Here is a 140263-nt window from a genome sequence, read left to right as displayed (position 1 = left end):
GGGGCCTGCTGGGCCGCCGGTGCCGCAGCGGCATCTGTCCACCTGTGAGCTGTGGAGGCCGCCCCTGCCGGCAGTGAGGAGGCTGCAGCACTCGGGGAGCCCCGCTGTCCCCCCAGGACTTCCCTCTGACACTCTCCAGGAGGCAGTACCGACGGGGCCCGGGGCGCAAATGAGGCCGGACGGCCCTGCAGGAATGAGGAAGGAGAACAGCACCCTTGACTCAAGGGGACAGCGACACACGTCCTGCTTCCCAGACACTAGGGATAGTCTGATTCCTGGACGGAACTCATTTCCATATGACCCTGCCGTTCACCAGCAGCTCCTGACTCTTCCTCACCGTGTAGGAAAATGAAATGCTAAATTCTGACTTTGTTTCCTACTGAAGCCAGAGATGCTCTGCAGAGAGAATCCCAGGATGGTCCCCAGCCTGGAGGCAAGGCTGCGGGTTTGAAAGCGCTGGGGCCTCAACACTGTCCCACTTGATCCTTCAAAGGAGCAGGAGGGGTGGGCGGTGGGGCTGGGGAGATCAGATCCTGATGTTAATTCTCATGGGCCCTCGTGACGTGACGGGGGCCCAGGTCACTGCTGGCTCCAGCTGTGGCGTCTTGCTGGGACGCCCTGGGGGCACGTGTGACTCACGGGACCACCCCCACCTCACAGCGCCCTGCTCTGCGGCTACTCCAAGGAGGGGGAGGGAGAAACTGACTCATATCAGCTGCACGGGAATCACAGGATGTGGCCGGAGGTCACAGCTACGGGAGGGGAGGAGGAATTTTCCACTCATTAAGGTCAAGGGCTTTGGGAGGCGACCGGTAGCTGGTGGTAGAGAAAGCTCCCTTCTGACAAGTAATCATGATGCTACACAGGCTGGCCTCTGGAGAGAGTTAATATCCCAAATATTCTCATTCTGTGTGTGCATCTCAGCAGCACTCCCGGGAAGACAGAAGAGACTGCTTCCAGAGGACTTTCTAAAAATTAAACCGTAAAGTTAAAGCCAGAAAATACTGTCCTGGAATAGAAGAGAAGTGGCTATTAGAGGTCCTTTTGAACATGCAGGCTAGACAGGTGTATCGTTTACCTGAGACAAAGAAGTGGCTGTGCCTGGGGTGGGAAGGGGGCTTTAAACCCGCCTGCCTCCGTGGCCAACGCTGCAGCAGCAAAACAGCTGGTAGAAAGAGGCGCGACGGGAATCTCTAGGCGGGATGGACAATCTTCCAAACATGAATGACTGGGGGGTGAGGGGAAAGAATGCCCCTCTTCTCCCATGATCTGAAGGGGCCAGTTGGTGGAACAAGGACGCAGGGATGAGCCCCGCGGGCCGGACTTGGGAGGGGAAAATGCTGTTAGCACCTGTCACAGAGCGCCCAGGATGGAGGAAGGAAACCCACGTCTGCCAACCCCCTCCTTCAGTCACTAGGCCGCTTCCGACTCACTAAGAGGGGGTGGCCTGCAGAGGGACAGAGCCCCCCCCGGTATTTAGGGTCAGGAGGCGCAGCTCTGCGGAAGCCGCGGACCCCGGGAGCCACACGCAAAGTCGTAAAGTAACTTCTGAGACAACGCGAAGGTCCACCTGCCCTGAATTTCTCCAAACCAGGCAGAAGAGCACGTCTGAACCGAAAACCTTCTGAGCAAACTGAAGTCCCCGGCAGTGGGAGGGTGTCAACAGCCCAGAGAGAACGGGCTCAGTTTCTGCTCAGCCCCGCCCCCTCCTATTTCGTGCAGCTTTTGTGGGCCTGGTGGCAATTAGCTTTATGGGTTATAAGCGCGATATCTGGGAGACGAAGGCAGTAATTAATGCCTGTCTGCTTTCCTGAAGGGTTCCTTCTGTTCGGTCAGACATTTATTGAGATCCGGGCAGGGAGGCTTCCATCATGTGGAAGGTTTATAGGAATGAGAGGAAGAACAATTTAATAAGGCAGTAACGATGCTGCTAAATAATTCATCGGGCCGATGGCGGCAGCAACGTTCCCAGCGCTCCCTGTCTCTTCTGCCGATGGGCGGGGGAATGAGCCAGGCAGATCCTGCACAGCCTCCAGCAGCGCCCCCGGTAAAGACCTGCCTGAGGGGCTCCGCCGCTGACCCTCCCTCCTGGACCTGCTCCCGGCTCTGTGCTGAGCCCCTTGCACCCTTTCTTCAACCTCCTCCTTCTGCCTGACTGTGCCGGTTAGAGACCCAGATGGGTCCTTACAATTACCAACACTTTTGCTAACTGTATCAATCACGGTTTGTTGAAATGCTGAGAGGCTAACAGGCCTCCGCTCTCCCGGGTTCTCCTGGTGGCCCTGCTGAGTTCTCTGCCTGCCCCCAAGGCTGGGGAAGTGGGGAAGTGGGGAAGTGGGGAAGGGGCCGGGAAATTAACCTGCCACCGAAGTCCCATCGGACCTCGGCTGAGATACAGTTCTCCTAGAAGACACCCTCCTAGCCGTAGCTGACCACCCGACTGCTCCAGAAACGCACAGAGGAAAACAAATCTCTCCCGGGGCTGGGGCCACAGGACTCCTGGGGTAGGTCGATAGGGTGGGACTGGAAAGGCGAAACCACCATTCGGCTGTCCTTGGGGTTAACAAATTCAGAGTCGAATAACACAGCTGGCGGGGTTGCGGGAACCTCTGCCAGGATAGGGATAATTAAGTCAAGAGGCCGACTCCCTGAGACTCCCTGAGAGGCCGGCTCTCTCGCGTCCCGCGTCCCGCTCCACATCAGCTAAGTGGCCGCGTGTCAAGCTGTGTGTCACCTAATGCACCTAAATCTGTGTCAGGGCTGAGGCGGACCAGGAGGAAGCAGAGAGTATTAACAGACACCGCACAAGCGAAAGGGAACCATTTCTGAGTCGCGCCTGCAAAGCAGGCAGACAGACACCTGCCTCTGGTTTTGCGTCTTATTCCCGAGACCCGTCGGACACGTTATTCAGCTCCAGTTCCCCACTCCGCCCACCCCCACCCCGTCCCCAGCACAAAGCACTCAAGACGGAGCCTGGACATTCATCTTCTTCCCTTGTCTGCGAGGAGCAGGGGAGACTGGGAGCGAGCTGGGCTGATCCCTCCTGATCTGGAGAGCTGTCTGTAACTGGGGTCGGCCGTGAGATGGCTCAGTCCCGCCTGCCTAGCCAGCAACCCCGGCACCCACTCACGCGCTCTTGGGCTGGCCGGGAGTAAGGTCAAAACAGGGGAAGTTTCCGGAAAGCCAGACCTGGCCCTCTTACAGGGCTTTGATAAGCATGCCCCTCAAACCCCGAGATGAGTTTATAAGAGTTCACGGCCCTGGAGCTGGAGCCAACCCCAATGCCAACTCCAAACCACATATGATGGAAGCCCGGTGGCCGGGACGCTCTGGGGCTGGCACTGTAGCCACATGACACACTTTCTGCCCGGGACCAAAGCCCCAGTAATTAGCCAGGCTGTGGGGCTGTGTAGACTCTCCTCTCTGGGGCAAGTTCTAGCCGAGAGTGCAGGCGGCTCCCAGGCCCCTGGTCCCCCTGGTCCCCCTGGTCCCCCGGCCTGGCCGGCCACTCACCAGGTAGATGCGGTAGGCGTCCACGCGGTGCAGGGGCCCCCAGCACAGGTCCGTGTCGTTGTACTTGGCATCGGCCTCTACTCCGCAGGAGTCGTTGCCCAGGGCGCTGCTGACAGAGAACAATGGCTCAGTGTGGGCCTCCCTGCCTGGCCGGAAGCAGACAGAACCTGCCGTTACTAATCAGGGGCAACTGCCGCCCCCCCTCCCCGCCCCCCAGCTGCAGCTTCAGGTCCCACGCTCTGACTCTCCACAAGCCACGTTTTTCTGTCTCTGGGGGCAGGCACCTTATTCCTGCTGCACTGTTTCCCGGCGACTGGTGGGAATCCCGGTCACCTTCCCAGAGGGGCAGGGATGGGGTCAGCGGTGAGCAGTGTCTCCGAAGGCCAGGACGCACAGCTGGCTGTGATGCGTGCAGAAAAGGGCCTCAGACATGACGGACTCGCTTGGTGTTGGGCTTCTACCCTGAGAAAACACTGCCCCGACCGCCCAAGGAAGCCCCTCTGGCTGCAGCTGGTGTGGGGGGCAGGGGGGACACTCACCAGGTCACCTGCATGAGAGAGAAGGGCACGGCGGCAGCATAGATGGCCAGGTCACCATACAGGTAGATGATGATGCAGAAATAGAACAGGTTGACCCCCACTGAAAGCAACAAAGCCATCGGTCAGGGAGCCACAGGGAGACGCCGGCCTGCTTTTTTGATGACTACAGCTCTACCTCATCCACAGCTTTCGTTCTCCAAGCGGAGTTGGAAAACAACCCCCAAGTCCTGTTTCTCATTCTGGCTGCCTACACTGAGATGCTGGCGGGAGACACATCTGCTCGTGACTGTCGCCCAGTGGGGGCTGAGCGGGACTGGATCAGAGAGGTTCTGCATCCAGGGTGAGTGTGGGGCGTGGACTGGCCAGGGAGGACCCGGAGGCGTCTTCGCGCTCGGGACAGGCTGCCTGGAGGGGAGAAGGAGGGATGGCCTGCATCAGGGGCCTGAACCCCCGGGCTCGCCTGGACCAGGGTCTCCTTCGCAGCCGCACACAGGGCTCTAAGACGAAAGACTGAGGGATTGAAAAGAAGAGAACAGGAAGCGGCCCAGCTCCGGAAGCTGAAATCAGGAGGGTAAAAAGCCCTTGATTTCCAAAGACCAAGTGCCTCATTCTGAATGTGGCCCATCACCAAGCACCCAAGAGGAAGAAGGGTGGCCTGGTGCGCTGGGGAGGGAGAGAGTGGCAGGAGTGGGACGGCTCACTTCTCTCCTTACAAGAAGCATCTGCAGGGGAGGATGCTGACTTCAGAAGGGCCGGGACGTGGAAGCTCCCTCTGCAGAGGCGAACCTTGGTCCCCTCTCCCTCCAGGAGGGGCCTGGACCAGGAGGCGGGAACTCAGGCTCTGGCTTCATCCCATCGGCCTCTTCTCCTGACCCTGGCAAGTCCTGACCGTCTCTAATACTGTGCAGTGAGAATTCAGCCAGTGCTAAATTCCATATGTGATTCCAGCTACAAAGATCACGGGTAAAAGTGCTGAAAAAAGCATCCGGGCCCTACCACCTCAGGGTCGTGGCCCCAGACGGCCAGTCTCAAACTCCCATTCAGACTGACTGCTTGTTTTTGGTTTCACTGATCTTAAGCTGCTGGAGTCTCCGAGAACAGAAAGAAAAATGAAGTGACAGTTCCCTTCTAATCCAGGTGGCTCAGATGAGCCTCTGGGTCCCCGGGGGAAAGCCAGGGACATGTTCCTCCTGGGCTATTTGAGGTTGGCTCTGCTCCTAGGAGCCTAGGCAGAAAAGACTCAGAAGATATGGTTCTTGAAAGAACCCTGGATGTCCAAGCTCAGTGGCCCCTGGGGTAGCTGCCACTCACCCCCAGGCTCCGAGCCCAGCCCCCGCCCATCTTTCCGCTCTGAGCCCACGCTCCTGCAGGGAGGCACCGCCTCTCCCCGCTCCCAGCCTTTTCTCCACCTGCTGTGGACTCATGTCCGCTGTTTATAAAACTGCCACTGGCCCCCCTGATCAATAAATTTCATTACGAGACACAAAGTGGGAGGATCAATGAACTTCCTTGAGGGCAGCAATGACCAGGACTGGCATTTCTCATTACAAGGACTGAGTCTGGACCCCAAGGGAGCCTTGTGTGGAGTGTGGCAGCCCTCCCAAAGGCGAAGGTGACGGTCTATGAATTAGGATCGAGCCGAGCAGTAGTTTCAACTGGGGGTGATTTTGCCTCCCACCCCCTACTGGGGACATTTGGCAAAGTCTGAGGACATCTGTGATTGTCACGACTGGGCAGTGCTACCGACAACTAGTGGGTAGAAGCCAGGGATGTTACTCAACATCCTACAACACACAGGGCAGGCCCTGCCGTGAAGAAGGACCCAGCCACACAGCTATAGTGGCGAGCTTGAGAAACCCAGGAGCAGGTGGGAAGAGAGCATCCTTTAAGTCTGAGCTGCTCTTGTACGAACGTGTTTATTTTCTATCAGATTTGGGTTAACTAGGAGTCTAGTCTGTGGGGCACACACACACACACACACACACACAAAGACAAAACAAAACCAGGGCTTCCCTGGTGGTGCAGGGGTTAAGAATCCGCCTGCCAATGCAGGGGACGCGGGTTTGAGCCCTGGTCCGGGAAGATCCCACATGCCGCGGAGCAACTAAGCCCGTGCGCCATGACTACTGAGCCTGCGCTCCAGAGCCCGTGAGCCACAACTACTGAAGCCCATGTGCCTAGAGCCCATGCTCCGCAACAAGAGACGCCACCGCAATGAGAAGCCCGCGCACCACAACTAAGAGTAGCCCCCGCTCGCCGCAACTAGAGGAAGCCCGCACGCAGCAACAAAGACCCAACGCAGCCAAAAATAAATAAAATAAATAAATTAAAAAACAAAACAAAACCACAAGTTCCTAGAATTCTTAAAGAAATCAGGGCGGACTGTGAAAACATGAAAATTAGGAAGGACGTTTAAGAGGTATATGTCCCCCCTCCAACGTGCATTTTATTTTAGAAGCTTGCATTTGGGAGAAGGCGGTGCAGCAGCCAGAAGGAAATGTTTGCCTCTCTGATCTGAGTCTAATGAGACGGGGAGAGAGAGAAATGGAACAAAGGAAAAGCACAGAAGTGGGCCAGACACAACCAATCTGGTTTTTTTTAATAAATATATTTATTTTTATTTATTTATTTTTGGCTGTGTTGGGTTTTTGTTGCTGCGCACGGGTTTTCTCTAGTTGCAGCGAGCGGGGGCTACTCTTCATTGTGGTGCATGGGCCTCTCATTGTGGTGGCTTCTCTTGTTGCGGAGCACGGGCTCTAGGCACACGGGCTTCAGTAGTTGTGGCACGTGGGCTCAGTAGTTGTGGCTCGCGGGCTCTAGAGCACAGGCTCAGTAGTTGTGGCTCACGGGCTTAGTTGCTCCGTGGCATGTGGGATCTTCCCGGACCAGAGCTCAAACCCGTGTCCCCTGCAATGGCAGGCGGATTCTTAACCACTGCGCCACCAGGGAAGCCCCCAATCTGGTTTTGATAAATTCTGAGAACCCTCAGTGAGGCTGGTCTGGTGGGGAGGACGGAGGGAGGCAGACCCCGAGGCAACCTCAATCAGGATCTTCCGTCACATCACACCATGGTGATAAATGGACCGCCGGATGTCCTAAGAAGCCATTGAGAAGATTCTAGATTCTAGTTTCCACAATTCCCCTCGGCTCTAACTTAGTGCAGCCACATTCAAGACAGGAAAGATCCAAGGGAGACGCTCCCCTCTGCAAACAGGGGCTTTGACGAAGGGGCATAAAATCTCCCAAGGTAACAGCAAGGTCAAGGAGTTTTTGAGATGTGTCTGACTTCCTGTGAAGGATCGAACATTTTAAAAAACTAAACCCTAAACAGCTCATCTTCCAAAAGAACAAGATTTGGAACGGAGGTCTAAGCTGTTGTTGCCGGAACCAACAAGGCAGCACCCGAGCTGGGTGCTGTCCTTCCGATCCCACCAAGCCGCAGGTGGAGCACGCGGAGAGGTCACGATTAGATGCACAGAGTCCAGTCCTAAGCGTGGGCTCCTAGCGCCCTCTGCTGGCCACCAGGAAGAGCGACACACACACACACACACACACACACACACACACACACACACACACACACACACACACACACACACACACACACACACACACACACACACACACACACACACACACACACACACACACACACACACACACTACCCTACTGTCGGGACTAGATGCGCAGAGGCCAGACAGCAGTCCTGAGCGTAGGCTCGTAGCGCCCTCTGCTGGCCACCAGGAAGACACGCAGACACGCAGACACACACAGACACACACACACCCCTCCTACTGTCACAAGGTGGTTGCTCTGTCCTGTCCTAAACAGAACAGTCCAGAAGAAAAGAGAAGACAAGTCAGAAGCAATCAAGCAAGAGGCACAGAACCACCAGCCGCCTCCACTGGCTTCCTTCCTTGGAAAGCTGCTTGGGACTCTCAGCCTGTATGAGCTGTAGTCGCTAAGTAGCTGCTTCTTTATTCCTGATGCGCTGATGAACGGGGAGGAATCCAAGAAAACACCTTGAAGTGGTTCAGGCCTCTCAGCGAGGCGGTTTCGCAGGCTGAGGATCTGCTCCTCCCCCTCACCTGTCCCACCCCTAGTTGAGGCGGAACCCCCGCTCCGGCGGCCCCGGCCCCCAAGAAGGCACCACCTCTCCCCCTGCCCTTGCCCCACCTGGAGAACGCACTCTCACCTTTATTGAAGAACATGGAGGCCATCTGCCCCATCTCCACCCGGTCTGTGATCTCAAAAAGGTTCGGAGATCCGTGCCTCTCTGTGGAGCCAAGAAGAAAGAGGAAGCGTTTTTTTTTTTTTTTTTTTTCTCATGAGGAAAAGCTCTTAAAGGGGTGCTGAGTTCACTGAATTCTCCAGAATAATGACATCCCAAGGGGTTCAAACTCTTGAGAAAAGTTTTCCTAATGTTTCTTGCTTGAAACATTTTAAAATATCTAGAGGGACTTCCCTGGCGGTCCAGTGGTTAGGACTCCACACTTCCACTGCAGGGGGTGTGGGTTTGATCCCTGGTTGGGGAACTAAGATCCTGCAAGCCATGCGGCACGGCCATAAATAAATAGACTAAATTAAATACGTAAATAAATACATAAATAAGTAAATAAATAAATCGTCTATAGAAAGGGGCCCCAGGGATGCTCACTGTGGGGTGAGAGGGAAGGCTGGGATGCTTCGCCCTGGCGCCACTGGAGTGTGTGCGTGTGTGCATGTGTGCGTGTGGGTGTGTGTGCGTGTGGGTGAGTGTGTGTGAGTGTGAGTGTATGTGTGTTAGTGTCTGAGAGTGTGTGTGAGACTGTGTGTGCACGTGTGTGTGCGTGTGCGAGTGTGGTGTGAATATATGCATGTGTATGAGAGTGTAAGTGTGTGTGCATTGCATGAGGGCGTGTGTGCGCATGTGTGAGCGTGTGGGTGTGTGGTTGAGTGTGTGTGAGTGTGAGTGTATGTGTGTTAGTGAGTGTGTCTGTGAGAGTGCATGAGACTGTGTGCACGTGTGTGTGTGTGTGCGAGTGTGGTGTGAATATATGCATGTGTGTGAGTGTAAGTGTGTGTGCGTGTGCATGAGGGCATGTGTGCGCGTGTGTGTGCGCGCACGTGCGTGTGTGCGTGAGTGTGGTGTGACTATATGCATGTGTATGAGAGTGTAAGAGTGTGTGTGTGTGTGCGCGTTGGGATAGGAGGAAGGACAGAAGTCAGAGACCTGACGTTTCCCTGAGCTTCCAGGGGCCGAGGGGAAGGGACCTCCCCGAGCTGCAGACGCCAGTTAGCCGCGGAGCCAGCCGGGCCGGTGCTCTGCTCTACTGTTCCATGGTGCCTTCCTCGGATCAACCCTCAGGTGGTAAATGCCACAGGGTCTCTGCAGGCAGACCCCCGGGCCCTCTCCACGAGTAAGGGAAACCCCGCAGACCAGAGGGAAGCACGGGCCAGCCCAGAACCCCAAGACTTACGCACAGACAGGATGGGCCGTTTCTCCGCCCGCTCGTAGCTGTCCTGCATGAGGACGTCACTGTCAGAGGCCGTGGAGGAGTCGTCGTCGTCCTCCTCCTCCTAGGAGGGGGTGGGATGGGGAGGATGAGAACAAACAAGGAAAAAGAGGGGGTACACAACTCTACAGCAAGCCCCTGGGACAGCCAATGGAGAGCCTGTTTCCTTTGTAATTTCTTTCTAGAAGGTATGTGATTAGGAAGCTTTCAACACTTCCCTGCTGTCACATTAGAGGGTCAGATACACGGGGAGGGAGAAGCTGCGGCACAAAGGTTCAGAATGACTGAGCCAGCTCAAGGCCGGGGGTAGGCGGGACCAATCAGGGGATGTTAAAAGAGCAGAGACTGCGTCTGTTCTGTAAGCTGACACGGCTGTGAGCTTCAGCTCCAGGCTGGGGTCCTGGAGCAGCGCAGCGGTCAGGAGCCCTCCAGGCGTCGGGAGGGAGGGGACTGGCCGCTGAGGGCCACCTCTGCGCACACGACCGCCTGGGGGCACTGCCCGGAGCCGAGAGCAGCACACACACCTGATGGGTCTCCATCCTCTTCCAGCGGAGCTGAGCGTTGGCTGCCGCCATGGCCTCCACCACAAAGGTAGTCGTCACAAAACTGCAAGGAAAGGCCACCTGTTAACTGTGAAAGGCAGGGAGGAGTTTGGAGAAGGTACAAAATAAAAGGAAAAGCCATTTAAGACCTGACCCGACCAATAAGCCCAAAGCATTCTGTCTCCTGAGGAAAGGATGACAACTTCTGAGATGGGTCTGACCTGATAAAAAAGCATGTGTGAATACGTGGTGCCTCTCGTGGTCTCCCTGACGTCTGTCTATATTTAGAATGTATTTCCAGTGCACTGGAGAGAAGGGTGTAAAATAAGCTGATGGGAAGGAGAGTGAGACTGGGGGAGAGGTGCTCCCTTGCCTGGGGGCAAGGTGGTACTGCTCCCCAGAAGGGGCCTGTCGGGGGGCAGAGGTGGGAGAGATGGGAGGACGGACACCAGGTAATGCTCTAAGCTGGGAAGAGGAGGCTGGTCCACAAGGGGGCCCTCCCAGAGCTTCTGGGAAGGGCAGCTGGCAGCTCTCACCTCTCCTCGCTAGCCAAGCGGTCAACCCCCAGTTACACACACTAATGGACGGAGCACAGGTGTGGATATAATTGAAAAGGGGGACTTCCCTGGTGGCGCAGTGGTTAAGAATCCGCCTGCCTGGGGACATGGGTTCGAGCCCTGGTCCGGGAAGATCCCACATGCCGTGGAGCAACTAAGCCCGTGCACCACAACTACTGAGCCTGTGCTCTAGAGCCCGCGAGCCACAACTACTGAGCCCACGCGCCTAGAGCCCGTGCTCCACAAAGAGAGAAGCCACCGCAATGAGAAGCCCGCACACTGCAACGAAGAGTAGCCCCCGCTCACCGCAACTAGAGAAAGCCTGCGCGCAGCAACGAAGACCCAATGCAGCCAAAAATAAAATTAATTAATTAAAAAAAAAAAATTGAAAAGAACACTTGGCTCTGGAATCATCCCCTCCTTCTTTTCTTGGGGGGGGGGTACCTTTACTTTCCTAATAATTTGGTTAGTATTAAAATACCTGTTACTTCAATATTAGTTATTAAAATAAACTACAATATATTAATGCATAATGTATTTTTTAAAATGTTACTTAATTTATTTGGTTGCGTTGGGTCTTCGTTGCAGCAGGTGGGCTCCTTAGTTGCAGCTCGTGGGCTCCTTAGTTGTGGCAGGCGAACTCTTAGTTGCGGCATGCATGTGGGATCTAGTCCCCTGACCAGGGATCAAACCCGGGTCCCCTGCATTGTGAGTGTGGAGTCTTAACCACCGTGCCACCAGGGAAGTCCCAATAAACAACGTATTAATAAGTTAAAATATACCAATAAATTAATGTATTTAATAAATTTAAACATATTAATAAATTAAAATATGTTCACATTTTAATTTCCTAATAATCTGGTCCGAATCAAAAGGGAAATTGGGAGGTGGCACCAGACGTTTGCTGAGAAGTCAGGCTAGAGTGAAACATCGTCTTTACTTAAGGAAACGGGAGAGACACGGATGACAGCGGGAGGGCTCTCGTTAGCAGCCGGTAGTACAGGGGAGGGCCGCTTTCCTGCTGATAAAACCTGAGGAACGACTCCATCCTTGCTGAAACGACCCGGGACGGAACATGCATCTCCCTGTTTCTTGAAGCCACCCGGCAGGCTCTGCCGCCAGACTCGACCCCAAGCCCCTGCCTCGGGTGCTGTCACCTGCTGCAGGCTGGCTGCTTGGCCCAGCAGTCAGGTGGCTGGCGGGGGTGACGACACAGAGGTTAACCCACACCCACTCCATCTCGGTACAGGTGGGGCAGCCGTCTCTGAAACTCCCACTCCAGCCGCCGCAGCACCTCCTAGAAAGGTTTCTCATTACCTTGCCTAAGTGACCGTTTTAAGGGCTTTAGATTTCCCCTTCTTTTGGGAAGTAAAACTAAAATCAATCTTAAGGCGTAAAGAGGCTTCTCCAGGTTGCACAAAGCCAGCTCACTGATCAGGTCTGAACACAGATGGGTTGAAAGGGGTTTGGGGCATGGCGGCCCCTAGCTGGGGGCCCCCAATAATCACTTCCCGTTCAGGTGGCTGCCTGCGCTGAAGGTCCTTTGAAGGGGACTGCAGGGTCACAGAAGGACAAGGACTTCTGGGGCTCTCGGTTGCCAGGGCTCGCAGTACGTAATGAGCCAACAGTCCCTCAAGGCTGGCCACAAAACCTCCCAGAAGAAAACATGGGAAGAAACTGAAAAGCATGGGTGTTTTCCCATCCTGTGCAGCCTCCTTTAGGTCTCAACTCACTTCAGCTACTAAACTGTTTCATTCCTCCACTAGTGCCCCCTCCTTCGTCCTTCCAATCTGCTGCCCTCCATGGCCATGGACCACCTACTTCAAACCGTGGCCACCCCAGTCTCCTGAACCCCTCACCTCGCTACACGTTTTCCCCTTGTCACTCATCACCTAACGTACTCTGCACCTGTTATCTTCACTACTAATTGTCCGTCTCCCTGGAGAAGGGAGGTAAGTCTGCGAGGGCAGGGATCTCTGCTCTGTTCAGGGGAGCAGAGCCCCAAGCACCGAAGAACAGGGCCCGCTGCCGCTTCTCTCAAGGATGGCACCCCTTGGGGGTGGTGCCAGGTGCTCCCTCCCCCTCTTTTTTGCAGCTTTCGGATTCCTACCAGCTTGAGGGGGCTGGAAACGCTGAGCCCTAAATCCCTTCCTAGCCTGGGGCACCTGCCTGTGAGATCCCCGAGGAATCGTCCGTAGACGCACCAGCTGGTGGATCCCAGGTGAATCCCACACACCTGCGCAAGGTGCGGGCGCCCCTGAAGGCTGAGGCAGGCACTGGCCTCCTATTTGCTGCCGAGGACAAAGCCAGGCGAGATTAACACCTAACTGCGCGCACCTGCGTGTTTATCGCTGACTCTGTGGAACTATCATAGACAAATTCTAAATTCCAAACTGATTTCCCGTTATCTCCTGAAACATTCGCGAGATTCTCTTCTGTGGTTAGGTGGGACTTTCTCAGGGAACAAACGTCGATGGTAACATTAAGAAAGGTACAACAGCGGAGGCAAAGCAGCTGGGTAAGAAAAACACGAGCACCACGGTGAGACACCCCACAGCCTAGCTGGAGGTCTTCACTTCTCAGTGATTGGGGGTGGACAACCGCTCCATCAGAGTGAGCCCCTGCGACCTCTGGGCCTCCTTTCCTGGCTCTGGGCACCTGTGAGGACTCGCTCACCACAGACGTCTTCCCCCACACTGATGGAGAGAGCTCGGGCTTCCTGGGCAGACTCCCCCAGCTCTGGCCCCAGCCCCCCGGGGTGGTCTCTTACCTCATGAAGCCCAGGAACACCAGCAGGACCAGGCTGACGAGCCACCCGGCCGTGGCAAAGGCCTTGGGCATGGTGAGCGCGCCAGTGCCCACGATGAGGTTAAACATATACACCAGTCCGACCTAGAAGCAAGAGAGGTGACATTCGAGCCCAGAAATTAACGAGCCTCACCCCCGAACGGCTCCCAAGGGTGACCCTGGGCAACGGCAAAACCGTGGAGGCCAGGAGGCCAGGCCTTCGCCAGGCGAGCAGGTAAGCAGGGAGGGCTCCACCCAGGTTCCAGGGAGGCGGGATCTGCCGCCGGCTGCTGGGGGCCGAACGTGAACACCTGGAAGACTGAAGCCCCGCGTTCCACCAGTCTCTTCAAAATGTCTCTGGTGATGGGTTTGACTCTCCACTTTGGCTGTCATCAGCCCCATCACCTCCTCCGTGCATATTATTCAGAGCTGTGTCTCAGATGATAGCTCTGTGCTCAACCAGACTGCAGGTTTCCTGAGGACGGGCCATCACGTCTGGGGTACCCGGCACACGGATCAACCCATAGTGCTGACCCCCCAAAAAACTCCCACTTTTCCAAGGCCACTGAGCACGTGACCCAATCCTCCTCTCCGCCCATTCTTGCCAATGCCCTTTGGGACGTCGACGTTCATGCTGCTTCCCTTTTCCTGCCCTCTTCCCCGTACTAACTTCAGGGATTTAAAAAAAAAAAAGATAATTCACGTGCCATAAAATTCACCCTTTTAAAGTACACAGCCTTTCAGTATATTCACAAGTTCTGCAACCAGCATCACCATCTAATTCCATTTCATTACCCCCACAAAGAAACCCCCTACTGGGCTTCCCCGGTGGCGCAGTGGTTGAGAATCTGCCTGCCAATGCAGGGGACACGGGTTCGAGCCCTGGTCTGGGAAGATCCCACATGCCGCGGAACAACTAGGCCCATGAGCCACAACTACTGAGCCTGCGCGTCTGGAGCCTGTGCTCCGCAACAAGAGAGGCCGTGATAGTGAGAGGCCCGCGCACCGCGATGAAGAGTGGCCCCCGCTTGCCGTAACGGGAGAAAGCCCTCGCACAGAAACGAAGGAAGACCCAACACAGCCAAAAATAAATAAAATAAATTTATTAAAAAAAAAAAAAAAGAAACCCCCTACTCACCGGCAGCCCCTCCCCCTCTCCACTGGCAACCAACCTCCCAGTGGAATTGCTGGGTCACTGACTTCAGGTTTTAAACTTAACTCACACCAACTTGACTCTAGCTCAGCTAATTACAATATTCCCTTCTCGGGCTCTCGATCATGAAATCCCTTTCTCTGACCGGAAGCCCCTGCCACCTACAGCCCTGTGCACTCCCACTGACCCGCCTCTGTCCTCATCATGATGCCCAGTCCCCCCAAACCCTCCCTACCCAGGCCACCACCTCCACGGTGGCCTCACTGACAATCGGCTGGTTGCTCAAAGCTCGCACTGCCCCGAGCTCCCCACACCTTCCCCGTTCTAACCTCTCTGGCCCCCAGCCTCAGAGACGACCCGGCACCCGCTTCCTCGACTCCCTAATAGGAAGCTGCTAAAGGCTCCTGGAATTATTAAAAAATTCTAACCATGAGTCCCCTAACAGATGGTCTCTTCACCTGCGGTCCGGCAGCAACAGATTTTCTTTACTCCTCCCTGTGGACTTGCGAGTATTTCCCACGCACGTAAAGGCTCCAAACCTCAATCTCCAAGTCCCAGACCCACGGCTCCCATCTCTCCCAGAGGAAGGCTGCACCTCCAACGCTACGGAGGGGACGGAGACCATCTGACACGCGCTCCCCAAGCCGCGCTCCTTCCGAGCTCAAAAGCCGGTGTCGGCCTCCCCTCTGCCCCCCTCCCCATGTCTGGGGGAGCACGGGTGCTTCCTCTTCCCTGACAGGCTCAGCCCTGCACCTGAGCTGGGCTCGGCTCTTTCTGGAATCCTCTCCTCCTCCTAGCTCTCTTCCCCTCTGACTGCGAACGCTCTCGACACCTTTAAAACGTTGCCCTCTCACTTTCCCTCAACCCGACTCCTTGAAGGAGCAACCTATATCCTCTGCCTTCATTTCCAGCTTCCTGTAGTTTGTGGTTTCCACCTCCAGAGCTCTTTTGAAACTGCATTCTTAAAAATCACCAATGACCTCCTATTTGCCAAATCCAATGGCTTTCTTAGACTTAATCTTTCTTGCACTTCTGACATTGGCGGTCTCTTTTTCTCTCTACGTTTCTTTTCCTCAGCAACATCATTCAACCCCAAGGCTTTAACCATCAATGGTGGACTGTATTTCTCTTAGTACAAGCCTTTCTGCAGACCTCAAATCCAACTGCCTGCTGGTCACCTCCACCTGGACACCCCAGCGTGGCCTCAGCTCCCCGCTTCCCCTCCATACCCCAGTGCCAGTGATTTTATTTCTGAAGAGTCTTTTGTGGGTGCCTCTGGCTCCTATTCCATTTCCAGCTCAAGTGAACCATTTCTGGCCTGGCCTATGACAGCAGCTTCCTAACTGGTCTCCCTGTACTGCACTAAACTGGCCAACTTACAGTCTGCTTTACCACTTGTTTCCGGTCTTTAGAAGACAAACACCAGAAACACCTATCCATCGCTCGTTTTCACCTCCCCTTTCTGAGAAATACGCATTTTTCTGTATTTAAATTTTTTTTCCAAGACAACCATGTGCTGCATTCTTAATCAGAAACACACAAATTAGGGCCCATTCTCAGACCAGCCTCAGTCAGATCTAAAAAACAAGACGAAACAGAGATAGGGAGCATCGGCTACCATTCTGGGGCCCTTGACAGGGAGGGACAGGATTCCGGGCAGGTGCTGACCAGCCATGTGAGTGCTGGACAAACGGGAGGGCGTCCTGTAGAGAGGAAACAGCTCTGCCCAGAGCCCATGTACACCTGACACAGGGCACCAAGCCCTTGTGCCTCCCACCCAGCCCCTCAACTCCCACCCACCATGAGGGGCCCATTCAAACGCCTGTCCCACCATAAAGCCCTTCCCAGTCTCCCAAACCCATCTTGTTCCCTCTTTCAAAGCAAAGAACACTTCTTACGCCCTAGTTTGGGTTTTTGATGTTGATGTGTTTATCTTTTCCCCACTATTAAATCTGAGGGTCGTTATGGTCGCAACCTGCATCTCACTTCTCTCTGCATTTCTCGGGGTGCCTGGCACACGGCCTCAAGATGGGGGTCCTCAACGGCTCTGGCTCAGGTCCTCTCTGCCGTGAACCCTCTCTGCCTGAACCTTCGTCCCCTTTTAAACATCACGGTCTCACTCTGATCCCCCAGGCAGATCCCAGAAGGATTAAGACAAGTTGGAATTGTCTTCCTCTAGCTCCTGATTGGATCACAAAACCATGATGTGGTTCCCCTGCCAGGAGTCTTGGCCCAGGGTGATGTTATGAGAATAAATGTGAGGGTGACAGCTGGCCTTCTGAATTGACCTTTCACAAGTGGGAACGTCTACAAACTAACTTTGACTTTTGTTGGGTTTAACTTCAATCACCGGCACTCTGAGGCGAGTACATTCAGGTGTGGGCTCGTTTGCTCACTTACTCAACAGCTACCGAGAGCCTTCCACGGTCCTGGCCCTGTGCTCAGAGCCCAGGGAATGACAGCGAGCAAGACGGACAGGAGGACACAGACAAGAAAACAAACGATGATTACCGCCTCGGAGAAGCGTTCTGAAGGAAAGAAGGGGCTCGGTGACAAAGAACAGTGGGTCAGCACTTCAAGTAGAGGACGGCCTCGTGGTGACATTCAAGCCGGGACCTGAAGGCCGAGCAGGAGCCACCCAGGCAAAGGGCCAGGGAAGACACTGGCAGGTAGGAAGGCCCAAGGTGGGAGAGGGGGAGGGATGTCCCAGGAACTCTGAGGCCAGCGTGGCTGCAGGCGGACTCCCGGGCCCTGGTGCACGGGACAGGGAGTTCGACGTCACAGGCAGGGTTGTAAGCAGGACGCTAAGAGACCAGGCCCTGGTCGATGACCTAACGTCTGATCTCCTGGCAGCTCTGTCCTCTGCATATCGCTTTTATAAGCTGTAACACTCTGAAAGGCAGAACCTTATTTCTTTATGGAAAACAGCCCTGGTGATGGGCTCGTGACAGAAGTTAAGAGAAAGCAAAGAGGCCTAAGAAAGTGATGGTTCTCAGCCAGAAGTTTTATGGGGATGGGACTTCCCTGGCGGTCCAATGGTTAGGACTCTGTGCTTTCACTGCAGGGGGCATGGGTTCGATCCCCGGTCGGGGAACTATGTTCCTGCAAGCCGTGGGGCGCGGCCAAAAAAAAAAGTTTTATGGGGAAATTAAGTAGTACAAGAAGCATTTGTGAATTCAGGGATGCCTGAAGGTCTTGGGATGGAAAAGTCAAGGGTCTATTGTCAAGCAGGGTTTCTCAGCCTGAGTGCTGCTGACATTTGGGGCCAGATCACTCTTTGCTGTGGGCCTCTTCTGTGGACTGTAGGATGTTTACCAGCATCCCTGGCCTGTATCCACTAGATTCCAGTACCCCCCACCTTCCCTTTGTGTTGTGATGGTCACAACGTCTCCAGACATTGCCAAATGTCCCCTGGGAGGCAAGACTGCCACCAGCTGAGAACCACTGCTGATAAAGATGCAGTGAAATAAACACACTCCCAATGGAAACTTCAAATAAACCTCAGTGAGGGCTTCCCTGGTGGTGCAGTGGTTGAGAATCTGCCTGCCAATGCAGGGGACATGGGTTCGAGCCCTGGTCTGGGAAGATCCCACATGCCGTGGAGCAACTAGGCCTGTGAGCCACAACTACTGAGCCTGTGCGTCTGGAGCCTGTGCTCCTCAACAAGAGAGGCCGCGATAGTGAGAGGCCCGCGCACCGCGATGAAGAGTGGCCCCCGCTTGCCACAACTAGAGAAAGCCCTCGCATAGAAACGAAGACCCAACACAGCCATAAATAAATAAAATAAATTAAAAAAAAACAAAAAACAAACAAAAAAACCTCAGTGAAAAAGACCCTTTACGAACTTGACAAGGAATTAGGGACCAACTATTGGCAGTTAGGAGCAGAAATGAGTGATCACATTTGTCTTGGGTTGTTGCTATTTTTTAGTTCTGAGGCAAGCACTCCGGGCCTGGTGGTGCTGCGGGGAATCCCATAGGGAAACGTATGCCTTCTCCACCTTCCTGGCCAGAGTTAAACCCTCCTTGCTTTCAGTAACGGGGATCAGTAGGGACCACTCCCAAGGAGCAGAGCAGGACGCAGGAAGCAAACCTGAGCTGAGCCACAGGCCGGGTGGAAGGCAGCTGTGAAGCAGGAGGAAACGGGGGAGTGAGTTGCTCTTCTGCTTGTTAGGTGACAGCTCTGTGGGGACAGCCTCCAGGGAGGCATGACCAAAAGCGGTGAAATAGAGCCCTGCTGTGGTCTCAATAAAGAAGGCTATGCAAACCGAGCTTCCTCCTGTTCTGGACTCTTCCTCCGTGGCTGAAGCGGAGAAGGCACAGTGCCTGTCCCTTGGGGCGGCTGACCCGCTCCCTTGTGCTCGAGGGGGTCCAGTGCAGCGTTCCCGTGGCCTCACCCACAGGTGTGCATGAGGCAGGGGTCACGGGCATCTTTCAACAGCTTCCCCAACGACAGTTGTCAAAGGAAACAGAAGGTGGCAGAGATGCGGAAGCAACAACTAGGGTTTCAGGCCGGGAGACAAGCCCTCTTTCCTTCGAAAGCACCCGCGTCGATCTTCCACGAGACCGGCCGGCGGAAGGCAGCCTCAGAAGTTATCCTTATGTAGGCAGTGACCCCCTTCTTCCTCTATTTTGATCACACGATCCCTTCAGTGCTGAGCCCCTCGTGGTCCCCATAAATGGGGAAACAGACACGCCTGTTCTGAGATCACTTATGGGGGGGACGCATGGGCCTAAACCATGCTCCTCCGTCCAGCACTACCCTTGAGAGGGTTTGTCATCCGAGTCCCCTGCGAGGCTCGTCTGCCCATTACACACAGTTTATGCAGAAGAATGCAGGCTAAGGCAAACACCCCTGACACCCAGGAGGGGCAAGAACTCACAACAGGGTACCGCAGAGGTAGGGAGAGGCTTGGTGCTGGGAATGACCGGGTTAAGGGCTGATGCACCGCTCAGGGTCACGATCTCCCAAGGCAGGCCGAGCAGGTTCCGCCCACATCGTGCTAGCAGCAGCTGCGGTAAAGTCCATTCCGCAGCCTCTCTGGGCTCAGGGGGTGGTGCACCTCACACCCTTCTCCTGGTCTCACAGGGGACCGAGAACCATTCTCGCAGGATGGCAGAGTTAAGGAAACCTCAGGCAGAAGGTGTGTTCTCGGCTCAAACCGAGACCACTAATCCCAGTTAACGCCACCTCATCCTCAGCACCATCCACCTTCCCCCTGCCTCTCGCTTCACCGGCGGGACAAGAGAATACGAGCAGTTGTTTACGGCCAGTGCCCAGAGTCGGCCCTTGAACACATGCCTCAAACAAAACCGAACACATAGAAAACAGAGGAAAAAATTTAAAAAAAGCAGAACCCGCTGAGGCTTTTAGGTCTCACTGCCCCATTTCCTGTGGGCACATGCTGACATGTGAAATGATTACTGAACAGCTGGAGGCACAAGAAAAGTGGGCACATCAAAGGTTTTCCTTCCCAACACTCAGCTACAGAAATAACTCATTTCCTCGCCTCTAAGCTTACAGATGTTGTAAGATGACGCAGGAACCGCGGTGACTTTCACAGACAGTGTGGACATGTCACTGCTGATACCAAGAGGAGGCTGTGAGCTGTTATGCAATTCCACTGATGAGAGGGGCGTGACCTGATTCATTCCAAGGCTCAGGAAAGACTTCCCCGGACTTCCCTGGTGGCGCAGTGGTTAAGAATCTGCCTGCCAATGCAGGGGACACGGGTTCGAGCCCTGGTCCGGGAGGATCCCACATGGCGCGGAGCAACTAAGCCCGTGCACCACAACTACTGAAGCCCACGCGCCTGGAGCCCGTGCGCTGCAACGAAGAGTAGCCCCCGCTCGCCGCAACTAGAGAAAGCCTGCGCACAGCAACGAAGACCCAACGCAGCCAAAAATAAATAAATTTATTTAAAAAAAAAAAAAAGAAAGACTTCCCTGATAAATTACTGAGGTGAAGGAGGCTCCCTTGGAGCCACACACAAATGGCACAGACCCAGCAGGAGGACCCTAGTGTTTTTTGGTTTTTGCCAGCTGTTCTCAGAGGTGTTTCCTTATGCATCACACCCCAGCTCTAGAGTCTATGAAGCTGGCAGAAACAGAGCATGGATCCCCAGGCAAGTGCAGAGCAGGGCAGCTGTTGAAGGTTAGGTACTTTCTAGAAAGAGGACTCTTGCTACTTAAGGCAGTGCTGCCTTTCTCTGGGATACTTGGTAGCAACATGAATCAATCATTTGATTATTCCAATCCTCCAGCTACTCATCCAAGCAAGAGGATTCCGTGATGTAAACATGACCAATCTCATATTACACAAAGAAGATAAACCGAGTGTACATGTGAGGGGTGGGGGTAAAGCAGACCCAAGACAGTGAGAAATCAACCATTCTAGTTGCGCTAGTTACAGACTCCACCCAACGGCAACTGGAGGTCTCTGTATGCTTTCTCCGCCTCTTACACCATCCGAGACTATAAAAGTTGTGCAACTTAAAATTCAGCTGAGAACCGAAGTGGTTTCAAACTGCTGAGGGGAGCAGATCCCAGAGTCAACAGCCGACAGCCTTCATGCATCTGAACTGGCCTCAGTTTGCAAGTGCTAGCAGCCCTGAGACAAAAATAACGAGCGAGCAAGTCCGTTTTCCTTTCTTGACCACTCTCCGATCAACACGTGAAGAGTGAACAAACCTGACTCTCATCATACGTTCACCGTGGCTGCTGCTGAATGGGGGTCCCAGACGGCGGCTATGAAAGCCGCTGGACTCACAAGTACAGTCCACAGGAAGCAGTGCGCTTCTCCAGAAGCCAAGGGCACTGATGTGGGCAAAACAGCTCCAAAAGTAAAACTCACATAAGGAGAATAGAGCTCCCCGGTCTCTGTGATTTCACCCGCCATTTCCAAAAGCGAGGAAGGGTCCGTCGGCTGTCAAGGTTCCTTCCGTGCCGGGGCGGCGGCGGCTGCGGCTCCCTAGGAAAAGAACAGACTTCAGCTTTCTGATGGACCTAGACGCGGGCGGAGGGATGTCTACAGAGCCACCCCCTCCCTGTCCTTTACTCACAGACACTTATGGCCTTATCTGTTAAAAGAGAGCCCGGAGGGAAGGACCTCCCTGTATGACGACACCTGGGTGGTTTCTTCTAACTTTTTCTTGTCTGTGCAGGGCATGTATTCATTGCCGCTCAGACTCCAAGTGATTTAAGGGGCCTCAGACGCCAGTAAGAGTCACCACCACAAGGGTCCCCTTTACACACTCTGGTTATCCCCCATTTAATGCCAGGAACAGCGAGCTCACTACCACACAGGGAAGCCAAGTAACTGTCTGCCTCCTCCACCTAGAGCAAGAGGCTGGGGGCTTTCCTAGGTCGCCCCCCAACCCAACTCCTTGCCCCAGAGCCTCTCCTTTTTAACGGGGCCTCCACGTCTCCCAACCTGCCTTAGGGCTCTCCACCCTCCAGCCTCCCCCTCTTCCCAAGAGGCCCTCTCCGAGCCTCTCCCCCATTTCTTCCTCCCTCCTGGAGGAACCCCGAGTCTGGCACCACCCCATTCCATCCCACCCTCCCGCTCCGACACCTACAGCGAAGCTTGCTCCCGCTACCGCGGCCGCCGTCTCCGACCCGGGGTTGCTGCCGGCGCCAGCTGTCCCGCACCAGCGCCGGCAGCACGCATGCGCCCGCGCCGGGAGCCCACCTACTTTGTGCACGCCTTGGGCGGGGCGCACGGCGCTGATTGGGCGCCTCGCGGAGGCGGGACCGGGATTGGGCCCCGGCGGCTGCCGTCTGCGTGGCGGAAGTGGGCGGGGTGCGCTCCCACGCGCATGCGGGAGGGGGGGGCCGCCTGCCAGGTGGGAAAGCGGGGCTGGTTGGAAGGGGTGGATCGCACCTGCTGGGGACGCGTTCGTCGGCGAAGAGTGGGTGTGAACTTGGCCGTGCCGGGACCCTAGTGGTTGTGGGGGTTCGAGAAGAGTAGCCTGTAACTCCTCACAAAGAGGAGGGGATTGAGGCCTTAAGCCTGCCTCACCCAAGAGTGGCCAGGGAGGCCCCGATGGCTTGGGGGGCAGGAAGAGGGAGGGTCCGAGCCCAGTGGGGTGGTCGCTGGGAAAAGGGATTGGAAATAGGTTTAAGACAGGGCTGAGAAGTAACCGTGGGGCGGAGTCTCAGAACTGGGGCGAGTGATGGGAGTTCTGGTGATGCGTCTTGGTGCTTGAGTGTGGGGCATCGAGGTTCCGGGTGATGGGGCTGAAGGGACTGGCAGAAAAGGCAGCCCATATTTGGCCCCTTGAGATGCGAGCCCAGGATTGTTTAATCATCTTTTACCAACCGGGTTCCCTTTCTTGCAAAGGGTTTAAAGTCCGTGTTCTCTGAAGTGTTTGGAAAGAAAGAAGGACAGAGGCTCTTCTGACAACTTAGCCCCGGGAGGCATTTAGGGAGCTGAGAGCCGGGGCTCCCACCCTAAGTGGGAGGAAACGCAGGTGCTGAAATCTTTGCCCTCCTACCCGCAGGCTGCTACCATGAGGTTAAATCAGAACATCTTGCTGCTGGGAAAGAAGGTGGTGCTGGTACCCTACACCCCAGAGCATGTGCCTAGGTAACCATTCCCCTGACATGGGGTGCAAGCTAGCTCTCCAAGGTGCAGCGAGGAGGGTGAGCCTGTCTTAACCCAAATCTCAGAGGCTGTTTTTTCTGAGAAGGAGAAACATTGGTGTGAGAAGTAATTGCATACAGGAAAAAGTGAAAACTGAAACAGAGGGCTATGACCTCCCTGGAAGAAGTCATCCATCCCCCTGTTTCTCCCTTCCATCCCCTCAGCTTCCTTTTTGGCCTTTCAGCCAGGAATTCTTTTATGTAAACTACATGTGTGCAAGAAAAAAAAGATATTGTCTTCTATTTATAAATGAGTGCCATTCCTCTGGTGCCAGTAAATAGGCTCAGTTCTTGGAAACTAAATGTTAGCTTGTCATAAAACTGAGCAGGTGGGTTGTTGTGAGGTCTACTGCTTGGAAAGGCCAGGACTGAGTCGCAGGGTGGGACTGTTGTGGGCCAGGTGACGAATGCCTGGTAGACAGGGATGCTGGTGCTGTAGGCGTGTATTCTCTCCTTGTAGTTTTCCTTTTGGGGGTTCCTGGTGCCTGGCCTTTGTGGAGATCTGTCCAGCCTTCTTTGCTGAGTTTGGCTTGCCATTACTTCCCCTTGGGAATTTGAGGAATGTTTAGCTTCAGACTGCTCCCCCGCACTGACCCCTGAGATAGGAGAGGAGGCTGGATGGATAGAACTGCCTCCTGCTGTTCTCTTTAGGACTAGCCTGCCTCTAGTTCTTGGGCCTGTGGCCTTCTGCCATAGGAGCCATTATAACCCTTTCTTGGGGTTCTTCTCTAGCCCTCTGTTAGCCCTGGGGGGTTCTCCTCTCAACCATCCATTTCTTCATCTCATAAAGCGTCAGACTTAGGCTTCTGAATTTGTCCTGCCTGCCAAAGGCCGACCCTCCGTCCCTGCAGGTACCACGAGTGGATGAAATCAGAGGAGCTGCGGCGTTTGACAGCCTCCGAGCCGCTGACCCTGGAGCAGGAGTATGTGATGCAACACAGCTGGCGGGAAGATGCAGACAGTGAGAAGCGGAGGCCCCGGGCTGTGCCGGTCATGGGAGGGCTGATTCCAGAGGCCTTCCCGGGTTCCCACCCTTCCCTGTTCCCAGCTGTAGCCCCGCTGGGGCCACAGAAAGTTTGCAAAAAACACTTCGTGAAAAGCTTGGGAGGTGCCTGAAGCCCTCAGGCTGTGATGCCCCCTGAAGCAAGTCCCTGTGGCTGACGCTTCTGTCCTCTTCTCCACTCACTGCACCAGGCGTGAAGGGATTTAGAGAAAGGAAAGCATTTGGGGCTCTGGCTGTAAATCAAGGCCCTGCCCTTTGTGCCCCTTGCTGCAAGCCCCGTGTGGTTCGTGCTCTCTGAGAATACAGTTGCTGTTTGCAAAAAGGCCATTGTTTCCTGCATGAGGCCGATTTAGGCTTTGTAATCCGCTGAAGGAAGTGCTGGCTCCCTTTTTCTGCCAGACTCAGAGACAGTGGTAGTTCTTTGCAGTTCTCTGGCTCGGGTAGGAAGACTGGCCTCCCTGCACTCCTTTGGGGAGTGTAGGTGATAATCCCGTCGCCTCCTTCCTCAGAGTGTACCTTCATCGTGCTGGATGCAGAGAAGTGGCGGGCCCAGCCAAGCACCAGCGAAGAAAGCTGCATGGCGGGAGATGTGAACCTCTTCCTCACGGATCTAGGGGACCCCTCCTTGGGGGAGATTGAGGTCATGATTGCAGGTTTGTTCCACCTGGCCCTGCCCTCCATCCCTCTGGTCCTCAGATCCGCTGAACCTGAAGCCACCGAGGCTGTGTAGGGCACTCAGAGAGCTCCATGGGCAGCTCCGGCCTTGGTGAGCCTAGCACCTGGCTGGGCAGACTCACTTGGCACCCTGTTAGCCTTGTGGCTCACCCCTGGTAGTTCATTTTATTCCCTTCTCATGCTTAGCTGTGAACTTAACCTTTGGTTTTAGGGTCTTCAAACTGCAGTCTGCCCCATCCTTGGGGTGGACTGGGGACCCTCCAAAAATAAACGATCTTCCCTGGAGCATCTCACCATGCCGTGGGAGGAGCCCCTCCAGTTTATGTGTCCATCAGGGTCCTCAGCCTCTTTCTAAGGGGCCGTGGGACTGTCCTCGTGGGGCAGCACACTGAGCCGAAGGGGTCAGTTTTGGGGTCAGGTTGCTGGGTGCCTCTAAGCTGTGCGACCCCGGGTGAGTCATTTAACTTCTCTGGGCCTCTGTCTCCTCATCTGCAGAATGGTACCCATATTTGAGAACTTCCTAGGGTTGTGAGGATGACATGAGCTGGGCACGCACTGCCAGTGACTGTTGTCATTCCTCCTAGAGCCCAGCTGCAGGGGCCAGGGCTTGGGCACCGAGGCCGTCCTCATGATGATGTCTTATGGTAAGGAAGGCCGAGCAGGCCAGGTTGGGGAGAAGTGGCCAGGCCCCAGGAGAAGGCGAGGGCGTGTTGGGAGGGAGCCTTCAGGCCGGAGGGTGGGAGCCGGTGACAGGCTTTTCCATCGCAGGCTGGGACAGGAGGGGTCGAGGGTGCCGGGGAGGTGGGGGAGAGCTTCGTCCTGCAGCTTACCCCTCTCTAATCTCTTCTGGGAGGAGTGACCAAGCTAGGTCTGACCAAGTTTGAGGCTAAAATTGGGCAAGGAAATGAACCGAGCATCCGGATGTTCCGAAAGCTTCACTTTGAGCAGGTGAGGATGGTGCCAGCGAGAGGGTGAGGCCTGGGTCTGGGCGGGCCAAGTGCTGCTAGGACTTGGGCCTGTAACTTAGCCGGCCCTGCTCTGTCTGGATCACGTAGGTGGCTGTGAGCAGTGTCTTCCAGGAGGTGACGCTCAGACTGACGATGAGTGACCCGGAGCGGCAGTGGCTTCTCGAGCAGACCAGCCACGTGGAAGAGAAGCCCTACAGAGCTGGGGCGTCGGAGCCCCGCTGACAGCCGGCCTTGCGGACCAGCCACCCTGTGTGGATGGGGGTGTGAGACCAGAGCCCTGCAGCAGGCAAACAGAGGGGGCCTGTGGGGCAGAGTGCTCTGGCCTTGCTCCAGCCTGGGACTCTCCTCTTGGGGCCCTTCAGACTCCGGGCTGGGCTTGCCTTGGCCTCCCTCTGGCTGGCCTTGTGGCTGAGCCACTCCGGGGCCAGCCCCTCCTCCTGGCCAGACCCGGACTCAGACTCTTGGAGTCTGGAGCGGACGGCATGGATCCATGGGAAGAGGCAGGGTGGAGGTGCGGCTGGAGACGAGGGGGCGCCTGGTGAATGGGCAGGACCTCCCTTGCCCCTGGAGGGCCAGAGGGGCCGCCGAGGCTCTGGCCGGGAGTAAAGCGCACTGCACACAGCTCGCCCTGTTCGCTCATTGGGGCCGCGTGGAGCTGAGCTGCCAGGAGGGCCAGCCTGCGGCATCTGGTCCGCCGTCGTAGGGGCAGGGGAGGGGTAGCTCGGTCCTCTGTCATCCAGCAGAAGCAGGTGGGTGTGACCCCGGGAGGTCTGGAAATGATTGAGTTCGGCCCTGAAGGACAGACAGGTGGCTTGGAAAGTGGGCGAGTGTCCTTGCTCCTTTCTCTTTGGAGCCAGTTTCGAGGGTGGAGTAAGTTAGTTTTGCGTGCAGCTCCATGTGGCTGGAGTACCCGCCCTGCTGATGAAGCTGTGGGCCTCCTGCTCAGTTGCAGGGTCTTCCGAAGGAAGCGGAGGCCACTGAGCGGCGTCCTCCTGAGGGCACCTGCGTCCTCGCTCTCCACGCCTCATCCCTCCGCCTCTGGGAGCAGCCGCACCTGCGAAGGCCACTGGGGGGTGCCAGAGGCACAGGTTCGGATGATTAAGCTGCTTGGCAACCGGGGCGTAACAGGTAGAGCCGGGCCAGGTCTCCCCACCTCAGAGCGAGGGGGGACACCCTTTGACTTCTAACCCCGTCTCATGCCCTGTCGTAATCTGGGGTGGCCATCAAGAAAAGTCAGGCATGTTTCAAAACACAACTGGAGAAGAGACTCCTGAGGGCACCTAGGACGTTTTCAAGGGGAGGAAATGGTCCCAGGCAAGTTGAGGCACTCGCCCAAGGCCCCAGAGCTTTTGATGGCAGAGCCAGAACTGGGGCTGACGACTCCCAGCTCGCAGGCCTCTTGATCCTGGCCTCTCACACCAGACTACGCATGTGGAAAACTAGAATCTAAAACATGCCTGAAGCTAACACACAAACTTCGCTCGCTGGGGCCCCCAGCCCCTCTGAGCCACGTGTTCCTTCCACCTGTCCCCAGCTTAATCAGAGTCAAAAGTCCTTAGGACTTCCCCACCCAGCAGGTGAGGTAGGGAGGGGCCCCTCCTCAGGCCTGCTAATCTCCAGGGGGCCTCCATCAGGGGTCAGAGGGCGGGCTGGGGGCAGGCCAGGCCCAGCCTAACTGCTGCCAGTGGTGTTGTGATAAGGGTTTTGGAAGGTTTCTCTTAACAATGGTGGGATCCAAACCTTAACAGGTCAGATAGCGATGGCCAGATAGTGACCTGCCCTTCTCTCAACCCCAGGGGCTCCACGGGTCCCCTCCCTGGTTCACTGTCTCCTGACTTGTTCTCCTCAGTCCCAGGAACCTGGCTTCTGAGTGGCCTCCTGGTTGGGTAGAGAATAGCCCAGGGCCAGCTTCCCTTCCTTCTGAGCACCTGCCCAGGAACCTGGCCCTGGCAGGCCACCCTGGCAGATCTCCAGGATGTGGCCTCAGGGGCCAGAGGTATAAGGGACCTGGGTCTCTTATGGAGGAGCAGGGCATTTTGCTCTTGGAAAGTCCCCTCCATGCCACCTGCCACAAGCACGTCCCAGGGCTCGGTGGGCCAGGTTTGTTTTCCCCAGTCCCTCCAGTCAGGTCCATGGCCAGAGAAGATGAGAGTATCTGGGACCAGCTCAGGCCACTCCTGGGACTCCTGTACCTCGCTGGCTGTGGGTGGAAAGATTAAAGGCAAAAGCCTTCTCTTTCCAAGTCTGGCTCCTTCGTGAATTCAGTTTCAACGCTCCTGGAATCCGAGGTGCCTTCTCGGCGCCCTCCGAGCACGTGGGTTTAGCTCCCACTTTCCCTGATGAACGTCCCTCTAGGGCAGCCCCAGTGAGCCAAACACATGGGGTGGGCGGGGGCACGGGGCCACCCAGCAGCTACAGGCTCAAGGCCCTCGGGATAAAGCCACCCCACCTCCCGCTCCGGGCTCACGGAACCCTGGACCATCCCCTCCCTCCAGCTATTCCCTACCCTCTCCGCCAGAGGCCACCCATGGACAGAGCTCCAAAGGAAAACACAGAGGCCAAGGCGGTTTGGAGAAACCAGTTGAATTTTGATAACGTTTCCTTACAACTGTGCCTGGCTCAGGGCTGGGCAGCGGGTGGCCAAACCCTCCCCGTGTTGCCCAGGTCTCTGGGGGGTGGGAGCAGAAACAAAAAAGTTTTAGGCTAAGGCCGCTGCTATGTCCTGGATGCAACAACCTGGAAAATCATGTTAATCAAGGAAACGAAAGTCCCACTAAAGTGTGCGGTACCGCACTCTTTAAAAAAAAAAAAAAAAAAAAAATCAAACAAAAATAAGATGCCCAAGCCACAGCTTAGGATGATGGCCCCCTGTCCACTCCGAGATGTTGCTGTGATCTGAGTCCTTGATCAATCCTGGACCCAGTCATCACTGGGGGTCATGTGGGAAGGTGACCTCTCGCCCAGTCCCACGATCCTTGCTCGGTGGAGGTCCCGGTGATGTCCCAGGAGGGTGGCATCGGGACACCTGGTGGGCTGAAGCACCCAGTGGGGGACAGTCTGCTTTCTGATTGGGGCCAGGACAGAAAAACAGTCACCTTCCCTGAAGTAAGAACACAGTTCTCTAGAAAAGTCAGATTTGCCAAGAGAGGAGATGCTGGTGCTGATTGGTGTGTCGATTTGGGGGGAAGTGGGGAAGAGGGAAAAGGAGTCGGGCTGGGGGGGGTGGGGCTGGCCAGCCTTCCTGGTGGCTGCTGGGAAGGGCGGTCAGAGGCTGCTGAAGAGTTCGTTTTTCTTGCTCCAGTCCATCTGCGGGGCCCGCTTGCTGCTGCGCTTCTGGTGGGCCCTCTCTTTGGCCACGGCCAGGGAGATGTTGAAGTCCAGGATGGGGTCGGAGGAGGAGGAGGAGGAGGTAGGTGAGGGTGCCGTGCAGTCCTGTTTCTTGAGGCTGTCTTGGGAATTCAGCTGTAAAGAGGAGGGGGCGACAGAGAGCGGGAGTTAGTGCCTTGGCGAGGTGGCTCCCTTGGGGCAGTGCCCAGGGAAGCCAGGTCACAAGAACTGAACGTGGCTCAGCATGTGACCTCCACACAGGCTGGTGTGCCAGGAACAAGTGTGGCCTGGGAACGGACTTCCTGTCACCCAGTGCCACCCCCCGTCCGCCCAGCCGGCCAGCCTACCTCCTCACTGGTGTCACTGGAGGTGGACCTTGCCAGGGTTGGCCTGGGGCTCTCGGAGGCCGTCTCGGCCAGGGCTTCACGACTGTTCTCCTGGCACAGAGAGGAGGCGTGTGGGTGGGCAGGGCATGGGGTGGGCAGTCCTGGGCGAGGAAGGGCATTCCCAGGGAAGACAGGCGCCTTGGTCTGAGAAATTCCACTTAAGCCCTTGCTATCCACCCCAGAGCCCCACCGCCTGAGCCTGCCAGGGCCCCTCGAGGATTTACATTTTCACATTCTTCCAAGGATCAGAGGGTAGCCCGGTTCCACCACCCAGGCAGGAGGAACCATCCATCGTGGGATTAGCTGAGTTACCCGCCCCAGTCCTCCCAATGCAGCCTTTGGGGCTGACTCGCCCTTTGGGATGGTGACCCAGGAGGGGCCTCGTGGAGTGTGGGGACACTGGGAGCATCTTTGCTTGGCGTGGGGAACGCCCGTGATGCTCCCTGAATCTCCTGCAGCCCATGTGACTGTTTACTTGGACTTGACCCCGGGATTCTTGAAATCTTAACCCCAAAGCAGCCATGAAGGGCTTTGAAGGAAGGAGGTGGATGAGAGTTCTAGACCCACAGGTAGAGTGACAGAAGGCTCAGGTGGTCCAGGGCCAGCCCCTTGCTGTGTCCCCTGGGGACAGGGAAGCCTTTGAGCAGACCCTGCAGAGAGCTCCCGTTCTGTGGTCCGACAGTGAGTCGGCCCATCCTAGAGCCAAGGCCTTGACCAGGGCTGTGGCTTGGTGTCAGCTCCTGCCTGGGTTCCTCTGTGGCCCCAGCTGGCACCGGGCCCCGCCATCTCTCCCCCAGCCTCCACTGCCTTCTCTTCCCTTCTGCCCGGGGAGGAGAGGCTTTGTTCTTCCAACCCAGACTGGAAGTAGCAGGGGCCGGGAAGCGCGTGGCCAGACACTGCAGCTCTGTTCTTGGGGGGAAGAATGGCCTCCTCTGTGCGGTGGGGAGCTAGAGGCGGAGCTTGTCACCCAGGATGGCGGGCTGCAGATGGGCCCGGCCAGGCCCCTCTCCCTCCCCTCTGCCTTGGCCCCAGGCGGGGGCTGAGGGATAAACGGGCAGTTACATAGCTTGGGGCTCAGGAGGGAGCAGCCTGGAAACCCGTAGTTTCCACTTGAGCCAGATGCTGTCCACCTCCCACCTCTTCCTGCACCCCAGGACTGAGCACCAGAGAAGCAATTAGGGGTCTGCCTTTACCTTCTGGATCTCTCCATTGGTGAAGGGCTCAGGCAAGGGACCTAGGCGAAGGAGAAAAGAGTGGAGGTGAGTCAGAGGCTCTGGGGAATGCCGATGGAGTGGGGCATGGAAGGCAGTGGAAGTTGTGGTGTTTGGGCAGATAAGCAGATCTTGTTCCCCAAGGTCAGTGTTTAAAAGTCTCTTGACTGCCACCCACTGTGAGTACCTTTGACATTTTGACAACCCAGCACCCACATAGATTATGTGTGTGTGTGACAGAAGTTTAACAAAACAACTTGCCCTTACTACATCGCAATGCTTTTTGATATTTTCTATTCAGATTCATTAAAAAAAAAAAGATGCTGGCCTCTGCCTACTCGATTAATCCCAAGAACCACTGATGAGTAAGGAGCTGTTTGAAAAAAAGCACTGTCCTAGAGGGGGCTGAAATTCCAGGCCGGCTGCCTACCAGCCACCCAGGAAGCTTGTTAGAAATACAGATTCCTGGGCTTTGGCATCAGAGTTTCTGTTTCAGTGGGTCTGGGACAGGCCAAGGAATCAATATCTTTCAAATGCTTCCTAGGTGACGGTGGCGTCACCAGAACTGGGACCACACCCTGGTTATGATTAGTACCTGCATCAGCTGAAAGAAAAGAACCCCAACTCCTACTGGCCAGTGTGGGGATGGTGGGGGGGACGGGACCAGAGGGCTCAGGGCAGAGTCCTGGGTGTGCCCTCCCCCAGCCAATGGGAAACCTGGTGGTGGCAGAAGGGGTCAGAGGGAGAGAAACCGGGCCTGGGGTCACCCTCCCTGGGCTCACTCAGGGTAGACACCCCACCTGGCTGCAAGGGGGGCTGGTCCATCTCTGGGGACTGGTCAGCCTGGGTGGGTTTCTTCTGAACTCTTAGCTTAAGATCAGCGTGTGTCTTTCTCCTCCCCTGGACCGGGGACCCGGCACAAGGCAGGCATACCTGACTCTCACCCAGCCTTCCCACGGTGGCTGGGCAGGGGATTGCTGGGACACGGGGACACTCACTCCCACCCCCCTGCAAGCAGCCCCTCACCCATGAGCTGCAGGCTGTCTCACTGTGGTAGGGAGGCAGCCGCTGGGAGGGGGCATTCCTCTCCATGGGGAGAGTTACATCCAGCTGGGAGGAGGGTCACCCGGGGAGGGTACCCACCCCCAGGTCTCCCTGTGCAGGTCCTCTGGCCAGAGGCTGCAGTCACTGAGGTTCCCAGGGCGTTCCCACCCAGCCAGAGGGGGACAGAGGAGGGAGGAATGTCTGAGGGTTGATGACTTGGGGGTGGGGGGCGGAGAAGGATGCTGGGGGAGGCCGGGGGAGGTATTTGAGCAGCTGAGGGGAATCCAGATTTCAGCTGATTTCAGTCTTCCCACACCATGTTGCCAAGAACAAGGCTGGGGGCTTCTCTTGGCTTCAGTTTCCCCCTTAATGAGAAAGGGGATTATCTGAGTTACCTGGTTTCCATGAACTTGGGAGCCAAGGGTAAAGGGGTACCCACCTCCCATGCCCAGAGTCTGCTAGCGACTTCTAACTCACCCATCCCCGCTTCCAGGAACTCCCAGGACCCACTGGGCCCCTCCAGCTGGGGATCTAAGTTTGTGGCAGGACCTTTGTGTGGACCCATCTGCTACAAATATGACCCTCAGGGAGGCCCCACCCATCGCAAAGTCCACCCAGCCCCCCACCCCTCCAGGAGCCGTCTTCCCAGGGAGAAAAGTCCAGACCAGGGAGAAGAGCGCTACTCAACTCCTCCCTGCCCTGGTGCAGCAGCCCTGCCCCATTTGGCTTGGGCTAGGGCGGGGGAGGTGCCAGGCTTGGCAGGGTGATGCGGGGGATGGGGAGGGCAGGGGCCCAGGGACCCACTGCTCTCTAGAGGCAGCGAGCCTGGGTTTCCAAGACAACCTGAGAGAAGGGAAGGGGAGGTACTGGGCCCTGTCATTGGACTCTGATCTGACCAAGCTAAGGCTGGAAGCCTCTCCAGACTTAACCCTTTCCTTGCATCAGCACTGCCCTGAGAGCTTGCTGGGGGGAGAGGGGTGGGGGCCCAGGCCTCCCTCCGGCGCTGCAGCTTTGGCCTGGGAATCAGCAGCTCTCTTCCATCTCGCCATCCCTCGTGCCAGCTTCCCCGTCATGTGCCATCCTCAGAAACCCACCGTCAGCGCCAGCGTCCTCTCCCTGACCCTTTCTCCCAACCTACACTGTCTGCTTCCCGTCCCGTGGGACACATTAGAGTCTAGAGCAGCGGCCCACATCCCTGACGTGGGGGCCTCGGGCCGCGCCGCCCAGCTCACCATACAGGTGCTCCTGAGACGGGATCACTTTGCATTTCCTGAAGAACTCGTCGGTCTCCTTGTCCACCACCAGCAGCTTGGTCTCGTCCCCGCCAGCCTTGATGGCGGATACCACGTCCCCGTGCTGCCTGCCCTCCACGCAGACCCCGTTCACCTGTGGGCGGGGGCAGGGGTTACTGGCACAGGCCTCAGTTCCGGGGTGGGCGGGGGCAGGTGGAAGCGGTACAAGGGGTCCTCTTTGTCCTCGGCCAGTTGGCAACTGGGGGACACTCAGCCCCCCCCTTGCCTGTGGAGTCCTGAACCAGGCCAAGTGATCCTCCCACTTGACGGTCAGATGGGGAGGCAGGACACGTGGGAAAAGCCAAAGAAAATACCTAGCCAAGACTGAACAAACACAGCTGTGAGATGGGACGGGAAAGATATGGGAGGCCTGGGTTGGGCCCCAGCTTTTCTAGGTACTTCCCTCCCCGGGCCTTGGTTTGCTCACATGTAAAATGAGAAGTCTTGGGAGAGCTGATCTTCCAGCTCTAAGGTTCTAAGACTGAGATTCTGGGACCGGCCCCAAGACACTTGGTTCACATTTCCTCTCCCAATGAGCATAGCACAAGAGTGTAAGAGTGTGCCTGACAGCCCCACTTGGGAGAAGGATTTCATCCTCCCGCCCCCATCCTTGTGCCTGGCATGGAGGCCTCGGGCAGCGGGAAGCTCTGGCGGTGGCCCCAGACGTCTAGCTGGATGGATGGGTGAATCGTGGACAGCTGAGTGTGCCTGCTTGGTGAAGAAGAGCCCAGGGGAGATCCAGGCAGGAAAGAAGTCAGTCCATCTCTCCATCCGTCCACCACCCATCTTTCCTTCCTTCCTTTTTTTTTTAAATCTTTTTTTTTTTTGCCACGCCGCATGGCTTGTGGATCTCAGTTCCCCGACCAGGGATTGAACCCGGGCCCCAGGAGTGGAAGCGCGCAGTCCTAACCGCTGGACCGCCAGGGAAGTCCCCCATCTTTCCTTCCTTTTGTCCTTCCTTCCTTCCCTCATGCCCACTCACCCACCATCCTCCCCCCTCCCCCATCCATCCATTGGTCTGGTATATCTGGGCTGCCCGAGCCTCACAGGCTAATGAAGGAGCAATGATGTGACGCCTGCCGCAGGGGAGGCCTCCCGCAGTCAGGAAGGAAGAGCCTGGGAAGAGAGCAAGAAGCGTTACCTCCACGATGCGGTCCTGGGCCCGGAGCCCCGAGGCCTCAGCGGGCGAGTCTGGGTCCACTGCCCGGATGAACTGGCCTGGCTTGGACTTGTCGCTGTGCAAGTTGAAGCCGTAGCCGTTGGGGCCCTTCTTCATGGCGCAGAGCCGAGGCCGAAGCTCGTGCTGCGGGGAGAAAGGAGGGGCCATGGTCATTCCACGGCATCCTGGGTTCCGCCCTCCCTGCTCCGTGCCTGACCCCACCTCCCCACCAAGGAAGACTCGGGGAGGATGCAACCTTGCTGAGACCCTACGCAGCAACGAGGGAGAATGCTGGCCTGGGACTCAGAAGGCCTGAGACCCCGCACTGCAGCAACCTGGCCGGGTGACCCTGGGCAGGCCACCGTTCCCTCTCCTGGCAAACGAGGGGTGGGAGCAGATTAGCTCAAGTCTCTCCCCTTTTGACATTCTAAGGGTAATCATGTTATTTTGATGGCTACCTCATCTCTCAGGCGGTAGCAACCCTGCCAGCCTGGCTGGGTACCTGGGACATTGACTGGGGACCCCCAGCCCTTTTGTACCCTATTGTCTGCAGCGGGGGAAGCCAGGGCAGCTGGTTACTCAAAGCTGGTCAGCATGTTTACAGTAAAGCCTCTCCTCGCCCACACGGACTCCTGTCTCGTCCCCACCAAGCACAATGGCCCAGCCGAAAGGGAGCTGGGGGCCAGATGACCACAGACCGGAGGGAGGCACAGCCAGGGGTCCCGGACAGGACAGGCACTTCCCACCAGCAGAACCAAGGCTGAGGGCAAAGGCAGCAACAGAACCCCAAAGACCGTGTGGGTCCCCAAGGAGCCTGAATGGGGAGGGGAGCGGTGAGAAGCAGGGCTGGGCTGAAGGGAGCCCCGTGTGGCTGTGGCTGTGGCCATGGCCTTGAGAAGGGGACCCACGGAAAAGGCACAGGAAGATTGCTCTGAAACACTCAGACCCTCCGCTGAAAACAGTTTTCACCAGCCTAAGCAGCTTAGCTTAGAAGCTGCAGCCCTAGGGTACGTTTACATGATGGAGGGCATACAGTGTGAGGGGGCCAGAGGCCTGAGCCCATGACTGACTTGGGGTCCCTCTCCCCCTTCACCCAGGCCTGCTAGCTCTGGGTTATCACCCGGCTGCCAGGCAAGGAGCAAAAGCTGAAGTCAGGGCCCTGGCCCAGGTTCCAGCTTCTCCTGCTTATGAGCTATGTGACCTGGGGCAAGTAATTTCCTTCTCAGAGCCTTGGGTTCCTTGTTTGTAGACCATTCTTAGTGCCAGGGTTGCTAGGAGGTCCAGGGGGTAATTAACATATGCGGGAACACCTGACACGCTAAAAATCCCTGCACACCAGGAGCCTTTGCCATCGTTGTTAATATCAATACTAATGAACAGACACAAGCTGAGAAGTGAGATTCTAAGGGTGGGGTGCCGGGTAGCTCTGAGACCTCACTCCCCAGCTGGGAGAGGAGAAGGCGAGGGAGGGGCGGGGAGGGAGGGGAGGGCTTATAGGCCTCCTGCCCCAACTGGCTGGCCCCAGGAGGCAGCTGCCATCTGCAGTGAAGACTCAGTCCCCACCCCTCTGCTCTGGGAGGGGTAGGGAGGTGGCCGGCGGAGGGTGACTCTGCTTTCCTTTAGATGCCTGGGTGGGCCTTTGTGTGTTTCAGGATGTTGGTAGGGGGTGTGGAGAGGCCCCACAGGACAGGAAGGACGGGTGAGGTGACGGTTAGGCCCGGGTTTACCCTAATCTGGGCTAGAGGCCCCGTGGGCTCTCACTTCACCCCAGACAACAGCTGAGACAGTTAAGTGAGCATAAAAAAAGTGGGGGGCGCCCACGGAGGCACCCTCTTTTCTCCAATTCTCCTCATCCCCCTTCTGGTCCTCACTGCAGGCCCACTCCCCCGCCGATGCCCCCCTCCCGCTGCTTCCCCTGGGGTCGGGGGGGAGCCCCTCCCGCAGCCTGCGGCCCCCGCCCCCCACCCCCCACCAGGATCTGGTTCCGGGAGTGAGGCTCTTTTCCCCTCAAGCTAATCCCTCCACGGAGCTGCCAGCCCAGCCCTCCCCCAGGCCCAGGGGAGCAGGAACAGGTCCGACCAGTTGCTACCACGGGGCAGGCTCAGCTTTCTGCCCCAGCCGGGCAGCGCTCTGCAGTCACCCTGAGAAAGCGGGGAGGGTGAATCAGGGGGAAGGGAGAGGGCAGCTCTGATGTCTCTGCTCCCTCCGCCGCCCCTCACTCCAGAAAGCCTTCCTCCCACCCTCGAGATAGGGTTAGGGGTAGGCTGAGGGTTAACCCTAACCCCTGTCCTCGAGCTGGGGAAACTGAGACAGGAAGCCCACTGCCTGATGTCAGAGCTTCACGGTGGAGGAGCCAGGACGCCACCCCGGGCTCTGACTGGGGACCTGTGCTCCTGCCACCATCCCTGGAAGGACCCAAGCCCAGGCTGGGAGGAGGCCCATTTGGAGCTGAGGAGTTGCAAACACCGGTTGCAGCCTCTGCTGGGAGGGGCGAGGAGATGATGAAACCGCAGGCTTCCTTCCGAGGCTCAGGCTCGCGGCCTCTCGCGGGGCGACATGGCAGTGAGCAGGCCCGGCGGCTTCGGGTGTCCTCCTGGCTGGCGGGGCGGCACTGGCTGCCCCCGTGATGGGTCTCTGTGCCGCGGGCTTCCCTGACTGATGCTCAGCACCTTTCACCCCAGGGACCCTTGCCTGGTGACCTGTCGTATGCACCTCACTCCCTTCTGCCGGTGCCAAGCCATGAGGATCTCAGGAAATGGTAGACCCACCTGCAGGGCCCAGGCCCCCGCCGCTCCCTTCCCCCAGCACTGGGACCTGTTCCGCTGCTTTCTGGGGGTGGCTGGGCCGGGGGACAAGGAAACCCCAGGCGTTTCCCGAAGCGCTCAGACAAGTATAGAGCCCCGCCCAGCTCCCATCTTCCCCAGTCCCCAGAGGCTCCCTCCCTTCCCATGGGACTGGGGGGGGGGGCTTCCCGTTCTTCCCACATTGCTCTCCACCCTTCCCCCAGCTGCCCCCAGGAGGTGTCATTGGCAGCTGCTGAGTCAGCCCATCACAGGAGCCCATCCCAGCCTGGTGGAGGTTGGTGCTGTCAGGAGTCCTGGGGCAGCTCCCTAAGGGTGTGTGGTCTCCAGGCCCAGCACTGAGAAGAGAAGATGGGGAGAGGGAGGGGTCAGGTGCTGGCCGGAGCTTGGCCACCATTGCTCTGGGCCCATACCCCCAGAGCTGGGGCACGGCCTGGGTTCTGCCTCTGGGGCAAGGGGAATAAATGGACCATCTGGGACATCTTGGGGGTGGTATGTGGCTCCCAGGAGCTCAGGAGGGGACTTGTGCCATGGTGGCAGCTCCAGAGGGGAACGTGGTCCCAGAGTGTTCAGAGATTCAGGTGGCTCTTCCACTGAGGATGGCAGCTCGGAAGTAAAAATCAGGATCTGTGCAGTGGGGAGACTGGCAGAGCAGTGAGAGGAAAGACCATGAGGCCATGGTGGCCGACGGGCTGTGCAAATGGGCTGGGGCGGCGGGGGGCTCGATGAGTCTCTCACTTCCAGACAATGCCGGACCTGCCTTCCAGAAGAGACCCTGTCAGGAGAGTTGCCTCTAGACTCTTCCCATGGGGGCTTCTCCCACCCTCCGGGTCTCAGGCTGTCCCAAGCCTTGCACAGGCCTGCCCTGGCTGCTCACTCCGTTCCCGCCTCCTCACCCAGGGAGCCCAGCCCCACCCCAACTGGCCGCCCAGTCACCTCCAGCCACTCAGCCCAGGGAGCGGATGCTGGGCACGGAATTCAATAGGCACCACCAGCAGCCACCTGGAAAGCTGGGGAAAGTCGATACCCTAATCCTGGTGACCGTCTCTGGGGAGCAGGCCCAGGGCCGCTCCCTGCTCCTCCGGGGAGGGCGGCTGGGGGCCAACGCCCCACTGGGCCCAGCCCCTCCCTGGCCGGTGCCGTGGTGACCATGGTGACAGGCGCTATAGGAAACAGCCAGGCCGCTTCTCACAGGCCAGCCAGCTCTGGGCCCCAGAAGGGGTGGTTGGAGGGGCAGGAGGACCACCAGGGTGGCTAGGGGAACAACAGAGGTGACTGTCACCTCCCCAGACTGCCCTTCCCCCCAGCCCGGCCCGCCCAGGGCTCTTGTTTATGCAAATAAGATAAGAAAGATACCCTGCCGCCCCACACAGGGGAATCAGCCCCAACAAGGGAGGAGGGGTGGCGAGGTGGAGAGATGGAGCCCGGGCTGCTCTGGCGGGGGAGGGGTGGGGTACGCCGGGTGCAAGGAGCCAGGGCTGCTCCGCGGGGCTCTGGAGACACAGGCCTGGGTGTGGTGCCAAGTCTTCAAGGAAACCAGGATGGAGCGAGCTGCCTCTGCCTGGGGGTGACGTGTTACTGGGTGGCATGGGGGCGCTGTCCTCAGGGCAGGCTGGGAAGTGACCAGGAGCTCAGACTGCAGGCATCCTCTCCTCACCCAAAGGGAGGTACCAAGGGCTTGGCTGTCACTGACCCATGATCTCTGGCCCTGATGTGGCTTCATTTATTTCTCCCTAGAAGACACCCCAGCCCAAGGTCTGTGCACACTGAGGAATGCTGGACACCTCCCTCTGCAAAAAAGGAGCGACTCTAGGCCTTGATCTTGTGCTTGCTGTTTCTCAGCGGGAAGGCCCTTCTCCGGAGACCCGCAGGGTGAGATCCAGGAGGGAGCCAGATGATAAAGTGGGGGCTGCTTCTCTGACACCTGCCCCCCCCCCCCCACAGGGACCCTGAGCCAGGTTCTCCCTCTGGCTCTTTTCTCCCCGTGCTGGCCAGAGACCCACCCGATGGAGAGTTTGGCTCAGTTCTCCCCAGGCCTGGGCAAGCCTGGGATGGAGCAGGCTGGTACCTGGGCTGAGGTCTGGCTGGACACCATCCAGGCTGGCCGCCCCATGCCCGCCTGCCGCTGCTGGCTCTCGACCATCATCCCTCCTCACCCCTCACCCTCCTTCCAGAAGTTGCTGGATTTAACTCCTGTGGGCTGTCCCAAGAGGCTCTGTAAGGACCTTCTCGGAGCTTGTGATATCGGGGCTCTATTGAAATAACAAAAAGCAGCTGCCGTTTAGTGAGCACTTACTAAGTGCCAAGCACCCAAGCACCGCACCAGGGCTTTACAAGTGTATATTCTCGTTAGGACCCAATTGTAACCCTTTGGGAGGAGGGTATTATTGCCCTCACTTCACAGATGAGGAAACTCAGGTTCAAACAGGTGGCATAAACTGCTCAAGCACACACAGCTGATAGGAGAAGAGGGTCGGCTTTGAGCTCAGATCTAGAGCAGCACTGCCCCACAGAAACAGAATGCCAGTCACGTAGGTAACTTAAACGTTTCTAGTAGCCAAACTAAAACGTAAAAAGAAACAAGAGAAATCAATTTTAATATCTTATTTAACACAACAGATCCAAAATATTATCATTCTAACACGTAATCTATTTAAAAGTTATTAATGGGATATTTTACATCCTTTTTTCTGTACTAAGTTTTCAAAATCTGGTGTGCCTTTTATTTTTCACTTACAGAACATCTCAATTTCAACCAGCACATTTCAAGCGCTAAGAGCCACATGTGGCCAGTGGCTGCCAAAAAGGCCCATACAGACCCTAGAGGTCTCACTCTCAACTATTAGGCTGTCCCCTACATCCGCATGGCCTTTGCTGTTTCAACTGGGCATCACGACCTTATAACAAGCACAGGGAGAGGCCGGAGCCTTTGTCCCTGGAAAGTCAGAGCTCCGGCCTCAGTCCCCCCCCCCCCACCGCCTTGAGCGCCACTAGAACCCAGGCCTCGGGGCATCCGCACCACTTGTCCTTTTCAGGGCGCAGGAAGCTAAACATGGTCTGGGGTCAGGGGACGTGGTGAACTGTCCTACCCTGAGGGGTGGAGGAGGAAGGCCAAGGCCAACAGTCAAGGTCAGCCTCTCGGGGGGAGTCCTTTGTGCTACAGGGGAACCCCAGAGCCAGCAAGGACAGTTCTCAGGCCCTGGGGATGAGGGTAGAGACTTGGTCACCAGACTCCCGACTGGGCCCATCATGTGAGAAGGGATGGGGCCTGGAGCCCGCCCCTTCTGGACCGAGGCCTTCCATCAGGGCTGACAACTTTTCCTGATGGTGTCCCCTGGGGAACAGAAGCACCTGGGAGCCCTGGATCCTTGCAGGGAGCTGGTTCCAGCAGCCTGAATTTATGCTGCTGTGATGGCCCTGGTGTGGCCCAGAATGTGATGAGCAGAGACACCCAGCTGGAGGGTCAGGCCCTTAAGCACAACCCAAGCCGGAAGGACGTGCAGACACTGGAGTCAGAGTGAGCGGGGTTCGCAGACACAGCCCTGATACAAGGCAAGGGCTCCCTACTGAGAACCGTGGGGTCACCCCCTGCACTGATGGAGCCTCAGTCTCCACATACGGACAATGGGGCTAGTATCTACCCTGTAGGGTGGTCATGTGGATTAACTGAGATAAGGCATGTTTAGTACACAGCACATTGCCAGACACATATAATAACTACCGTTTACTTATTATTTATCAACTTACAAAATAGAGAAAATAATACCTAATTTGCAGGGTTGTGGTGAGGGAAGAAAAAAAAAAAATCAATGAAGTGTGTATCACCATCTTTAGGGCACAGGGCCGGGCAACTAGTAGGCTTAGAGTAGCTCCCATTATTGGGGTCTAGAGCTCTGGTTTCTCTTTGTAAGAGGCTCACAGCAGCCTCAGGACCTTGGCCAGGCCCCTTCTTCCCCTAATTCCTAAGCACTCCCCCACCTCCTCAGGGATCCATAGGATGGGAAGCCTGGGGAGGAAGAGAAGGGCCCCCCCATTGAGACATGACGGGGTTCCTTGAGAAAAAAGCCCCTTTCTCTTTCCAAGAGAATCATCTCCAGGATTGAACAGGAACCAGAAGGTCAGAACCAGGGGCTATCCCAGGGGAGAAAGAAATCCCAAGTATGTGGCTTAAGAGGAGAAACCAGCACACAAGCTGTCACACCCTGTCCATTTCCAATCCAAACATCCTGCAGCTCAAGCCCTGCTCCGCCCTCGCAGACTCCAACTCGGTCCGTGTGAAATGGGAACGTGGGAAAGAGGTTGGAGGCTGCCAGCTAATTGTGCCCACCCCCGACTTTGCCACCTGGGGTACCTCTGGGATCAAGGTCAGGTGTGGCGGGAACCCACCCCACGCTGGGCACTTACACACACCTTCCGCATCATCTCGTCAAATCTCTCCCACAACCCTGCAGGGTGGGGTCGGGGTCCCCATTCCACAGAGGTAGAAGCTGAGGCTCGTGGGGAATGCTGAACAATCAGGGTCCCAGAGCCAGAGGGCAACGGGGCTGGGATTCACAGCCTTTTGGCTCTCTAGTTTTAAAATGGAAGCTGCTAGTAGGCAAGAAAAAGGAGCGAGTAAGCTCTATCTGGAATTCCGATCTCCGGGTGTGCTCTCGAGGCATGAACAGACCCAGGTGGGTTGGGCTGAGATGAATTAGGACAAAGGTCCCCCATGGCTGTTTCGCACTCATTCGTTCATGCAAAAATTATTTATTGAGCCCCTCCCTGCTCAGTGCTTGGGACAGTGCTGGGGATATAAACATAAATAAGCCACAGCTGTTGCCCTTTGGACTCAGCATGGGCTGGTGGAGGAGATATGAACAGATGATTCAGATATTACGTGTTCAGTGTTCAGTGTGAGAAAAGGTGGAAGGACAGGGAACAGGAGGTGAGGGAAGAGTTCATGATGCCTGCGGGGTGGAGGAAAGGTTTCCTGGGAGGTGAGTGGTCTTGGGGAGCGTGCTTGGCGCGCAAAGGGACTGAGGGTTCCCACGTGCAAATATCAGGCGCGAAGGCTCAAAGCACATGGCATGCTGGGAGGGAATTCGGACCCTCGGTGTGGTTTGGTGGGCTGCTGGGGACAAGAGGGGCGGTGGCGAGAGAAGGCTGCCAGATTGTGAAGGGCTGATTCTTCAGTGATGGCGACCCCAGATGGAGCGCTTTCGGATGCCAGGCTTGGCCACGGCTGCACGTGCCCAACGGGAGAGGCAGATCCAGGGCTAGCTGCCCCCTGGGTGGGCGTGTAATCATCACTGTGAAATATGTATTAATTCAGATCCCAGCAACCAACGTTCACCGAGCACTTACTCCGTGGAGGCTCTGAGCTACTGGCTCAACAGGCATCCTCATGTAACCCCGCCAACCCCACGAGGCCGCCGCTGCTGTCACCCCCAATTTACACAAGAGGAAATGGAAGCTTAGAGAAACTTGGCTCGAGGTGGCCCAGCGAGTACAGCTGAGCTGGCTCAGGCCTGCCCAGCCCCCGCTGTGGGACCCGGGCCGCCGGCCCCGCTCAAGGACTTAGGCCTCATCCTGTGACTGCGGGGGGGCCGTGAGCAGGGGTGCTGTTGCCCCTCCCTCCCCGTGGGTGGAGGTGGGCCGAGCTGGAAGCACCCCGCCACCTCCTCCGAGATCAGTACTACGGGCACCCCTTGCCCTCTGCCCTGTATCGGTTCTCGACCCAGGCCGCTCTTCCCAGTGAGATGTCACCCGCCACCCACTCTGCATGACACTTTCCCACTACCACCTTTTTCACTTCTGAGAACTAACGGAGATGTCATTAACAGCCCCCACTTTGCAAATGAATTCAGATGCAAACTAATCAGTAACATTCAAACGCTGGGTATATCCCTTATATAGACGTCCCTTGTCTTTTCGGGGAACAATTAACTCTTATGATGTCTATTAACTTTTTTTTTTTTCTTTTTTTGCAAGGACAGGGCAGGTCATCTGCAGGCCCACCGTACCAGATTTCATGGGAACCTCCTACCAGAAGGACTTAACGCTGCTCGGCGGCTATGCAGAGGCTAAGAGAGACCCCGCTCACAGCTGGGATTCAAATGCCTGGGCGTACAAGATGCTCAGTCCAGCACCCACTAGGGGCTCAAGTACTTTCCATTATTTGTAAAATTCTAGAGAAGGCAGGTGTCACTGGGAATCCAATGCCCTCATTTTATTGATGGGAGAACCAAGGCTCAGAGAAGTTCTGACTTGCTCGTTGACCTGAAACCCCAAGAGGCCTGGTGATGGTGTCCCCGGGACTGGCTGGAGGGTTCTATTCCCTTCCACTGGCCCAACAAAGCATACACACAAATGCAGGTGTCACACCACTACCTGGGGCAACCCCATTCTGTGCTCGCCCAGGGGGCAGAAGCCAACCTCTGCGGCTTCTCAGATGGCCTGGTGGGGAGCATGTGTGCTAGGTCAAGCCTCCGTTCTGGCCTCTGCGCCCCCCAGCTCCCCGCAGGCCCTCCTGCACCCAGCAGCAAAACCAAAAGGGCACCGGGAGGAGCTGAACATGACTGCAACCTGGGGGGCCGGGTGAGGTGGCGGGTTACTTGTGCCAGTGCCAAAGTCCAAAAAAAAAAAAAAAAAAAAAAAAGGAATGGTAAATCGATGCCCTCGGCACAAAGTTCAAACTGGATTTCTGCCTGGGACCAGAGGTCATGGGTTCCAACTCCTCAGTGTCAAACCCCTGCCAGGGGTGCTCCGATCCCACCCCCACCCTTGCCAATGCCAGCTTGGCAGCGGCAGGAGGCAGGAGCCTGGTGGCCCTGGCGTTCGTGGCACCCAGCTCTGGCTGAACAGGGCTCCTGGTGACTTCACCTCCACCAAACCAGTTGGCCCGCTCCGGCTCCACCTTCTACCCTTAAAGGCTGAACTGTGCCCTTTCTCTGTCAAGGGAGGCTCCTACTGGCACCACGGACACCCCTGCCAGCAGGTGGAGAGCTGGTGAAGCCAAACGGGCCCAGGGGAGGCCCTGGCCCTGCTCCCCACAACCTCACCCTGAGGCCTCCCCCTTCACTCTCCGGGAAACAGAAGGCTCAGTACAACTTCCCTTTTGCCTCCGCCCCTCCTACGGCCGATCCAAACTGGGGTCATGAGAGGAAACCCAAACGTGGGCAGAAAGCAACCAGCCTGCTTGCTGTCCAGGGACTGGAGTGAGACAGCTGATGCCAGGGCAAGGCCACCTGCCCGTGGTGACCTGCTGTCCGCTGCACAGCCCAGGAACGCTGGACCACTCCGGCCGCCGTTCCTCCTCCTCCAAGGTCTTCCCTCCCGTTCCCAGATACAAGCCAGCGCTTACTCCTCACATTCCTGAGAATCATAAATCCCCCTGGGTGGCAGAGCTGCCACCATCCCCCAGACCAGACGCCTCTGCGCCTCGTCCCTGAGCCCCACCCCCATTCATCGCCTTGGGACGGTGGAGCTTCTTTCTTAGAAGTCACACCGGACTTCAGGAGGATGAAGTCCAGCCAGGCTGAAGTTAATGATACACACGCCAGCCAGCGGGCTGTGGGGAAGCGGGGAAGTGCCTGAGAACCCAGCGTGCGCCCCCCTCCCCTCCCCTCCCCTCCCAGCGCTGCAGCTCCACACAGACAGAGCGTAGTTATTCCTCTAGCTTTCTGAAGTCGGGGCCGCTCTAGCTTCACCCCAGCTTCATTTACCACCCCCAGGGGCCGTGGAGGAAGCTGGTCACTTGCACCAGGAGGGGCGGGATTGGGAGTCCCAAGGGACCGGAGCAGACACCACCAGCAGAGTCGAGGAAAAGGCGACTGGGCTCCCTGGAGCCGCCCGCCCTCACCCTCACTCCCAAAGGCGCTCAGGGTCCCAGCCCAGTCTGGGGAGAGGGAGTAGGGGTCGCGGGACGCAGCCTCAAGCCTGTAACTGCCAGTTCGCCCGGTCGGCGGGCGGAAGCAGTCTCCCCCGTGAGGATCCAGTTTCAGAAAGACAAGGCGGCAGCAGGGCTGGGCGTCCGGGGCGCCTGGGTCTCTTGACTATTCTCCCTCCCACCCGGTTCCAGCCTCGCCGTCCGGCCCGGGCCCGCACTTACCCGCTCCTGATGGCTCTTCTCGGCCTCGTGCGGCTCCGGCGCGGCGGCGGGCGGCTCATTTTCGTCGCCAGCCCCCTGCTCCTCGGCGGCGGCCGGCGGCTCGGCCTGCCCGGATCCTTCCTGGGGGCGCAGCATCTCCTCCCGGACCTGGACGCCCAACTTCTGCAGCCGCTCGTCGGTCTCGGGGTCGACCACCAGCAGGCGCACGGAGTTGAGTGCGGCACGGATGCGGCTCACCACCTGCTGGTGGGTCTCTTTCTCCACGTTCTCGCCATTCACCTCCACTAGCCGGTCTCCGGCCAGCAGTCCCGACTTCTCGGCCGGCGAGCCGGGCTCCACCAGCCGGATGAACTGGCCTACCTTGCCCTTTTCCCCGTGCAGGTGGAAGCCGTAGCCGTTCGGACCCTTCTCCAGGCAGCAGAGCCGGGGCAGAGGCGCCCCGGCCGCCGCGTCCGTGCTCATCTCGCCCTGCAACGGCTCAGCGGCGCGAAGAGTCGTCCGGTCAGGGTCCGGAGGCGGGACGGCCCACCCCTTCTTCTCAACCTGCGGGCCGGGAGACGAGAGCGAGAGCGGCAGGGAAACCCCGCGCCGCCGGACTGGCCGAGCGAGCAGGTGTCCTGGCAGCGGCGGAGGCGAACTGCGAGGAGCCCAAGCAGAAGCTCACGGACCAATCCCCGCCGTGCGCGGCGTCTGAGCGTTCCAGAGCCCGCCCAGGCTGCTTATTCCGGGGGGCGGGGCCGCGCGGAGGGTGTGGACCACCGCGGGGCCAATCAGACACCATGGAGAGGGGGCGCTCTGGCAGGGTGAACGACACCGGCCAATGGGAGCGCGCAAGGGTGAGTTTCTGCTCTCAGAGCGCGGCGCCCCGCGGCGGGAGAAGAAAGAGGGCTCAGGAAGTGGAAGTGTCTGTTACCAAGTGGCTGGAGTTGAGCCCCGGGGGCGGGGGCGAGTTCCTGGTACTGGGCAGAGCGGCCCGCAGGATCTGTTCTGATTTCCCTCCACCTGCGTCGGGGATTGAGAGCCAACCCTCGGGTAAAGGACCCTAACATTTCAACAGCCTTCAGCCAAAGTGTGCAACTCCAGTTGGGGGTGGGGGTGGGGGTTGGGGCGACTGTTGCCAGGAAAATCAATCCCGCTCCGGTGCTGCGAGCGGTTTTAGGAATAAGAACGAGGTCCACCGCGGACCCAACAGAGTAGTTTGAATAACGAGATTTTCCCATTTGTGGGGCCACTTTGCTTTCTCCCAGGAACTGCTAATAGGGGTGCGGGCTCTGATCCTCGCTGGGACAGTGTGAGGGTCCAGCAGAGAGCCCAAGGCTTCACGGGGCTGCCCATCCAAGACAGGCCACCTAGGGGCAATGGCGTGGGAATTGGCGTCAGCCTTTGGCTAGGGAGGTGGGGTTGGGGAGTGGCAGATCAGAGTCAGGTAACCAATCTCTGGGTACAGCCCATAGGAAAAGGAGCCCTGGCTTTTTTCAATAGAGAAGGAAAAATGATTAGGACCGTAAGATAAACCTGCTTTCAGCTCCCACTTTCAGATGAGAGGCGGGTCACAGAGGCTGGGGGCAGTCTGTTAGGGGTGAGGTGACCAGTTGGGGACATTGAAGGATGAGGATCAAATGATTTTGGCAATCAGTGACAAGCAACAACAATCCTTTCAACATGATCCGCCCCCGCACCCACCCCACCCCCGCATCATGTGCACCTCAAAGAAGCAATGGACAGGGTGTACTTTCCAAAATACTGCCATTTACTTCTGAAAAACACAAATGCTAGAGGCCCAGAGCAGCCCATGTGATTGGATTGCCTGCGACCTGCCTTGGGCCCCAGAAGAACCCGGCAAGGTCAGGCTCCTCCCTGCTCTGCCTGGGAGAAGCCTGGAGACCTTCCTTATCGGCCTGAGTTGAAGCTGCTGACTCTGCTCTGGGAACAAGATTTCTGCCTTGAAAGCAAATGCAGCAGCCTCAGAAATGTACAGTGCATACCTTTCTCACCCATCTCCCCACCCCTGGTGAACAGAGCTGGAGTAAAGGTGCCTCTAGGTCATAATCTTCGCCTCTCCTGCCCTCTTTCCATTGTTGGGGTCAGGGCTTTGGGAGACATGTGACCTTGGCCCCATGTAAACTCCTTGCTGCCCGTCTCCCCACCCACATGACCTTGTTTTGCATACAATGCGTTGATTTTCCCAGAAATGGATAACCTCTCACTCCCTAACCAGGCTCAGTACGGAGGGAGATAAAGCAGTTTGGGCCCTAATGTCCGTCTGAGAAGGAAAGGATGTGGCTGATCAGGGAGGAGATGGCACCTGGGTTTAGGGGTTACACAATGGGGTGAGGTTTGCTCACTTCTACCTCCCACCTACTCCAGGAGTCAGGGCTTTCTTTTTATCTGGCTCTTTATCCAGTGGAAGCACTACAGCTGCTTGAAGAAGTAGCCTGTGGGCTGCATACCTGCCAAAGGATTGGGACAGAAGAATAACCTTTCCCTATCAGTAACTGTAGGTGTCTGGGGACACAGGCAGAAAGGTAGAAAGATAAGGCCAGGGATTCAGGGAGGAGGGGCTCCCCTGGGATCTGAGGTCCAGCGAATAGGAACCAGATGTTTCCAGGTGCCCTAATGTGCTTGTGGGCTGGGGGAAATGGGGTACACCTCCCAGAGAGGGGCTAGTAAGGCCAGAGGTAGCCAAACAGACAGACCTAATCTCTGTTACTCCTCTCCCCACCTCGCCCCAGGGAACTGGGTCCCTGCCCAATCTCCACATCTCTTATCTTCCCGAGGCTTTGGTCTAGCTCCCGGCACAAGGGCCCTGTCTTATTGGGGAAGATTGTTCTCTGGGGAGCCGGAGGAAATGAAGGGCTGGGTCTGCTCAGCCTCTTGCCAGCTGAAGGGTGGGAATGGGGTCACTACCTGCCTCATACCCCAGAAGTGCATCAGTGCCCCCTGGTGCTGAGCTGAAGCAATATCACCCTCCTCGTGGTTAGGAGGGAGGCCCAGGTCCCTGAGTCCTAGCAGTAGAAGGCAAAAGGGGCGCCAGCTCCCTTCCTCCGCTTTCTGGTGCCCTTTTGATTAGATTATGTATCATTAAAATGAAATATAAGTATTTTACCCTCCTCCGGGGGTGCAGGGAAGCTACAGGAGCTAGAATAGGGGCAGGAGTATGGAGGGGCTGTGCACTGGGTCCCCCGACTCTCTCCTCGTTGGCTCAGCCACTTAGAATAAACCAGGTCTGAGGGAGAAGGCTGTGTCCTTGTGTGTCTCTGGAGCGTCCTCGCAGCCCCTTGGGATTCACAAGAAAGAGCAGCAGCTGGGCCGCTTCTTCTGGGATTCCACGTAGTCTCGGATCTGGAAGCTGGGTTCATCAGCCTGCCGCCCGGCTCTGTATTTCAGCTCCCTTGAAGAGGAAGAAGAAATGGGCTGGGCAGGCAGTGAGGAACTGAGCCTTCTCCCACTCCCACGGCCCGGGGCCAGAGGGCCTCCAAATGCAGAATATAGTTAGGCCTGGGGACTGGGCCAAGGACCAGGCCCTACTGAATTCCCAGATGGTGCCACCCTGCCCTGCACGTTCCCTTCCCGGCCCAGCGCTCACTTGGCAATGGCCAGAAAGGCTAGCTCCACGTTCATGCCCGTCTTGGCGCTGGTCTCCATGAAGGGAACTCCATACTCCTGCCAGGGTGACATTATCCTCAGTGGCCGGTCTCCGGCTGCCCCCACCCCTCGCCCTCCCCCCAGGCAGTCACTTACCCTGGCCAGCATCTCTCCGTCCTCTGAACAGATCATCCTTTCACTGCTCACATCCGCCTGTCAAGCCCAGGTGGGTCACTCTGGGGAAGGAAGCCTTGACCCCAGCTGGCCCCTCTCCTGCCCCGCTGGCCCAGCTTTCTGCCCTGGGAGCAGGCACTGCCCGCCCTCTGCTGGTAGCCTGCGGGACTGCGGGTGGTATGATCCACCTGGGGCCAGGGCTTCTGCCTTCTTCAAGTTCTTACCCAGCTCCCAGCAGGGGGAATCTCACCCCAACTCAGGGAGGTGGGTAACTCTGCTTGGCAAGGGGGTGGTGACCAGCCTCGAAGGGCTGACAGTATTTGAGGTGAACCCTTTCCACACTTAGCTCTTAATCCGTGTATCTAGTCCCTAGGATCTAATAGGGGCTGAGCAGCTGGTCATCCCTGGATCTCTCAGGAAGCAGCTTGACCTTTCCCTGCAGGGGGCCATTTCCAAAGCTTTAAGAGGGCAGATATGATGGGCTGAAGCCTCCAGATAGGTCTGACTCCTGAACTGGAGGCTGTAAAGAGTGCTTTGCTGCAAGGATGTCCAGCTAATACTCTTGTGGCAGTGGGAGAAGGGTGGGCTGACCCTGCCCTGGAGCCACTCACCTTGTTGCCTAGGAGCATGATCACCACATCTCTCTGGGCGTACTCGTGAATCTCAGTGAGCCAGGCCTGTGGGAGAGGGTGCGCTGAGCCCCAGCCATTCCCCTCCTCCCTCTTGCCTTTCCTTCTTCTGCCCTGTGGATTATCCTGGATTACTCACTGCCCCTGAACACCGATCATAATGCCCTGTGCATTCTCTCATCTACATCTTTGTTTGGGCCTCTCTAGTCCTGAGTATCTCTAAACCCCTTGCAGTGTAGCTCTCAGTTCTGTGAAAGACAGAGGTGACAGAGGCTTTATCTCATAAATCAGCTGGTAGTCACCAGCAGTCTCCTCGAGTGCCCTGTTGAGGATTCTAAGGCCCCATAAGGGCTCAGTGATCAAAAATACTGTGATTGATTAGTGATGTCTGCCATGAGCATGGGGTTGGAGGTGTCAGTAGGAGTGCCATGGATTCCATCCAGTTTATAAGCAGTTTTATATCTGTATGTCTTGTTCCCCCAGTTTGCTTGTCAACCCCTTGAGGTCAGGGAGCATGTGAAATCTTCACCGTGCTGTGCACAGAGTCAGTGTTTGTATTTGTTGAATTACTGTCTCAACTAGTTAATAGTTTGCTTGTGAGGACAGAGCCACTCACTTTATCTGCCTGAGTCACCTTCTTGAAAGTTGGGGTGGATGTATGGGTAGACTTTTCTGCTTGGGCTCTCCCCTTGGTCTCTGTGGGTAATTGTCCAGGGTGGAGCTGGGCACTTTCTGAACATTTTGTCATGAAATGCTCCATGAATCACAGTCAGGGATAAGCAGGTGGCACACAGCCTGCTTGGCCTTTATGCCCACACGCCGATCAACTACCCAGGAGTAGTTTATTACTTCTGAGTCACAGCTCGGGTGTTTTTAACGAGGCAGCAGTATTCCATGCTCCACCCATTCTCACAAAGCAGGAAGCAGCCCTGGCCTGCACAGGCCCTGCCCTGCCTGCTCATGAGTGGTGGGTGGGGAGGACCTACCCGGATGTTGTCGAAGGAGGATTTGTTGGTGATGTCATACAGCAGGAGCAAGGCTGGAGGGGGAGAGAGAGGTCACACGGGGAACTTGCGGCAGAAGGGTGGATGTTACAAGTGGGCTGGGGGGCGCGGGTGGAGGTGGAGCACGTGAGGGACCTACCCTGGGCATCTCGGTAATAAGCGTGGGTGACACTGCGGAACCGCTCCTGCCCTGCGGTGTCCCAGATCTAGGAAGGGATGGACAAATGGTCAGAAGGGGGCAGGGACTGTACTGGGCAGAGGAAAGCCATGTTGTGGTACGAGAGGTGGGTGGGGAGGTGAGATGTTTCCTTCTTTAGTTTCTCATGGGCTTGTGAACATCTGACGATGTCCCGGATGGCGGTAGTTAATGAGTTCTCAAGCTCGTTCGGTGCTGTTGCCTCTTGCCCAGCCCAGGGATTAGAGGCATCCAACCTCCTAGAGCAGATGAGGCCTGGGAAACTGGGGAGGATTTGGAGCGAGCCTAAGCTTGTCTGAAGGCACTTAGAGCTGCTGCCTTTGACAGAAGAGAGGGTGCCTGGGAACGGTTTTTCTGCAGACATCAAACAAACAAAAGCCGTTTCCTCTCCTGGCCCCACAGGAAGTTAGCCCAGGCTGAGCGCAGGGCCGCAGGCCTCCTGTGGTTGGGTGCAAAGCTTGGGCAGGCTCCCCCATCCTCTCGCCCACACCCCAGCCCTCCCAGCCGCTGGTCTCACCTGCAGCTTCACCCTCATACCATCCACGGTCACCACCTTGTTCTGAAAGAGAAAAGGGCAGAGGGAGAGGTGGGCGTGGAGGGCAGGGGAGTCTTGGTTTCTGCCTTCTGCTGAATCCTACAGAACAGCAAACATCCTGTCTGGTTGCCCCCCAGGGCCACGGGGGTCCGGTGAGCCCTGGAGACGTCTCCAGCCAGATCGCCCCATCAGGGCAGTGGGACTCTGTCCCCAGGTACCCCTACTTTGGAGTCCTCTCTTCTGGGGACTCCGTCCGCCCTTCTGACAACACGCCAAGGCAGGGAGAGCCTGAGAACCTGCCTGACCGCACCCCTCCTCTCGCCCCGGCCGGGGCTCAGCAAGGCACACAGGCGGAGCCCAGCCTCCAAGCTCTTAGAGATGAGACGCCCACCAGCATCTCGGGGACCACAGAGGCTGGATCTGCAGGGCCGTCTTTCCCCTGGCTGTCCACTAGTTCTCCTCAGTGAAGCTTCCCCTCGCACTGGGCGGGAGGCACCTGGCCTTCGAGGGCACCCCTGCCAGGGTTAGACCCTCACTCTCCTGGCCCCTGTGCACGTGCAGTGCTCAGAGCGCTCGGCATCCGGGATGCCGATTTGTAGAGATGGGTTCATCGAGGTGAGAGGGAGGGATGCTGGCAAGCTGCTCTCTCCCCACAGGGCCAGCCCAGCTCCTCGACCCAGTGCGGTGCTGTGCTTCCCGGGACTCCAGAAAGGCTGGCTGGCCTCAGGTCTTGCCGGGGGGAGCCCAGCTCGCCCTGTGGGATATATCTGCCCGGCTGGGGGCAGGATTTTAAGACTCAGTCTCTCATTTCTCATCCTGTAGGGGAGCCAGGAACCTCCCCAAGCCCAGACTCCTCTAAGCTGGCCACGTCTGGGGTCCCTAGGGGAGCATCCTGTGCCCTAGGGTGAGCCACGGCAGTCCCGAGAAGCCAGCGCAGGTGAGGAGAGGACCGCCCCCCGTGCCTCAGCCATAGCCCCTGGCTCGCTGCTGGGAGGAGGAGCCTGCAGCCACCTCACCCTGAAGTCTATGCCGACAGTGGCTATGAAGGTCCCGGACAGGAAGGCCCCATCTTTGAATTGGATCAGGAAACAGGTTTTGCCGACGCCTGAGTCTCCCAGAAGCATCACCTAGGAGATGGGGGCAGAGGCAGTTAATGGGGAGCTGGGGCGAGTTTCTGGGCTTGCAGGGAGAGCCAGGGAAGGGTGCCGACTGCCCTGAGGGCACGTGCTTCTGGAAGAGCCTGCTGCTGCCTTCACCCTGCCTCTCCTCTCCACACTCCCTGCCTTCGGCTGCCTCTCAGGCTCTCCCTCTGACCCTCCTGTCCTCATCTGGTTTCCTGGAAGCCTGAGTTGCCACCTTAGCACTAACAGGAACCCCAAACGTGCTCTGTGGCCCCAGAGAACAACCACATTCATGTGGTCTCGACTCTGGCCACACTTGCCGCCCGCTGCACCGTGCTAGGATCCCTTCCCTCTCTGTGTGTATTCCACGCATGTGTGCACACGTGGGCGGGGCTATGGTGCCAGAAAGAGAAGGGTTAATACCTCGGACAGGGATTCCCACCCAAGGGAGTGTATCAGAATCTGATGGGGGCACGGCTCTGTCATTGGCAAAGGCATATTCTAAACTTACTTTTGTTCGGGTGTTTTATTTTTGGTTACATTTATTTGGAAGTTCCTAATGACATTTTATGTTTAGAAAAGCGTTGCATGAATTAGGGAAGGTTGAAATGTATACTGAAGCGGAGAGACATTTAGTCTGAAGTTCTTTCCGCAGAAACCTCCCACGTGGGACAAATGGCTGAAAATTGGCATCCCTGGGTCACTGTAGGTGGAGGAGCAGGAGGGAGTGGGGGGGGGTGTATGTCTGTCCCTTTCCTGTCTGGCCAGTCTCTGCTCATCTTCTCTGGGGACCATGGGCGGGGTAGGGGACCCCTCTGTCCAGTCACTCCTCAATCTTGGAGAACAGAGGTCTAGATCTAATGCTGGAACTTTCCCAACAGGCCGAGTCGATACTTAATGGGCTGAGCAGGGACTAGGTTTGCGTTATTTTTGAGGCTCTGACCTTGACAATGGAGCCCAAGGGCTTTCCTGCTGTGGGCATGGGGTATGGGATTAGCTAACCTTGGTGGAGATGTGGGGGGCTGAGCCAAAGGTGTATGAAGGCTGGGGTCCTGGCTTGTACATGGGTTACTGGGGGACTTCGGGAAGATTTCTTAACCCTTCTGTGGCAGTTTCCACAGTGGTTAGAAGGAAAGAGGGATAATTTCTTTGAGGCCTTTCTAGACTCTGTTAATGTCTAGGGTCAACAATGTTGGCATGAACCACCTGACTCCAGAAGAGTGGCCCGGGGTGGGTGCTGCCTGCCTGTGGCCCCATCTCCTCTAATCCTCCCCAAGGAGCTCCCACCAGGCTCTTCCCAGACCATCCTGGACTCAGTCTCCTAGGCAGGCCTCGGGCACGAAGGCTGGTGAGGGCCAGAGGCCAACTCTCCACAGATGCCGCTTGGCCCAGGGGACAGAGGGCAGGCTGGGGGCTAAGGAGCCCTCTGGAGCCTGCATTGCTCCCTGGCTCCTGGGTCGCAGTACCCGATGGGGAAGGAGGGAGAGAGGGAGGGAGGGCAAGCACCTGTGTACTTTACAGACGACGGCTGCCTTGAGCAAATGATGCCACCCACCCAGCCAGGCAAGTCCACCAAACAAACGGCTGCCCAGCCTTGCCACTTCCTAGGCAAACACCCAGCTGGCTTGTCAGGCAAGGAGGTCAGGCAGTTCCCAGCGGCCGGGGGCTGGCCCTCAGCAGCTCCCCCTCCCCTGAACACACTGGGGGCCGACTTCCTGCCTGGAGCCCACAGAGGACGCTTATCGCAACGGCTCTGGCTGGGTGACTTGCAGAGTAGCTTCCCCTGAAACAAGGGGGGTTGCAGGAGGAAGCCAAGGCACAGAAAGAGGCAGGTCTCCTTCAAGGCCAGGTAGCAATGAGATGGGCAGCCCCTTCGCTAATCTATCCCCAACCCTACAGAGGAAGAGTGGAGGCTCTGGGCTCTCTCAGCACCTCTTTCAGAGTTCCTGGTACCTGCCTGCTCCAAGGGCATGGAGGGAGGGCAGACAGACCAGTGTCCACCACCAGCCCCACCTGCTTCCGTTCAGGGCCACCCGCAGAGGGAACCAGCCCCAGACAGCTGACTTAAGCTCTCCCAGGTGGGAGACTTGTGCCTAACGCCCCAGATCTTTCTCAGGTTCTAACAATTCCCATGAGGGTCTGCATTCTGGCTAGCAATATCCTCCCAGAAGAAGGTGTGGGCAGTGATTGCAGGGGTGGAAAGGGAAGGGGTAGCACCTGGGGGCAGCTGGGGTCCTAAAGATCTTCAGTCCTAAGGCCTGGAAACTGGGAGAAGGGCATTAACTGCAAGTTCCCCCGCCGCCAGGGGGCGTCCTTTCTGAGTCTCCAGGCAGCCCTATTTCCCAGCGCTTCGGGTGCCTGTACCCTGGAGGGTTGTGCGCTCAAACCCTACCTAGAAGCGTGGGATTCCTGGGGCTCGTATTGGCCGGAGTGTGGCAGAAGAAAATGGGGTTGGGGTCCTCTGGGTGGGGAGGCACTCGCTCCTTCCGACCTTCCTCTCCCTTCTCCCACGGAGCCAGCCCAGATCCCTGGACGCTGGCATGGGCCCAGGGCTCTGTCTCGACCCTCCTTCCTTATTCTGGGAGACCCGGCTGCCTGGGGGGAAGGGATGAATCCAACGCAGACGCATCCAGAAAGGGTCTTGGGCGGGGAGGGCCGGGGTCCCAGGGCAAAGAGCGCGGGGAGGGGTGACCCCCAGAGCCGGCACCGAGTCCCCAGCGCTGGGTGCAGTGCCCACCCACCTTGCCCGTAAGATCGTAGCTCGGACTGCAGGGTGGGGAGCGCTCGGGGGCCTCGCCATTCCGGGTGGCAGCGGCGCCAGGCGTGCCCGTCATGTCCCTGGACCAGAGGTGAGCTGGGGCAGGCGGCGGGCGAGGGACGGCGCAGGAACCGCCTCGCCTTAGGCTCCACCCACCCCTTCTCCCCTCCACCGCCCCGGCCCGGACCCCGGCAGGCTCCTCCCCCCGTCCGCCACCTGAAAGACACTGGCGGGGAGCAGGCTGTCCCGCGGGGGCGCGCAGGACCGCAGGGTCAGCTCCCGAGGGCCAGGAGGGCCCCCCTGAGCCACGCTGGCCTGAGAGCGTGGGCCAGATCCAGCCCTAGGACCGGTCCCCAAGGTTGCCAGCTGCCGGGGTTAGGTTCCCACCTTCAGGGGAAGGTCTGGCCTCGCTGGGACCCGCGGACCCGCGCCCGGGTTACCACTGCGCAGCGTGGCCAAGAGGCGGCGCCCGGGCTCCATCCAGCAGGCGGACAACAGGTGGCTCCGGGGACGGGGGCCGGGGAGGCTGGAGACGCCCCTGGGCAGCGCGGCGCGGGGCTCACGAGGAGGCGTGCCTTCCGAGCGCAGCTCTCAGGCAGTTTCGCTTTTGCTAATACACCCCAGCTCGGCATCATCTGAATGTAATTATGTTTACCGAGCGATGGATATTCACCTTGCAGCACATTTGCACTTCGGGGCCCCTGGCCGGTGCTTGGACTTTGACACCTCCTATTTCCCCCTGACCTGTTGGGCTGCGCCCAGAATGTGCTCCCCCACCCCCCAAAGCCTTCCGAGGTGGGCTTCCCTGCACACCTCCCAATCCAGGCGCTCCTGAAGGCAGGGCTGGCCCCCGGCACCGAGTAGGCCTTAAATGTTTGGTATCAAAAGAATTCATGAAGACCTGAATCTTTTTTTTTTTTGCCCCACCGTGCTGGCACGTGGGATCTTAGTTCCCCGACTAGGGATCGAACCCACGCCCCCAGCAATGGAAGCGCAGAGTCTTAACCACTGGCTCGCCAGGGAAGTCCCTGTGGTGAATCATTTTGAGCAGAGTCTCCAGGACATCCAAGGAACCCTGCAGCTCCTGGTGACAGAGGGTGAGAGTACGTCCGGGGTTGTCCATAGCGGAGTTCAGGGGCCCTGGCCTGGGCTAACCATTCAATTACGCTGTCCCAACCTCTTATATAAGTGAGGTCAGGTTCCGGCAGAACAGGGTGGGTGCGTTACAAAGGAACTGTGTGAAGGGTGTGAGGAGAGGCAGGGGTCCTGCACCTCTTTACCTACATGTTGGGGTGAGGGGCAAGGGGCAGGCATGGCTTATGGGTGACCATAGGGCCCGAGGGGACTGTGTGTCCACCCGCCTCCTACCACGTGACTTTTGGCATCGGCTGGAGCTGTTTGCCGGAAGTGCTGTGCCATAACCTCATCTGCACACAGAGGGACTCAAACGGGGAGCCATACCTGGGCGAGGAGCAGCTCTACACAACCCTGCAGGCGTGCGTTCTTGCCTGCTGTTTGGGTGCCAGAGGCTCTGGCTGCACATAACGGCCCAGTGCACTCAATGTCCTGGGCCCCGGGCTCCTGAGGGCTCATCCAGGAACCCTGCAGGGGAGAGGGTTTCAGCGCAAGTGGGTAATGACCAAGGAGGAAGGAGAGAGGGGACCTGGCCTGGTCCTCCCTGGCCTCCCACTGCTGACCAGCCTGATACGGGTTGCACTATGGTCCCCCGGCTCCCCGAAGAGATGCTGAAGTCCTAAACCCCAGTAACTCAGAACGTGACCTTATTTGGAAGTAGGGTCATTGCGGATGTAATTATTTAAGATGAGGTCATGGAGAGTAGGGTGGGCCCTTAATCCAATACGACTGGTGTCCCTATACGAAGGGACACACAGGGAGAAAATGCCACGTGGAGACAGAGGCAGAGGTGGGAGTGTTGCAGCTACAAGCCAAGGAACGCCAAGGATTTCCGGGAGCCACCAGAAGCTGGAAGAGGCAAGGAAGGACCCTCCCATTGAGCCTTCAGAGGGAGTGTGGCCCTGCCGATGCCTTGATTTCTGGCCTCCGGCTGTGGTTTGTGTTGTCTCCACCAAGACCCTCTTTGTCCTGTGGCACACAGGTTTGGGATGGAGACGGTTGCCCATCAGTGTGAACGCCCCAGGAGTAGTGGAGAAATACAAACACTGTCTTGCTGTACGCTGCACCGGAGTCCGAGTGGGCTGGTGGCACTGGGGGAGGCCCGGCTGCCCTCTTCTGGGCCATGCCTGGGTGGCCCGCTGGGTCTGGGGCCTGGCTGGGTTGTATGCAGAGTGTTACCCACTGTCCTGTGGGACACTGCCGCGTCAGGCGGGGCGTTCAGGGGCAGCGGCCAGTGAGGCAGAAGCGAGAGGGGGTCAGGGGTGTTCAGAATTGGGGGTGCAGGAGAGGCAGGTTTTGCCCCAAAGGGAGGGAGCACAGCCCACTCAGGGACGGGATGCTCTTTAGACGTGTGTCCTGGAGAGCACAACCCCTGGGAGGTCCAGGCCTCCCGACAGCCTCTTCAGCGTTGTGTACACGCCGGGGCAGCCTGCAGGTGCTCACACCAGGCACACGTCACCCCACCCACACCTCACACCCCGCACAGACACACACAGCTCACAGCACACCACAAATAGACACCTTACGTCATGCACGCAACTCACACACACACCTCAGATCTCACACGCGCCCAGCATCACAGAAACACGTACCCCTCGCGCCATGCACACCTCAGCTCAAGCCACGTACACCGTCGTGTATCAGCTACAATCACACACACACGCCTCATGACACACTACAACCACACATGCCCTACATCATCCCACAAACACACGTCACATCATGAACACAGGCGCACCTCGTATCATACCATAAACACACAGTGCCTTACACGGCCCCCCCGAAACACGCATCTTAAATGACCACCCCTCCCGAAGCACACACCTCACGTCCCCCCCAGACACCTCTCACCACATCACAGTTACAGACACAGGTCATCCCACACCGCCAACACACACACCACTGCACAAACACACCCCCCTAACTGGCCCCCATGTCTCACGCCATCCCCAGATGTACAAATCACCCTCCAAATAAAGCCCCTCTTTTTTTTTTTTTTTTTTTCCAGCCGTGCCATGGGGCTTGCAGGATCTTAGTTCCCCTACCAGGGCTCGAACCCGCGCCCTCGGCAGTGAAAGCGAGGAGTCCTAACCACTGGACCGCCAAGGAATTCCTGGAAAGCGCCTCTTAAATGACCCCAGCCCCTCTCATCACCTCCGAATCCAGAAGGCACGTACACCCCACGTTACGCCTAACAGATCTCCCTGCCCTCCTGTGCACAAGTCACCCCACACACCCACACCCCTTCCTGATACAGGAGGTGATGGTGCCTCGTGAAACCTCACGGTTGTTCAGAGGAGGGCCTTTGTGTGCAGCCGAGGAGATCGGGGGGCGAGCAGAGGGGGCTGGAAGAAACGCCCAGAGCTGGGGGGGAAAGGTGCACAGCCCTGTGAGTGCAGGGTCAGGATGTGGAGGGGACACCAAGACAGAGGCTGGGGGCGCTGAGGCACGTGGAGCATCTGCATCAGAGTCCGTGGTAGCTGACAACATGCGAATCCCGGTCCCCACGTGCGCGTGGGTGAGCTTGGCGCCTGCACTGCAGACAAAACGGAGGTGTTTATGTGCATTACATGAGTGTTTGAAAAACCACCAGGCTGAATTGTGCAAGACCTCAGCTGGCAGATGATGGGTTTTGACTTTACTGGAAGGCGGTAGTGAGACTGATGGTGCTTGGTGGTGGGGAGCAGGGGCAAGGCTTTTGGAAGATGAACTTTACAGCAGTGTTCAGGCAAGACTGGAGAGTTTGGGGGACACCGAGGCAAGAGATAGCCAGGAGGACCTGAACTGGCACGGGGGAGGGGCCAGCTGGAGCAACTACTGCGTGAGCCCGGTCGGTGTCAGCACCTCAGTAAACCCATCCGCGGGACTCGGCAGCCAGTTTGATGGAGGTGATGATGGAGTAGTTGGGGAAGATATTGGTTTGAGAGGCATCTACCCAGGACCTGGGCCGGTCCCACTTCCAGAAACATTGGGCTCCAGAGGCTCTGAGAAGTGGCCTGAGGGCAGACCCCAGGTGGTTCCCCCACGTACCTCTGTCTCCTTTATTTTTTAGTAGTATTATTATTTTTTTGGCCGCATGGCATGCGGGATCTTAGTTCCCCAACCAGGGATCGAACTGGTGACCCCTGCTGTCCTGCAGTGGAAGTGCAGAGTCCTAACCCCTGGACCACCAGGGAATTCCCCACCTCTGTCTCCTTTAAAGTGAAGATCAAGGACTCCTCCCCTCTCCTGCTGCCCAGGCTGCACTCAGCCTTATGAGCTAGGCCAGCAGGACCTCAGTTACCAGGAATTCAGCCACAACCAGGGCTGGCCACAGGGCACTTGCACGTGGCCAGCTGTCGGCAGTGTTTCAAATCTCTGTGCAAATGACAGACAGACAAATGAGTGTCCTGCAGCCCAGCTCTCTGGGGCTCCCCAGACCAATGATATTGGAAGGAGACTCCAATGCCCTCCAGCCCCTTTGTTAGACAATACAGGAGACTTCAGCTGCTCCACAAAGATCGAGCTGCTCTGAGCAGAGGGTTGGAAAGAGACCTGTCTCTGGAAATGAAAGGAATTAAGGGTCCTTAGTGCTAGATGAGGGGTGGGAAGGGGGCTTGCGGAGGAGACAGGCATTTTCTCAGCGAGAGCTGCAGACCTCTTTGTATATAACTGGGCAGTGTGTCTAGGCCTAGGGTCAGTCACGTGTCCTTGGTGTGGCTCCCATCATGGGCTGTTGTTCCTGCCCTCTACCACCAGTATGGGGGTTCCCCTAGGTTTGTGTCCCAGCTGAGGGGTAGACTATGTACCCGTTTTGCTCCCAGGTCATGTACTTGACCCAGGAGACCCCAGGTTCAGGCCTGAGTTGGGCCCTCAGGCCCTCACTCAGCATAAGCTGCCCACGGCTTTGTCCTGAGGTGCTGACCGGTGCCAGGCAAGCAGCCGAGGCTCTGGAAGGCTCTGGCCCGGGAGAGGGGAAGAGTCCGGCCTGTCCTGTTGACCACACACTTTCTTCCTTCTCACAGGTGAGTTGCCTCACGATTCTTATCAGGCTGGTGGCAGAATTTCAGGTCCCACCCCTGTGCCTCTGTGGAGTGTGAATCAGAGCCCCCACCCCACTCTCTGCCTTCTGTCCTCTGACAGGCGGAAGGACGGGGGTGGAGTGAGTGAGAAGTGTGACTGTGGGGACACCGCGTGCCCTGGGTGCTGAGGGCAGGTGACGTGGGCCCGCGGTGGAGGACGCCTGACACCGCCATCCTGGTTCATTTCATGGCAGCCCGGTTCCAAGTCTTGGGGGTTGCCAGGATGGCCACACTCTCCTGGAACTCAGCCCAGCCCCCCTGGGACTTGGCCCCGCCCTCCGGGGGCTTGGCCCTGCCCTCCGGGACTCGGCCCCGCCCCCGGGACTCGGCCCCGCCCCCTGGGACTCGGCCCCGCCCCTCACGGCGCTTGGAGCCCAGCTGCTCCCTGTCCCGGGAGAGCCCTGGGCGCTGGTGTTTCAGGTTGGACTCCAGGTCCTGGCGCACACCCTGGCCAGCCTCTCATTTCTGCTCCATCGTGGGCCCTTGCCTTCTGCACTGTGACCCAGTGGGCAGGCCCAGATTCTGGGGTCCCCTCTCTCTTCCCACCAGCGTGTCTCTGCTGTGTCCCAGCACCTCGCAGGCCTGGTGCTCTGTTCGGTCCCGGAGGCTGGCCTTTCAAATACCCATGCTGCCCAAGAAATGACATTTGCTCTTCTGCATCTCTGGAGACTAGGATTCTGGAGACCCCAAAACAGAGTCGTGCTGCTCCTGCCACTGTCCAGGAGAGGGCCGAGACCCTTCCAAAGGCCTCCCCAGGGTTCAAGGTCTTCTGGCAGCAGCCGGCAGCCATGGTGAAAGTGGAGAGAAATGGGGATGTGAGCTAGAGCAAGGGCTTCGTGGCCCACGGAAGGGCTGGGAATAGAGAAAACTTGAGGATGCTTCCTTAATTTGAGCTGCTCCTCTGTGCTGTGTCCAGGGAGAGACAGAGGGCTAAAACCTGAACTTTAACCCTTGACCTGCCAGCACCCTAGGACCCTCATGACAATGCCAAGTTTGGATTGTGCTTAAACTTTTAAGCCATCCCTTGGCCTCTCCAGGCTCTTCTTGCCCTGTGTCTGTATCAGGATATTCCCTTGCTTACTAGTTGTCTTCAGCCACGAGGAACCCGAGAAGAAGATGGAAGGGCAGCAGGAGGAGAGCACCATGGGAGGGGGGCCAATTTATTGCCCTGGTTGCTGCGTTCCACCACCGAGGGTGACAGCTCCTCCCAGCCCTCCACACAGCCCTCTTTGTCCCTGGTTCTGGTGACGATGCCCTCCTCACTTTTTTTCAGGCTCGGGGTGGGATGGACACCTTGAAACTGTCCAAGGGCCCTGGGCCATCCCTCCTGGTTTCCCCACCCATGGCCTGCATCTTGGTAAATAGCCTTTCTATTAAACCTCCTGAATGATCCAATGTGAACATCCACCTGTTTCCTGCCGGGACCCTGTCAGAGGCCCAGCAGGGCCCCCGAGCCCAGAGGTACTTACTGTGAATCCGATGCCCAAGGTAGCTGAGAAGGATCCCGCGATGAACTTGCCCTGGTCGAACTGAACCAGCAGAGATGTCTTCCCCACGCCGCTGTCGCCCAGCAGGATGATCTGAAAGGGAGCAGCAGAGGGGGTTGAGGGCCTGCCGTGTAGATTAGGCTGCTGAGAGGTCCTGGTGGCTGCGGGAGTGGGTTCTCTAAATACACATATACGTGTGTGCACACACATCCCCCCCCACACACATACACAGACACAGGCTAAACTCTGGATTTCCTATTGAAACCACTGAAGACATCATGAAAGCACAGAGGAAATCTCGTTTCAACCCAAGTTAATTAGCATCTGAGGTGACCTTGAGAATGTGCCTCTCAGACTTCCAAACACAGGGGCATTCCTGACTGAGGCCCCCGTGGCTGCACTCTGCAATCCAATCCATCGCTGATGTGTTTGTGCTAAGGCCACGCTTCCCACGGGAACTTCCTGGCCAAAGGTGGAGCGTCGCAGGAACACTGAGGCAGATCTGTTCCTGGGAGACACAAGACTCCCCTAAAGGCCGACTTAGGCTCAAGGACTCTCTCTCGGTTTTACAGAACCTTCCAGAGACTTCAAAGCAGCCTCAGATGCTTCTACCCAACCTTGCTGCTCTCCCTCCTTCACCTGGGGTCAGACCTGCCCTCCCCCATGGCCTCACCACTCTCCCTACCTCTCCTGGCTCCCACCCCATTTATCTTGTAGGTGTGTCCCCTAATAAAATCCTTGTGCATTTAATTCCCTTTTGGCATCTGCTTCTTGGAAGACCTGGATTAACACAATGGGTCTCCTGTATGGGAAAGTCTATAGAATAAAAAAAAATCAGAATGTCTGGATATAGATCTTGGGAAGAGTTTGCACTTGGCCTTGGAGAGGATAACATTTCAAAGGGAAGCAAAGTCTGGGAAAGAAGGGTCTGGCTACTTTTGAACTTGGAAGAAGTAAGTGGGGAGAATTAGCTGGAAGTTCAGGGGCTATATTTGAAAGAAAATCATAAGCAGCAGGGAAGAAATATACATGCACCCAGAGGCTGATACCCAGTGGGTGTTCAATGAATGAACGAATGAATGAATGAATGGGTAAATGCCTTAGTTTCAAAGTGGACAGTAGCCGCTTTCCAAAGGCAAGCATTCAAGGTCATTGGAAAGGCTTAGGAGATGCCAACGTTAGCTCAACTTGGAAAAACATAAAGACATAAAAAACCAAAAATGTAGAAGCATAAAGATTGACAGGGCCTCCTTAGGTCAGAGCCGTGGGTGCCAGCACTGTTTGCTCTGACCGTGGCATTGATTCGATAGCAGGGCAAACGTGGGGTTATCCATGATGTTGCCTTTGGACCTCCTCTGACTACCGTCCCCCACCCACACTCCGCGAACCAAATTCCATTCAGCTTTTATTTTCCTCCCGGGTTAAAAGGCTCCATTTGTTTGTTGTGTGCAGCAGCTTTAATAATTCACGCCTCAAATCTAACTTCCTCAAGCTGGAAGAAGTGCTTCCTAGAGAGAATATTCCAGAATGTGAGGGGTCAATCTGTCCATCCGTGTCCACCTCATTCATTAACTAAAGGATATATCCTTTTCCTTTCCAGGGTGAAGAGTTCTCATCACTTTCTTCTCTCAGATGAAAACAGTTCCATCTTCTTCCTTTGCAGGAATGTGAACAGAGCTTGGATGTGAAGGCTGGGGTGTCCACATGCATCCTCCTGAGGACCTTTGGGGTGTGGAATGTGCAGGAGGGAGAAGGGCAGGGGAGTGTCTGTGGATGGCGGGCTGAGGACCGGGAGATGGCTGTCACTAGGCTGCCACGTTTCGGTGCAGAACTTCTGAGAATCCTACATTCAAATCCAGCTTCTGGGTCAGTAGGCCGGTATTTTTGTCAAGGTAGGAAGATCAGATGCACTTGATTGGATAGTTTTTTTTAGCTTGATTTAGAACATTAAAATATTGAGACATATGGTTTCTGGGCCACCTTTTGTATTCTAGCCCTGGTCTCCCAGATGTTACGGGTGGGTCTGCCTAATCTATTACCTTAGAGACACAATGGAGTTTCTCTCTCCACTCAACAGCTGCCAGGATTTTCCTGAAGTTTCTCCAGGGGGGCTCCAAACTTTACTGCTTGGAGAAGCCAGATGCCAACCTCAGATCTAGATTTTCTACTCCACTTTCCCTCTTTTGGAGCATTTATGGAACTGTTAATTAATTGTGGTTGTGACAGCTTTGCCACCATTCAGACAAGTGTCTTTGTTCTCCCTTTTTTTTTAAAAATTTTATTGAAGTATAGTTGATTTACAATGTTGTGTTAATTTCTGCTGTAGAGCAAAGTGATTCAGTTATATATATATATACATATTCTTTTTCATATTCTTTTCCATTATGGTTTATCATAGGATTTTTTTTAATTTTTGAATTTTATTTTATTTATGTTTTTATACAGCAGGTTCTTATTAGTTATCCATTTTATACATATTAGTGTATATATGTCAATCCCAATCTCTCAGTTCATCACACCACTACCCGCTCCCCACCACTTTCCCCCCTTGGTGTCCATACGTTTGTTCTCTACATCTGTGTCTCTATTTCTGCCCTGCAAACGGGTTCATCTGTACCATTTTTCTAGGTTCCACATATATGCGTTAATATACGATATTTGTTTTTCTCTTTCTGACTTACTTCACTCTGTATGACAGTCTCTAGATCCATCTACGTCTCTACGAAAGGAATTTCGTTCCTTTTTATGGCTGAGTAATATTCCATTGTATATATGTACCACAACTTCTTTATCCATTTGTCTGTCGATGGGCATTTAGGTTGCTTCCATGACCTGGCTATTGTAAATAGTGCTGCAATGAACATTGGGGTGCATGTGTCTTTTTGAATTATGGTTTTCTCTGGGTATATGCCCAGTAGTGGGATTGCTGGGTCATAAGGTAATTCTATTTTTAGTTTTTTAAGGAACCTCCATACTGTTCTCCATAGTGGCTGTATCAATTTACCTTCCCACCAACAGTACAAGAGGGTTCCCTTTTCTCCACACCCTCTCCAGCATTTGTTGTTTGTAGGTTTTCTGATGATGGCCATTCTAACTGGTGTGAGGTGATACCTCATTGTAGTTTTGATTTACATTTCTCTAATAATTAGTGATGTCAAGAAGCTTTTCATGTGCTTCTTGGCCATCTGTATGTCTTCTTAGGAGAAATTTCTATTTAGATCTTCTGCCCATTTTTTGATTGGGTTGTTTGTTTTTTTAATATTGAGCTGCATGAACTGTTTATATATTTTGGAGATTAATCCTTTGTCCGTTGATTCGTTTGCAAATATTTTCTCCCATTCTGAGGGTTGTCTTTTCGTTTTGTTTGTAGTTTCCTTTGCTTTGCAAAAGCTTTTAAGTTTCATTAGGTCCCATTTATTTATTTTTGTTTTTATCTCCATTACTCTAGAAAGTGGATCAAAAAAGATCTTGCTGTGATTTATGTCAAACAGTGTTCTTCCTATGTTTTCCTCTAAGAGTTTTATATTGTCCAGTCTTACATTTAGGTCTCTAATCCATTTTGAGTTTATTTTTGTGTATGGTGTTAGGGAGTGTTCTAATTTCATTCTTTTACATGTAGCTGTCCAGTTTTCCCAGCATCACTTATTGAAGAGACTGTCTTTTCTCCATTGTATATCCTTGCCTCCTTTGTCATAGATTAGTTGACCATAGGTGCATGGGTTTATCTCTGGGCTTTCTATCCTGTTCCATTGATCTATATTTCTGTTTTTGTGCCAGTACCATATTGTCTTCATTACTGTTGCTTTGTAGTATAGTCTGAAGTCAGGAAATCTGATTCCTCCAGCTCCGTTTTTTTCCCTCAAGCCTGCTTTGGCTATTCGGTGTCTTTTGTGTCTCCATACAAAATTAAGATGTTTTGTTCTAGTTCTGTAAAAAATGCCATTGGTAATCTGATAGGGATTGCATTGAATCTGTAGATTGCTTTGGTTAGTATAGTCATTTTCACAATATTGATTCTTCCAATCCAAGAACATGGTATATCTCTCCAACCGTTTGTGTCATCTTTGATTTCTTTCATCAGTGTCTTATAGTTTTCTGAGTACAGGTCTTTTACCTCCTTAGGTAGGTTTATTCCTAGGCATTTTATTCTTTTTGTTGCATTGGTAAATGAGAGTGTTTCCTTAATTTCTCTTTCAGATTTTTCATCATTAGTGTATAGGAATGCAAGAGATTTCTGTGCATTAATTTTGTATCCTGCAACTTTACCAAATTCATTGATTAGCTCTAGTAATTTTCTGGTGGCATCTTTAGGATTCTCTATGTATAGTATCATGTCATCTGCAAACAGTGACAGTTTTACTTCTTCTTTTCCAGTTTGTATTCCTTGTATTTCTTTTTCTTCTCTGATTGCCGTGGCTAGGACTTCCAAAACTATGTTGAATTATAGTGGTGAGAGTGGACATCCTTGTCTTGTTCCTGATCTTAGAGGAAATGCTTTCAGTTTTTCACCATTGAGAATGATGTTTGCTGTGGGTTTGTCATATATGACCTTTATTATGTTGAGGTAGGGTCCCTCTATGCCCACTTTCTGGAGAGAGTTTTTATCATAAATGGATGTTGAATTTTGTCAAAAGTGTTTTCTGCATCTACTGAGATGATCACATGGTTTTTATTCTTCAGTTTGTTAATATGGTGTATCACATTGATTGATTTGTGTATATTGAAGAATCCTTGCATCCCTGGGATAAATCCCACTTGATCATGGTGTATGATCCTTTTAATGTGTTGTTGGATTCTCTTTGCTAGTATTTTGTTGAGGATTTTTGCATCTATATTCATCAGTGACATTGGTCTGTAATTTTCTTTTTTTGTAGTATCTTTGTCTGGTTTTGGTATCCGGGTGATGGTGGCCTCATAGAATGAGTTTGGGAGTGTTCCTTCCTCTGCTATTTTTTGGAAGAGTTTGAGAAGGATGGGTGTTAGCTTTTCTCTAAATGTTTGATAGAATTCACCTGTGAAGCCATCTGGTCCTGAACTTTTGTTTGTTGGAAGATTTTTTTTAATATAAATTTATTTATTTATGGCTGCATTGGGTCTTCATTGCTGCGTGCGGACTTTTCTCTCTAGTTGCAGCTAGTGGGGGCTACTCTTTGTTGTGGTGCACAGGCTTTTCATTGCTGTGGCTTCTCTTGTTGCAGAGCATGGGCTCTAGGCACCCGGGCTTCAGTAGTTGTGGTGCGCAGGCTTCAGTAGTTGTGGCTCATGGACTCTACAGCACAGGCTCAATAGTTGTGGCTCTTGAGTCTAGGCACGGGCTTAGTTGCTCTGCGGCATGTGGGATCTTCCCGGACCAGGGCTCGAACCCATGTCACCTGCATTGGCGGGTGGATTCTTAACCACTGTGCCACCAGGGAAGCCCCTGTTGGAAGATTTTTAATCACAGTTTCAATTTCATTACTTGTGATTGGTCTGTTCATATTTTCTATTTCTTGCTGGTTCAGTCTCAGAAGGTTGTGCTTTTCTAAGAATTTGTCCATTTCTTCCAGGTTGTCCATTTTATTGGCATAGAGTTGCTTGTAGTAGTCTCTTATGATGCTTTGTATTTCTGCGGTGTCTGTTGTAACTTCTCCTTTTTCATTTCTAATTTTATTGATTTGAGTCCTCTCCCTCTTTTTCTTGATGAGTCTGGCTAAAGGTTTATCAATTTTGTTTATCTTCTCAAAGAACCAGCTTTTAGTTTTATCGATCTTTGCTATTGTTTTCTTTGTTGCTATTTCATTTATTTCTGCTCTGATCTTTATGATTTCTTTCCTTCTACTAACTTTGGGTTTTGTTTGTTCTTCTTTCTCTAGTTCCTTTAGGTGTAAGGTTAGATTGTTTATTTGAGATTTTTCTTGTTTCTTGAGGTAGGCTTGTATTGCTATAAACTTCCCTCTTAGAGAACTGCTTTTGCTGCATCCCATAGGTTTTGGATCGTCATGTTTTCATTGTAATTTGTCTCTAGGTATTTTTTGATTTCCTCTTTGATTTCTTCAGTGATCTCTTGGTTATTTAGTAATGTATTGTTTAGCCTCCATGTGTTTATGTTTGTGTTTTTTACGTTTTTTTCCATGTAATTAATTTCTAATCTCATAGCGTTGTGGTCGGAAAAGATGCTTGATATGATTTCAATTTTCTTAAATTTACCAAGGCTTGATTTGTGACCCAAGATGTGATCTGTCCTGGAGAATGTTCCATGTGCACTTGAGAAGAAAGTGTAATCTGCTGTTTTTGGATGGAATGTCCTATAAATATCAGTTAAATCTATCTGTTCTATTGTGTCATTTAAAGCTTGTATTTCCTTATTAATTTTCTCTCTGGATGGTATGTCTATTGGTGTAAGTGAGGTTTTAAAGTCCCTCACTATTATTGTGTTCCTGTCGATTTCCTCTTTTATAGCTGTTAGCAGTTGCCTTATGTATTGAGGTGCTCCTATGTTGGGTGCATATATATTTATAAATGTTATATCTTCTTCTTGGATTGATCCCTTGATCATTATGTAGTGTCCTTCTTTGTCTCTTGTAACATTCTTTATTTTAAAGTCTATTTTATCTGATATGAGTATTGCTACTCCAGCTTTCTTTTGATTTCCATTTGCATGGAATATCTTTTTCCATCCCCTCACTTTCAGTCTATATGTGTCCCTATGTCTGAAGTGGTCTCTTGTAGACAGCGTATATATGGGTCTTGTTTTTGTATCCATTCAGCGAGCCTGTGTCTTTTGGTTGGAGCATTTAATCCATTCACGTTTAAGGTAATTATCGATATGTATGTTCCTATGACCATTTTCTTAATTGTTATGGGTTTGTTTTTGTAGATCCTTTTCTTCTCTTGTGTTTCCCACTTAGAGAAGTTCCTTTAGCATTTATTGTAGAGCTGGTTTGGTGGTGCTGAATTCTCTTAGCTTTTGCTTGTCTGTAAAGCTTTTGATTTCTCCATCAAATCTGAATGAGATCTTTGCTGGGTAGAGTAATCTTGGTTGTAGGTTCTTCCCTTTCATCACTTTAAATATATCATGCCACTCTCGTCCGGCTTGTAGAGTTTCTGCTGAGAAATCAGCTGTTAACCTTATGGGAGATCCCTTGTATGTTATTCGTCGTTTTTCCCTTGTTGCTTTCAATAACTTTTCTTTGTCTTTAGTTTTTGTCAACTTGATTACTATGTGTCTTAGCGTGTTTCTCCTTGGGTGTATCCTGCCTGGGACTCTCTGCACTTCCTGGATTTGGGTGGCTATTTCCTTTCCCACGTTAGGGAAGGTTTCGACTATAATCTCTTCAAATATTTTCTCGGGTCTTTTTCACTCTCTTCTCCTTCTGGGACCCCTATAATACAAATGTTGTTGTGGTTAAGGTTGTCCCAGAGGTCTCTCAAGTTGTCTTCATTTCTTTTCATTCTTTTTTCTTTATTTTGTTCTGCAGCAGTGAATTCCACCATTCTGTCTTCCCAGTCACTTATCCGTTCTTCTGCCTCAGTTATTCTGCTATTGATTCCTTCTAGTGTATTTTTTTTAATTAATTAATTAATTAATTTATTTATTTATTTTTGGCTGTGTTGGGTCTTCGTTTCTGTGCGAGGGCTTTCTCCAGTTGCGGCAAGTGGGGGCCACTCTTCATCGCGGTGCGTGGGCCTCTTACTGTCGCGGCCTCTCCCGTTGCGGAGCACAGGCTCCAGACACGCAGGCTCAGTAGTTGTGGCTCACGGGCTTAGTTGCTCCGTGGCATGTGGGATCTTCCCAGACCAGGGCTCAAACCCGTGTGCCCTGCATTGGCAGGCAGATTCTTAACCACTGCGCCACCAGGGAAGCCCCCTTCTAGTGTATTTTTCATTTCAGTTATTGTTCATCTCTGTTTGTTTGTTCTTTAATTCTTCTAGGTGTTTGTTCTTTAATTCTTCTAGGTCTTTGTTAAACATTTCTTGCATCTTCTCCATCTTTGCCTCCATTCTTTTTCTGAGGTCCTGGATCATCTTCACTATCATTATTCTGAATTCTTTGTCTGGAAGGTTGCCTATCTCCACTTCATTTAGTTGTTTTTCTGGGGTTTTATCTTGTTCCTTCATCTGGTACAAAGTCCTCTGCCTTTTCCTTTTGTCTGTCTTTCTGTGAATGTGGTTTTCCTTCCATAGGCTACAGAATTATAGTTCTTCTTGCTTCTGCTGTCTGCCCTCTGGTGGATGAGGTTATCTAAGAGGCTTGTGCAAGCTTCCTGATGGGAGGGACTGGTGGTGGGTAGAGCTGGGGGTTGCTCTGGTGGGCAGAGCTCAGTAAAACTTTAATCCACTTGTCTGCTGATTGGTGGGGCTGGGTTCCCTCCCTGTTGGTTGTTTCGCCTGAGGTGACCCAGCACTGGAGCTTACCCAGCTCTTTGGCGGGGCTAATGGCGGACTCTGGGAGGGCTCACACCAAGGAGTACTTCCCAGAACTTCTGCTGCCAGTGTCCTTGTCCCCACATGAGTCACAGCCACCTGTGGGCTAGAGCCCATGAGCCACAACTACTGAGCCCTCGAGCCACAACTACTGAAGCCCACGTGCCTAGAGCCCGTGCTCCACAACAAGAGAAGCCACCACAATGAGAAGCCTGTGCACTGCAACGAAGAGTAGCCCCTGCTCGCCGCAACTAGAGAAAGCTCACACGTAGCAATGAAGATCCAACATAGCCAAAAAAAAAAAAAAAAAAAAAATAGGCATTTGTAATTTTGCAGAGGATGCAAAGGTTTTCCTATAGTTTTTGTATCGACCCTTGCTAAAAGCCAGGGCCTAACATTAAATCACATTTCCATAGAGGCCTCTCAATGGGAGCTGGGCTAATGCTGTCTAAATACATTGCTTTCCTGTGACTTTGTGATTCAAGGGAACATTTAGAGACCAAGATGAATGGGGTGGTTACCATGGCTCTTACAGTGGCTCTGAGCGACCTTTTTTTTTTTCTTTTTTTTTTTTAACATTGGTGTGTTAGTTTCTGCTTTATAACAAAGTGAATCAGCTATACATATACATATATCCCCATATCTCCTCCCTCTTGCGTCTCCCTCCCACCCTCCCTATCCCACCCCAGAGACCTTTTTTAACAAGACAGGAAATTTAGATGCCATAAAGAAAAATATCAATAGATCTGATTATATAGAAAAAAATACTCTGGTCTACAGAAGATACCAGCAACAAAATCAAAAGACAGAGGGGGACATATATACACTACCAAATGTAGAATAGATAGCTAGTGGGAAGCAGCCACATAACACAGGGAGATCAGCTCGGTGCTTTGTGACCACCTAGAGGGGTGGGATAGGGAGGGTGGGAGGGAGGGAGATGCAAGAGGGAAGAGATATGGGGATATGTGTATATGTATAACTGATTCACTTTGTTATAAAGCAGAAACTAACACACCATTGTAAAGCAATTATACTCCAATAAAGATGTTAAAAAAAAAGAAATAAAAATGCAGTTACAAACCAAAAAAAAAAAAAAAAAGAAAAGACAGAGGGAAAATATTGGCAAGACGTATGACAGACAAAGGGTTAAAACACCGAGTAATATAAAGAGCTCTCAAAGGAAAGTCTCAATAGAAAAATGAACAAAGGTTATGAATAGATATATTTTATGTGTGTGTATATATGGTTAGTTTTATGTGTCAACGTGGCCAGGCTATAATCTCGGTTATTCAATTAAACACTAACCTAGAGATTGCTGTGAAGGCATATTTTCGATGTGATTAACATCTACAATCAGTTGACTTGTAAGTCTTCAATAATCTGCATTTGCCTTATCCAGTTAATTGAAAGACTTTAAGAGCAAAGATGAGATTTCCCTGAGAAAGAAAAAATTATGCCTCAAGATTGTAGTATTGGCTCCTGCCTGAGAATTTCCAATCTGCTGGCCATCCCTACAGATTTTGGACTTGCCAACTCCCACGGTTGTGTAAGCCAACTCCTTGAATGAAATCTCTCTTTATAGATATATTTCCTACTGGTTCTGTTTTTCTGGAGAACCCTGACTGATACAAAATAATATACAAAGGTTCGATAAAACTTTGATAATGGTCAATATTGGCTGAGACTTGGGGAAGCAGGTACTCACACATACATCGTTGGTGGGAGTCTACATTGGGGCATTTTGGAGAGCAGTTGACAATAGCAGAGTTACAAAAGCAAATTCCTTTGACTCAGCAATTCTATGGCTTTGCTTGCAAAAGTACACCAAGATATGTGTACAAGGCTGCTCATTGTAGCATTTGTAGGAGCAAATAATTAAGCAGTTGGTACGGGTGAAATAAACTCTAGAATGTACATACAATGCAATATTGGGAATGATAAAAGAATGAGGAAGATCTATATGTGCTGTTTGGGAAAAACTATATTATTAAGCAAAAGAAGAAGGGGCAGAGAGGTCTGCTTGTATGATGACCTATGTGTACTTCACTTAGGTGTATATGCTGGTTTTGCATAAGCTTTTTAAAATAATTAATTAATTAATTAATTTATTTATTTTGCCCACGCCTCACACAGCATGGGATCTTAGTTCCCTGACCAAGGATCGAACCCATGCCCCCTGTAGTGGAAGCACGGAGTCTTAACCACTGGACCACCAGGGAAGTCCCACACATTACTTTTGTAATCTGAAAAAGTCTGTGTCTGTGTTGGGGAAGCATGGTGAGCTAGGACAACTCTGGTAAAAGCCAAGAAGAATGCCAATGTTTAGCCTAACTGTTGCTTAAAAATACTTGATTTTATTTTTGCAAATAAATCTAGCTCACTAAAATGTGCTTTAAAAAGGATCAGGCTCTTTGGGCAAAGGGAGCCTGAATAGCAGCTATTCCGTTTCATCCGTTTCAGCAGATGTTATGCACCTTGGATACCCGAGGAGCAGGCAGCAGAGATGACAGACACTCTGTTCTGAAAATCAAAGAACCCTTTCATCTTCTGATCCTAGTAGGGGGTAAACTCACTCTCTGGAGACCTATGTTTTTCTCAAAAAGAAGTTTTGCCTCTGCCTGAATTCCTGGACAAGAGCTTGGTTGAGACTCAGTTTCTCATTCCATAGACTGCAGACTAGAGGGGCATTAGACCTGGAAAATGTTCAATGCCGGTGTTATCAGTCACTTGCTTTGTTAAATCAGTTTCCAGTTCACGATAACACATTTTTTCACTTTTGCGGAAGGTTTTTTTGTCTTTACTCAGATAAAACTATAATTCGAAAAGATACATGCACCCCTATGTTCATAGCAGCACTATTTACAATAGCCAAGACATGGTAACAACCTAAATGTCCATTGACACATGAATGGATAAAGAAGATGTGGTACACATACACAATGGAATATTACTCAGCCATTAAAAAGAATGAAATAAAGCCATTTGCAGCAACAGGGATGGACTTAGAGATTATCACGCTAAGCGAAGTAAGTCAGAAAAAGAAAAATACCATATGATAACACTTATATGTGGAATCTAAAACATGACACAAAGGAACATATCTACAAAACAGAAACAGACTCACAGACATAGAGAACAGACTTGTGGTTGCCAAGTGTGGGGGGCAGGGAAAGATTGAGAGTTTGGGATTAGTAGATGCAAACTATTATATATAGGATGGACAAACAACAAGGTCCTACTGAATAGCAGAGGGAACTATATTCAGTCCTGTGATAAACCATAATGGAAAAGAATATGTATATGAATAACTGAATCACTTTGCTGTACAGCAGAAATTAACACAACACTGTAAATCAACTATATTTCAATAAAATTTAAAAAAAAACAGCCTCGGAGTGGATACCCTGAGGACAAGCAGCTCAAGGATGCTCTGTCTTATTAACTCTTTGATGCTGAACTTCTTCTTCATTGTCAGCACTGAACAGAATCAAAGGGCAGCTGGCTTCTTTCTCAGCCTCTCCAGCAGGAAGCAGGATGGCATGCTTATATGAGCCAGACCTGGGGCTGAATCCTGGGTTTGCCAGTTATTAGCCATGTGACCTTGGGCAAGGTACTTGCTCTCTGAGCCTTGATTTCTTTACCTGAAAAATAGGAATAACATCACCTTTCCCCTAGATTTGTAGTGAGGGTTCAATATGGTAACTATGTGAAATATGGAACGTAGCACATAGTGGGTAGAAAAGATGGAGTGAGGTTGGGTCCAAGGTGAACCGAAAGGGTTGGGGACAGTTGCTGAGAACAATTATGGTTTATGACGGGTTCCTAGGTGCTAGACAGAGTTTCTTAGCAGAGGTTACACGGCTAGGGGAAGAATGACAATGCAGTAAAAATGGTTCATTTGTTTATTCGTTTTCCACCAATTACTTTATTGAGAATCTACTAAGTGTTAAATGTGGCTTTAGCCCCTGGGGATACAGCCGTCACAGATCTTCTAATCCAGAGTGGGAGAGACCCAACGAACCTGATGCTTTCAATACAGGAGCTCCTTCACCTGTGAACAAGTTAGGTTTTGAAAAGACTGTAGTTTGCAAGTCCAACGTGACGAAGGGGAATTTGTGGTCATAGTCTCTGGAGGCATTTCCACCAAAAAGAAATGTGAGCTGGTTCTACTCTCCAAAGCTTTAAAACCATCCTTTTTTTTTTTTTTGGCCGTGCCACGCTTCCTTTTTTTAATTTTTTCAATTAATTTATTTATTTTTGGCTGTGTTGGGTCTTCGTTTCTGTGCGAAGGCTTTCTCTAGTTGCGGCCAGCGGGGCCCCTCTTCATCGTGGTGCGCGGGCCTCTCACTATCGCGGCCTCTCTTGTTGCGGAGCACAGGCTCCAGACGCGCAGGCTCAGTAGTTGTGGCACACGGGCCCAGATGCTCCGCGGCATGTGGGATCTTCCCAGACCAGGGCTCGAACCCGTGTCCCCTGCATTGGCAGGTGGATTCTTAACACTGCACCACCAGAGGAGTCCCAGCATCACTTTTGCTGCATTTTCTTGGGCAAAGTAGATCCTAAGTCTGGTACAGACTCAAGTGGAGGGGGGAGAGACTCTGCCTCTTTGTGAGAAGAACTAGGGGGTCGAAGGGTAGATATCCAGGGTGGGACCATCTATCACAGGCCTGAAGCTTATACAATGTTGGGGGCCCTTTTGAAGAAAAAAAGGATCCCCAAGTTATGAATACAAAATTTGATATAAGGGTCTGGTCGAGTGAGGGGTGCCGACACCATCGGATTCGTGGCAAATTCACCTCTTCCTCACTTTCACAAAGAAGCGGGAATCTAGCCACCCCAGTGAGCAGAGCTGAGAAGGGGAGCGCAGCAGAGCCACTGTCATGCTGGTGGCAGAGCCCAGAGTGAGGCTTCTTCAGCCCAGGGGTGCCTGCATTCTGGACAAACATCTGCTCTGGTCCTGGTGAAGTCTGGCTGAACGTTGTTTGTTGTCGTTCCTCCATGGAGAGGCTTAGTTCCTTGGTTTTCTTCAGTTCCACCTGGTTTAGACTTTGGTTTTGTAATTCTCCAGTGGGTCTTGGAACAGACATCTCGTGGACCTTCTATTCCAGAGTGAGAGAGACTCAATGAAACTGGCCCTTTCAATACAGGAGCTCCTCCCCCTGAGAACAGATTGGGTTCTGAAAAGACTGTAGTTTGTAAGTCCAATATGAGCTAGAGAAGTAGCTCGAGCAAGCTACTTGCTCCTTGTCACCAGGAGAACCCGATGATTGCATCAACACACACACAAAACACACACACTACATATGTGCACACACAGCACTAGCACGCACAATGCATTACACACTTGTAACACAGCTCCCACACATGGGCCCACATACAAACAGGAACACACCACACGTGTGCTCATACATGCACGCGCACGTGTGCACACATACACATATTCACGCACACACACACAGGTGCCTCGGGGCAGGGGAATCTCAGACGACCCGTCCAATTCCTTCCTTCGCAGATGGGGACATTGGAGGCCATTGAAGGTAACTGCTCATGCAGACGTCAATGGCCAAGCCAGGATGAGGGCCTCAAATTGGTCTTTGAGGACACAGGGCCCCCAGAATAGCCTGACGCTCCCCTAGTGCCCAGAGGCATTTGTTTAGAGGAACAGACTTGCTATCACTTAAAGATGCTCAGAGAATTCTCTTTTCTTGATTCAAAGGAGAATTTCTGTTCTTGATCCAGGAGGGCCCAGGAGCAGAGGGTCAGGCCACAGGCAGAGTTTTGGGTAGTTCAGAGGCTGTTTACTCCTACTGCCTGCTCCCAAGAAAGGAAAGATTACCTCACATCCCTCAAAACACCTGTCCCTTATTTTTCAGGGTGCTTCAAATTGCTTAATTCCTTGGTCATTTCCCCTGGAAGCCAAATGGTGTTCCTGTTTGCTGGGGCCCAATGTCTCTTGGCATAGCTGTTCAGTGCCCCAGGCCGATGATGGCTTTGCTGAGCAGCGGGGACCAAGGGCTGACCGAGCTCTCACCCTGTATTGTTGACCTTATTTTACGGTCTGGAGGTATGTAAAGTGAGAGGCCAATTCCGGCCACATCCTGGCTTATTAGCTGCTGCGTTTTTCTGTGCAGATAACCCTCCTGACGCCTACTCACTCCTGATGAACCTGTGAGGGCTTATATCTCTCCCTGGGATTCACTCGCTCCTCAAGATGTCACAAGGTATGTGTGACACACAGCAAAAGTGGCTCCAGGAACAAAATATGAGAAAGGTCCAATCCTTTCCTAATTTCTGTGCTTAACCCCAGGTCTTGCTGGGATTCTGATGGGGGAGACGGGTGGGAGATGGGCATGAAATTGTCAAAAAAGAAAGGGAGTCAGACAGGCGAAGCTGGTGCATCCTTTCTTCCCACTGCAACAGATAGTTATTACAAGGTGTGTGTCGGGGGGTGAGGAGCTAGGGGGTAATAGCCACGAACAATGAGCTGGTTTCTTCAGGAAAGTATAATTGACAAGTTTCTGGAGGATTCAGGCTGGAATCGATATCCATGGATTCTCGCCTTGTAAGCTGGGGCACAGCAACAAGAGTTCCTGGTGTGTTCTCAGGACAGAGGCCCCTCTTGCCCATTGGACCAATAGTTCCCTGCTCACTTGTCCCTACTCTGTTTTTTAGTTCTCCGACCAGGGATCGAACCCGTGCCCACTGTAGTGGAAGAAGTGCGGAGCCGTAACCACTGGACCCCCAGGGAATACCCGTGTCCCTACTCTTTGAGCCCCTTTCTTTTAGTAGGTAGTCTGGGTTTTGTTACCCCCCTCACCCCCTCATTCCAATCTCTGGTCTAGATTGGAATCTAGAATCTCTTCTCAGACTTTGGCTCAAGCCCCCCGCGATACAGTGGAACTCCTGACCTTCCAGGCTCCCGAGAATTTGGCTACGCTTGAAATTCCACACTTAGGACATTGTGTGCATCAGCCTTAGCTCCCCACTACTTCTCCAGTGGGGCTGGTTTCCCCCATCCCAGTCTTCCCACCAACGGAGAAGGACTGAGTTAAGAGCTGCTCAGAACTGGTGGGTCTGCAAACTTCAAGGCCAAGAAGGAGCAAAGTTCTCCTTTTAGAGAACCCATCATGGCTCCGGACAGGGAGGTATTTCTCAAAAGCTTATTTGTGATCACTTCTGGCATTGCTAAGTGCCTTGAAATCTCACCCATTCCACCTCCTTCCTCTTTTGTCTCGTTCGCCAGTGGGAAGGGCCTGAAGGAGGAAGTACAAGAGTGAGAAGAAGTGAAAGCAGAAGGGCTGGAAGATGAAGCAGACTGCAGTTGGTTCTCGCTGACTCGCTCCACCGAGGAGGACCTGTGCGAAGAGAAAATGCACCTGTTGCTGCTGTTCTTCCTCCTCCGCCGGCTTGCAGGTGAGCTGGGCCTGGGTCTGTTCTCGCGGGAAGAGCCTATGGGGCAGGAGGAGGTGGCTGGCAGAGGGAGGAGGGAGCCCAGCAAGGTGTCCTGCTGAGAAACCAACCCCCTTTCTAAGCAGTTCCTCCCGGTCGTGAGCCTGTGTGTGTTTCATCCACTCAATCCCTCACCCAGGGTTGCAGTGCCCACAACGGCCAATGCAGAAATACGGAGCATGGTCTTCATGATGAACCCAGAACCAGGCATAACTCCTGACCCCCCCCAGGGGCTGGTCATTCAAAATGGACAGACTGATGGCCCCCACTGGTCACAGAAAAGCAGAGGCGCCCTAGTTGCTCAGGAGAGAGCTGGTGAATATTCGCTCCTGCACTGTCACCTTCCAGAAAGCTTTATGAGCAAGGGAAGGCTCTGGGGAAGGGGTGAGGGGGAAGGGGGCCCGGAAAGAAGGGAAGCGGGAGTTTGCCAGATGGAGAGGGAGAGGCAGTTCTAGGCTTTTGGGGAAGGAAATAGTAGAATGGAAAGGTCAAGAGGAGGTTAGCTTGGTAGAATGAAGAGGAAAAGGGGACAGGGCTGTGAGCAGAGACAGAGGGTTGAAGGCAACTTGAAGTTGATGGATACCATGTTTTTCTGGCCACGCCGTGCAGCATGTGGGATCTTAGTTCCCCAACCAGGGATCGAACCCACACCCCCCCTGCATTGGAAGCTTGGAGTCTTAACCACTGGACTGCTAGGGAAGTCCCATGGATACCATTTTGATTAAAAGTCAAGGGGATTTTCCTGACTTTGAAATGTTGGGGGACCTCAGAGCTCAGTGTTTGGGCACCTTCTCTATCTAGAGTCATCCTTTTGTTGATCTCACCTCCTCTCTTGGCTTTAAATACCATCTCCATACAGATGATCCCCGTGTTTATATCCCTAGGCTGGACATCTCCCTGAACTCAAGAATCTTCTCTCCAGCTGCCCATTCGACATCTTCACTCAGATGTTGACATTTCAAATGCGACCTGACCACATCTTCTCCCCTCGAATTCCTTTCTCTCCCATCTTTGTGTTTGGCAACTCCATCTTTTCAGGTGCTCAGGCAGAACCCCGGGGGCATCCATCTCTTCTCTCATATCCCACAATGATTCTTTGAAAATGTAAGCCAGATCCTGTCTCTCCTCTGGCCAAAACCCTCCAACGACCTCCATGTTACTCAGAGTAAAAATCCAGAGTCCTTACAGAGGCTACAAGGTGACACCGTCTGGGTCCCGCACCATATCATCTCCCTGGTCTCCTCTTCTACTCTGCTCCCCCACTTCAGCCACACTGGCCTCTTAGATGTTCTTTGAACATGCCAGGCACACTCCTGCCTCAGGGCCTTTGCACTTGCTGTTCAGTCTGCCCAGAGTGCTCTTCCTCAGATAGCCATAGGCTTGAGTCCTCACATCTTTCACATCTTTGCTTCTCACTGAAGCCTTCATTGATGACCCTAATTAAAACAGCAATTCCCAGGACTTCCCTGGTGGTCCAGTGGTTAAGACTGTGCTTCCACTGCAGGGGGTACAGGTTCGATCCCTCCACATGCTGTGCGGTGAGGCCAAAGGAAATAAAAAAAGCAATTCCTGCATTATTTTTCTCCATGGCTTGCCCTCTCCCTTCCCCCACCTTGATAGAATGTAAGCTTCAAGAGGGCCAGGATTTTTGTGCCTACAACCATGGCAGGTGCAGATTAGACAAATAGTAAGTATTAGTTGAATGAGTGAATACATCTAACGGACAGGGAACAATATGATTGCTGTAACACGCACCACCCCCCCGACCAAATCTTTCTCCTTCTAGTTTCATAGAATTAAATAATTGAGACTCGTAACATTACCTGGAGAGGACATTGCTCATGGGATTTTAAAATGGTGCAGCCACTTTGGAAAACAATTTGACATTCTTGAAAATGTTAAACAGGTAGTTACCGCATGACCCAGCAATTCCACTCCTAGGTATATATCCCAGAGAATGGAAGACAAATGTCCATGTATAAAACTTGTATGCCTGGTGGCGCAGTGGTTAAGAATCCACCTGCCAGTTCAGGGGACACAGGTCCGAGTCCTGATCTGGGAAGATCCCACATGCCACGGAGCAACTAAGCCCGTGCACCACAACTACTGAGCCTGAGCTCTAGAGCCCGCGAGCCACAACTACTGCAGCCAGCGCACCTAGAGCCCATGCTCCGCAACAAGAGAAGCCACCGCAATGAGAAGCCCGCGCACCACAACAAAGAGTAGCCCCCGCTCGCCGCAACTAGAGAAAGCCTGTGTGCAGCAACGAAGACCCAACACAGCCAATAAATAAATAAATTTATTTAAAAAAACAAACAAAAAACTGGTATGCAAATGTTCAGGGCAACATAGTTCATAATAGCTAAAAAGTGGAAACAATCTAAATGCACATCAACTGATGGATGGATAAATGAAACGTGGTATACTCATACCATGGTATACTACTAGTCATAAAAAGGAATGAGGTACTGACACTTGCTGCAACCTGGATTAAGCTCAGTGAAAGACTCCAGACACAAAAGGCTGTACTTTGTATGATTCCGTTCATATGAAAAGTCTAGAATATGTAAATTCATAGAGACAGAAAGTAGATTAGCGGTTGCCAGGGCCTGGGGGATGGAGTAAGCGGAAGGGACTCCTAATGAGTATAGGGTTATCTTTTTTGAGATGGTGACAGTGTTGCAGAATTAGTGCTGATGTTTGCACAGCTTTGTGAATATCTTACGAAACCACTGAGCTGTACACTTTAAAAGGGTGAATTACATGGTATGTGAATTATATCTCATAAGAAAATAATTGGGCTTCCCTGGTGGCGCAGTGGTTGAGAATCTGCCTGCCAATGCAGGGGACACGGGTTCGAGCCCTGGTCTGGGAAGATCCCACATGCCGCGGAGCAACTAGGCCCGGAAGCCACAACTACTGAGCCCGCGCGTCTGGAGCTTGTGCTCCTCAACAAGAGAGGCCGCGACAGTGAGAGGCCCGCGCACCGCGATGAAGAGTGGCCGCCACTTGCCGCAACTAGAGAAAGCCCTCGCACAGAAACGAAGACCCAACACAGCCAAAAATAAATAAATAAATAAATAAAATATTCTTATTAAAAAAAAAAAAAAAAGAAAAAAGAAAATAATTAAGGAGCAGAGAGAAGAACTAGGAGCAGTCGTGTTCTCCTGAGAAGAGTTTCTGTGGTTGCATTTGGATCTGAGTCTCCAGAGGGCATGACAACGGGACATCCCTTTGTGACCCGTGACTCTTTTACGTGGTCTGATTGGACCATTCGTTCCATCTGGCATAGAAATGAAAATGATGCTTCCAAGCCCTGACACATGCTGTGAACAGAGCTTAGCTGGATGCCCTGACTCAGGGGGTGGGGGCTGTGCTTTCGATAGGGTGGGCTTAGAAGAAGCCCTCTGAAGCGGAGCCGCCTGAGCTGAGACCTGGAAGACGAGAAGAAGCAGGCACTTCAGGTCAGGGACATCTTTTCAGGCACAGGGAACAGCAAGGCTCTGACGTGGAAACGAGCTTGGCCGTGGTACGTTTGAGGAACAGAAAGGCCTTGTGGCTTCCTTACACACTTCACAACAGCCTGGTGGGGCCGATTGGGAGGATACTATTATCTCTTTGGGGAGAAGGTCTCTGGGGAGGAGAGAGATGTGTGGCTCTCTTCCTCCCGGCGGCTGTGGGTGCCTTGTGGATGCTCAGCCTTGAGTTTCGGTGTAGAAACAGAGAAGATAGATTTTGGGTGAGGAGTCAGGGGACAAATTGACGAGCAAGGCAGGGAATGCACATAAAGGATTGCTTTTTTTTCTCTGACATCTGGGAACAGGGGATCTTGATGGTGAGCAGATGTGAGAGTAGTGTGTGTGTGTGTGTGTGCGCGCGTGCGTGTGTATATGGTTTAGGAATGATTGAGGCAGAGCGGGGATATCTGTCTGCAGTGGAACAGGCTAGGCTGTGCACTAACAGGAAGCCAGGCTTCAGTGGGAACCTCTGTGCCCCCTGTCACCAGCCTTTCCCGTAGAACTTCCGATTGCAAGTAACACATTTAACCAGCACTACTTCCCTCTTCGCAAGAGTTCATTGTTTTAAAAGTACCCAAGAAAAAACCCCAGAAAGTTCCCACCGGGCTTTATAGCATTCATTTTCTGAGAGAAAAGAGAGTTTTAATGACCCTAGTTTTTTCAGAGAAAAATTAGCTGTCTTGTCCAACTTAAGCCTCACCGTAAGTGGTGGCAGAGGTGGACAAGACCCCAGACGTGCTGACCCAGAGTGGAAATTAGCTGATGTCCCCCGTTGAGCCGGAGGCGGGGTCCAGTCCCAACAGTCACTCACTGACAGTGAGCCCCTCACCTCCCCCTGGGGCTCAGCTTCCACCTGATCTAGGATTATTCCTGATCATCTAGGCTGTGAGTAACCATGCCCGGGGAAGATGCTGCTTCTTGGAGCTCCAGGCTGCCTCTGTGCCAGGAGGGTTCCCACAGCAGAGCCAGTGCTCTGCTGAGGTTGATGGGGAGTGGGCACCTGGAAGAGGGGTCCGAGAAGTGAGTGGAACAGATGGTCCAAGGGTCAGATCTGATACTAAATGACAACTAAAGATGGAATGGCCATCCACGTTAGAATCCTAGGGTTGCTGGGACAAATGACCACAAACTTAGTGGCTTAGAACAGCACAAGTTTATAATGTTACAGTCTAGAGATCAGAAGTCTAAAGTGAGTCAACAGGGCAGCGTTCCTTCTGGTGGCTCTAGGAGGAGAATTTGATTCCTCGACTTCCAGAGGCTTTCCAGAGGCTGCCTGCCACACCTTGTGGCATGCGGAACTTCCCCGACCACCAGGGGTCAAACCTGCGGCCCCTGCAGTGGAAGCGCAGAGTCTTAACCACTGGACCGCCAGGGAAGTCCAGAGGCTGCCTGCTTTCCTTGGCGTGTGGTCCCACATCACTTCAGCCCCCGCTCCATTGTCATCACTCCTTCCCTGACTCAGACCCTCCCGCCTCCCTCGCTTAAGGACTTTTCTGATTATATTGGGCCACCGGGATAATCCAGGATAATCTCTCCATCTCAAGATCCCTAATTTAATGACATCTGCAAAGTCCCTTTTTGCCATGTAAGGGTGAACATATTCACAGATTCTGGGGGTTAGGACACAGACATCTGTAGGGGCCATTGCTCTGCCTACCACACTATTAAACAGCCCTGTCTAGGCATTTGTTTTTCCTATGATTTTGAAAGTAGTAAATGCTCATTGTTGACAGTTGGGAAAGTACAGGAAAAAAATGAAGAATTAGGAAAAATAAAAAAACCTTATGTCTGTCTTAATGCCCGAGGTGACCAGTTGTTAGGATTTTGGTTTATTTATGTTTAATCTTTGTTTTCTATGCATATTTAAAAAGTTCATTGGTATTATACCGCATACGATTTTTTTAAACCCTTATTTTCACTTCATATGAGAATTTTCCACATAATTAAAAATATTTCTAAGCATAATTAGCAGTGTTTGCATTATATTTCATTATATACTTATTTCCCTAATTGATGGAAGTTAACTTTGTTTCCTTTATTTTTGCTAATTATGTGATGAATCTTTGTGCACACCGTTTTTGTTAGCCTCTCTGATTATTTCCTGAGAACCAAATCCTAGATGTAGCATTACTGGAGCAAAGGGCATGACTATGTTTGATACATATGACTGCCATATGGCTTTCTGTATGGCTGAACAAGCTACATTCCTTCCAGCATATTCTCACAGTGCCTGGACCACCTGGCCCCCGTCAGCAAAAAGTGAGTCATCAAAACTTGATTGGTTTGTTATGTGAAAAATGGTGTTGTCTTCCACATTTCTTATTTGCTAGATTATTTAAGTGAAACATTTGAATTTTATTAGCCGTTGAATTTCCTCTTTGTGACTTGCCTCTTATCTCTCATCAGTTTTCCAAATGGGGTATTAATGTTTTTCTTCTATACACTCTTAATCGAGAGAAACTCTACTAATCCTTTTCTATGTTATTTGTTCTAAATATTTCTCTCAGTCTGTTCTTTGCTTTTTCAGTCTTTTTTTATTGGTATGTCCAATGCTATATTTGCATGCAGTCAAATTCACTACTAACTCTTTCTTGTTTCCTGTTGTCCATTGATTTCAAGTTTCGAAAGATCTCCCTGTCATCCAGGAATTTTATAGAGCTTCACTTCTGTTTTCTTTCAGTTTAAAAAATGCTTTGCTATTTTATGCTGACCTCCTTAATCTCTCTATATTTACCTAAATGGAGCACACTGAGAGGTGACAGGATAGGGTAATGCCTTAACCCTTCCCTTCTCTGTTTATTGTTTTAGTCTTCTATGGTATATGTGAAATTGTTAAATAGACTAGGTCTGTTTTTAGGGTATTGACTGTGTCCTATTGATATGTGTATCTAGTCTTGTTAGATTCACAAACTGGTTTCTTTATTATGGCCTGGTACTATTTTATTTTTTTAAATTTATTTTTAAAATATTTATTTATTTATTTATTTTTGGCTGCGTTGGGTCTTTGTTGCTGCACGTGGGCTTTTCTCTAGTTGCGGAGAGCAGGGGCTACTCTTTGTTGCAGTGTGCTGGCTTCTTATTGTGGTGGCTTCTCTTGCTGTGGAGCACGGGCTCTAGGCTCTAGAGCTTCAGTAGTTGTGGCATGCGGGCTCAGTAGTCATGGGTCGTGGGCTCTAGAGTGCAGGCTCAGTAGTTGTGGCGCACGGGCTTAGTTGCTCCGTGGCATGTGGGATCTTCCTGGACCAGGGATCGAACCCTTGTCCCCTGCATTGGCAGGCAGATTCTTAACCACTGTGCCACCAGGGAAGCCCCTGGCCTGGTACTATTTTGATATCTGGCAGGCAAGTCCCTCCTTACTGCTCATCTTTAATATGTTAAAAATTCTTGTCTCTTCATTTATTCAAATAATCTCTAGCATATATTAAATATAATATTTATTACATAGCCATACATATCCATATATATACACACACATGTGTATAGATGGAGATTATCTGAAAAAAATGTACATGCTCTAAAAATGTTCTGGAGGTTTTGAGTTAAATCTATAAATGTATTTGGGAAGGAGGAAAATCTTTATAATATACAGCATTTTCATTCGTGATCATAACAGAGCTCTTCTTTTAGATTTATTTATTTATTTTTAAAAATGACACTTTTTATTTAATTATTTATTTATTTGTGGCTGTGTTGGGTCTTCGTTTCTGTGCGAGCGCTTTCTCTAGTTGCGGCGAGTGGGGGCCACTCTTCATCGCGGTGCGTGGGCCTCTCACTATCGTGGCCTCTCTTGTTGCGGAGTACAGGCTCCAGACGCGCAGGCTCAGTAGTTGTGGCTCACGGGCCTAGTTGCTCCGCGGCATGTGGGATCTTCCCATACCAGGGCTCGAACCCGTGTCCCCTGCATTGGCAGGCAGATTCTCAACCACTGCGCCACCAGGGAAGCCCTTCTTTTATATTTAAACCTTTATGTCTGTCAAGAAAATTTCATTGTGTTCGTGTATGGTTTTTTTTTCTATAAGTCCTGGTTGTTTCTGTTAAAGTTATTCCTTGGTATTTAATGCACCTTTATTACTATTGTAAATGAGCACTTTTCCATTTTATTTTCCAACTACTTGTTACTGGTTTATAGGAAAGCCATTAATTTTAATATATTTATTGTGTCTTTAGCCACTCTGTTGAATTCCATTATAAATGAAAATCCTTTTAAACTTAAGATTTAAAAATTTTCTCTAACTGTTATTATTTCCCCCCAATAATTATATATTTTATATTTTTCCATGTCTCACTACGTTGGTCAGAATTTCAGAAAACAGCACCTGTACAGAAAAGTGGATACAGGATCAATGTCCAGGTTAACACATTATTATAAAGTATATGCCAATGTCTCACATTAATTGTGGTATTTGCTGAGGCTTTTAATAGATAATCTTTATCAGATAAAGCAAGTTCTACTCTTAATTTGCTAAGAATGTTTAGAAAACCATGAATGGGTGTTGACCTCGTGGCATGTGGGCTCTTAGTGTAAAGTGGGAAAAACAAATGTTGTGAACTGATGAATGGATATACAAAATGTGGCAGATCCATGGGCTAGTGACCAGCCATAAAAAGGAATGAAATACTGACACATGTTATAACATGCATGAATCTTAAAAAGATTCCCTGGATTCAGCTTGCTGGTTTTTCATTTCAGACTTTTGCACTTAAGTACATGAGTGATATTTGCTTATAATATTTCTTTCTTGCACTGCCATTGTCAGGGTTTGGCATCAAGATTATGCCAGTCTCATTAAATGGATTTGGGATTGCATCCTCCTTTCCTTTGTTTCAGAATATTTTTTGTGTAGACATTAAAGTAGGTAGACATTAGGTAGACATTATTTCTTCCTTCAATGTTTAGTAAATAGATATCTCCATTGAAGCTGTATAAGTCTCGAGTTTTCTTTTGGAGAGGTTTTTAATAATGGATGTAATTTATTTAAATAGTTGTAAGATTATTCAGATTTCTATATCTTTTTGTGTTGTTTTAGCATATTGTATTATTTTTGCTAGGCATCTGTTTACTCCAAAAAATTTCAGATTTATTGCCATAATCTTATCTAGATATCCTTTTATTATCCTATCCTATTATTGCCTTATCCTCGTTAGCTTTTTTTTTTTTGGCTGCGTTGGGTCTTCGTTGCTGCGCGCGGGCTTTCTCTGGTTGTGCGAGCGGGGGTTACTCTTCATTGCGGTGCGCGGGCTTCTCATTGCGGTGGCTTCTCTTGTTGCAGAGCACAGGCTCTAGGCGCGCGGGCTCAGTAGTTGTGGCGCATGCTCCGCGGCACGTGAGATCTCCCCGGACCAGGGATCGATCCCGTGTCCCCTGCATTGGCAGGCGGATTCTTAACCACTGTGCCACCAGGGAAGTCCTTGTTATCCTTTTAATGTGTGCAGGATATGTACTGATGTCCCCATTTTCATTCCTGATATTCATTATTTAGACCTCTCTCTTTCTGTAATGAATATCTAATTAGGGTTATTTATTTATTTATTTTTAACCAACTCTAGGCTTTGTTGATTTCCTTATTATATGATTTTTTCCACTTCATTAATTTGTATTAACTTCATTATTTCCTTTCTTCTACTTTCTTCTTTCCTCCTACTCCTCCTTCTGTTTTTTGTTTAACTTCTGAAATATATGTTTATTAAATTCAAGTCCTTTTTACTTTTCTAATAGATACATTTAATGCTATAAAATGTCCTTCAGCATAACTCCAGATGCATCCTGTAAGAGTCTTTTAAATTAAGGTATAATTTACATAGAGTGAAATGTATAGATCTTAAGTGTATAATTCTATGAGTTTTGACAAATTCGTGTAACTTGTATCGCCTATCAAGATACAGAACATTTCCATCACCTGGAGTTCCTTAGTGTCCCTCCCAATCTTTCCCCCACCCATGAATCACTGTTGTAATTTCTATCACCAAAGGTTATTTTGCGTAATGTAGAACTTGGCATAAACGGGATCATGAAGTTTATTCTCTTTTGATCTTTCACTCAGTGTGTTTTTGAGATTCATCCATGTTGTTTTGTGTATCACTAATTCACTCCTTCTTATTATTCTGTACTATGCTGTTACTATGAATGTGCTACTATTTGTTTATCTGTTCCCCTGTTGAACATTTCAGTTTCTTTCTCTTCCTTTCTTTCTTTCTTTCTTTCTTTCTTCCTTCCTTCCTTCCTTTCTTTCTTTCTCTCTTTCTTTCTTTGATTTACAATGTTGTGTTAATTACTGCTATACAGCAGAGTGACTCAGTTATACATATATATACATTCTTTTAAAATATATTCTTTTCCATTATGGTTTATCATGGGATATTGAATATAGTTCTCTGTGCTATACAGTAGGACCTTGTTGTTTATCCATTCTCTATATAAAAGCTTACATCTGCTAATCCCAACCTCCCACTCCATTGAGTTACTTCTAATATGTTGTTATTATAAATAAAGCTGTGATAAAAATTCTTTTTTGTGGACATTTGTTTTTTTTTTTTTTTTAAACTTTGGGTTTATTTATTTATTTATTTATTTTATTTATGGCTGTGTTGGGTCTTCGTTTCTGTGCGAGGGCTTTCTCCAGTTGCGGCAAGTGGGGGCCACTCCTCATCGCGGTGCGTGGGCCTCTCACCATCGTGGCCTCTCTCGTTGCGGAGCACAAGCTCCAGACACGCTGGCTCAGTAGTTGTGGCTCACGGGCCCAGCCGCTCCGCGGCATGTGGGATCCTCCCAGACCAGGGCCCGAACCCGTGTCCCCTGCATTGGCAGGCAGACTCTCAACCACTGCGCCACCAGGGAAGCCCCTGGACATTTGTTTTTAACTTCTCTTAGATAAATATCTAGAAGTGAAATTGCTAGGTCATAGGATAGATTCATGCTTCGTTTTATAAGAAAAGCACTTTTACAGTGTTCCAAAGTGATGTATAAAGTGGAAACAACCCAAATGTCATGAACTGATGAATGGATATACAAAATGTGGCAGATCCACACCATGGAATAATGTTCAGCCAGAAAAAGGAATGAAATATTGACACATGTTATAACATGGATGAATCTTAAAAAGATTATGCTAAGTAAAAGAAGTCAGACAAAAAAGATCATATATTGTATGCTTCCATTTATATGAAATGTCCAGAAAGGCAAGTCCATAGAGACAGAAAGAAGAATGAAATGTCCAGAAAGGCAAGTCCATAGAGACAGAAAGATTAGTGGTCACCAGAGGCTTCAGGGAAGAGGGAGGTGAGGAGTCGCTGCTAATGGGTACAGGGCTTCTTTCTGAGGTGATGAAAACATTCTGGAATTGGATAGAGTTGATGGTTGTACAACTTTGTGAATATCCTAAAACCCACCGAAGTATACATTTTCAAAGCGTAAAATTTATGATATGTGAATTATATCTTAAGTTTAAAAGTGGACAAAAGTAAATACTTAGTCTTCAACACGCTTTATTTAATTTTAGAAAGGAAGAAAATTATCACAGTTTTAAACTTAGCAAATTAGAAAAAGATACGTGGTAATCTCAAGGAAATAAAATTATATCTATGAGAAATTAATCATTTAAAACTAAAAACAGTAACATTTACCAACTAAATCTCAAAATGGTTTAACGCAGGAAAAAAGAAAGAGGAAGGGGGGAGGAAAAACATGAAAGAGGAAATCTTGTGGCACATGTAATCAATAAAATAAAACAGCACATGTCATCAAAATGTGTCATTATAATCGGTTTGAAAAATTTAATTATTAAAAGATACTTTATATTTGCAGAACTTTATGCTAATACACTGTAAAATAGATAACTTTTGGGGAAAAACAAAAGAACAGAATTTATTAAAGAACAATAAAAAAGCTTAAATAGGTCAATATTCATGGCGAAAACAATTTAAGTAATCAAAGAATTTGCCCCAATGAAGAATTTGCCAGATAGTTTTGTAGCCAATTTTTTAAGGTCCTAAAGAAACCAAAATTCCTTTGCTCTATTTATGTTCTTATCTCAGAGCACAAAAAAATGGAGATGTGCCAGATCAATTGTGTGAAAGTAGCATATCTCTACTCCCAACCCTGACAAAGACACACAAGGAAAATGACAGAAAGAACCTCCCTCATGAGTATGGATCTGAGTTGAGCCCGGACAGCAGGCTCTGCCGGCAGACGGGTTTGGGTGGCCCAGGCAGGATTGCTGTTGTTTCTAAATAAGGCAGAGTTTTAAAATTGAGAGGTTCCACCCCAAACCCAGATTTTGGACTACTCCAGAAAAATGAAAAGATCTGATACACCGCCTGCTTCTTGCATGAGGACAGTGGGCTGAGTGGGAGGGGCCACGCCTCTGCGGGGGGCGTTTGCTCTCCAGATTGCTCTGGTCCTCACTACCTCCCAGGGTCTGACACTGATGCCATTCTTCATCATGCTTGAAGTGTTGTTTTTCTTATAATAAAGATACATTTCTCTGTATCTTGAATCTTTCAAAGGTGAGAAAATGAAAGAAAGAGCAAGAACATATATATCGGAAAATGCTGCTTTACTCTATGATACCTGCCTTACTGCAAAGCTATAGTATTCAAGACAGTATGGATTGGCAAAAGGACAGACGAATGGATCAATGGAACAGAACGGAAAATCCATAAAGAACTCACATATTTGCTTTTTGACAAAGGAACCGAAGCAATTCAATGGGAAGAAATGGGATCTGGGCATTACAGATTCCACAGCATGGGGAAAACATCACTGTTTTGGTCAATTTCAAAGGTGTTCCTTCCAGGGTGGTTTACAGTAGAACCGCTCGAAACAATTAGAACCATTAGGAAGTTTCTCCAGGGCTAGATGATGGGGGTGTTTCAGCTGAACCTCCTGAGGCCATCAGTACAAAGTCATCTTCTGTGGAAATTGGTCCTCTGGTCTTTCCTCCCCACCAGACCAGCATAACACAGAGATGGTTGCAAAAGGACATTGCTGGAAATAGAAAGACTTACTGACCACAGAGAAGGGGAGAGGGGTGAACTACAGGAAGCTATTATTGCTCTGTGTCAATGTTTTTGTTTCTTTGAGATCTGTAGTTGTGCTTTTATGGGATTTTCCTGGTGGCTTTGACCTGATAGAATTTTGAAGAACAAAAGGTCTTTACGTGTAAGGTATATTCCTTTCTTGACTGCTATTTAACTCATGAGGACCTTGGGTTTATTGGAACTATTCATGATGCAGGAGGCTGTGGCCCTGCCCTCAGGATGGGAGGTGACAGGTACATGGATTCATGTTTTCCAGAATCTGCCATCACTGGCCCAAAAGCAATGAGGAGCCTAGAGGGGGGCTCGTTGACTGTGCAGTGTCGATACAGCCCTGGGTTGGAGACCCACGTGAAGTGGTGGTGCCGAGGAGCTGCTTGGCGCAGCTGCAATTTCGTTGTTAAAACCACTGGAGCAGAGAAGGAGGTGAAGAAGGACCGCGCGTCCATCAGGGACAATTGGAAAAACCGCACCATCACTGTGACCATGGAGAAGCTCAGGCTAAACGATGCAGACACTTACTGGTGTGGGATTGAGAGATTTGGAACTGACGATGGGGTCCAAGTTAAAGTGACCATTGACCCAGGTAAGAGTATGTGTATGTGTAGATGTGTCTCTTCAGGGCCTGCTCTGTCCTGATCCCTGGGGTCCCTCTTTAGTGACCTGTGACTCAGAGTGAACTGTCACAGAGGGTGGGGGAGTCCTGAGGTCTCATGGAACCCACACAGACCACTTGGGATTGGGAGGGGCAGGGCTTCCCTTAGAGGCTCTCGTGGCTCCCAGGGCCTCCTCCAGGATGGGATCAAGCCTTTCTCGACACATTATTTTTCCCTCTGCACAGTCAGTGCCCGAGTCTATTGCCCATGGAGGTCAAGGTGAAGGTCTCACCCGGAGACCCTAATTTCTGCTAATGTTTTCCTGGGACCCCTGTTGCCCAGGTGTTCCTGCTCTTTCTGGAATTTGGGGCTGGGTCTTCAGAGCTGCTGCTCCCACCCCCTGGTCCATATCCCATCTCAGGGGGAAGGACCCAGCACAGTGGGGCTGCTGTGGTTAATTCCTGGGGTCTGGAAAGGCCTCCACAGTCAAAGGGCTGCATTCCCAGGTGCCTGAAATCCCATCATGAGCCACTTACACATTTGGGATTAACGATGTTCTCTTCCTAAGTCCTTTTAGAATGCAAACGCTCTGGGCTTGTCGGCTCAGGGGTCTCAGTGCCTTGGTTTGACCAAGTTTATCTGTCGGGCTCTGCTTCTGCTGACCCTCGGACGGGTGACACCAGCTCATTGGGCACCTGTGACAACGGGGGTGGGCGCACAGTCAACGGAGCCTCCACCACACTGGGAACGAGTGAGGCTTGTTATACTTGCAAAGCACAGCATCATTTCATTCAATCCTGACAACATTCCTGAGATGTAACCATCCCCATTGTGAAAGCTTTACAACTTGCCCCAAGTAAAGGCTCTTCCTGAACCTTATGATTTTGCTCAGGGCTGGTCCTGATCTTTGAAGTCACAGATTTTGGGTATGTCAGCCAGCTGATAGCCCCCATTCTGCTCCTGTCCTTGTGGATAAATAGGATGAGAGGCACTGGCCACTGGCCGAGGCCCTGTCATAAGCAGCCGGAGTGTTTGAATTTCAGCTGAACTCCAGCTGCCCTTGTCCTGAGGCAAGCCTGGCCCCCTGTAACCTTCCAAGTTCTGCTTGACGTCCTCTCTGGACCTATGCCAGCTCCACCTGCCTCTGAGGCTCTGAGTCTCCTAGCGGCCAGGGAGATATGAGCAGTCCAGGCGATAGGCCCTCTCCCTTGGCCCTGCTCCAGACTCCTCAGGCAGCCCATGGTCCCCACCACCACCCCCATACCCACCCCCGGCTCAGAGCCATGTTTAAGGCTGCGGGTGGGTGGGCAGGCAGAGCAGTGTGTAACCTGGTCCGTACGCCAAGCACCAACTGCAGTGCCGGCCACCACTCCTGCCACCTCTGCTATCAACACGTTCACAGCGCCAGTCAGCTTGGAAGAGACCAGTGGCTCCCCGGCTGTGACCAGGCCCGGCTCCAACAGCGGGTAAGCCAGCTCTGATGCTGTGGCCCACTTGGCCCAAACTCTACCGAAGGGGGGACTTTTGTAGTTCCAGGTCCCAGCCAGAGCTTGTCTCCGGACCCTCAAGCTCGAGGATGCTGGGGCCTCCTCTCACTTGCTCTCACAGCTCAGGAGGCCAGAAATGAAATCAAGGTGTCGGCAGGGTTGGCTCCTTCTTTGGGCTCAAAAGTAGACTCTGTCCCAGGCCTCTCTCCTAGTTTCTGGTGGTTGCCAGTAAGCCAAGCACTCCTTGGCTTATGGCAGTATCACTCCAATCTCAGCCTCTGTCATCACATGGCCTTTTCCCTCTGTGGCTGTGTGCCCCCATTTCCCTTTTATAAGGACGCCAGTCATTGGATTCAGGCCCGTCCTCATCCAGTACGACCTCGTCTTAACTTGACAACCTCTGCAAAGATCTTATTTCCCAATGGGTCACCTTCTCCAGTTCTGAATGAATGTGAATTACTGGATGAGGGACACTGTTCAGCCTGTACAGGGGGCAAGCTTAGAAGCAGGCAGACCTTATCAGAGCCTTTGCCATACAATTTCTGTTTGGCTTCTAGACCCACTGAAACAGCTTGCGGAACCCTCCTCTCTTTTTTTTTTTTTTTTTAAACCATCTTTGAGGGCACCTGGGAGTAGGAGTTCCCAGACTGGAAACCTCAGGCCTGTAGGTCAAAAGGTTTCAAGGCGAGTGGCTGTCCCTGCTCCCAGGTGGGTGGGATGAGGCCAAAGACAGGAGGGGAGCCTGGGTTCATGGGGCATCCTCTGTCGTTTCCAGTGGTGTCTTCCTGAAGGTCACCATCCTCTTGCCCCTCATCTCTGCTGTGTTGCTTCTTCTCTTGATGGTGGCCTCACTTGTGGTTTGGAGAATGGTGAAACAACAGAAGAAAGGTGAGGGGACCTGGCTGACACTGGGCTGGGGCTGGGCTGCGTGGAAGTGTGTGGGATTGATGGCCAGAATGGCCATCCAGGAACCATCAGCCCAAGGGAATACCTGCAGTCTGGAAGGGGTGCCGTCCCAAAGGCCGCAGCAGCTGGCAGTTTGAGGGGCTGGAGCTTGGAGGTGAACCCAGTAGGTTTTGGACTCAGTTCTGCCTTGATCATCCCTCTATGCTCTTCTTTTTTTTTTTTAAATTTATTTATTTTTATTTATTTTTATGGCTGTGTTGGGTCTTCGTTTCTGTGTGAGGGCTTTCTCTAGTTGTGGCAAGCGGGGGCCACTCTTCATTGCAGTGCGCGGGCCTCTCACTATCGCGGCCTCTCTTGCTGCGGAGCACAGGCTCCAGACGCGCAGGCTCAGTAATTGTGGCTCACGGGCCCAGCTGCTCCGCGGCATGTGGGATCTTCCCAGACCAGGGCTTAAACCCATGTCCCCTGCATTGGCAGGCAGATTCTCAACCACTGCGCCACCAGGGAAGCCCCCCTCTATGGTCTTCTTGCCTCTCTGCTCCGCCTCCCTATCTGTTTCTTGGTTTGGCTCCTGGTGGCAGAGATGGCAATGGCCTTAGGCAGGCAGCCTTCCTAGGGTACCCAGACACTTTAGTAGAATCCCTGTGGCTGTCAAGGAGGTACTGAATAGACATGGGGGCATCGAGAAACATATACACACATGCACACGCACGCATGCACACGCACGGATGTATACACACATGCACGAACACATGTTCATGCATGCACACACAACATAGCCCGCACACGAATGCGCACATGTGCATGTGCACACTCATACACAGTTCTCTGTGTTTTCTCAAGAATGTTGGTGGCCACTCCTATTTTTGCCCTTCCTCCCTTCAGTCCTTTCTCAGGCTACCCTACTTGTTCTGTGTATATTTGCCCTTTAGGGAAGGGCCTCGGCTCATGAGTCTGCACTTGTCAATCACGAGGTCTGGCCTCGGCCAAACACTTTTCCTGTCTGGCTCTACTTCCACGTTCTCACATTAATTGCCCCTCCTCCCTTTCTCAGAACCCACTGGGATCTGGGCGCTCACGGGACCGTCTTTAACACTGCTCCCTCCCTGCAGCCTGGGGAATCTTGTAGTTTGGAAAGATGGGAGCCTGACTCCTGTTCATCATACTTTCCCCCCAATGTATTGTCCGTGACCTAAGTTAAAAATACTTTCTGTCCCCCTCAGTATCTAAAAACCATAGGGAAAATCTTCTTGTTTCTTTGTTGTCTCCGAAACTGGGGGCGTGACGGTGGCAGGGGGAGGGCAGGGAGAGAAAGAAACAGGAAGCAGAGGGCACCTGAGAGTAGGTCCAGGCAGTGATGACCCAGCTCGAGTACGCCACTCAGAGGGCAGCTTTGAGCAATCCCGTCGCGTGGACAACTTGTACTGATGGAGCCCCTCTTGTGTCTGGTACAGTCCGTGCCCAGAAGGCGTGGGAGGAACAGGCTTAGCCATCTAGCAGCCCGCATCCCACCTGAAGACCAACCAGAATTCAGTGGGACAAGGGTGATGAGACAGACATAAATCAAATGCCCTGGGAGCCAGGGAGGGAGGGATTTGACAGCCTGGATAGCTGGAGAAGGTAGGTGTGACTTTGAGTTGACCCCTGCAGGTGGAGAAATGGTGGCGTCACAGGCAGAATCCCAGCAGAAGTTTTAGGTTGAGCCTAATCCCAGGGGAGCTGATAATTGGCAGGGCCACCTGAGCAGCTGATCGCACAGTTCTGTGATGTGGGGAATAGATGGGCTGAGGTCTCCTTACTTCTCATCTGAGGGATCAGAATTAGAACCAGGTCTCTTCTCTCTGAGCCCGAAGCCTAATTCACCTCTTTTCTTTCCCAGACCTGAGGGCGCCTGTGAGCCTCTGGATGGGCTTTCTAACTCTGATTGTTTTTGTCTTTTAGCTGCTGGGATATCCCCAGAGCAGGTAAGAGAGTCCCCGAGGTCAGAGCAGAGACACCAGATGCCTTTCCCTCACTTCCTTATTTTCCATCTCCCAGGAGCACCAAGGTCCAAATGCATCAGACGAGCCCTGTGCCCAAGTGTCCACATGCTCATGGCCCAGCTGCAAGGGCCGGGGAAGGGGCCCGGTCATATGCTGGAATCAGCCAGAAGGGAGGAGGGCTTGGGAGGGGGAGGTGTGGGAGACTAAGAGGAGATGGGGGTTGCAGAGGGAGCTGGGAGAGGGGGTCCCAGGGGAGCAGAGAGCCACGCGTCCCTCCGTGGAAGAAGAAACTGTGTTTCCTCTCCTAGGTGCTTCAGCCCCTGGAGGGCATCAGCTATGCAAACCCGAGCCTGCAGCAGACTGAAAACTCTGGGTCCTCCCAGAAGAAGGCTTCCGGGAGGTCCTCTTCCTCCGCCCAGGCCAACGCGGGGGAAGTGCAGTATGTCACCATGGTATGTGCTTGGTGGGGCTGCTGTGGGGCTCAGACCGGACCCGCTGTTGCCCCTCCTTTGAGGACCGGCTTTCTCCCCACCACGTGGGAGGCTGGGTGCTGGGCAAAGATGCAGCCATTGAAAGACTTGCTGGCAGAGCTCCTGCGCGCTTTTGGCATTTGAAGTGCCTCCACACCGGGTCTTAGCATTGGGAGACTCAGATCCTGGTCAGACACGGTCCTCATGCTGGGCAGGGGAGACTCAGACAGGCTGAGGGACCTGGGATTCCGTGCAAAATGTGCTGCCCTGGCATGGAATTGAGGCAGAGTGTCTTCTGCCGTGGCCGGAGCTAAAGGTGCCTGGCAGAGTGGAGGGAGGAGGAGCTGGGGGGCCTGGGAGAAGACTCCAGAAGCCCTGGAGGGTCTGTCTCTCCAGGTTCCTCCAAGGTCTCCTCCATCCATGGGCACAGCCTCCTGCCAGCCTCTCTAACCCCGAGGACGTCTTCATTGCAGGCTCCCTTTCCCAGGGAGGACATTGCCTATGCAGCCCGGTCTTTGGAAACCTCAGATCAAGAGCCAGCCTATAGCAACATGGGGTACCTCATCACCCACATTCCCAGCAGGAGCCACGAGGAGCTCACGGAATACAGCACCATCAGGAAGCCTTAGCCTGTGCCCCGGGGGTGCCTCTCAGACCCACTCGAGGCCTCTGAGTACATTCCTGCTTCACCTGCTTTCTGCCTGCCCCTCAGTCCCCTCATGGGACCAGCCAGTTACTGAGGCCTCTGCCTGATGCAGCCAGCATCATGGCCAGCTAGGGTTTGGGCTCGGGGCTTATTCTCAGGGAGCTTCTGGGAGTTAGACAGGGGTCTTTCCACATCCCTTTCTCTCCCACACAGCTTGGGAGGGGGCTAGGGATATACTCTGGAGCTGCTGAGGGAGCAATCACAATGATAACGATAATAATAGTAATTCACGTTTATTTATTGCTTAGCATGAGTGGTGGACTGAATAATGGTCCTAAAAGTTATTGGCATCTGAACCCTCAGAACCTGTGAATGTTACCTTCTGTGGCATAAGGGACTGTGCAGATGTAACAGAGCTGAGGATTTGTGGATGGGGAGATTATTCTGGATTAGCCAGCTGGGCCCTGAATACAAGCTCAAGGGTTCTTACAGGAGGGAGGCAAGAAGGTCACAGAGGAGAAGACAGTGTGATGGTGGGAGCAGAGGTCGGAGTGATGCAGCCAGGATCCACAGAACGCCGCAGCCTCTAGGAGCTGAAAAGGCAGGAACGGGTCCTCCCCAGAGGCCCCCGAAGGAACCAGCCCGGCTGACATCTTGACTTTAGCGCAGTGAAACTGATTTCATACTTCTGGCCTCCAGAATTGTAGGAGAATAAATCTGTATTGTGTTAATGAAGCCATTACATTTGTGGTAATTTGTTACAGCAGTAATAGGAAAAAATATACTATGTAACAGGTACTCTTCCCTAAATGCTTTACCTACAGTAACTAATTTAATCCTCACCACAAGCCTAAGAGGACACCTTTATTATTGTCCCCATTTTACAGAGGAGGAATCTGGGTACAGAGAGGTTCAGTGACTTACCACATTTTACTGCTAGCAAGTGGATAAATTAGAATTTGAACTTGGGCATTTTGGCTCCAGAGTCTGGAGTCTGGGCCACCACCCTGGACTGTGTGTAAGGAGGATAATGTGTGTGTGTGTGTGTGTGTGTGTGTGTGTGTGTGTGTGTGTACACGGCTACTCACACAGGGACAGTCATCGAGTATATACAGACGCTGGACTTGCTGTCTTTATTCTAGGGTCCTGGCAGCTCTCCCTCTGGAATCCTGAATCTCGTCCCAGCTTGCCATCTCCATGGTTACCAAACTAGTCCAGTCCCCGGCCTGGAGTCCCTCTTGTTCTCTGCTCCTGAGTCCATTCTCCTCCCAGCAGCCAGAGGGATCTTTTTAAAGCACAGACCTGATCACTCCCTGCTTGTAACCTTCCAGTGGCTTCTTCCACAGCCCAGGAGGCCCCCAGGATCCATGGGTCCCTGCCTGCCCCTAAGACCCTCTCTCTGGCTACTCTCCCTCTCACTTGCCCTGCTCTGCCCACACTGGACTTTCTTCCATCCTTCTAACAAGATAACACGTGGTCCCTTCTCAGGGCATTGGCACTAGCTATTCCTTCTTTCTGGAATGGTCTTCCAACGGATATGTGAGTAGTTAGGTTTGCCAAAGAGAGAGAAAGGCAGGGAGAGAGGGAGGGAGGGAGAGAGGGAGAAGAGGAGAAAAGGGAATTCCCTGGTGGTCCAGTGGTTAGGACTCGGCACTTTCACTGCCGGGTGCCTGTGTTCAATCCCTGGTCGGGGAACTAAGATCCCACAAGTCACGTGGTGTGGCCAAAAAAAAAAAAAAAAAAGCTTATTTTCATTATCACAACTCAGCTCAAATGTTCCTCCCAGGGTGGCGTTCCCAGACCCCCCTAACAGCAGTGGCCCCTGCTACACCTCTGATTGCTCTCTGTCACATTGCCCTAAGTAAAAGTAGTACTTACTTTTGAGCTAACTTTATGAGCTAACTTGTTTATTGGCACATGGGTTTACTGATTCCCCCCTCTCCACCAGGCTGTAGGCTGCCCGAACGTGGGGAATTTGTCTTACTCACTGCTGTATCCTCCGTGCCTAGTTTAATGTCAGGTACAGGGTGGGTTCTTGAATATCTATATGTTGGCCGAATGAATAAGTAACGTGATGGTTCAGACTTGGGAACTCAGGGTGAGCTATCAAGGGTAGGAACACCCGTGTCCATCATTTGAGGAAGGGACCCCTGGGTCACCTGGGCAACCAGAGGAATTTCAGAATCCACTTCCCAGCAGCATGGAGTGGAGAGACTTTTTTCTCCCCTCCCGAAATGAGAGAGGTGAGGAGCCATGATTCCCCTTGACTGGAGGACAAAGGTCTATTCCTTTGCTTGGGTTTCTTTTGTTTGGGGCTGAAGGGAAGTGTCAGGGAAGGGAGTCATGACTTGGGAAGAAAGGACCAGCTCTGCCTGGGGGTCACAGGCAAGTGCCGCAGCAGGTACTGGGGCCATAGGGATGTTTAGTGGGCCATTATCAGTGTGTCCTGGGGCTTCCCCAACTTCTCACAGCTCTGGACATCCCAAGTGGTCTGGCGGAGGTGGCCTTAGTGGATGGCCATCTCATCTCAGCGTGGGCTGCTCCTTGTTCCTGCTCCCACTCCCTGAAAGATGATTCCCTAGAATCTCAAGAGCTTTATCAGCCTGGGGGAGTTTACGGAGCCCAAGCAAGCTTAAGTATTCTTGGGCTGGTCACTTGAGCTGAGTGGGTCAGAGTAAGAGTGTTTTTGACCCAGGCTGTTTTAAGATTTACAGAGTAAGAAGTGCCTGTAGAGAGACCTTTAAATGAAAAAGTGCAAAGCAGAACAAAATGAGAGTGAATTGAGCTCTATGAATAAGTCATAATGGACAGTCACTTTCTGAATGGCGTCACTGTGCCATTTTAACTGTTGTGCGTCAAGTGCCTTTATTGCTGAGTTTTTAAGCAGCCCGGACAAAATAGAATCACTCAATACAAGCTTCTGTTGGATTGTAAGGAACTCATCTTCTCTGGAATCTACCACAGATACTAGTAAAGATTTACTGTCATGAAATTTGTGACATATCTAGGAACACAGACTAGTATTCAGCTCAGTTTGATTTGACTGGAGGAGTCTGGTTGCTTTTTCTTCCTCTTCTTTTTTTTTTTTATTGGAGTATAATTGCTCCAAAATGTTCTGTTAGTTTCTGCTGTACAATGAAGTGAATCGGCTATAGGTATACCTATATCCCCTCCCTCTTGGACTTCCCTCTCGCCAGCCCCCCCATCCTGACTTTGTCTGGATGGTGGATATGGGCTGGATGTGGAAGGTCCTGGCCGCCTGGCTGAGCCGAGGAAAGGTAAATCAGCTTAGAAGACAGATTCACTCTGATTCACACTTTTAATTGCCTCATTCAAGCTTTAAAAAAGGTGTCTACCAGATATATCGCTGGATATAATGTTTTTATCCCATATTCCAGCCATCTGGATGGGTGGTTGTCTGAAAAGAGACCTTTTCATGTCCTTAGACATGGAGTTGACTAGCCCATGATATTTGTGAAATTTGTCCAGTCCATTCTATAGCTGGACGGAGCAGATTTCTGACTGGTGGTCCTCACAGGAGGCATTTAGGTTCTTTAGGTTTTGGGTCATGACTACAGGACTGTGCCCTGAACCCAGCAAGATTTGTTCAGTCCTGAGAGCGCTGGGGAAGTAGTCAGGGTGGGGGAAGGGAGGCAAACATGTGCAAGAGGTTTGAAGGGAAATTGTTTCATAAAGTTTATAGACTGGCATCTAGGTGTTGTCTCAACCGTATCCGGCTGCTCCGTGAAGACTTTGCTAAGGCAGACTTTGGGTTGTGGATTAGTACCTTTATTGCAAGAGAGAGAAAGTTCAGATAAGGTTCTGCTGATCTGAGTGAGGGTGGCATTACTTCTGGCATTTACCAGAAGACAGAGCCCTTTTTAAAAAATTGAAGTGTAGTTGATTTCTGCTGTACAACAAAGTGATTCAGTTATACATATTTTATATATATATATATATACACACACACACACATATATATATATATCTTCTTTTTAAATATTCTTTTCCATTATGGTTTATCACAGGATATTGAATATAGTTCCCTGTGCTAGACAGTAGGACCTTGTGGTTTACCCATTCTATATATAATAGTTTGCATCTGCTAACCCCAAACTCCCAATCCTTCCCTCTCCCACCCTCCCTCTCCCTTGGCAAACAAGTCTGTTCTCTATGGACAGAGCCCTTTTGAGAGTCAGTTGTGGGAGAAAAATATACTGCACTGGCAATCTTCAAAATACATGGCCTTTAGCAGGAAGGGTCAGGAAGGGCCAGGCAGCTAACATCAGTTGATTTCATTTATCAACAATTTTTTGGATCAGGAGGGACTGATATAGTAGTCAGACTTTTATTTTATCAAGTAGGTGCATTCTTACCCAATGTAGTTGGAATTGTTATTGGTCAGTTTATTGGAAAAGTTGGTTAAATCAAGGAATCACACAAAAGATATATTCTTTCTCTAAATGCTTTCTTTGGCTCAAAATATCTAAATGTGTCGTCATTTGCTAGTATTTGGATGTAGCTCTAAGCCTCTTTTTCGCTGATGGGTCTGCTGAAAGAGGGACTCATTGCCTTTTCTGCACAAATCACACACACTGTCTCATCCTGGAGTTTCTAGTTCCAGTTTCCCTAACGTTGGAGCAAGACATTCTAGATACTTACGAAGCAACCTGATTGCAAAACCTCTTTTCATTTTTATGTTTTCACTGTGACTATTTTACAGTCCTCTCCCTCATTCCTAATTTGATGTTTTTTAAAAAAATGGCATGCTTTGAGGTTTTCTAAAGCATTCAATTTAGTTTTTGTAGAAATAACTGTTCTCTTTTTGTTTACATTTCCTGTCATTGGTCAATATCCTTTCTGTTTACACTCTTAATTGGTTAGTTTATGGATGAATTCATTAAATTGCATAATTATAATTAACATGTTTGACCGACCTAAACAAGTTTGGGCCTGAATGAAGTTGACTCTTGTTAAACACGTACCTCAGCGGGTGAGAGCAGAAGCGAGGGAATCTTCAAGAGAATCTGCCCATTGCCACAAGCATAAAGATAGTGTGCTTCACCAAGAGATTGAAGGGTGTTGGTTGATCTAATAAGTTGGTTAAGAAAGGGATTGGGGGCTTCCTTGGTGGCGCAGTGGTTGACAATCTGCCTGCCAATGCAGGGGACACGGGTTCGAGCCCTGGTCTGGGAAGATCCCACATGCCGCGGAGCAACTAGGCCCGTGAGCCACAACTACTGAGCCTGCGCGTCTGGAGCTTGTGCTCCGCAACAAGAGAGGCCGCGACAGTGAGAGGCCCGCGCACCGCGATGAAGAGTAGCCTCTGCTTGCCGCAACTAGAGGAAACCCTCGCACAGAAACGAAGACCCAGCGCAGCCAAAAATAATTAATTAATTAATTAATTAATTAATTTTTAAAAAAAGCAATTGTATTTAAAAAAAAAAAAGAAAGGGATTGGTTAAGACAGTTTCTACTAAACCGTCTGTTATGACCATAGTTTCATAAAAGAAAGGACATTTAAGCACCCCAAGTCAGAATAATAGGCAGTGTTTCCCAAGAAGGACAGTTGGCGACTTTATGCCAATATGGATTTCTGTTGTGTGTGTATATAATCTCCTACAAATTTATTGATACTTTGTCAAGGGCTGGTGCTCACATATGGACAAAGGATTGGCAGCTACTGAGCTTGTCTACACTGTTCTCTAGACATGGATTCTCTCCTCTAGGTCCAGCTAGTGTGGTCTAGTGTCCCCCTAAAGCCTTCTAGTAATCTTATTCTTCGGAACTCTAAGGTTTTCACTCATGAGGGCCCCGTGACCCTACATCAGTTGGGAAAAAGGCCCCTTTAATCACTCAGATTCCCCCACCCAGCATAAGCTCTCCCCCAAATAATCCACTGTGATTGCAAACTCACACGGTCTTGTCCTGAAGGGGTGCGGTTCTAGCATCAAGGAAGGGTGACTCACCCACTGGTTTTGCTGAGGAAACTCTGAGGAGTGGTTCAGAATTAAGGAAGGGGTAAGACTCTGTTTCTAAGGGTCAGAAATAGAGAAGAGACATTCTGAATGCTTGTGTGGTAGAAAATCCACTCTTAGCAGAAAGGAGGGATGTCTACTCTATGTTCCAGAATAAAAATTCCATCCTGGGGAGTTTCTGAAGCCTCCCACATCCTCCCTATCACCCTTTCCATCTTCAGTGCCACAAACCCAGATATCCTCAATCCTGTTTTTTATTAGTTTATTAATTGTTTCATTTTAAGTTATAAAATATTTGGTGCATACTACATGTTTATATAGGATGCAGATACGTTATAAAGGGTAGGGAAGCAAACACCTCCTGCTCACAACCTTAATGAAGAAATGGAACAGTACCAAATCCACTGAAGCCACCCACTCATTGTTTGTCTTTGTTTTCTTCCAAGGAAGAATGTGCTTGCCTAAGGTGGCTCTAAGGGCCCTTCTCAACACTTGGCCCATTCTCCTTGCCTTCATGTTAATTACCAAAGCCATCAGATAAGCTGGTCTACATTATGCAGCATTCATACTAAGGTAACAAATCTATGCAACTCTTCCTGTATTAATACGACTTTTCTCCCCCAGTAAACCTACAAGCCAATGCTTAATTGTGCCTATGTGCTCTTTAAACATCTGGTGATGGGTTTGTCACTGGGGGAGCAAACACATTGAGTTTCCTTCTGGCATCCCCATGCAGAATGCTCCCCTCTGTCAAGGATGGTGAGGGTTTCTGTGACAAGGAAGCACCAGGTCACAACCCTTGGTCTCAGCCACACTGCCCAGTGCCAGCCCTCTGGTCATTGGAAGGAGCTGCAAAGTTCAGACGATGTACTCATTTCAAAAGTTCACACAGCCTTCGCAAGATTTGTAATAAGCCACAAAAGCAGAAGGACTAAACGCCAGAGACCCTTGTCCTCCCACTGAAACACCCTGATGTCTGTTGGATGGCAAATGAAAGAAGAACCAGCAGAGAAGTATTTTACCTAAAAATATCTGAGACATGAGAACAGATGTGAAAGTGGAGGTAAAATGAAGGAGATTCTTCCCTGGAGCTGTCTTGGTGTCAGTAAATCTTGCCTTTCTTTCCTGGGGTTGTTATCTTGCAGTTGGTTTTTAAATTTTTTTTAAATTTTTAAATTTTTATTGAAGTATAGTTGATTTACAGTGCTGTGTTAATTTCAGGTGTGATTCAGTTATATATATATATATATATATATATACACATATATTCTTTTTCAGACTCTTTTCCATTATAGGTTATTACAAGATACTGAATACAGTTCACTGTGCTATACAGTAGGTCCTTGTTTATCTATTGCAGTTGTTGGGGTTTTTTTAATATATATTTTTTTGGCCGTGCTGTGTGGCATGTGGGGTCTTAGTTTCTTGACCAGGGAACGAACCTGTGCCCCCCACAGTGGAAACTCGGAGTCTTAACCACTGGACCGGCCAGGGAAGTCCCAGCAGTGGGGTTTTTTGTTTGTTTGTTTGTTTGTTTTAATTTAATTTAATTTATTTTTTATACAGCAGGTTCTTATTAGTTATCTATTTTATACATATTTGTGTATACGTGTCAAACCCAGTTTCCCAAGTCATCCCACCCCCCACGCCCCCGCCACTTCCCCCCTTGGTGTCCACATGTTTGTTCTCTACGTCTGTGTCTCTATTTCTTCCCTGCAAACCGGTTCATCTGTACCATTTTTCTAGGTTCCACATATATGCATTAATATACGATATTTGTTTTTCTCTTTCTGACTTACTTCACTCTGTATGACAGTCACAGTGGGGTTTTGATGGAGGCAGATTCCCAGGGGATAATGTTGCTCCTGAGCCCCAATTAACAGGGGCTCACTGCACCAGGCCTACTTTCCAATGATGTCTGGGCAGCTCTGGAGGCAAAGTCTTGAATCTGCTTCGTGTCCCCCATTGGCATCGACTGCGCTTCGGTGTCTGTCCGGGGCTAGGCTGAGATTGTTGCCAGGGCCACACTAGAATTTTGGGAGGTCAGCAACAGAAGGGGCTTGAGGCAGCTTCCAGTGCAAGCTTTTGTTTCCTGTGGACCCCGGCGGTCCAGGGTGGGACATGCCAGCATGACAATGGGGAGGAGCTTAGGGCCTGAGGTCAGACGCCCCGGGTTGGGGTTCTTTCTTTCTTTCTTTTTCTTTCTTCCTTCCTTCCTTCCTTCCTTCCTTCCTTCCTTCCTTCCTTCCTTCCTTTCTTTCTTTCTTTCTTTTCTCTCTCTTGCTCCCTTACTTCTTTCCTTCCTTCCTTTTCTTCCTTCCTTCCTTCCTTCCTTCCTTTCTTTCTTTCTTTCTTTCTTTCTTTCTTTCTTTCTTTCTTTCTTTTCTCTCTCTTGCTCCCTTACTTCTTTCCTTCCTTCCTTTTCTTCCTTCCTTCCTTCCTCCTTCCTTTCCTTCCTTCCTTCCTTTCCTTCCTTCCTTCCTTCCTTCCCTCCTTTTTCTTTCTTTTTTTGTGGCCCCACCGCATGGCATGTGGGATCTTAGTTCCCCAACCAGGGATTGAACCTGTGCTACCCACAGTGGAAGCGTGGAGTCTTAACCACTGGACCGCCAGGGAAGTCCCGGGGTTCTGTCTTTTTCTTGTTTATTTGCTGGGTGGCCTTGGACAATCATAGCTGTGTCTCGGGGTCTTTTCAGTCCTCTGCAAGATGGAGTTTAACCAAAGTGCCACAGACCCTCTAGCTTGTGATCTCAAGGTAACCTTCTGGTTCCCAGTGTGTAATAGCGTAGGCCCCGCTGATGTCTTTCCAGCCGACCCCAGCTCTCTCTGAGAGGTCTCTCAGGAGCTACTGCCACACACCCAGTAGAAGCTCCTTTAAGGTATTTTTAAAGGCAAAATGTTAGCATTTAGTTAATATGGATGGTGGGTACATGGGCATTTCTTTTTTGTTATGCTAGTCTCTGTATCTTTTGTTAAGCTTCAAAATTTCAGAATTAACAATGAATTTTCATGTATCCATACAATGGAATATCATGTAGTCATTAAAAAAATGTGGATGACAAAATGCCTGTTCTATATATATATACACACACACAGATACATACATATACACACACATATATATATCACATATGTATATACACACATATATACATATATACACACATACATATATATACACACACACATATACATATACATAGATATATTCAGAGTGCAATTCCATTTTTATTTAAGGTAGGTGTTTTGAAGCAGTGGCATCACAGGTAACTTTTTTCTTTGCTTTGCTTTCCTCAAATGTGTAATTAAACATGTATTAATAATAATGGCTCCCATTATTAACTAATAGCCACCAATAAAAGCTGACTGTTCACTCAACACCATGCTCAAATCACAAACACAAGTCTCGTTTACTTCTCCCCCAGCCTATGTGGCAGTCACTTACCCCCAGGGGCCTGCCCAAGGCTGAGGTCTCGTTTATCCACCCTTGGATGTTCTGATCTGCCTTCCATGCCATGCTTCCTGCTGCCCACGGCCCTTGCAGACTGCTCTTCTGCTGGGCCATTCTTTGCCAGTGACCACCGCTGCTGACACAGTGATGGCCCTGGGGAGGAATGCAACTCATTCCTCAGCCGTTCTGCCCAGAGCATAAGATAGCCCTTCTCTGGCTCCTCACAGCTCATTTGAAACCAGGCGTGGGGTGAGGCCAAAAGAAAGGAGATACACCCCAAAGAATAGCTCGGAACTACTGCAGAGACCTGCGCTCAGACCCTCCAGGGGCTCCTATTTGACAGCAGGAATGGTTATATAATTTGTGGGTCTCAGCACAAAATAAAAATATGGGGTTCCTTGTACAAAAATTAATACTCTCAAGATGGTGACAGCAGAGTATTAAAACAATCACGGAGCCCTTCCAAATGTAGGGCCCAGGCTGCACACTCATGACGCTTGCCTTGTTTGGCAGGCTTCTGTCTCACTTCTCATCTGCCCTCCTGAGTCCAATCCAGGCATCTTCACACAACCTGATTCTGATCCCAAAACGAGGAGGAAGAACTTTCCTTCATTCCAGCCTGAGCTTCACCTCCTGCATCCTCACCCCGTCCCCCCTTCCCCCACCCCAATCAGCCTCCTCCCTGGGTAATTGAAAATTGAAAGTTGGGTCATCTTTCTCCATAGGAAAATCTACTCCCACCCGCAGGGTGAGGTCTGGCTTCACAGCCCCAGTAAACCAATCCCTTTATAGGGTGACGTCAGTTCATTTCCTGAGTCTGGTTACTAAGAAACTAAGTTGGATTAGTCAGTCTGAAGTGACACCATGAGTGGGACACAACTAGCCCAATTTAGATGGGAGAGTGACAAGTTCAGTTCATTTCTTTTTCAATCACTTCTCACTAAAACATTTAAAAGACACTGGGACCCAACCTCCTCTGGGATTACCATAGGGACATCCGTCATTGCATGACGAGCCCACAGCTTACATCACCCCCATTTTCCTTGGAAATTGCTCTCTTCCACTCTCCATTGATAAGGAATGGGCAGGACCGACTCCACCTTCGGGGTGGACATGTGACCCATCTCAGCCCAATGAGCATTAAATCTAGGACTTTAGTTGAAACAGGGAGCTGTGAGGATATGACCCTGGAGCTGCTGGCAACCATGTGACCCCAGGAGGAGGTTGTAATTAAAGTCGAACCAGAGGGAAGAATGTTGAGGGACAGAGAGAGTGAGGCTGCTGGTGCCATCGTTTGAGTCCCCAGATCCAACCGAACCGGATGTCAGCAGTATCCCCCGGCTCGCCAGTGAATTCTCTTTTTGGCTTAAGATGGTTTGAGTTGGTTTTGTCACTGGCAATCAAAAGCGTCCTGACCACAGGGCTCCCCTTTCACAGGCAGTAATAATGTCTGTGCTGCTTACACTCTGTGCTGTGGAAATCACATGTGACAACTTATGTGCAACTGCTCTGCAGGCTGCAAAGGGCTTTTGGATGGAATGACCAGGGAAGGTCAGTCAGCTGATGCAGAGCCAGGACAGCACCCCGAGCCCAGTTCTCTTTTACTGCTAAGGAGCTGCCTCCTGCTCTAAGAAAATCAGTGAAAAGGGCAAGTGGTGGATGGAGCCAGGTGGCAGACAGGGCAGGGAGTGGGCAGGATAGTTGGTGGACAGGACAGGGGAGAACAGAGCAGGGTGTAGATGAGAAGAAAGTGGACAGAACAAGCGGTGGTCAGGGACTACCCTGTGCGGCCTTCTCATGCGTTTGTGGTGTCTCTGATGTCTGGGGCAGACCTGGCTTTTCAGGCATAGGCAGGGCAGAGTGAAGGTCTTGGAGGGCATGACCCCAGAGCTCACCTGGCCCCTCACTTCTGTCTTTCCAAAGCCTCTCTTCATGCACCAACTTGTCATCCCAAGGGGTCAGGGCCCTGGCCTTTTTTTTTTTTTTTTTTGCCACTTGTGTCACTTTCATCCAACACAGTACTGTAAGTTGCAGCCAGAACAATCAGACAACTATTACAGAACAATCAGACAAGAAAAATAAATAAAATAATCCAAATCAAAAACGGGCCCTGGGGGCTTCCCTGGTGGCGCAGTGGTTAAGAATCCACCTGCCAATGCAGGGGACGTGGGTTCGAGCCCCGGTCCGGGAAGATCCCACATGCCACGGAGCAACTAAGCCCTTGCACCACAACTACTGAGCCTGCGAGCCACAACTACTGAAGCCAGCACGCCTAGAGGCCATGCTCCGAAACAAGAGAAGCCACCGCAATGAGAAGCCCACACACACCGCAACGAAGACCGCGACTAGAGAAGCCCGCGCGCAGCAACAGAGACCCAATGCAGCTAAAAATAAATAAATAAATTTATTAAAAAAAAAAAAAAGGGTTCTGGCATTTTTGAGTTTGGATGTTTTTTTGGCTCAGATCTTCAGAGACGCTGAGGGAGGGGTACCAGCTTTGTTTCTCTGAATCTGACTCTGCCATGCTTGGGCCATGGATCTTTGCTCTGGGCACTTCGCAGAAAAAACCCCTTCCTTTTTTGGACGTGGACTTGAAGGGATCCCTGTCTTGGGTGCCCAGAGCCATTCTGGCCTTCAGAGGTGGGGCCCTTTCCTGGAGCTGTGGAGTTTACAGCCTTTCGGATCAGTGACTGAATCAGGACCCAGAACTTGGCAGCCTGAGAGAGCTGCAGGCATTTGACCTGGTCCCCTGCTTCCCACCATGTGAGACGAGAGGTCTCTGACCTTTGAGAAGTCTTCTTGGGCACTGATGTCCATGGGTCAACATGGGCTACAGTCAGACGTGGCCTGAGTCCTCTGTGCCAGCCGGCTAAGCCACCCAGCCTGCAGACTCAGCTCCTTGGGGTGGGGAATGGGCCTTGTGCCTGGACCCTCAGGGACACGTGGCACCCGGCAGACGTTTGCTGATTCTCAAGATTCTCAACCAGAAATATCCAGTTTCAAGGGGGGGCATGTGGAATGGGGCAGTGGTGGGATATAAGGAAATGACTGCAATCACCTTTTTTCTCTTTCATGGTCTCTCCCATGAAACCCATATCCCTAAGGCCCTGACATGGGCCCTGAGCGAGATGGAGGCAGAGTGGTGGGATGACAGCTGGGGGAAGCATCCCTCCCCCACCTTCCTCTCTCCCCATCACCAGGTCAAGTCCAGGGCATTCTCAAACTCAAAGGCAAGTGGTCCCTATAGGAGTGTTGGAAACTGGATATCTGGGGAGAATAGAATGCCTACCTGCCCTAAGTCACAGTTAAACACAGTCAAGGGAGGCAGAGGTCAGTGTGGAGAGGACCCAAGGGTAGGAGGGGCGGAGGGGGTTGTAGATTGAGGCTGTCCTTGCAGTGTAGCCAGCCGTCAAACCATAGCAGCCTGATATCTTTAAACAGCTGAGTTCTCCAAGTCTCTTTTTTCTTTCTGAATTTCATGCTTAGCAAACCATCCCCTGATTATAATGTGGCTTGGCATCTAGGACAATACCTCAGTTTTGTGAGTTTGATTAACACAAGCCTGCCTGGAGATATGGTTCCACTCTTTTTTGCTTTATTTTGCATTTTTTGGCTTTTATTTTTAATGCTTTTTTGAGATGGATCCACCCTTGACTGAGTGAACAAAACTCATCTCTGATCCTGCAGAGCTGGGGACACCCTAAAGTGATGACAATCTGTGAGCCCCTTGGAGAAACCTTTTGCCCTCTCCTGACTCTACCTCTTTGCATTTCCAGCTTGCTGGGGTTTGAATCTGGGCTCTGCCACTTATTAGCTGGGTGACCTTAGGTAAGTTTCTTAATGTCTATGTGCCTCAGTCTACTCATCTGTAAAATGAGATTAAAATAGGGTTGTTGGGACTTCCCTGGTGGCACAGTGGTTAAGAGCCCGTCTGCCAATGCAGGGGACACAGGTTCGATCCCTGGACCGGAAAGATCCCACATGCCACAGAGCAAATAAGCTCGAGCGCCACAACTACTGAAGCCTGCGTGCCTAGAGCCCGTGCTCCGCAACAAGAGAAGCCACTGTGATGAGAAGCCCATGCACTGCAACGAAGAGTAGCTCCCGCTCACCGCAACTAGAGAAAGCCTGCGCACAGCAACGAAGACCCAACGCAGCCAAAAATAAATAAATAAATAAATACATTTATTAAAAAAAAAAAATAGGGTTGTTGCAGGACTGAAGGATATAAAATGCTTAGCACAGTGCCTGGCACATACGTGCTATGTAAGGCTCTGCTGTTATTGTTTGAATTCCCATAATGCCTACCTGCTGTGAACCTCGAGCAAGTAACTATTTTTTTTTCCATCTGGCTTTCATTTCCTTATTTATAACATGGAATTAATAATAACATCTACTGGAAAAAGCATGGGGTAAGAGTACAGTGTCATAGCATTTATTACAGTTTTTTTTGTAATACCTATAAACTATAATGCTTTATAGCATTATAGTTTTTTGTAAACTATAATGCTCCACAAATGAACCATTTGTCTTGATTTTTATCATTTATTATTAACAATTGTTAGTCTTACTGGGCCCCTCTAGACTATAGTGCAGATGATTTTAATATTTAGTTCATAGCCTAATGAAACCTGAGAAGGGGACCAGAGAAGAGGGCAGAATCTGGGTGAAGAGAAGGTTTGGCGCTGCCCCCCCAGAGCGAGGAGGTGCCTGAGGGGTCGGAGGGGGTCTCTGCCTCTTCTGTGCTCTGTACCGGCGGCTTCGTTCCCTCTCAGAGGTTAAGTGGCTGCTCCCTGTGAAGTTGGGAGGGGCTGGAAGAAGTAGTTGACTGTCCCCTGGGGGTATCGCTCTGATAGAGGGCAGAGCCGCCTTTTAAAAAGCGGAGTTGCCAGCAGTGATGTGGACGCAAAACTCAAATGGCAGAGGGAGGAGGAAGAGGGAAAATTCTTGCTTTGCCTTTAAAAGGCTCATAACAACAAAAGAAGAGACAAAGAATAAGAACGCCTCATCCCTGGCCCTGCCTATACCTTGTGAGAGGAGGGGTGTGTGTGTGTCTGTGTGTGTGTGTGTGTGTGTGTGTGTGTGTGTGTGTGTGTGTATATGTCTGTGTGTGTGTGTGTGTATGTCTGTGTGTGTGTATGTCTGTGTGTGTGTGTATGTCTGTGTATGTGTATGTTTGTGTGTGTGTATCTGTGTGTGTGTATGTCTGTGTATGTGTGTATGTGTGTGTGTATGTCTCTGTGTGTGTGTATGTCTCTCTGTGTGTGTGTATGTCTGTGTGTGTGTATGTCTGTGTGTGTGTATGTCTCTGTGTGTGTGTGTATGTCTGTGTGTGTATGTCTGTGTGTGTGTGTATGTCTGTGTGTGTGTGTGTGTGTGTGTGTGTGTGTGTGCTGTTGGCAGCAGGGGCAGAGGACTAGAAAGCCAAAGGAAATATGAGCTTAAACACAACTTGGTTCAAGACACCTGAAAGCATACCTATGGCATTTACATAAGCACAAATTATTAAGAATACACCCTTATGTTGATGGGTAAAAACTGTCCGCTAATAAGCAGAAATGCAAATAAAAAGGGAGGGAGCAGACTTTGGCATCAAGGTCAGGGAAATAAGAATCATTTGCTGGGGGAATTTTGAGTTCTGCTTGTTTCAACAGTTATATTATTTTCACTGCACTGCTTAGGACCTTGCTAACTTTGGGAGCAGCGTGAGGTTGGGGAGGCTTTGATTGGTGCAATCGGGTTAAGATTTCCAGATCTGTTATCTGCTGCTGTCTTGGAGTTCTCTCATTTGTCCCCAGAAAACCTCCTCTGCTTGGCAGATGGGAGGGTGGTCCAGGGCTGTTCCATCTGGGGAGGTACATTGCCTGAGCTCTCTGCTAGGTAGCAAAGGAGCTGTGATCTCCATTCTCACTTGGAATCTCCAAGGATGGTTTCTCTTGCCTGAGAGAGGAGGATGGAAACGAGGAGCATGCTGGGATAAACTCAGAGCCATTTCAAATGCCCAGCTCCCCAATTCCCTAGCCTGGTGCTCACCTTTGGCTGTTCACTTCCAGCAAAGCTGGATTTCCTGTCCTGATGATGAAGGAAGGCATAGCCCTTTCCCAGAACACCTCACAAGGGAAACATTAGCATAGCAACACTAGTGAGTTTCAGAAGTTTCTTCACAAAGGGTCCCAGGAACTCTAAATTAGAGGGAATAGTGCTTGGAGAGGGAAGCCTGAGAGACTGGAAAATGCCTTTGAGACGATGGACAGAGTCACGGTCATTTCCTGCTAAGGTTATGCAGGAGAAGCAGCCAGCATCACTCCCCGTGCTAGCTGGCTGGCTGGGATCTGGGCGGGACTGACGAATTAGCCAAAGGAGTCCCAGATGGTCAGAGATGGTTAATGATGTAACATACACATTTGTTTATCCAAAAGTCTCCAGAGTGGGCAAGAGAGGAAAACAAGCAAATGGAAATATTCTACAGGGAGTGGAGCAGCTAACCTTTCTTGGCTTTCTTGTTTGTTCCTGAGCTGAAGATAGAAATCTGGCAAGAAGCGGATCTAGTCTTCTCACACTTTCCTTTTATATATATATTTTCTTTTGCTTCTTCCTTCTCCATCTCCTCCTCCCCTCCTCCTCTTCTTCTTCTTTTCTCTCTCTTTTTCTTTTTTTAGAAAATAAACCACTTTATTGAGGTATTATAGTATTGAGGTATGATGAACTCACTTTGAGACTAAAATCTCTTCACCTACAGGACATGGATTTTCTGTGGAATCGGATTCTTTGACCACAAATTTGTGTTTCATTAACATTGTTTTTTAAAAAATATTTATTTAATTATTTGGCTGCGCCGGGTCTTAGTTGCGGCATGTAGGATCTTCTATCTTCCTTGCAGCGTGAGGGATCTTTTAGTTGCGGCATGCGAACTCTTAGTTTCAGCATGTGGGATCTAGTTCCCTGACCAGGGATCGAACCCAGGCCCCCTGCATTGGGAGCACAGAGCCTTAGTCACTGGACCACCAGGGAAGTCCCTCATTACCGTTGTTTAATGGAAGAAAAGTGCTCTTGAGGGATAAAGAATGGTAGAGGGAGACAGAATAGCTGGTATGGCCTTTTGCTGGTTGATTTGTCTTTCTCTGGTAAAATTTTCTGGCAAGGAAGAACAATACTACTGAACCCAGACCCTTCTCTAGGACCAGTGGGTGACAGCCTCGTGGGAGGGAGGCTGGCTGGTATACGGAACTCTGCCTTTTTCAAATATTAACTCTCAAGCAGAGGCCATGAGAGAGAGGCCTCAAGTTGAGGTCAGAAGTGACCATTTCTTTCTGGGTTATCTCACTATATCTTCCCGTACCTTTATCAGGGCCCATCTGAGACTCTATACAGTATTATAGCAATTTGTGTGCCTGTTTTACAGGCCATGGGCTTATTGAAGGTGGGAACTACTTTTTTGGGGTGTGTGTGTGTGTGTGTGTGTGTGTGTGTGTGTGTTCTAACACTCAGCATAGTTTCTTACCCTTTGAAAATGCTCAATACATGTTTGCTGAATGACAAGATGAGGCACGTGGGCTATTGAAAGAGGTAGACATACAAGATGAGCTGTAGAATTGGGACGTGAAAGACAAGCACAAGAGAGGTGGGAGAGGAGTGGAGGTGACCTGCTTACCTTTCCCACTCACCTAGAAGAGGTGTTGGAGCAGAGTTAGAGGACAAGGGAATCCTTGCAGGACAGAGAACTTTCATCCTTATCTCTCTAATGATTCCATTTTTTTTCCAGTGAGGCCCAAGCCCTGGATGAATGGATGGACCGTCCATGCCTTTATGCCCCCTGGTTGCTGGTTTTTCTGAGATTCGATAGAAGAGACTGACTTTAACTTAGTAATTTATTTGCTCCTCTTGGAACAAGATTGGCATGTGTGTGTTCATCACAGCACTGGTGAGGATGAGTTAGGAAGTGAGTTCTATTTTTTTTTGCGGGGGCGGGGGCCTGCACCACGTGGCCTGCGGGATCTTAGTTCCCTGACCAGGGATCGCACCTGTGCCCCCTGCAGCGAAAGCGCCAAGTCTTAACCACTGGACCGCCAGGGAAGTCCAGGAAGTGAGGTATTGAACTCACTTTGTCCTGATTCACTAGCATCTGGGGCAAAAGCTGCCCCCATTCTGTACTTCCTTTGCTCAGAATTCACAGTCAGGACCTGACACAGCAAGAACCCACCACGGAGTGTTTCTGAGCCCCTAACTCACATCATTGCCTTTGATGGCTCATGAGACTGTACTGGCAGCAAAAGAGGGCCGGGAGTTCTCTAAGGGAAAGAGCAGCAAGGTTGTTCACATGTTTTAAATTATTTAGTTGCATCAAATATTCAGATTTGTGAGAACATCAGCAACTCTATTTAAAAACTCCAAGCACGTCATGGATGAACTCAGTGTTTCCAGGCAGTTCGCAGCTTCCAGCCCACACTCAAAGAATATTCTAAGAGTTACTTATGCTCATTTGGGTCAGCCTTCATCTCTCGGGATGAGCTAAAGTGCAAGTGCCAACCAAGGCTGATGATACTTGGTGTATGTTTTTCAGATAAGTGAATTTTAATGAGAGGTCTCATTGCACCCCATACCTCACCTCCCAGAGGAAAGAGCTATTCATCTTAGGAAATCAGGGTTGCAAGGTTCACACAGTCATGATTTTTGTGTAGGTGGGTGTGTGAGCTTAATCCCTTGGGATTGTGCCTGTGAAATATGTGTGTGTTTCTGCATATGAAGTTGCTGCTCTTCTCACAAAGCTTCATTATTTTAGGTGAGACCCAATGTGACACCTATTGAAGTTGTTCTGGAGCTCAAGATGTGTGTCCTAATAACAACCATTTATTGAATGTTTCCTATACACCCAAGAAAGAAAGAAAGAAAGAAAGAAAGAAAGAAAGAAAGAAAGAAATTACATTATGTTATCTAACATTTTCACTCAAAAAACCCCAATAAGCCAGGTATTATTACTCCTATTTTATAGATAAGAAAAGAAAAAAAGGCTCACAGATGTTATTCAAAGTCACATCAAGGTCTGATTCCAAGCCTGGGGTTTCTTTCCATCATACAGCAATATCTCTTTTCTGCCAGGTTTCTAAGACTATCCTACATAAAATCTGGTAGCCCTGTCAAAACATTAAATAACACTTCCCCCTCTATAAAGGTGACCTCTGGGGAGGAGAATAGGAAGTGTGTGTGGAAGGGGGTATGTGGGGTGTGGTTTCTGGGAAGCTGGTAAGGGTCTACCTTTATTTTGATAGTGGTTGCACAGAGCTGCTCTTCGTGATAACCCATCAGGGTATACACATATGATTTGGGCTTTTCTTGTGTTTGTTATACTTCAATAAAATGTTTATTTAAAAAATCCTGGGCTTCCCTGGTGGCGCAGTGGTTGAGAATCTGCCTGCCAATGCAGGGGACACGGGTTCGAGCCCTGGTCTGGGAAGATCCCACATGCCGCGGGGCAACTGGGCCCGTGAGCCACAACTACTGAGCCTGCGCGTCTGGAGCCTGTGCTCTGCAGTAAGAGAGGCCGCGATAGTGAGAGGCCCGTGCACCGCGATGAAGAGTGGCCCCCGCTCGCCGCAACTAGAGAAAGCCCTCGCACAGAAACGAAGACCCAACACAGCCAAAATAATAAATAAATTAATTAATTAATTTAAAAAAAAAAAAGGAAAAAAAAATCCTTCCTAGCAACTAATGTTGGAGGGGAGCCCTGCCTCCCATGGTCAATATGTTCTAATTAATCAACAGGATTCCCTGGACTCTATTACACAGCAAATTTAAAAATAATACAAATATATCCAGAACTTCTGCTGCCAGTATCTTTGTCCTCACGGTGAGCCACGGCCACCCCCCCGCCTCTGCAGGAGACCCTCCAACGCTGGCAGGTTTACTCGATATATATGGAAGGAAGGAGAATGACGTGCCTGCCATTTTATGGATTAAGAAGAATGCCTGGAGTTATGCCAGGGAAAATCATCATTTCTTACTCTATCAACTGGAGATCTTTTATAGTTTTGGGATAATTAGTAAGATTATTGATCTATCATTAATTCAAATCTGAGTTTCAATTAATTTAGTCAGACTATCAGATGGAAATCTAGGTAACTTAAGGCTTTGATTCAGTGGGAACATAAAAGAAAGAAGGAAAACAAGGAATAAGGCATCAGACTCTGTGTGGACCAATATTATATGCTGGCTGTATCACACTGCCATTTTAACTTTAAGACTTTTTAAAATTTGGATATACACAAATAATGTGATGTAATTAGCTTTATCAAGTGAAATGTATACAGTAAACATTACAATGTATACATGACCCATGAGGAATGTTTGCTCTTAAGACTAATGTCCCCTCCAGGGGCTTCCCTGGTGGCACAGTGGTTGAGAATCTGCCTGCCAATGCAGGGGACACGGGTTCGAGCCCTGGTCCGGGAAGATCCCACATGCCGCGGAGCATCTGGGCCCGTGTGCCACAACTACTGAGCCTGTGCTCTAGAGCCTGCGAGCCACAACTACTGAAGCCCGCGCGCCTAGAGCCCGTGCTCCACAACAAGAGAAGCCACCACAATGAGAAGCCCGTGCACTGAACCAAAGAGTAGCCCCCGCTCGCCACAACTAGAGAAAGCCTGCGCACAGCAACGAAGACCAAAAATAAATAAACAAAATAAATTAATAAAAAAATACAAATATGTTGATACCTTGCCCTTTACAAAAAGGTTTCTAAGCGTATCACAATAAAAATTCATGTACAAAAATAAAATAATATTAGGAGGAGGTGACCAGTATTATAGGAAAAGGAAAATTGCTACACACATATGTTACTCTGTTGAGCATCACGGAAGGTTTAAGACCAGCTTCTGCTCTCAAGATGCTTACAACCAAGCTGAAGATATTGAGTATTTACTAGTGGTAAGTAGACGCCTGTCTTCAGATATACTGGAACTCGTAGGAAAAGGCTCTCTTGCAATTTGGTAATCAATAAACCCAAAGGAAGTGAAAGTTCTCATGGGCTACATCCTGCATTTCATGCGTGGGTAATTGAAGTGGGAAAGACCACACTTGATCAATAATTTTAAATCTTTGACCACCAAATCTTAAAGCTTTTAAAGTGAATATTTATATCTTTATAAGATGGTTTAAACTTGGAGAGACCCATGTATCTAGTCACCAGGATGCTTTTGTAATTGATTTGTAATTATGTTCCCTTTTGTTTGCAGGCATTTTCTACTGAGGCTAGATTCACCACCTCAAAGAACACACATCTTATTCTAGTTTACTTCAAACTGTAGTGGTTTTTAAACTTCCTGACTGGGGAAGTTACACACTTTTCTCCTTCTCTATACCCTAGGGGCTTAGGGACCTGGAGGGAGAAGTCACTGGGCTATTCAAATCTATAGACCACTTCCCTTAGTAGTTGGTTTTCTGCAATTTGTGTCAGAAATAGCCAGTGTGGCACACGGCTGTGTTTCTGAAATTTTAACGTGCATATTTATTTTCTAGGGATCGTGTTAAAACACAGATTCAGATTCAGCAGGTCTGGGGTGGAGCTTGAGATTTCACATTTCTAACAAGCTCTGAGGTAATGCCAACGCTGCTGGTCTATGGACCAAACTTGTAGAGAGAAAGGAATGTTAGGCTTTGAATCATAATTCCTGGCCTTGTTTTCTTGGACAAGTCACTTTGCCTCTCCGGATTTGAGTTTCCTCAAATGTCAACTGTATAATAGGGGAGAAAAGTGGATGCAATTACTTCAAAGCTTACATTCATGGAATTTTCAGAGTGATACTTCGATTTTAAAAAATCTCCACTTATAGGACCATGTATACAGCCTTTCAGGGGACTAATAGATAAACCGGTATTAGCAAAGTAGGAAATATAAGGGCTGAATGAGGGCAGAGAAAGGGATGAGGTGCAATAACGACTTCTTATGGCAAATATAAGGTTCTGATGCTTCAGAGTGATGGATGTTGGATCAATAAGTGTTGCCTAGAGAGGCTGCTACTTTTTCCCAACAATCACTTCAAGAGGATATTTTTGATCATTTACATGATTGATAAATTAGTTATAATCTAGTTATGTTATTGATAACTTAGTTGTATAAAAAACTTGAATGAGGGAAGCAAGGGATGAGTGTGAACAATGAAATAAGCAAACACTTTCAGGAGGCTATGAGTGAGTCATGGCTGGAGGGCAGCTTTCTGGAGGCACAAGGGAGTCTGGTTTGAAAACAACAGTTTATTTCTGCTGCAGATCATTTCTATGTTTAACTTCAGCCAAGTTGGCCAGGAATTCAGATATTTGACCACAGCTACCAGATTTACCGGGTCCGGAGCTTGTGAGGTAAGGGTGGGAGGACAAATGTAGCCTCCCACAAGGGTTACGGAGGGCAAAGGTGCTCGACGTTCACAGGGTTGAGAGGCAGGAAGAGTGAGTGAGAAAGGGACACAGGTGATTTAAATGCATGAACCAAGCTCCTGACCATCTGAACCTCTGGGGGCGGCCCCTCCCCCGCCTTCAAGAATCTGTTTTGAGCAGCAAACAGGATCACGCAGAAAGCGTTCTCCAGGCTCACAGATACAGGCTAGTTTCTCTTTAAGTTCCAAAAGCAAGCGAGGGGAACGGAGAGAACTGGTGACGGCGCCCTCTCCCAGGATTGAGATGGGGGCGGGGGACTAGAGATCCTTACCTTATGCAGGACGTGCTCATGGAAGTCAGGGCCAGCTCCCCCCTGGTAGGAGTCGAGCCTCTGCAGATCCATGCCTGGCTTGGACCCCGCTGCTCCGCACTCTCCCAGCGCTCTGCGTCAGTGCTCCCAGGAGCTCTGTCCGGGCTCTGCGGGGTGCAGCCGGCTCGGGTCTAAGCCCCGCGGACCGGGCCGCATCCGGTTCAGCACTGGACAGCTCCCGCAGCCGCTGCGGCGCGGTATCCTGAGAGCAGGCGGCGGCTGCTGCCCTCCGCAACCGCGGCGTTTCAGCACCAGGAACAGCGATACAGTCCCTGCGCGCCTGGGACCAGAGTTCTGTCCTAGTCCCCTGTCTCGTGACTCCAGGATGCTGGGAGGGACGCCAGATTTCAATCTAGCCGGTGCCCCGTGCGTATCTCATTCAGCTACCGGATTCCGGAGCCTCAGCGACCCAGCTGCGTTCTCCGGGTATTGCGGTCCCGGGAGCTCACCGTTCCCGATTCTTAGTGACCGAGCATGCCCGTCACACCACGCCGCTCAAATCTCCTCCGCGGTTGCAGAGGCAAAGCCCTGCGGCGCTGGAGCCGCTTCTCTTTTGGTCTCTGGACAGTTCCCTCCAGTAGGTATGAGGTCGACAGGTGATGGCCCAGAGGGGTCCCTGACGTTTCTGAAATATTTTTCAAAATCTTGCTTAACTGCATTTTCCTAGAGGGAGGGTCCAGAGCTTAAATTACACTCTCTAGGATGCATATGTCCCCCCCAGAGTTAAGAACAATTGTCTTGGGAAAGGCAGAAGGGTTGTTTGGTTAAGAGCACAGGCTCCAGAGTTCAAATCATGGCTCTGAAAGTTATAAGTTGTGTAACCTTGGCAAGTTACTTAACCTCCCCTAAGTGTCCACAAAATGGAAATAATAATAGTACCTACACCATGGTTTTGTTCTGAGGATTTAATGAGTTTATTTATGTAAAGAACCTAGTACGGTGCCTGACGTATATTAGGAACTCAAAAAATGTTAGCCATTGTGCTCTCTGGGCAAGGGGTTGGGAGCTCTGTCTACCTCCCCTAAACACCAGGAGAGTCCTGCTGCTGGGACCACCAATTTGCAGAGTTGTATTACCACCGGGAAAGGTGAGCATGAAGATGACCACCATGGGAACTGGAAGCTGAGACTGTGGTCTCAGAGGTTTTCCTAATATGATGACCTTGACATTCAGCAGGCAGCTACCTCATTAGACACAAGTCCTATCACCACCGGCCTCTAGAGTCAATATTAATATGGAGGGAAAGGACCAGGCCTAAGTTTAAAAGGGTGCATTTAACTTCTGGGCTTCAATTCCTTTTCTGGCTGGGTAGCTTTAACCAAATCACTTAAGTTCTCTGGGATTGCTAACATTTTCTCATCTGTAAAATAGGTAGAGCTATGTGTGCCTACCTCTTTGGGTTTTTGTGAGGAGTAAATGAGACAATTTTGTGAACATCTTTCTTTCTTTTTAAACTGTAAAACAAGTTTCACTTACCAGGTGTTAGTATTACTGGAATCTCTATACTATAGATATTCAATAAGTATTAATTAAATGAACAAAGCCAGGGAAAATGTGTTTGTATGTATGAGATTCTCAGTAGTCCTATGGTTGGGGTTCTTAACCTGAGGTGAATAGATGGACTTTAGGTGAACTGTGAAACATTGTTTGATGGAACATGTTATTAAAAAGTTTTGCTTATGTGGATTTTTATGGAGAGAAGTCTCATAGATTTCATTATGTTTTCAAAGTTGTCTATTCAAAAATAATTTAAGGGTCAACAGCTTAAAAGAAACTCTCATCATAACTTTTCCCTGAGCTTCCTCACCATCCATGACTACTGTAGTTAAGAAGGTTCCAGAAGCCAACAGCTGCTTTGCCCTGAACTTTACATTCCTGGGGAGGGTCACCACTTCTTGAGGTCTGGTTCTGAGCGCTGAAGGTTCATAAACATGATTTCATCTGTTTGCTCAAGGCTTATGAAGAGTGCATAATGGAGGATCTGAACTGATCTGGAGTTGATGATGGAAGACTTCCCTGAGAAATGATGTTTAAGCTGAGATCTAGAGGAAGAGTGGGCATCGGTCAGGTGAAGGAAGTGGTGGTGTGTCTCTAGGCACATTGATCAGCATGGGAAAAAACTTCACGGTGGTCAGGAGCTGAAAACAAAAGCCCGTCTGGCTGGAGTCCAGAAAGGGAGGGGAGAAAAATGATGGGAGACAAGTCTAGAGAGGTAAGGACCAGATCTGTGGGCTAGGTTTTGGACTTTATTCTAAGCAATTCAAACCATGGAAGGACTTTAAATAGGGGAGTGACATGGCCAGATTTGAGTTTTAAAGATACTACTCTGGCTATTGTGTAGAGAATGGATTAAGAGTCAAGAATAAATGTGCTCATCTTTTTGTATTGATTTTAAAATCTCTTTATATATTAAGGACATTAATCTTTTATGCCATAAATATTTCATTATTTCCTGTGGATTGTTTTCTAATGATTAACTTTGTTTATGCTTTTATTGTACCATATTAAAGTTTTTAATCTTTAAGTTTGGATTAAGCATAAGTAGGTGTTAGCCAGGCAGAGGATATCAGAAAGTGTATTGTTGAGCAAACAATATAAGTAAAGAAAAATAGATATTCTTTAGGGACTGTGTCCATTAAAATGTGATAGGATGATAAATTGATTTTCTTTATTCTAGGGCTATTTATGTTCAAATAACTAATACTATTAATTTATAATTTCAAACTTTATGATTTCTTTTAAAGTTGTTAAAATGTGTTTTATGATCTATCTTGCTGAACATTCCAGGTGATCTTGAGAAGAATATGTATTTTGTTGTTGGATGGAGTATTCTATAAATATCAATCAGGTCAGACTTGAGGACACAGGGAGGGGGAAGGGTAAGCTGGGAAGAAGTGAGAAAGTGGCATGGACTAATATATACTACCAAATGTAAAATAGATAGCTAGTGGGAAGCAGCCGCATAGCACAGGGAGATCAGCTTGGTGCTTTGTGACCACCTAGAGGGGCGGGATAGGGAGGGTGGGAGGGAGATGCAAGAGGGAGGAGATATGGGGATATATGTATATGTATAGCTGATTCACTTTGTCATAAAGCAGAAACTAACACACCATTGTAAAGCAATTATACTCCAATAAAGATGTTTAAAAAAATATATCAATCAGATCAAGTTGATTGATAGTGCTTTTCAAGTCAACTATATCCTTACTGATTTTCTGCATGCCAGATCTATCAGTTACTGACAGAAGGTTTTGAAACCTCCTACTATAATTGTGGGTTCGTCTTTTTCTCCTTTCAGTTCTATCAGTTTCGGCCTCAAGTATTTTGACACTCTGTTTTTAGGTGCATACACATTTCTTGGAGAACTGACTCCTTTATCGTTTTGAAGTGCCTTCCTTTATTACTGACAGTTTTCTTTGTTCTGAAATCTTCTTTGTTTGAAATTAATATAGCTACTCCAGCTTTCTTTTGATCAGTGCTAACGTGGTATAACTTTCTCCATCCCTTTACTTTTTTTCATTTTTTAATTAATTAATTAATTAAATTTATTTATTTTTGGCTGCAGTGGGTCTTCGTTGCTGCGCGCAGGTTGTGGCAAGCGGGGGCCACTCTTTGCTGCGGTGCGTGGGCCTCTCACTGCGGTGGCTTCTCTCGTTGCGGAGCATGGGCTCTAGGCACGCAGGCTTCCGTAGTTGTGGCTCACAGGTTCTAGAGCACAGCAGGCCCAGTAGCTGTGGTGCACGGACCTCGCTGCTCCACACCTTGTGGGAACTTCCCGGACCAGGGCTCGAACCCATGCCCCCTGCATTGGCAGGCGGATTCCCAACCACTGCGCCACCAGGGAAGCCCTCCATCCCTTTACTTTTAACCTGTTGGAATCTTTATATTTAAAGTGTGTTTCTTGTAGACAACATATACTTCAGTCTTTTTTTTTTTAATCCACTCTGACGATCTCTGTCTTTTAATTGGTGTATTAAGCCATTCACATTTAAAGTGATTGTTGATGTATTTGGGTTAATATCAACTGTGTTTGTAACTATTTTCTATTCATTGCCAGATGCTTCTTGTTTCTGCATTCTCTGGTTTTAAATGAGCGGTTTTACATGATTCTTTTTATCTCCTCTTTTAGCATATCAATAAAAAATTCTTCTTAAAACTTTTTAAGTGGTTGTCTTAGAGTTAACAGTACTCTGTGTGTGTGTGTGTGTGTATATATATATATATATATATACATATATATATATATATATATATATATACATATATATATTTAAAATATATATTTATTTATTTGGCTACGCTGGGCCTTAGTTGTGGCACATGGGATCTTTGTTGCCGAGTGTGGGATCTTTAGTTGTGGCAGGCAGGATCTTTTTAGTTGCAGCATGCTGGCTCTTAGTTGCAGCATGCGAGACATAGTTCCCTGACCAGGGATCGAACCCAGGCCCCCTGCAATGGGAGCGTGGAGTCTTAACCACTGGACTGCAAAGGAAGTCCCATCAGTACTGTATATATTTTTAACTAAACTAAATCCACCTTCAAATGATACTATTCCTGCTTCAGTTGTAGTGTAGGAACCTTAAAAACAGTGTTCCCAATTCTTCCCTCCCATCCTTTGTGACATTGCTGTCATTCATTTCACTTATCCATGTGCAATAATCATTAAATACATTGTTATTATTGTTACTTTAAATAATTATCTTTTAGATCAATTAAGAATAAGAAGAATAAGATTTTATTTTACCATCATTTATTCCTCCTCTGACACCCTCCCTTGCTTTATGTAGATGCAAGTTTCTGATGCATATCATTGTGCTTTGCCTGAAAAATATCTTTTACCATTTCTTGCAAGGAAAGTCAGCTGACAATGAATTCCCTTGGTTGTCGGTCTAAGAAAGTTCTTTATTTCTTCTTCATTTTTGAAAGATAATTTTGTTGAATATAGAATTCTAGGTTGGTGAGTTTTCCCCAACTAATTTAAATATTTTATGCTACATTCTTGCTTGCATACTTTTTGATGAGAAGTTTACTATAATTTTTACTCCTGTTCCTCTATAGGAAAGCTACTTTTTCCTCCTTTGGCTTCTTTCAAGATTTTCTTTTTGGTTTTCTTCAGTTTGAATATGATATGATTAGATATAGTTTGTTTGTTTTGTCTTATTTTTGTTTTTTGGCCTTTATCGTGCTTGGGTGTTTTTTTTTTTTTTTGCTGCACCATGCAGCTTTTGGGACCCTAGTTCCCCAACCAGGGATCGAACCCTCACCCTCAGCAGTGAAAGCGTGAAGTCCTAACCACTGGACAGCCAGGGAATTCCCTGTACTTGGTCTTTTAGATTTGGTTTCTGTCATTCATTTTGGAAAATTCTCAGCCATTATTACTTCAACTATTATTACTTCAAATATTTCTTCTGATACTTTCTCCCTTTTTCTTCTAGCATTCAATTCACATGCATATTACATCTTTAAAGATTATTCTACAATTCTTGGATTTTCTGTTCTGTTTTTCTTTTCATTTTGTTTGGGAATTTTCTATTAACCTGTCTTCAAGCTAACTGATAATTTTCTTAGCCAGGTCTAATCTACTGATGAGCCCATTAAGGTCATTCTTCGCTTCCATTACAGTGGGGTTTGTTTTTTTTTTTCCTGACTTATTTCTCTTTTTTTCCATTACAGTGCTTTTGATTTCTTTCTACTTACATTACCTGTCTTGGCATGTTGCCTACTTTTCCCATGATATCCTTGAACATATTAATCACAGTTATTTCAATTCCATGTCTGATAATTCCAAGATCTATGTCATATCTGAGCCTGGTCCTGATGTTTACTTTGTCTCTTTAGACTGTGTTTCTCCTTGCCTTTTAGTGTGCCTTGTAATTTTTTGTTGAAAGCCAGACAAGTTGTATCAGGTAATAGGAATTGAGGTGAACAGGTCTTCAGTGTGTGGGTTTATGCTACTCTGACTAGGAGTTAGGACTTGTTCTATGTTTGTTGTAGCTATGGGCGCCAGAGACTTTAGAATGCTCTAGGGTCCTTGTTTTTGTCTCCTCTCTTGACACTGGGCTTCCCTAAGTACTGCTACATCAGAGAGTCTGTGTCTTGCAGCTCTTTCAGCTGTAATCCGCCATTACTATGTTGGAGCCCTGTTGGTGCAGGAAAGGGGGATGTTCCATCATCTTCCGGTTAAATCTCTTTTAATGGGTCTTTTAGTGGGTCTGTGTCCCTGGCTTGTGACTTCACTAATGTTCTTCTTGTGCAGATTTTTACCTGCCTTAAGTGACACAGGAAGGCTAGAGGGGGCTCAAGTGAGAGGAATGCCCTCCCCTCATGGCTTTGGGACAAGGCTCAGGTACAGTCTTCTCTCTGCAGAAGAGGCCTTTGTTACAGCGAAGGCTTTGGGCATATTTCACAAGGATTACTCTTTCCTTCCCCTTGCAAGAGCCATGAGGATATTTTAAAATCTTTCCTGTGAGAACCTGGTGGGTTTCCTGGAGGTCAAGTCCGTGAAAGTGTGGGACCCTCCTAAGACTGTGGCTCCCAGGAGTTTCACTCTCACATGAGTCCATGTTCAGCCTCCAGCAGTTCCTCAAAATTACTGTTGCAGGAAGGGGGACCCCTTCCAGGGCCCGAGAGTGGGCTCTTGTCTAACACTCGGAAATGAATTGTGCGAGGAGACACACGTGCTGACAAAGCAAGAGACTTTATTGGGAAGGGGTGCCTGGGCAGAGAGCAGGAGGGTAAGGGAACCCAGGAGAACTGCTCTGCCACGTGGCTCGCAGTCTCGGGTTTTATGGTAATGGGGTTAGTTTCCGGGTTGTCTCTGGCCAATCACTCTGACTCAGGGTCCTTCCTGGTGGTGCGCTCATCGCTCAGCTGAGATGGATTCCAGCGAGGAGGATTCTGGGAGGTTGGTAGGACTGGTATCTCCTCTCTCCTTTTGACCTTTCCCGAATTCTTCCGGTTGGTGGTGGCTTGTTAGTTCTTAGTTCCTTACCAGGACCTCCTGTTGCAAGATAACTCATGCAGATGGTTACTGTGGTGCCTGACCAGGGTGGGCGGTTTCAGTCAGTGGTTCCCCTAACATTACCATTTAAGAGTTCCTATCAGTTCATGGCTCCAGTGCCTTTTGCTCCAGGGAAGCAGATCTCGGCCGTGACTTTCTGGATTCATCTGTCTCTCCAGATTTCAGGGTAGCAGTTTTCCCTGCAGACTCAGGTCTCTGATGGGTCCAAGAAAAGCAGTTGATTTTTAGTTTGTCCTGCTTTTTCCTGTAAGGATGGGAGTGATGACTTCCAACTCTTACCTATCAGAGTTAAAACGAGTCCTTCATTTAGAATTAGAGTATCATCTTTCCTGGGAAAAATACCAAAAAACAAAACAAAATAAATACAAAAATCAACCAGCCAAACAAACAAACAAACAGAAGTTTGATTTCCAATCTCTTTTTCTGGGCTTCATGCCTTCTGGACCTTTTTGTAACATTTTAAATCAACATAATGATTTTCAAAGACACCTTATTCTTACAGTAATTACATTTTGGATTGGTATGTTTTTAATATTTGGAGCTGCTCAAGTGTCATTGGAAAGTACATTTGTTACTTGAAAACTGGGTTTGCCTCTTGAGCGGGTGTCTAAGAAAAGACACAACCAAGCCAAAGTGTGGGAGAAGGAAGGATTTATTACTTGCAGCAACTAAGGAGAACACTGGGGGTCTTTCCCAAAGCAGTGTTTCTCCGAACAGCAAAATTGGGAACATTTTAAGCTAAGGGTGCATGCATGTTCATGAAGCGGCTTGAGCAGAGGAGAATTCAGCATAGAATTGGGTCCACAGAGTCCAGCCTCTAGTTGATTGAGGTCATGATGGTCGGCAAATCTCAGCATCATCATTCCTTAAGTTCCTGTTAGTCTGGTGGTTGATTGCTTAAGGGGGTTTGGATCTTGCAAAACAGCTCAAGAGCGTCCTTTAGGCTAATCTTTACTTTCAAAACAGAACTGGGAGTCTTTGTAACTGATATATTGCCTCCGATATGGTTAAGTTATCTCTCTGGGCTGGTAATAGCTGTTTGTTCTTACATTCTTTATTCCTCTTAAAATCATTAACTACCGAGACCTATTCTGCAAGGGTGAGCATTGTGGTCAGGCTTAGGGTCACAGAATGACTTAGGCCTAAAATGCCTTTTTTATGTCAAGAAAGCTATGTCTGGTTCTCTGCCTCTGGGGACCCCCAACCCTATCTGACTACACATTAGCAGACCTATCTCAGGAGAGTGATTCATTTTATGGAGATTTGTAAAGTGACATTTTCTTACAATGCAATGAAATAAAATTCATATTTTATGGCAAGATAAGAAAAATTCAGACCTAACATATTTCTCTGCCTGTTTGGGTCTCCTCCCTCCCTTTTAGTATGTATCATGCATCTGCATTACCCAGACCTCCTTAGACAATAACATTCCTTCTTAATCTTGTAAGTGGTCACGATGACCCAATTACTCGCTTTGTACGTGCAGATCTGGATCGTGTAAACTATCAATACTTCATTTGATGTATAACCCTTTGTCTCAGAAACACATATAACAGTCCTCAGAGCTTTCTGAAAGACTGTCTCCCAGGTTATAATCCTTAGATTGTCTTGAATAAAATTATCTGTTCCTTTCTTAGATCAACTAAGTCCATGTGCAGCAACGAAGACCCAACGCAGCCAAAAAAAAAAATTTAAAAATAAAAAAAAAAATTTTTTTTTGATTCAGTTTTTTGTCGACAATTGTCTCCATGTGCTGAGGAGGTAATTTATTTGCACATGGACTCTCTGACGCCATGTTTCCTTGAAGAGGCAGAGAGGCAATTACACTGCAAATCCAGCTTTGTTGCCAACTGCTTATTCCCCGTTCTGGGGTCTGCCTCTTGGTCCAGCTCCCTCTGTTGGGAAATGGAGTTAGGATTCTACTAGGGCATGGGGTTCTCAGAGTCTCTTCTTTCAGCCCTTGATTTCAGGGTCGGTGACTATTTGAATTTTCTGTGCTCAGTTTCCCTTCCTTATCTCTGCACAACTCCAGTGATCAGTGGTGTTGGGTTATGTGGGTTCAGTTGCCTTTGCTTTTGTGGCTTTCAATCCACATTTTTATATTAACGGCAGGTTATGTCCCCCCTGAGAAATTTATCTCTATCAGCATCTCCCTGTTAGATGGGATTCTTACAAGCACTCATTTACATTTTAATAGGAAGCTTTCGGTTCTTTGTCTGGGAAAGACAATCGCTTTTGGTGGATTCCCTTTCCATATCTGTCATGACTGAACTAACGACATTAAAGAACTTTATCTTTTTCACTTCATTTTGAAAGTTTTAAACAAAGCAACAGGGACTTCCAGTGGTTAAGACGCCACGCTTCCAATGCAGGGAGCGCGGGTTCGAGCCCTGGTCAGGGAACTAAGATCCCACATGCCATGTGGCTTGGCCAAAAAACCCAAAAAACAAAGCAATAAATGCCTATAGCCAAAACCAGAATGGTATATTAAAGAAAAAAAAAATAGAAAGGAAAATAAAATGGTGAGAAAGGGCTCTTCTCTCCACTACCAATCTCTCTTCTCCTTTAAGGCAAACCCTTTTTAGCTCTTTCTCGTTTTTAGTTCCTACGTTTTTAGTTTATCAACTACAGACACTTGCTGTTGACTTGTACCCCTATATTTCCCCTGCTCATCCTTCTTGAGATAGTTATGCCACTGTCTTCCGTTCTTTCACTAGTTAACGCTGCCGTTTCGTGTAACAGACTGAAACCTCCATTTCTTGCTTCATTAATCGTAGAATTTATCTTTTTAGTCCCCAAGATGTAAGATGAATAATTAGCACCCCCATCCTTCCTTTCACTTCTCTTCCCCTTACATTTCCCAACCTCTATCAGATATAATTTAAAAAATAGCCTTTTAGAATTATTTTATGCTTATAGAAAAGTTACACAAATAGTATAGAAAGTTCTTTTATACTCCATACCCAGTTTCCCCTACTATTAACCTTTGCACATTTGTCACAGTTTTGAACCAATATTGATGTATTATCATTAACTAAAGTCCATACCTTGTTTGTATGTTCTTATTTTTTAACCTAATGTCTTCATTCTGTTCCAGGCCCCAATCCATGGTATCACATTATACTGAATTGTTATGTTTCCTTAGACTTCCTCAGACTATGAAAATTGCTCAGACTTGCTTTATTTTTGATGACCTTGACAGTTTTGAGGAGTATTGGTCAGGTATTTTGTAAAATGTTTTCAATTTGGATTTGTCTGAAGTTTTTCTCATGATTAGTGTGGGATTATGTCATTATCAATTTATCATATCAAGAGAATGTGGTATCAGTATGACTTATTGATGGTTTAAACCTGGATCCTCTGACTGAGGTTGTGTTTGTCAGGTTTACCCACTGACATTTATCTCCTCTTTAACATCCTTCTTTTTTTTTGGAATATTTCATTCTTTTCTGGAGCTAAGATTCCTAGGATTCCAGGGTCCTAGCTCTAGGGTTATCTTGTATATTTCTTTTTCCCTCTCTTTTTATTGAAGTATAGTTGATTTACAATGTTGTATTAGTTCCAGGTGTACAGCAAAGTGATTATATATATAAAAGCAGATTCTTTTCCATACACGTTATCGCAAGATATTGAATATAGTCCCCTGTGCTATACAGTAGGACCTTGTTGTTTATCTATTTTATATACAGTAGTGTGTATCTGTTAATTAGGGTTATCTTATATATTTCTACCCCAGACTTAGAATCAGTCATTTCTCTAAGAACCCCTGGTTCCTTTTGTTGGAGAAAGTATTAGGAACAAGATCTGGGTGCTTGATATGTTCGTTGCTACTAAGATATTGTCAGGGGTACTTTTAAAAAAATAATTAATTAATTTATGGCTGCTTTGGGTCTTTGTTGCTGCGCGTAGGCTTTCTCTTACTGTGGCGAGCAGGGGCTACTCTTTGTTGTGGTGCGTGGGCTTCTCATTGCGGTGGCTTCTCTTGTTGCGGAGCATGGGCTCTAGGCCCGTGGGCTTCCGTAGTTGTGGCATGCGGGCTCAGTAGTTGTGGCTTGCGGGCTCTAAAGCTCAGGCTCAGTAGTTGTGGCGCACGGGCTTAGTTGCTCCGTGGCATGTGGGATCTTCCCAGACCAGGGCTCGAACCTGTGTCCCCTGCACTGGCAAACGGGTTCTTAACCCCTGCGCCACCAGGGAAGTCCCTGTCAGGTGTACTTTTGCTTTTAAAGTTTCTCAACTGATAGAAAGAATGTATTTTATGTAATCATAGTAAGATAATATGTAACTATACTATAATCTTTTGTGATTCTTTATAGACTTATTCTAAAATTTGAATCCTTTTCCAAACGCTGGTATTTAAACTGCTATAGGTAGGCAAATACAGTTTACTCGCAGAAGCAGATAGTACATTACGGTTATGTTTTCATTTCATTTTCAAAGGCTTATATCAGCAAGCTCAAAAAAGATTATTCTTATAATACCCCCATTGCTCAAAATCATGCATTGTTTTAATATGTACGTGGGTTTTTTTGTATATTTGTTGTCTTTTCTCTGATGTTTATGATTGCCTTTCTTTTTGCTTGTTGGAAGAGGAGATACATTCCTTTTTTTTTATTATATCTCCCAGATTTTCTATCTTTTTTGCTTTTCTTTTTCTGCGGTATTCATTCCATTCCTTTTATGAATCTCAGTGACTTCCCGGTCTGATATGGACTGGTTTCTTTGTATTTAGATAATGACTTTCTTATATTTATTTCCTTTTCCTTGAGTGTTTAATTGCTTTTAAAAATTGAATTCTGGGCCTTCATCACATGCTCAAGGCTCGTTTTCCAAGTTCACTTCTATGCTCTCTCATAACCTCTCTGCCCTAGGACTTTATTTTCTTGCTGCAATCTGAGCTGGCTGCTTTCTGGGCCTGCTGCATAGCTGTCACTCGGGTGTTTTCTTTCAGTTTTATTCCCATGTGGATTCTGTATTCCCTGTGATTCATACCTTCCTCCTCTTTCTTTGTTTACCCCCTAATGAACTTGGCTTACTTTTCTTGGTTTACTTCTCATGAATAAGTATTTGAGGAAGTTACTTGAGAATGTACTCAAATAACTTCTTAAGAAAGGGGACATGGGAGGTGAACTTCCTGAGTCTTGATATATCTGAAAATGTGTTTGTTTTCCTCTTACTCAATTTCAGCTGAATTTGGAATTCCAGGTTGAAGACTATTTCCCTCAAGTTTGAAGACATTACTGCAATGTCTTCAGGTACACTAACCGGAGTTAGCGTTGCTAATTGGAAGTGTTGCCAGCAGAACGTCTGTTGCCAGACTAATTCCTCAGCTTTGGAAATGAGCTGTTTTATTATTTGTTTTTCTTTGGCAGCTTTTAGGATCTTGTCTTGATCCACGGTTTTCTGAAATTTCACATTAATTTATCTAATTGTATACCTTTTTTTAAAAAATATTTATTTATTTGGTTACACTGGGTCTTGGTTGCGGCACGCGGGCTCCTGAGTTGCGGCAGGAGAGCTCCTTAGTTGTGACATGTGAACTCCCAGTTGCTGGATACACATGGGATCATACTCCTAGGCAAGGGATCAAACCCGGAACCCCTGCATGGGGAGCACCGAGTCTCACAAACTAGATTAGCAGGAAAGTTCATTGCTAGATCTATTTTTATCACAGAAATATCACCCTTGTTTATTCCCACAAGGCCTCAAAAAATTGAGGCAACAGTCATGCTTTTCCCTCCCTATATGAATCTTTAGTAAAAAGCAAAAGACTCATTCGATTATGAAGAGAAGCACGAGTATAGATTGTATACCTTTTTATATCTACTGTGCTAGGTGCTCTGTAGACCCTTTCAGTTTGAAGATGTGTGTCTCCTTTTTCTTTGGGTAATTCTCTTGATTTAACCTTTTTCTCCCTTTAACTATTGATATCCAGAATCAACTCCATGATGATTTAATGCTGCAAAAAGTTGTGAAAGGAGGAGATGGGATGGCCTTTCTAGCATTAAAGATGCAGCAACATCTCTCCCCTAGTGAAGGGCCTGGCTCAGTTCCCGTGATCAAGCTCTGGGCTCTTGGTGTGAGTGAGAAATACATTATAGGAAGGAGCAGCCTGTATATGTAGCCGCCTGTCCTTTCCCCCAAATCCACCCCCTCCCCCAACAAGCTTGGATGAGGATGGAGGTTATGAGTCATATTGACCTAGGAGGAACAATGGTGCCGTCTCCTTCCTTGGGGCTTTGGAGAAGATCATTCATTCATTCATTCATTCTTAGCCAGGCACTGTGCTAAGTGCTGGGGATAAACAGATAAAAGAGCCTCTCGGTTTCTGCCTCTGAAGAGCTGACAGTCTACTAGGTGTGACTAACAGATACAGAAAGAGCATACCATGTGATAAGGGCCATGATGGGATGTCAGGGAGACAGTGTAGCACTGAAGTCAGCAGTCTGAATCCCAGCTCTGCCATTTGTTATCTGGACGACTCTATTATTTCACTTTGCTAATCTTCACTTTCCTCTTTCATGGGGTTGTCGTGAGGATTAAATGAAATAAGGCATGGGAAATGCTCATCTCAGTACCTGGTAAATATTGAGAATAATAATATTGAGAATAACACGTGCTGCTAGTCTGGAGAAGATGGTGATCATCTCTCTGCCTGGAGATGAGGAGGAGGGTGGGAGTCAGGGAGGGTTTCATCCAGGAAGGGATCTCCAAACACTGACACTTCCTTCCTGAGAAAGACCCCCAGGAACTTCCCTGGCAGTCCGGTGGTTAAGACTTCACCTTCCAATGCAGGGGGTGTGGGTTTGATCCCTGGTCGGGGAACTAGATCCCACATGCCTCGCGGCCAAAAAACCAAAAAACATAAATCAGAAGCAATATTGTAACAAATTCAATAAAGGCTAAAAATGGTCCATATCAAAAAAAAATCTTAAAAAAAAAAAAAAGGCCCCCAGATGGTATCTTACCTTGTCCCAGAACTCCAAGGAGTCACATTTTTGACCATTGACAAGAGCTTCCAGTGATGGAAATTCACTCTAAGGCCACTGGGGTAACTTAACCATGGTACCAGATTTCTGCTGCCTTGGCTTCTTTATTGGGTGCTTTCTGGGAGATGCAAGGATGAATAATGAATAAACCTGCATTATGATCACCATCTGCCAGACTCTTTTGCAGGTATTGTCTAATTTAATCTAACCCAATAATCCTCTGGAGGAGGCTACTCTTCTTCCAGTTTTATGGATGGTGGAAGTGAGCTCAGTTCAGGGACATTAAATTAATCACCGAGATCATGCAGATAGCAGACAGAACTGAGATTTGGTCCTTGCAGTGTGGCCGCAGGCTGATATGCATTTCACATCCTGCAACTGCCTCATTCGCATAGAATCATCAATCAAGAATTGTGGGGACTTACCTGGTGGCTCAGTGGTTAAGAATCCGCCTGCCAATGCGAGGGACACGGGTTCGATCCCTGGTCCGGGAAGATCCCACATGCCGCGGAGCAACTAAGCCCGTGCACCACAACTACTGAGCCTGCACTCTAGGGCCCACGAGCCACAACTACTGAGCCTGTGAGCCATAACTACTGAAGCCCATGTGCCACAACTACTGAAGCCTGCGCACCTAGAGCCCGTGCTCCACAACAAGAGAAGCCACCGCAATGAGAAGCCCGCGCACCGCAATGAAGAGTAATCCCCACTCGCCGCAACTAGAGAAAGCCTACGTGCAGCAACGAAGACCCAACACAGCCAAAAATAAATAAATAAATAAATAAAATTTATAAAAAGAAAAAAAAAGAGTTGTGGTTCAGGAAGGGACCTTAGAGATTCACTCAATGCTTTAAGCTCCGTCACTGGGAACACTCTCTGACATACACTACTTTTTCTAAGTTCCAACCTTTCCTGCCACTCAGTCAGGGTCGGGGGAGGAAAAGCTAAGGGGGTCTGCCTCTCTAGAGGCACAGAAGTGCTGGTGGTCTTGCCGCATCTGCCCCAGCACCCCCACTCCTGGCACACACAGGGGATTGCCACAAAGTTCTGAGCAATGTCCCAGTGCCTTTCTGACCTGGAATCTGGGCAAGTGTGGTAACCCCCAGGGGCTGGGACCCACAAGCCGGTGGTCCTTCTACTGGCCATCAGTCCTGGGGTGCTGTCCTGTCTCGTGCACAGGCCAGCTGCACAGCCCACCGGACCCTGGAGCGTCCAGGCAGGCTCCCTACTGAGCTCAACCTCCTTCGTAACTTACTGTCTCCTCCTTGTGGACATTTGTCCCCAGCGGGCTCACAGAAGCCGGCAGCTGTGCTGTTGGAGGACTGTAAGGTCAGAAGCCCCGGGGGAGATCAGGGGAGATGGGCTGCGTTTGCCCAGTAGTCAGGCAAGACGATGAAGGGAGCAAAGTTTACCTGCGCTTAACTCGGCTACTCTCTCTGCTCCATCTCTTCCTGCTTGTGTAACTTAGGCCCCTTTGCACATAAGCAATATACTTTTAGGAAGTGAAGGTACCTGTCATTTACATCTTAATATGCTTTTCAGTGCACATATCACCTTTTGGGAAGGGATTTGTTCTTTAGGCTTCAGCCTTGGCTGTGAGAATTAAAAGATTTTATCCATAGTTAGCAGCAGGTGTGTGTTGTACATCTCTGTGTAGGAGGCATCATATTTTTTTGAGGGTCTTTCTTTGTTGAAATCACACACCACCTGGCCATGATCCTATGCCAGCAGGCCCTCTTATGCAGCCTGCCACCTGCTTGCAGGGAGCAGCAGATTCAGTTTCAGGTATTTTTCAGATGAGGCAGAAGGTACTCTGGGCTCCTATGTGCTCCCTCTCCTTTGTGATTTTCTCCTCAAGGCACACAACTGAACGTCAAAACTGGGAAGAGGAAAATTCAATCCCTCCTTCCAAGAGCTGATAATGCAAGGATCTTAAGCTATTTATTCATCTATTAACCTATTTTTTCTTTCAGTTGAACTTCAGGGTGCACAGAATTGGGATAATCAAAATAATTGAATTCTAGCACATTCATCATTCATCCATGAATGATTCCCTCCCTCCCTCCCTCCCTTTCTTCCTTCCTTCTTTCATTGTAATGCAATAAGAACCTGTAAAGCCAAACCAAAAACTAGGACCTTGACAATGACCTATATTTAATCATATTCCCTCTACCCATCCTACCCATACTTTTGTCTCCTGCATCTGAGGTTATGATCATCCTGATTCCTGTGTCCATCACTTCCTTCTTTCCTTTTTTAAGATAGTTTTGTTGCATCTATATGCATTTCTCAAAATACATTTTTTATTTTAGTTTTTTTTTGACTTAAGATTATATTGCTGGGGCTTCCCTGGTGGCGCAGTGGTTGAGAATCTGCCTGCTAATGCAGGGGACGCAGGTTCGAGCCCTGGTCTGGGAAGATCCCACATGCCGCAGAGCAACTAGGCCCGTGAGCCACAATTACTGAGCCTGTGCGTCTGGAGCCTGTGCTCCGCAACAGGAGAGGCCGCGATAGTGAGAGGCCTGCGCACCGCGATGAAGAGTGGCCCCCACTTGCCGCAACTAGAGAAAGCCCTCGCACAGAAACGAAGACCCAACACAGCCATAAATAAATAAATAAATAATTTTAAAAAAATGGTTAAGATGGTAAATTTTATTAAAAAAAAAAAGATTGGGCTTCCCTGGTGGCGCAGTGGTTGAGAATCTGCCTGCCAATGCAGGGGACAGGGGTTTGAGCCCTGGTCTGGGAAGATCCCACATGCCGCGGAGCAACTGGGCCCGTGAGCCACAACTACTGAGCCTGCGCGTCTGGAGCTTGTGCGCCGCAACAAGAGAGGCCGCGATAGTGAGAGGCCCGCGCACCGCGATGAAGAGTGGCCCCCGCTCTCCGCAACTGGAGAAAGCCCTCGCACAGAAACGAAGACCCAACACAGCCATAAATGAATGAATAAATAAATAAATTTGTTTAAAAAAAAAAAAAAAAAAAAAAAAAAAAAAAAAAAAAAAAGATTATATTGCTAAGATTCTTCTATATTTTTGCTTTTTGCTGTTGTTTGTTGTTTTGACTGCTGTGTGTGTTTGGTTGAATGGATAGATCACATTTTTTTTAATCTGTTCTCCTACTGAAGGACACTTGGGCTGTTCCTGGTTTTTATCTGTTGTGTGCAACCCTGCTGTAAACTGTCTCATAAATGTCTCTTGTACATGTGCAAGCGTTTCTCTTTATTTCTCCATCTGAGAAGTATTTATTCAAACCCACCGCATGTGCTGCCCTGGTCATCGTGGAGAGTGTGGCATTCCTCACCTCAAACCTTGTTGGGGGGATGGAGCTGCAGGGCGCTCTGCTGGAAAGGGCTGTGACATATTGAGACAAACCTGGGATTTTGGATCAGACAGACTTGATCCAAGGTCCACCTGGGTCACTTACTAGGTATGTGACATGGAGCATTTCTTGACCTCTTTGGGTTTCAGTGTTCCCGTTTTTAAAATGAGGAGCAATAATATTGCCTCACAGGGTTGTGAGGAATAAATGGGATAAGCACTGCCTAGCACATAGTAGGTACTCTCTATATACTTATTCTTTCATTCTTCATTTATATCAACCCCCAGGTGCTATCATTATTCCTATACAATATCATATATACTGTACATCTACTATAATACTCTGTTGTTATACCTAGTATCAGAATAACAGAAATAAAGCACGCAATTCTCAATTTAGAGGAATTTATGATATATCTGAGGATTAAAAATAACATGCAAGAAACAGTGAGACATCAAAGCATAGCTGGAGATGCAGAGCTGCCTGAGAGTAAGTACGCCCCCTTGAGGTAACACGTCAGAGTTCACACTGCGCTAGCCCACTCCACTTACCTGCTTATGACCTCAGGAACCTCACTTTGCTTTTGGAGTCTCTGTTTCCCTGTGGGGCTTAGGAATTATCCTGAGCTCTGAGGCTTTTGTGTGATTAAATGAGATAATCCATAAATCCCTGTGCCAGGGCCTGGCTCACAGTAGGTGCTGCTATTAACCTGGGGTGTAGTGTGAGCTCCTTACACAGACCGAGTGTCCACTGGGTGGGGACTCTGCAGAGGAGATTCAAATCCTGGATTTGGAGGGAGGCAGCCTACTAATAGTTCTCAATACAGACTTCAGATGACTTCCCTTGGAACTGGGGGGACGGTTGGGTGCCCTTATCAAAAATACAGATTTCCCCAAACTGTCTGAATCAGGATCTCTTGGGGGGTAAGGCTGGGGAGTTTGCATTATTATAAAGTTCTATGACGACTCTAATGTGAAGACAAGTTTAGGAACTACGGGATGGGGTTGGGTGGAGAGGAATTAAAGGAGAAGAAAGGAAGAGAGGAAAGGGAAAAGGAGAGTCAGGGGTAACCTTCAAGTTAATGGTTCAACGTGGAGTATTTTTGATTCAGAGAGAATATTTCTTTACACCTGATATTTTAGAAATGGGAACAGACAGGAGGTCTTATTTCATCTACCTGCTCGAAAAACCAGGCATAGACGGGGACAAAAATACTGCACTCAACAGGGAGCTTGTGACAAAGGACAGGGACTTGTGACAGTCAGGTGAGTATCAGCAACCTGACACTTCCCAGCCTTATTTGAAGTGAGGTCACCAGGCAATGGCTGTGGCTGAACTAGAGGGGGAACCTATTTCCAAGACAAGCTCTGAGGATGGGACTTTGGTCTCATGTTCTTCCCACCTCCAGGAGGCCAATGCAGGTGTCAGAGCTATTTTGTCCTGTCCTATCAGCTATGGCATCATGGTCTGCCGGGTGATCATTGGCTGTGAGACACACTAAATAAAGTCAGCCTGGAATAATCTCCCAGAGTCTGGTACTGTCTATGTCTGTTATATATCAAGTCATTACATGACCTCATTGGCAGCCCTGCAGTTTTCCCAGAGCACAGGCATGGAAAAGGGGAGATCCAGACTCCAGGGACGGGTCATGGGGACAAGGGGCAGCCAACTGGATGTTGCAGTTGTCTGGAATTGCTGCTTGATCCAAGCAATGATTGTGCCTAAAAACGATTCAAATAGAGCTTTGTTTCCTTCGGTGAGCTGGGAGAGAGTCTTGGTGGGAATGGAGGTAGATGGTGGTAGACATAGAAGCAGAGAGCTTTTCTTTGTGGAAGGCCCTAAGAAAGGGGCTGGCTGAGGGCGGCTGGCTTCTGTGACTCTGTCATCTCCTTCTGGATAATTTACATCTTTATATTGCATCCACCAGTGGGGAGGTAGTAGAAAGAATGGGTGAGAATATGAGTTTTGGGTCAGATCTGTGCAATTTATGATAAGTATTAGCTATTATTATTAGAAATAGTTTATTATATTGCACAGCATAAGCATTTAATGTGGTGGCTGATTTCATAATGGGAAGTTGCCTGCAAAGGGTTTAGTGTCAAGGGGTATCGATTCCATAAGCCCACGTGGTTCAGGTGGAGGGAACTGTCCCCTCACCTCTGCCACTTCATCTCCCACTGCTTTTCCACCCTTCCTTTCTAAGTTCCTCAAGAACTACACTCATGGTCTGCATTGCCTCATCGACAACTGGCTTCCACTCCTACACCTCCACTCACTGGCATTTGGATAAATCACAAATGACCCATATGCTGCTAGATCCCAAGGCCATTCTTTGCATATTTTATTGGACTCCAAGCTGTTGGTTTCTCTGTCCTCCTTCAAACCCTAGTCTGCATGGCTCCTGTGACCCTGGGCTGTCCTGGTCCCCCACCTACCTGCTTTGTCACTCACTTCCTTCCCTTCCTTTTGTCACTCATTCCCTCTTTCCCTCTTCCTTTCCTTCCTCTTTCCCTTCCTTCTTTCCACTCTTTACATTTCATTTTCCTGCTGGGTTCTGTCCTCCCTTTCTTCTTTTCTTTCTGTACACTTACTGGGTGATCTCAGCCACTGTCGTGATTCAAGTCTCACTGCTCTTGGCCCCAGATATCCCCCATGGCTATAATGGAGGAAGCATGGCATCACTTATTTATTTATTTATTTGTGGCATCACTTTTTTTTTTTTTAACATCTTTATTGGAGTATAGTTGCTTTACAATGGTGTGTTAGTTTCTGCTTTATAACAAAGTGAATCAGTTATACATATGTTCCCATATCTCTTCCCTCTTGCATCTCCTTCCCTCCCACCCTCCCTATCCCCCTCCCAGGTGGTCACAAAGCACTGAGCTGATCTCCCTGTGCTATGCGGCTGCTTCCCACTAGCTATCTATTTTACGTTTGGTAGTGTATATATGTCCATGTGTGGCATCACTTTTAAAGGACCCTGCCCACCTGGCCACAGTGGAACAGTCCAGGATGTGCACCTGATGAAAGCCAGGCCAATCTCAGTTCTTCCCACGATTTCTTATTTTCTTTTAACTGAGACTCAGTAAGGGAGTAAGACTGTCTCTGGGAGTAAAGCCCATAAGATGGTAAACTTGGGAGAGGTCAGTGGCTGTATTTTCCTTCTCTTGGAGGAAGCCAGCTGTGCGCAGGGAGCTGGGCTACAAAGGGTATAGAGCCTTTTGTCTGCGTGTCCTACTTTCCCCATTAAATTGTTAACTCCTTCAAAGCAATGCCCATGCCAGCTTCTTCATTGCCTACCTCAAAGCCCCCAACACTGTGCCTTATTCTCTGGACAAATTATGATTCAACAAAGATGCAGTGACAAGGCACAGGCAATGGGCACTCTTGGTCTGTGCTGAGAATCCACCCTGGACCCAGAACTTGGCTTGGGCTGAAGAGAAAGCTTCTCAGGCACTTTTGCTTATCATGAAAGCACTGGCTTTTGTTTTCCCTCTTATCTCCAGAGATGCTTTCAGCCTCGTGAGAGGCAATCATCAATCAACATTTACTCACCAGATACTGCCCTGTGCCAGACATGACAGGATGCACTTTATCAACCTCTTAATTTAGTTTATGTTTCAGGTGGAAGCCAGACAAGAAAGATTTCCCCCATCCACCAATTCTCGCTTCTGCTTCTTTCTGGAAAAACAACTCTCAGTTCAAAAGTAAGAGTATTTGGGGATCATTTTCTTGGCATCTCAAAGGTGGAAGGATGCTAAGAGATTAGCTGGTCCAAGGAAAGTGGTCATGATGACAAAAGGGGACAATTTGTATAATAGGATTTCAGTTTCAGAAAAATAGTATATCCAGGATAAATGGGGAAGTATTATTACCAGAGCATTAGCAGTAAGGTAATGGGATTGTGGTGATTTTTATTTTCTCAGTATTCTGGATCTTGTGAAATTTCTGTAGTGAACATATATTACATTTAAAGGAGGAAACAAAAATTAAAAATTTTAAAAATTAAAAAAAACTAAAGAAAATTTCTTAAGCTGGATGGGGGGCATACAGGTGTGCATTTTATTATTATTCTTTATCATGTACTTCTAGGTTATATATACTCTTTGTATGAAATATTTAATACTCTATTTTTGTAGGTTGCAGAAAATTTCATCTGGAAGCTGCCTTAATTGAAGCAGGGGGCTCCGTGGAGGCTGGCTCTATCAGCCCTTCCCTCTAAGGCCTAGAGATGACCCCTGAGAGGGCCAGGACCTCAGGTGGGAGCTGTGAAGTCTGGTTCCCTCACTGGGTCTGGTTTCCTCCTTCTGCAGGTGGGAACCCTCAGACCCAGGGGAATGGCAGAAATGGGTCTAGACTCCACCCTTCTAACTTCCTGCTGGCTTTCCCCTCATATACTGCCTCTC

General features: G+C 50.1%; 5 protein-coding genes across 17 annotated transcripts in view; 2 read left to right on the top strand and 3 right to left on the bottom strand.

Annotated features, from left to right (window-relative positions):
* Nucleotides 1-22273, bottom strand: part of LOC309649915 (transmembrane protein 104-like) — a 38383-nt gene extending 16110 nt beyond the window's left edge. For 2 of the 6 annotated variants that reach the window (XM_082440549.1, XM_082440545.1), the window contains exons 1-8: nucleotides 22164-22273; nucleotides 21440-21556; nucleotides 13418-13539; nucleotides 10073-10154; nucleotides 9513-9612; nucleotides 8249-8329; nucleotides 4053-4152; nucleotides 3514-3622 (exon numbers count right to left, since the gene is read on the bottom strand). In XM_082440549.1, coding sequence (XP_082296675.1) covers nucleotides 3514-3622; nucleotides 4053-4152; nucleotides 8249-8329; nucleotides 9513-9612; nucleotides 10073-10154; nucleotides 13418-13539; nucleotides 21440-21484 — 639 coding nt within the window. In that variant the 5' untranslated portion in view covers nucleotides 21485-21556; nucleotides 22164-22273. Of the gene's footprint in view, nucleotides 1-3513; nucleotides 3623-4052; nucleotides 4153-8248; nucleotides 8330-9512; nucleotides 9613-10072; nucleotides 10155-13417; nucleotides 13540-21439; nucleotides 21557-22159 lie in introns of all 6 variants that reach the window. The other 4 variants (XM_082440550.1, XM_082440548.1, XM_082440547.1 and 1 more) reach the window with 3 other exon arrangements.
* Nucleotides 22254-26499, top strand: NAT9 (N-acetyltransferase 9; the record flags this gene model as incomplete). Of its 3 annotated transcripts, none has more annotated exons than XM_082440543.1 (7): nucleotides 22254-22496; nucleotides 23088-23173; nucleotides 24081-24190; nucleotides 24742-24885; nucleotides 25492-25551; nucleotides 25761-25855; nucleotides 25963-26499. In XM_082440543.1, the coding sequence occupies 7 exons, from the start codon at nucleotides 22254-22256 to the stop codon at nucleotides 26095-26097; spliced, it is 873 nt and encodes a 290-aa protein (XP_082296669.1). In that variant the 3' UTR covers nucleotides 26098-26499. The 3 variants fall into 3 exon arrangements, with proteins under 3 accessions (XP_082296669.1, XP_082296668.1, XP_082296670.1); XM_082440542.1 differs by having other exon boundaries at nucleotides 24060-24190; XM_082440544.1 differs by lacking the exon at nucleotides 23088-23173 and having other exon boundaries at nucleotides 22266-22496.
* Nucleotides 26500-28442: 1943 nt separating this feature from the next.
* NHERF1 (NHERF family PDZ scaffold protein 1) lies at nucleotides 28443-45865 on the bottom strand. The gene is made up of 6 exons (XM_082440541.1): nucleotides 45188-45865; nucleotides 34277-34438; nucleotides 33076-33229; nucleotides 30782-30822; nucleotides 29550-29639; nucleotides 28443-29337 (listed from the first exon to the last, which is right to left on the bottom strand). Exons 1-6 carry the CDS (start codon nucleotides 45647-45649, stop codon nucleotides 29140-29142), a joined length of 1107 nt encoding a protein of 368 aa, XP_082296667.1. The 5' UTR covers nucleotides 45650-45865; the 3' UTR covers nucleotides 28443-29139.
* A 1051-nt stretch (nucleotides 45866-46916) lies between these two features.
* RAB37 (RAB37, member RAS oncogene family) lies at nucleotides 46917-120837 on the bottom strand. Of its 5 annotated transcripts, none has more exons than XM_082440555.1 (9): nucleotides 118491-120837; nucleotides 61854-61964; nucleotides 51293-51334; nucleotides 50719-50785; nucleotides 50562-50614; nucleotides 49558-49623; nucleotides 48929-48985; nucleotides 48774-48850; nucleotides 46917-48578 (listed from the first exon to the last, which is right to left on the bottom strand). In XM_082440555.1, exons 1-9 carry the CDS (start codon nucleotides 118560-118562, stop codon nucleotides 48473-48475), a joined length of 651 nt encoding a protein of 216 aa, XP_082296681.1. In that variant the 5' UTR covers nucleotides 118563-120837; the 3' UTR covers nucleotides 46917-48472. The 5 variants fall into 5 exon arrangements, with proteins under 5 accessions (XP_082296681.1, XP_082296680.1, XP_082296679.1 ...); XM_082440554.1 differs by lacking the exons at nucleotides 61854-61964; nucleotides 118491-120837 and adding exons at nucleotides 52327-52437; nucleotides 55577-56009; XM_082440553.1 differs by lacking the exons at nucleotides 61854-61964; nucleotides 118491-120837 and adding exons at nucleotides 52327-52437; nucleotides 55173-55565.
* On the top strand, nucleotides 74767-97099 carry CD300LF (CD300 molecule like family member f; the record flags this gene model as incomplete). 2 transcript variants are annotated; one of them, XM_082440539.1, is made up of 9 exons in its annotated part: nucleotides 74767-77690; nucleotides 90537-90863; nucleotides 92219-92339; nucleotides 93136-93248; nucleotides 95208-95230; nucleotides 95304-95396; nucleotides 95557-95700; nucleotides 96192-96337; nucleotides 96858-97099. In XM_082440539.1, exons 1-9 carry the CDS (start codon nucleotides 77648-77650, stop codon nucleotides 96952-96954), a joined length of 1107 nt encoding a protein of 368 aa, XP_082296665.1. In that variant the 5' UTR covers nucleotides 74767-77647. The 2 variants fall into 2 exon arrangements, with proteins under 2 accessions (XP_082296665.1, XP_082296666.1); XM_082440540.1 differs by lacking the exons at nucleotides 95304-95396; nucleotides 96858-97099 and having other exon boundaries at nucleotides 96192-96347.
* Nucleotides 120838-140263: the final 19426 nt, after the last annotated feature.

This window comes from Balaenoptera physalus, assembly GCF_965194825.1.
Source record: "Balaenoptera physalus genome assembly, chromosome: 20".
NCBI classification, from domain to species: Eukaryota; Metazoa; Chordata; class Mammalia; order Artiodactyla; family Balaenopteridae; genus Balaenoptera; species Balaenoptera physalus.
This window is presented reverse-complemented; position numbering and strand designations above follow the sequence as displayed.

Coding starts and splice junctions, on each gene's coding strand:
- NHERF1 (XM_082440541.1), bottom strand. CDS start 45,649: ATGAGCACGGACGCGGCGGCCGGGGCGCCTCTGCCCCGGCTCTGCTGC. Junction 33,230..34,276: donor CCCAGGACCGCATCGTGGAG/GTAACGCTTCTT, acceptor CCCCGCCCACAG/GTGAACGGGGTCTGCGTGGA. Junction 29,338..29,549: donor CCAGTGACACCAGTGAGGAG/GTAGGCTGGCCG, acceptor TCCTCTTTACAG/CTGAATTCCCAAGACAGCCT.
- RAB37 (XM_082440552.1), bottom strand. CDS start 62,081: ATGTGTGTGCACACACGTATATGTGTATTTAGAGAACCCACTCCCGCA. Junction 48,851..48,928: donor ACGGAGAGATGCTGGCCAGG/GTAAGTGACTGC, acceptor TCACCCTGGCAG/GAGTATGGAGTTCCCTTCAT. Junction 48,579..48,773: donor GCCTTTCTGGCCATTGCCAA/GTGAGCGCTGGG, acceptor TTCCTCTTCAAG/GGAGCTGAAATACAGAGCCG.